Consider the following 139860-nt stretch of genomic DNA (forward strand, 5'->3'; position numbering starts at 1 on the left):
CTTTTCTCATGCATCATTTTGGTGGCACAGAGCACACCTTAACCAGAAGGTAAATATCAGACAAGAAACTGGCTACCTCAGGGTTCACGTCTATACCACTGTTGCTTCAGATTTATTCTGTGGTGGGACACAAGAGATGAGGTTTGCAACACAGGATGGATTTGGACCCATGGCAGGAAACTTTTGTGTGACAGCTGGGAGGTGTGTGAACCCCCCAGGCAGTCAGAGCGTGGGCCCCGCAGCAAGCGCAGCCCCTTCCTGCAGAGCAGGCTGCTCTGTTACCTGACACACCACACACTGCTGAGCAGGAGATCCATCCAGTTTTGCAAGAGAGATACAGCAGAAGTGGAAGTTTGTGGCTTAGCTGCAAAAGTCTGTAAAGAAGGGATTTCATGCATGTGGGACACAACTGGGCAGATCTGTGACAACAGGATGAGGACATAGCACTGCTTGACAGCTACCTTGGGAATAAAATGTGTGTCTGCATGAGCTACTACGGAAAACATGAAATATGAAGGAAGAGCTCTCTGCTAGGTGAATGATGTCTTCCAATGTACATCTCTGCCAAGGACAGCAATGTTCAGATTTGCATGTGCAACAATTGTTCCAAACCAGCCATGGCACTGAGGAATCCAGGCTGGGACCAGAGCGTCTCAGAAGCCCCCGTCCCCCCTAGAGCTGTGCTGCCTGCAGGAGGAAAGCCCGAACCTGCAAGAAAGCTCATGTGTGAACCCTCTGTAGGCCTTGAGAGCAACCACATGGCAGTGGTTGAACTCACCATCCCGGTAGCCAGAGGCTGTGCTGAGGACAGATGCAGCAAGTCTGGCATATTCTGGGCATGTTTGGCCTTGCATGTGAGTGCAGACTGATGGGGCCCGTGCGGTGGCCATTTGCCCGTGATTTCCTCTCCTCTGCTGGGCTCCCCCAATGGTGCTTGTAGCTAAACCTGCAATGTAAGCTCTACAAATAAAATGTTTCCTAATGTGATTGGTATGATCACTGTTGTGTTTACCTCCTGATGAGCTGCCCCTGTAAGCTGTAGGTTGTGCTCTTGCAGCTGTTCTCACAGCTGCTGCTGTGTGGCTTCCCACATCAGGGGAGGAAGGGGGAGATGATGCTGGTTTGTTGGAGCAGCTCTGCTGATAGCTCCTTCTCTATCCTGTCCACCCAAATTACTGCATTGCATCCCCTGACTTTGGTGCTGATAAGGATTCGAGGGGTGTCACACAGGTCGTTGAGGAAGCCAGAGAACACGTCACTGAGGATGATGCTGAGTTAGCCAAGTTTTTATTTTTGTTTGTTCAGTGGAAGAAGTAACAAATATATCTACGGACAGAATCAGAAAAGACAAAATATTACAAGTAGAAAAATCTCAAATGCAAAAAAAATGCTGGACCTGTAGAAAGACTTTTCCTTTGAGCAATACACACAAGATACTGCAGTCAGGCTGTCTGCAGATTGAAAACCTGATTTGAATCCCACTTCTTCACTGTCATAATCAGCTGGAGGAATGAAGCAGCAAGTGGCTGAAGCAAGGACTAGGCTGTGAAAGGATTTTAGGTGCCTGCACGTGCAGGTAGGCATTCATCAGGACTTTTAAAAGCTCCCATGAAACAGGGACCAATTCCATTGAGCTGCTGAACACCTTTAGGATTACGGCCATGAGTGATCCTAAAGGCATATGCAGTATTACAGGAACTGAATTCTAAAATGCAAACATTGAAAATGTGTTTGCTCTGATCCCAGAAAGAGCAAGGCAAGTGTCAAATCAGAAAGACCAGAAGAACCCCAGACAGCAAAGGAATCTACAGGGCGAGAGGGATGCGCTGCTACTTCTGCCAGGCAGGAGCATTTTGCACAGGTTGCCACTGCCCTCATATTTTCCTCAAAGTCACCATTTACTTATTATAAACATTGTTAAATTACATGTGTAGTTCAGGAGAGCAGAACCGGGTGTACTTTCAGGAAGAATTTGTAGCTTGAGAGGTTTCTGAACTCCTGAATTCTTCCTGAGTTGCTGCAAATGCAGGTTTTGCCAGTCAACCAATGACAGTACTGCCACAAGGATATTTCTCTCACTTCTTAACAGGTGGTCACTGGCAAGTTACGTCATTAAGCCATCTTCTGTGTGCTTTAACATGATAAATGAAAGAGTAGTGATTTTTATTTTACAATGTTTTGTTTGAATGAGAATCACAATTATGGATATACAAAAAAAATATGCTGTATTTTACTGCCCCCAAAGTCTGATTCTGTGCAACCCCCTCGCCCCATGGGGGGTTACCTGCATGGAGGTTTTTGATCGCTGTGTGTGCTGAATCACTCTTTGGAGGTGCCAGATCTGTCCATCGACTCTAGAGGGAAGCAAAGACAAGCCGGCTTCGAAGTTAGCCCTCTCACTTAGATGCCTATAATGAGGTGGGCTGAATGCGAGCCCTACTGTAAACTGTATGCCTCGGTTACTCTTTCTGCTTAAAGGACACAGAAATTCTGACCCCACTGGAGCGTCCTCAGCTAAACGTCTTGCAACATAATGAGGGGTGAAAAATCCAAAAATGTTTAAGGCACTCATGAACATAAGCTCAAAGGTCGAGAGAGGTTCTCCTTCCCCTCTACTCTGCCCTGGTGAGACCACATCTGGAATATTGTGTCCAGTTCTGGGCCCCTCAGTTCCAGAAGGACAGGGAACTGCTGGAGAGAGTCCAGCGCAGGGCAACAAAGATGATTAAGGGAGTGGAGCATCTCCCTTATGAGGAAAGGCTGAGGGAGCTGGGTCTCTTTATCTTGGAGAAGAGGAGACTGAGGGGTGACCTCATTAATGTTTATAAATATGTAAAGGGTGAGTATCACGAGGATGGAGCCAGGCTCTTCTCGGTGACAACCAATGACAGGATGAGGGGCAATGCGTACAAACTGGAATACAGGAGGTTCCACTTAAATATGAGAAGAAACTTCTTAGTGAGGGTGACAGAGCCTGGAACAGGCTGCCCAGGGAGGTTGTGGAGTCTCCTTCTCTGGAGACATTTAAAATCCACCTGGACACATTCCTGTGGAACCTCATCTGGGTGTTCCTGCTCTGGTGGGGGGATTGGACTAGATGATCTTTCGAGGTCCCTTCCAATCCCTGACATTCTGTGATTCTGTGTGATTCTGTGAAACAAAAAAACATACGCTCCACTGCAGTTGTTTAAAACAAAAAGCGCCGGAGACGCCGGGGTGGTTGTGCAGGTGCAGCCGCTGCGCGCCGGGCTGCCGGCGCGCGGGCTCCGGGCCCACACGGGAGCAGCGCCAGGCGGGGGCGGCAGCGCGGGGCCTGGCGGGAACGCGGCGGGAGCGTCGCGCCCCCTGCTGGCGGCAGGGAGCAGGCGCGCAGCCCGCGCTGCCCCGCGGAAGCGCCTCCGGGACGACGGGACTCGCAAACCGCAGTTACGCGTTGGTTGTTCTGTCCCAACAGCCCTGCTCGTGTCTTCCTCTCCAAATTGTGTTGAATGTGAAGATTCGCCTTTTGGAGTGCCTTATCTGCATTAGTTTCTTTACAAATGTACTTTTAAAACATGAAATGCTGGAGGCAGCAGAAACATATTGCAAGTGACAAAATAATTGAATCTCCTTCCTTGATTGCAGATAAACTGTAAATCAGATTTTATCTGTTCTTAGTGAAGTAGAAATAATGGGGATGCACAAGCTCCTAAAAATAACAGAATAGCTGAAATCTCTGCATTTCTAGAGCAAATGTAGCCCTTTGGGGAAGTGCAAGAAATACCATCTGTGTTTCTGAAACTCTGAAGTTAATTTATTGCAGACATCTCTCTATTTACTGTAAATGGACATATTTTGTGTTGCAAAACAACATGTTGCAGTGATGAAAAATAACCAAAATACTCCCATCCAATTAACTCCAAAGGTTTTTCTACCTGAAAAAGCTCAATTTAAAAGATCAGTTTGTTTTGCATCAGGCATCAAACCTGTTTTTCCAAAGTTAGTTTCATACACATACTGAGAGCTGTTCGCAGGGAAAGCTGACAGAGGAAACTATGAAGGAGTTCAGCCTCCTATGACAGATTATATTTTTCTGATTATCAGAACAAGAAGTTTATTTTATTAATAGCTACCATCTTTGAGAGAGACTTCTTCAGAATGGACGGGCTTTCCTGACAAACTCTCCTTTTCATTGTACCTGCTAAGCACTGTAGTTCCTGGCAGTTCACATTAAATGTAAAGTATCTTTTAGAAAAAAAGCTTTTTCATCACACTATTTAACTGGAATTTGGAACATAATTCTGAGATTATGGAAATGAATACTTGCTCGAATACAGCATCTCCCATGGGAAGCTGGGGGAATATAGCACTTGACTTCAGCTGAGAGCAGCTAAACATCTTTATTTTTAAACTATGGCTGGAACTGAGCCATAAAATATGGATGGAAACGTGGATCTGAATTTCTCCAAAGTTCAGTGTGCAGTTTGGGTCCATTACAAAGATAAGTTTGGAAATAGATTTTAAACTAAATTTCTTTGCAATGCAGAGACTCCCCAGTCAAATGTTACCCTGTGAAATGTAAAAATGGAGGCAGCACATGAAAAACTGAGGCACTGTGGTTTTATATTTGACTGCAGATATTTGATGTGTCTGTTTTTCTTGTAATGCTTGGCCTTTGAATGATTGAGACCTCATCCAGACATCAACTGCTCCTGTGGCAGCAAAAATCTCCTTGAAGAGTTATCTCATTTTTCTCCCAAATCCAGACAACTGGGTTATGAGAACACAAAACATGTGAGTTATTTAGGCGAGCGGTGATGTAAACACGAAGAGGCGAGCCCCAGAAGGCAGCGCTGTGGCAGAGAGGGCAACAAAGCCGGGCACTGTCACTGCTGAGACGAGCTCAGCGCAGAAATATGTTTCTGGAATGCATATGTGATTCCTCATCCTGGGCTCATTGTCTAGGAGTTTAGATCAATAGTGCAGCAGCAAAAATTCCCATTGAGCTGAAACAAAACAAAACATGCGTTAAGAGGAGCATTGCTATTCAAGAGCACGCATTTCCTGGTTAAAATGAAGGTCAGTCATAAATTACATCTTTCATTCCCTCGGGATTTCTCTCTTGTTCTGTTTTGGCAGTTCAAGACCCCTTTGATATTTGAGCGAGGCCCTCATTTGTCCCTTTGCACATCTGAGCTTGATTATGGTTTATGGCAATGGTAATTCTTTACCTCCCCAAGGCAGCAATTTTGAGAAGAGAGAGGGAAAGCAAGTACAGTATGATTGTTTAGGAAAGAGGCACACTGCGTAATGCTTGAACCATTTCTCCATTTTATATGTGTCTCTTCTCTACGGATCGCCCTTGCACACACCAGCACTAGTGCTGAGCTCTGCTGATGGAAATGCCCCATGTCCATCAATGAAATCACTGTGTCTGGAGGCAGAAGAAATAAGGCTGTGTATTTACATATCAAAACACTGACTTCTGAGCAATAAAGTTGTGGTTTGGAAAAGGTTTTAGATGCTGTTTCCCGGTGAACACGGAGTAATCAGGTATCAATAAGCACTAAAGTTATTTTTCTGGCTGCAAAGTGCAGTGTCCAGGTCTCAGGGGGGACCCTCCCAACCTCACCCACCTTACAAAGTGAAGGGGAGTGTTCTTGCTCAGCTTCTGGAATGCGACTTTGTAAAAGAAGGCTAGATTTCCACATGGATCAGCTTTGTGCCAGTCAGTATTGCCAATCGGTTAAGCCAAAAATACACTGAGGCTTTGCGTGAAGGAACGGGATGGCTGAAACTGGGTCTTGCGCTGCTTTTCCATGTACGCAAAAGACAGAGGCAAATGTTCCAGCCAAGAATACGCTGAGAGCGTTTGAGACAACGTGAAGGTGGCAGAAAATGTCGGATGCTGATTTGCATTTTCCTATGGGTGGTATGAAGCATTTTGTTCCAGGCAGTTGCAATGGCAGTAGGATTTTTCATGTCAGTTTGTGATAAATGCTTCATTCTTTTCTTGCTTTCACTTCTCTGGCTTATACTGTGAGCTCTGTGGGTTTGTTGAGGCTTTTCACAGAGTTTGTAATGTGGAGGGCTATTAAATGCAAATAACTGACCTTGAAACTGGCACCACCAATCTGCTCTCGAAAAAAATAATTCTTATAGACCTGATGGGAGATTTACAAAATCATTTCATTGCCTTTCAGACACTACAAATGCCATCCTGTTAGGAAAGACAAGCAATGGGTACTGCTTCTTCCATAAAGGTGACCACAAACATCATGCTGGGAAGCACAGGCAGCTGGCAACTTTTGCAAGTTTGGTGTTTGATTCCAGTACCAGGCAGAAACACAACAGGCAGAATTGCCAATGATCTTCTGTTTGTTTGTGTGATACATTTTTAAAAGCTTCAATGTGTTTTAAAATAGGTCTACATGCATTTTAAATGGGTCCTCCAGAGTGCTGTAGAATTTACCAGGTACACACTATATTTTGCCATGAAGATACCCAGGAAATGTGATGAACAAAGGATACTTGTTACATTTTCCCTGGAAGAAGGAAACTTCTTAATTCCTCATACATAAGCCTTTCCTAAAAATAATGCAAAACTACTACAGTGCAGGAGAGGAACGAGGCTGTATCAGCTCTCACTGTTCCAGCAACACAATGAACCTGCTCAAGGAGAATTTTATAAGCCAAATTTTCCACTGATCTAACACTAAGGAAGGGTCCAACATGGGATTTTTCCCTTTCCTTTAGTATTTGAATTAGACTTTCAATGTTAACTTGGAACATAAAACTTGTGAAGGAACATGAAGGAAAAAAAAATGTTTATTGCATCTATCTGTCCATTTTCACTGAGATGCAAAGGTTGAAGAGCTGGGAGCCGTGGGGATGCCCAGTGCTGCGCTGCCCACAGCCAGGTGGGTGCTCAGCCTGTGGTGGTGAACGCTGCCGAACGAGCGCTTTCCTTCACACTGCCATTCTCTCATCAATCAGCCCAATTATTCTAATGAGGAGAGTTGCATCCCTCTGCTGTGAGCCCTGCTGGTTTACAGAGAGAGAGAAGTAAATAAAAAGGAACAATGCTGGCTGCTGCTGTGGGAGGGAGACAATAGTCCTGACTCCCCTCCTCACCACCAGCCCTTAGGAGGGAAGACTAGGGTGGCTTCCTGCAGGGTCATTCCAGATCAGAACTCAGATCACACACTGGGCTCATCAGCATCTGCTCAAGGAAAAAAGCGATTAAAATAGAGGGCAGAGGCATGTCGTTTTCAAGGCTCTAAGAGAACATTGGTAAAAGGATGGGATACAAAGCTTTGCAATGTCTGAGTAATTAATGCACTATAAATACTGACCTGAGCTCTAATAGCAGGATCAAGTCTTAGCTTTATGCCTTTGGATTTTTTGAGAGTAAGAAGGGAGATTTTGGGTTTTGAGTTATACCTCTACAAATTTGTGTCTTAAAAGATGTGTTTTGGTTCCTTTTCTTCCGCTGCATTAGTTCAAGTGTTCTTGAAATAATGAAAATTAGAAACTTGTTTTTCTGTAATGAAATCTTAAGATACTTATTTACAACACAAATCTAGGAGCTGAAGCTTTAAGCAAACCGCCAACTACCATGAGACTACTTACAAAAATATGACAGCCAAAATTATGTGCAGCCCTACTCATTGTTTTCTGTATTTTTCTCATGTTCCCTCATATTGTTCCCTCTTTGTGATGACTGAAACAAATCATTTAGGTCTAGATCACATATTATGATACCCACAAAGCCTCCTTGCTATTGTTTGGGCCAAATTAAAAGCGCTTGTTGAAAATAATTGTGGAATGGCATCAAAATTCATTTTCATTTTAATGAGGATTTAATTAAGTCTATTGTGATAAATTATTCATGTTAGATACTAAATTTACGTGGTTTAATAAAAAACATTTGAAAACTTCAAAAATTTTGGCAGTTCTCGCAATGCTCTCAGGAAAGTTCCTTTGGATGTTCTCAGCACCTTATCCCCTCTTTTTCAGTGTTAGATTTACTAAAATGTCTTCATCTTGCCCTTTATACAGCATACTTACTTCTATCTTTGGCTTCAGTTTGATGAATTATTCCATTCCTAAGTCCCATCTTCAGCCTCCAGCTAGATGTTGTGATCATATTTTTGGTATTTCAGATTCAAAAGAAAGCCCCTTAAATATTAGAAAACTCATCTTCCCATTTACCTTTCCTCCATTTCCGTGAGCTAAATTTATTGTGACTTTAGGAGATGCCCTCGACGCTCTTTCAGCCCTGAAATAGATTGTTCCTCTAACATTCCCAATTCTGGGAAGCGTCATGCAAGGCTGATGTTTCTTCTGACAAAAGAGGAGCAGCGGTGTACTGCTGGACGCACTCTGTCCCAGGGGCCGGCAGCTTTCCTTTCCCCTGCCATCCCATGGGGCTTCCAGCTCCTGCTGGCCTGGCAGCTCCAGAGCTCAGGTCCCAAACCAGACCTTGGTCCATGACAACTGCAGATCCTGTTGGGGCTGGACTGGAAGGAGCTTCCCTGACATGTCTGAGTAACAGTGACTGCAGAAAGGTGTGTGAAGTTGCTAAAGATAGTAATTTAAATATTCCATAAAGAAAGCAAGTTGTGTGCTACAGCACCTACAGCCATGGATTACAAAGGTGCCTTTCTTAAAGCCATCATAATTGCATCCCATTTGATTGAAGTATAACACGGGGTGAAATTTCCAATAGGTCTTTGACCGTGACCAGCTTCTAGCATTCAAAAAGACATACATCAGGCCGAGCACACAATGTGAGACATCGTTGAGTCATGAAAAATATCTAAAATTATTTATATTTGCATTTCTGAGCCTTTCACCTTTATTTGCTTTTGTGTTTTCAACATTTTCTTTACAAGAAACAGAAATATAACTTCAAAGGGGGGCAAGAAGAACAAAGAAAATGCCTCGATTTCAGGAGCCAGGCCTCTAAGAAATGCACCAACCCCTCTGATTATTAAAGTCCAGGGCAATAGCAAGCAGAGCACAAGATCTACTAACTTGCAGTAAGCCTTGTGGATTAAAATCCTCTTGGACACTTCTTAAATTCTTAGTATTATCCCAAAACTCATTCCGGAATACTAAAGTTAGTTTTGTTACCTTCTTTGCTACCATACAGGACACAGCTCTAGAATCAGAAGTTACAGATGTGGAAATTTAACACCGCACAACTACGGTGCTTGGTTTTAGGGGCTTTGCTCACACAATCGAGATTATCTTAACTACAAATTCAATCATAACTTCCCAATGTAACAAAATCACAATGTAGCAGAGGTAGCATCAAGTAGTTCGAGCAGCATACGCACACACATATATTCATTTTTGTTTACACTTCACACAGAATAGAAAGAGAAAAGGGACTCCCAAGTCCTCGTGACTGCCTCAGTGTAAGCCTACCTGTTGTGTTTTTGTACAGCACACATGTCCTTCATTTATTTAATCACCTGCTCTGTCCCAGCACCCACAAGAGGCCCCTTGTTCCATGTTCCCTGCAAAACAAACTGGCTCTTTCATGTGTGGTGGGAATGATGGGCTTGGGAAATGGGCTTGGGAAATGGAGGCTGGGCTGTGCTCTGAGGGTCCAGGCTCCAAACAGGTACTGCACTTGAAATCTCTCCTGGATGAGATTATTCAGGAAATGTACTGTTAAACAAACCAAATGTTTTTTGATACCTCTTCAAAACATTTGTTTGTGCTTTCCCACCAATGAAACAAATTCAGAAGTTATTTACAACAAAAATGTTCATGCAAGGCAGTATGGGAAGTTTTAGTTTAAGGCCACAGAAATCAACTTACACCTCGTTGTGTTTGGTTGCTGCTGACTTCACCAAAACCTGAAACTATAAAATACATATTAGCACAATGTAAGTTAAAAGGGTTACCTTAATGTCTTGGAACCAAGCTTCACTCTAGCTACACCAATGTAATAATACATGGCATACTAAGCCAGTGAAAAGGACTTCTAAAAGTTATAGACAAATTTCATAAATATATAAGCACCAAAGCGCACTGCTTGATTAAGCTTATCTAAAATGAAAAAATGTATGTTAAACTGAATGGGTCTAAGACCAAATATCCATGTTTTGGACAGGCAGTACTTGCAACCAAGCTGCAGAGGTATGCAGCTACTGGAAGAATAACTGGTCCACAATGACAAGCAAACACAGCATCTTCGTGTTTCTCCATCCCCTTCAATGGCTGCTGGTTTTTAGAATTCACATAATGAATTATTTTTCTGAAAGAAAAAGCAGAGCTCCCATTGGGCAGCTTTAGCTCTCTTCCATGTGGAACTGGCTTTTCTTGGACAAAATTATCCCATTTATTATTATTCATACCTTTAAAGGTAAAGAAAATTCTTTCCCTACTCAGCCCAGTAATGATGTAGGAAGGAACAAATAATTTTTTTAAAAAAGGCCCTCTTCAATGGCTACTGTTGCAAGAAACCCCACCCAACTCAGACCAAGGCCAGCAATTCTGTCCTTTTGTGCTTTTCTTCCTCTTTGACAGAAACCAGTACCAGACACTGCTCTGCCTCAGTTTCTTTCACTACATTATCAGAAGGCTGCCTTTTCTTTGTCAGATACAAAATGATGTGGGCTAATGAAAGAAAACAGAATTTGTCTGTTTTGGAGGAGCCAGTTTGTCACCAAGACTTTGCTATCAGTAAGTAAAAATAGAAGCCTTTATGCAAACCAGCAGGATTTTAGCCAGTGTGAAAATAACTAATCTACTGTCATCTTTCAAAACCTATGTTTGCATTCGGTCACTCCAGACAGCGGGAAAAGCATTTGTTCCTTAAAATGTTATAGTAGTCTGTGCAGACACTGTTGTTACCCAAAGATTTCACAGCATGCAGACTTTTAATTGCCTCTCCTTCCCCTCCGCAGATGAAGGCATCTGGATGTTTATCTCTAGCACACCTTACTGGGGAACATATTAGTTTGTAAAATAGAGCAGGATTACAAAGAAAATTGCTGAATACATATGATGTTGTGGAATAACTTTTCACAAGTAGCTTTACTCATACTCATCTCTATCTTAGCATGTGTTTATTATTTTGCAATATAGGCTGTATTCAAACCTTTGAGGTACTACATACCTGACCTATAATGGTTTTCTCAATGAGATAATTGATCTGCAAGCTCCAGCATTATATTATTTTCCTCTTTTTAATTTCAAGTTATAGTCTTATCAGACAGTGCAATCATTTCTGGAACAAACTCAAGTCACTCAGCACATAGCCTTAGAACTAATTAAATTACAGCATCCCATATAGACCTTCTTTATTTGCAGAAGACTATAAACAAAGTCTGTATTTGCTGAGACAAGGATATTCTCACTGACAAACCTAATAAACCTCTGTTCTTTAATCTCTACAGTGAATCAGGAACATCACATTCCATCCATCCATCACTTCAACCTGAAGGTCTTTTCGGGATGGCTTTTTCATAGGATGAAACTCCCTTCAGATCAGGTGTCTGTTGTTTCTCTACCATACAATATTCTTATCCTGTCCAACCACAACTTTTGTGGCACTATGAAACTGAAATCTCTTTTTATTTGCAAAATATTTTTCCAAGTGTGCCAGAACATGTCTGGACAATATGAAGATACTGAAAAATCTCTCTGATCACATGGTAGAACAGCAGCATCCTTCTGGTCAACAGCTTGAGATAACTAATAACATGGTAAGGCAAGGGGCTAGGAAACAGGGGCAACAAAAGCCGTTACAGTAGGAAGATGAGGATAGGGCTAGAAATGAGGGTTTATATAGCAGCAAGACTGCGCGGGCTATTGAAAGCAGAGGGTATGCAACCTAACGCAAGTTGTTAATGACAAGCCTATTTAAATTGTCCTTTCTAAAGGCAGACTACTGAAATATTAGACAGGATTCTACCACAAACATTCTATACTTTCTTTAAATGCTTAGTACATTTATATATTTGTAGCGTGTATATATATTTATTGTGTACGTGAAATAAAATACTGTCAGGTAACACTTGTTTTAGATTAAAGTAGTTTTTAATCTGAATTCATAGAGCCAGCTTCTATTCCTACAGAAGGACAGCATCCATCCATATATCTACAGTTCTTGCCTTGCCATGCTACTTCAGTGCCATTAACCCAAAACAAGCTGTGCTGGAATACGGTTGCCACACAGCCTTGTTGCTGTTACATGTGGTCAGAACACTTTTTGTGGTCTATATGCTGTTATTGATGGACTAGAATTCAGATCCTCCAATGTATTTGAACACTAGGGAACCTCAATTTCTAGAAAAACCTTAAGAGGTATTGGCACAAATACCTGGTGGTCCTACATAGACTAGCATAAGGTAATATGAAGCCTGACGAAAACAAGACAGAACAGCAGGGTCTGTAAAGACAAGCTATCAAGGTTAGGCTTGTGAAAGGTAATTCATTAGCAACTATCATTAAAAGTTATTTCTATTCCTCTGACCCATCTCCTACAGTCAGCTCTCAAACACCTGTGAGCATGGGCTTGTAGAGAGCGGCTCTGTAAAGTGGGAGAGTAGCTGCTCTGGAGATGGGATAGTTTGTCATGAGGGGTGTATCCATGGAGAAATGAGTAATACTTATAAACATCATCATGACACTGCATGAGATGTGAAGTTAGTAAGAGCAAAAAAGTACGCATCTAGTCAGTTATATCTATCCCTTTCCCCAACACAGGCTGAAAATGCATAATCCAGTTGATTTATGTTAAACACCAAACAGGACATGTGTCCCTGGGAAGTAGTCGAAATCAGAGCATTCAATTGAGGCTGAAAAAGCAAAGCCTCTATTCCCAGATGTGTCCCTGGTTTGGGGCAGATTACTACCGAGTGCCACTGTCTATCAAGATGCATAAAGATATTAACATTCTCTGTAAGGTACTTCGTGATCTGTTGATTGGAATCAGTCTTTTATGTATCCTATGAACATATATAGGTATATATTCAACATTTGAAAACACTAAAAAATAAAACCAGCATGGCATAAAACCAAATCTTGTTTCACGTAAATTGCCGCTGTGTAGGTAGTTCCTGACATTCCCAAAGAAAACCCATATATTCACAGGCACAATGTGAATGTGTATGGCACACTGCCACAGGAGGCCTCAATTGAATACCTCATTCAAAAACAAACAAACAAAAGTACATTCCAAATTGAACAAGTAACATTTGTTGCAGATCTCTTAAGACTCATTTGACCAGGAGCTTGGTGTATTACATAGTGAATACAAACCACTTACAGGCTTGTGGGCTTCAAACCTGGGTGCCTCTATTTTTCCCCTTGGCCACAGGTTTTTGAACAACTTGAATCTAAAGCAAGAACACTTTAGGCTTCAGAGAAAACCCCCTAAAGGGAACAGGATTTAAATTAAATATCCTTCTCATGGAGTCACATCTAATGTTGCATATCACTGCAAGACAGTTTGAATTCGCTCAGTTTCAACAATAGGAACAGGTTACACTTTTACAGAAAGTCCAGTGACTTCTGAATGCACAAATCTTCCTGTGTCCACATGGTCCATTGCCTTTTGGCAGGGCAAATTAACCCCTGCTAATCCCAGTACTGCAGCAGTACAATGCTTCCAGTTGTACCTGAGCTCCTGCATGTAAAGATAACCTGATTGCAACCAGGTATCACATTCCTTGTGACTGACAGCATGGACTGAGTTTTCTTTTTTTCATCTTGCTTCAGTGGACCTTGCAACAGTAAACTATGATCATTATAACCACTTGGTTTGAATCATCTCACAACTGTTTACCATGAGTCCTGCTAACAAAGGTGCTCCTCTCTTCACACAGGTGGGTGGTCTCTACTAAAAAGGCAGCTCCTGTTTTGCCCCACGCCTCCCAGGCCTGAAGTAACCATTCCCTTCATGCTAGCAACAGCTCTTAAAGACCAGTAGTTAATTAAAAGTACCATACGTTCATCAATTACAGTAAATAATCCCACTTGCTACTGGACGGTGAGCAGCACAAATCTCTGGCAGGATTTCTGTTACTGAGCAACTGCATAAGCACAAGAATTACTGCTAATTTTTTTGTTTTCAAACATCTGAGAGAATGATTCAGCTCCAAATACTGACTATATTTTTAAAAAGGCATCACAGGAGTGTCATGCTGATTTTCAACTCGAAGTGTTCTTATGGTATAAGGAAAAGGAGGCTTTAAAAAAAATTAACGCTTGCAAAACATGAAAAGGATTTTGTCTCCGGAACTGACATGCCTGATCAGAATGGGTCTCTAAGTTGTATTAACTTGTTAAGAACCATATAACAAGATGAAGATAATACTACAAACAACAATTTGATCTAATACAGATAGTGAGATTTGAAAGCATTTAGGAAAGAAATTATCTAATTTTTTACTACGTTCAACTAAATCAACTATATGAAGTGGTTTTTAAAAATGTAAGCTACAGATCTGTCATGCACTATAATGGAAATAATTTTGTAATACTGTTCCCATGTACCGCATACCAATGGAAAACCTCAAGTGCATTACGAGAACATGAGAACCTATGCATATGAAGCTTGAAAAATAACACCTATGAAGATTTAAAATGCTCCATGACCAGTCTATTCAGTATCATACTTTGAAAAATGTTTAAAATTAAGTATTAAAAATTCTTCAGGCTCTTACTTTGTTTTACAGTCTCTACCTAATACTTCTGTCTTCCTGATTTAGGCTGGCCACTGCAGGAAGCTGTGTCTCTGCCTCTAAAAAGATAATAAATGGAAACACTCAACACTGCTATAAATTGTTCATGGCCAAGTACATATATTGTATAAAACACAAATGGTGGTAAGCTGAGAGGAGAAGTCATCGCACTTAACTTCATATGCCTCGGAGTTGTAAGCGAAACTGAAGCTCCCATCACAGTCAGTGGGATCACCACCAATCCCACCTCTAGAGGGAGACTGATACAACTTTCCTCAGATGCCTTCTCGTGACACAATCTCTGTCTCTAGGTGCCCATTTTCCTCCAATGCTGATGAATCCAATAGTAACATTGGTGACATTCCAATTAAGCATATTTCCATCTATTAGAAGCTTTGAATGATGTAGCAAGCGATAGGCTTGCTACCATCAAGGCGCAAAGATCTGACACGATTATTTTTGATGCTGTTGCTAAATAAAGATATCCAAGTTCATACAAACTTTACTAAATTACTGTAGCGATGACTGCAGCAGCGACGACTGCAGCGTATCAACAGTCCAGTCTTGCACAAACAAACAAACAAAATAAAAGCAATTGTTCCACCTCACAGGATCTTTGGAAACTACTACAAAATGAAAGGCTTTTATTAGCCCCACTTCTTCTAACATCATATTTTTGTAAAATCACACAACACTGAACTACTTTTTCACACAAACCCCACAAGCTAAAGCTATGAATGACCAAATAATCATATAGCTCCCTTTTCCACAAGCCTGAACCTCTCCACCATGTTTTCTTAACAGCTAACATGCAGGTTAAGTTGTGTCACCTGCATACATCTTGTTTATACAGCTAGAGATTGAATGAAACTTCATCTGAAAACCAACTGAGGTAAAAAAGGCATAGAACAGTCACCTGAGAAGCAGCCGCTGTTTCTGACTTCCCTCCCAGTAACATAACAAATACAGACAAAGCAATCGGTGCACAAACTAAAGCAAAGGCTGATCTGGCCTTCCCCCAATAGAGAAAAAAAGATATTTATATCTATACTTAAAACCACACACATACATTAAAAAGAAAGCTAAGTGAGGAGTCTGATTTTAGGAAAGCTTGTCTATCCATCCATCCATTTATTAAAAACAAACTCCCCACCCAACAAAACACAAACAAATCAATATTAAAGCATCTATCGATATTTCTTCACTCACTACTGAAAAGGAAGAAAAATTGTATTTAAAAAAATGAAGTGTTTTAACTACTTCTTACATAAAAGACCAAGAGCCCAGGATCTAAGCAAAGTTAATTTCAGCAATTGCCACAAGCTCCATCTCCAAGTTAAGGACTTCAGCAACTGCCGTGAGCTACATCTTATCACTCAAATTTCTCCTAGGAAGTAAAATCATCTAAGGAGTAATAGATATTGTCTTCCATGCAAGACTCATCTACAGGATGAAGTTAACTGTAGATATTTGATCCTCTTGCTAACAATCTTCCAAAAGTTATTGTTCCAGAATTAAGAGTACCTTGTTCCAATTTAGCTTAATCCATTAAGTGAGACACACTTATACCACAAGAGCTAGTCAGAACTGAGATACTTAATTCTGAAACTGGAATCCAAGACCCAGCCATCTGGGTTTAGATGATAGCTTACTTCGTTGTTTGAATGGATGGTTCCTCAGGTGCCTGAAGATGCCTGGTCTTCCTAGTCTGAAGACTTCCTAGTCCAACGAAACAAATCCCCTGCATTCACCAAGAGATTAGCAGAAACTGTGGGGAGGTACCTGAACAGAAGGGTAAACATCTCCACAGACACAGTTACAGATCGCGACCACGTGCATATGCGATTCCACCTAGAGGTTCCTATAATCATCTCCACACAGAAAATTACTTTCCACATAGCATCCACAAGGAGTTTCTTTGGCAACCACAAACTATGTCATACATAATAAACTTAGTTTACTTGGCAGGAGTCAACGCTCAAATGTTTTGAAAAACATCTTGATCACTAGCGTGATGTGCTGGGTACACACTTAAGAAGTACCGCTATAAAAGCTGGGAATCATCCCTCCTCCGGTTATGTGCTGTTATTTGGAAACCAGGTGGAGGTGCTACTACATAAATTCAGGAAATGAGAGCAGTGCTCTAGATGCATTTCACTGGAGGTTTTAATCAAGAATAGACAGGAGTTTCAAAAACTGCATCTCCTCACATACCAAATAAGCTACAAGACACCCAACACAGCACTTTACATTAGGCATGACTATTTGATAACCTGAACTTTTGTCATTAAGGTTCCTGTATTGTATGCACTCAAGTAAATTACTGGGTCTAATCCAGAGTCACATACGAATCACTATTAAAAAAAAAAAAAAGTCAGGAATAAGTATGATGCTTTAAGTTTATAACCTTTATAACTTTCCATTGCAGGCTAGCCCTACAGAGCTGCTCTAAGCTGCAAATTATCATTTCTGTTCTAGCAATACTGTGTGTTAATTTAGTTTGCATATCTTCTATTCTAAACAAACTGATGCTGTTCAAAAAAAAGCTATTTATGTCAGGTATTTATACTACCTGAAAAAGCAGCCAAAATGGCCTACCACTTCAATAAAAGGATACAGTAAGTTCATTTGGGTCAACACATCATGATAAGGGTTATTTTTGAGTAACAACTTTGCATGTGCACTTACCTCACAATGACTGCCACAACTGGGAGTTATTTTACAAATAGCCAAGCCCTAGAGATATATTATTGCTCTCAGTTCATGAATCTGAATTTAAACAGAAATTTTACAGATTGTGATCAATTACATGAATTAAATGCTAACATGTCAACTTTCAAATAAAAACCTGGGAGGCTCCAGTGTATGTAAATACTAGTGAGTTACATTTTCCCTTAGTTTTGTAACACAAAAAAATCAAAAACCTCCTGTATTTTAGCTTTGACACTGTGATAGCTACGGTCATGAAGCAGCCTTCTTTAAAGACTTAGTAGGCTTCTTAAAGCTTGTTTGGTGTTAGCTGCCTAAGTAGAGCAAGAAGAAGTGTTATTCGTGAGCATTCTAAGGCAAACAAACCTGTAATTGTCTGAGAGTGATAATATGAGAAATTAACTGTACTGTTCTCTATAATGACCTATGATTTTTTCCCCACATAGACAAGTTCAAGTTCCCTTCCAGTTAATAAGAAGCAGCAGTTTACATACCCAACACTAAAGTCCTTACTCCTTAGTCTTAGTTTTCCTGAGTCTTCCTATTTTGATGTAAATTAGTTGCTACTACAGACTAGGAGAAGAGAGAATGCCAAGAAACATTCAGTCAAATCACTTTTTTGCTACTAAAAAATAGCAACATTTTTGTGTTGCACTTCAATATAAACAAGGCTGTCCTGAATGCTGCAGTATTACAACAGCAGTACCCCAGAGATTATCTAGTTTTATCACCTCAGCATTACTCAAGGGAAGGCAGTGGAAATGCTATACAAGTAAATTGTTAATTAGCTCAGTTACACTAATCCCTGATGTAGCATGGCAATCAGAATAACATAAAATTTGCTTCATGTTGGTGAAGAACTATTACTAAAACTATTCACATCTACATAACCTTTATACTTGCACCTGAGAGACACACAATTATCCAAGTAAGGAGACTAGAACTGCACAACTTTCTATTTAGTTAATTGGTACAGAAGGAAGATTTGACTACAAGATACAGCTCAAAAATAAAGTTACTGCTGTAACATATGAATGAACAGTACAAAATGCATGTGTATGTGCACACACACCCACAGAGGTTTAGTAACTACTAGAAATAGCACACAGGATTAATTTGAGATTTCTGCCATCCTGTTACCTCCTCTCTGACCTCTAAACTAGGTTCTGTTATAACCTCATCTGTAAGAAGGCCTTACAGCTGCAAACTACTTCTAATCTCATTTTCTTCTTCCATCTTTCGTTTGTACTTATTTCTCACCATTCCAAGTTGTTCACTATCCTTTACAATCTTATTACAATTATTTAGTAGACCAGTATAGAGCTAAAGTGCACTAAAATGAGGTTTCCAGAAGTTTTATTACTGGCTTTTAGTTAAGATTATCTTATTTGGCCTTGTATTTAACTCTTAGTAGTTTTGATTGAACCCCGGTAGTCTTTTTCAGGATGCCCAGAAACTACTGAAGTACAGTCATCTTTTCCTTATCCATAAATGGATTAGTTGGTCCGAGCGTACATGGTGTACCTGCCTGCAGAGCTGTGCTCTGCACACCAGGCAGGCACTGGTACCAAAACCCATCTTCTGCTATAGCGCGCCTCCTTTCTAAACAGGCTTTTGAGTATAACTCCAGAAGAACCATACAGTTCTACAGCCTAAGCCTCCACGCCCTGCATTAGTCATGTTTTCTCACCTTATCCCTCCATTATACCAGATAAGCAAGAGATGATTGTAAACAGGGGCCGTCTTTGTGCATGCATCAGACAGAACTCCAAACTCCTGGAGTAACCTAAATGGTTTGTTTCTATTGGGTCCGTAGTGGTAAAGCCTAAGCATTTGTAAAGTGAAAATAAGTAGTATCTGATCTACTTGCAGCCACTATTTTTCCATCAAACAGGAATTCACCGGTAGCCATCTGAAGCCAACCAATAAAACATTTTTTTCCCATCTTCAGAATAGCCTTGAAGCATCACCATGTTAAAATTGAGCATCTCACATCTGCCTCAATTACTTAATTAAACACTACAAAACTATGTTGCAAATATTATTTTTAACAGCAAAACATCAACTTTATTTCATCTATTTTCTAGTGCATTAAAAAATAATAATAAAACACACAGAAAGGTCAGAAGAAAATCCCTCTCTGCTTATACTGTTGTTGTAAGGTTCTGTGGCTAACCACATTTCTCACCTAGTGGAATTTTAGCACTGTGGAGTCCAAACATTTGACCGTTTCACGTTACATTGGTTTTCAGTTCTGGTGTATGCTTTAAGCTTCCCACTTCCTTCTTCAGGACATTAAGTAAAGTTCTAGAACTATCCAAAATCTTCATGTAAGCAGCTTCAGTTTCAGCAAGAATTTTATCAAGCTCATTCCGTGAAGCTACCTTTTGGGCCAGGTTTTCACATACACAGTCCAGTTGATCTTTCAGGACTTGGATTTCGTGCTGGAGTTTATTTTTTTCCTCTTCTGCTTGCTGGATTTGTCTGTTCAGCTCTTCTTTTTGAATACACAAGTCTTCAATACATTTCACAAGTTCATTATTGTAACCCTGAAGAACAGCTCCCTGCTGAGTCATCCTCCACTCCTGTCTCTCAGCTCTGCCACTGCTCCCTGAAGTCCCCTCTCAGCAACAGCCTTCTGCACTCTAAGAAAAAAAAAACAAACAAGCAAAACACCAACAAAAAAACACAGTAAAAAACAGAAAGAAAAATTCTGTAAGAGAGTCACCATGAACAATGCTACACTAGCACAGGCAGAGCCACGAGGAAAGATGCTCTGGTTCAAAGTTAACACGCTAGTTCTGAGTTGTACCACATCTCCCTTCTCAGGAAGTGGGCAGGACACAATTCCGCATCAACACTGTACGTTGACTGAAAAACGATCTCTCCTACGATACCCTCATGCCAATGCTCAACTGTGGTATCAAAATACTTATACTATAACATCTTAATACCGTTTTGACTAGGTGATGCTTTGTACCTCAGACTTCGAGAGTTTGGTCAGAAATCACCAAAAGGCCCTTTTCCCAGAGAAGGCTCAGCGGTCACCACCAGCTGCATCCACCCAGCCCCTGACGAGCGGGACCTTCCTGGCAAATCGAGCGTCAACCACTCACTTCACTCAGCGAGCCCGGGGCCACCTGAAGGAAACCCACCTGGCGCTGCTGGCTATTCACAGCGCCGGGGCGACACTTCCGCGTGTGTTCCCAGCCGCGGAACGCGCCGCTCGCTCGCCGGGGGCGGCCGTTAGCGCCCCTCACCGCCGCCCCCCGCTCAACCCTCCCCCGCTCCGGCGGCGGTTTCACCGTGCCCAGGCCGTTCTGCCGCCAGCGTCTCGCTCCCTCAGCGGCCGGGGCTGCGGCAGCCCGGCGGCGGTTCCTCGGGGGCCGGGAGCGCAGCCCCGCCACAAGGCCGGGCGGCAGGGCCTGGCCCGCGCTCGCCGCCTACCCTTGGACATTTTAACCACCTCTTCACCGCCGAGCGCTTCCACGCAGAAGACGAGCCGTACACAAAATGGCTCCTGCTTATGCATCAAGTCCCTGGGCGGAAGGGGAGGAGGGGGGAGGTAAGAGGAGACCTTCCCTTTCCTATCTCGCAGCCGGGCGCCGCTCCGCTCCCCCCGCCCCGCCGCTTCTCTCGCAATTCTCCCTCTTGCCCCCACCTGCCTGGCGTTCCCGCCCTATCGGCTCCCACCGAGGAAGCCAGCTGCCCAGCCGCGGCCCTGCTCCTGCTCGGCGGGGAAGCGAAGCGAAGCAAGGACCCCCGGGCGGCGGGGGCTCCCCTCGGCCAATCAGCCGGGCACGCCCGGCCAACGGCTGCTCCGACCGGCGGCGCCTCGAAGCCGCTGGGTGAGGGGTCACGGAAATACCCGAGCGTTTCCGAACGCTGCGCCACCCTGAAGGGAGCGTGAAAATAGCTCTACGGAAATAACCGATGTTTTCCGAAGACAGGTAGTGTTCCGGAGAGGAGGACGAGGCGGGCTGGCCGATGGGAGGAGGAGGGAGGGAGCAGCGTTACGGAACGAGCCGATGTTTGCCGAAGGGAGAGACTGAAGGGCGTTGGGCTCGGCGAAGGTTGCCGATGTTTCCCGAAGGCAGAGTCGCCCGAGAGCAAAGGGGACAGAGGGGACGGAGCATGTCGGAAAGAGCCGAAAAGAGCCGACGTTAACCGAGCGCGGCGTCGCCCGAGTTTCCCGGATGTAGTTGGAGGAGCGGCGGTGGCGGCGGGCGCAGCGGGGGGAGGAGGCGGCCGCGGCGGCAGCAGCAGCAGGAGCGGTGGCGACGTCCGTGCTCCCGGAGTGTCTCAGCGCGCGCGGGGCCGAGTTGCTGGCGTCTCCCCCCTCGCTGTGCGCAGAGGAGATGGGCCCGTGAGCGCTGCTCCCAGCCGAGCTGCCCGAGCCGCCCCCTCCCTCCCTTCCCCCCTCCCTGCCCCCGGTCGGCGGCGAGGCGGAGCGCTGCCTCCCCCTCCTCCCCCCTCGGCGCCTGTGGCCCGGCCGCGGCCGTCCCCTCCTGGTCCCCTCACACTCACACACACAGGCCGGGCATTGATGGTAATGTATGCGAGGAAACAGCAGAGACTCAGTGATGGGTAAATCCCTTCCTCCTCCTCTGGCCCGTGGCCCCGCGGGGTCTCCCCCTCCCCTCCGCCATGTTTGGGCCCCCTTCCCCGGCGGCCGGTAACGGTTGTTCGCTAACGTCTCTCTCTCTCTCGCTTTCTCTTTAGCTGTCACGACCGCAGGGGGGACTCGCAGCCCTACCAGGTACCTTGAGCGCCGGCCGCTAGGCCCAGGAGGAGGAGCAGGGGAGGAGAAGGGGGGGGGAGCTACTCCAGCGGAGGCTTCGGCCGCCGCCGCAGGCCGCGGTGCAACAGACGCCTCGGTCCCGTCCCTCGGCGCCGTTTCGGGCCCGGGGGGGGCGGAGGTGGGGGCGGCAGCGGCCGCGCGCGGGGGGAGCGGGGCTCCGGTGCTCTGCTGAGGCCTGCGGGGCCGGGGCCAGGAGGAGAGGCCTAGTGCGACCCTGGGAGGGCTTGGGCCTAGGAGTTGGGGAGGGAACGGTGCGACGGGCGGGAGAGCGACCCGGGGTCGCTTGCAGTGGAGTGGAGATCCAGGGGGAGGTGAGTGTTTTCCTTTTAAAAACAAAAGGCATCTTGTTCTTCCCTCACTCCCCTCCCCAAGTCCTTTCTTCTCCCCAAAACTGCTGCTGTGGACTGTAACCTGAGCAGAGCATGGTTTTAGACCCTGGATAACTGGGGTTGCCAGTGAGTCTTAATTTCTGCAGTTGCCAGCTGCTAGGCATGTTAAGAAACCATCAAACCCTTAAGCTGCTGACAATAACTTCAATTTCTGTAAGGTTGGATACTGTATTCCTCTGCTGTGTCTACTGATAAAAAAACAGTTCTTGGGGTGTGAATCTGGGGAATGCCTTATATTGTGATATTGCTCTCCTTGGGGCACAGAATAGAATTGTTTTATTACATGTCTGTGTATTTGTATGACTGTGAGGTGTAATCTGACAGTCCAAGCCAGCTGTCAGTGACTGTTCATGTAAATGTAAACACTTGCCACTGCAAAATAAAGCAGGTCAAAGTGAGGCAGAACATGTAGTTTTTGGTAAATACTTCAAAATGAATCTTCACATTATGTGTTGTGGGCCCCCAGAATTCTAGGGCTTTTAACTACATCTGACACAGGATTGGTAGCACTGAAAAGCACTACAGAAGTTGAAGGTAGTGGTGAAACCGAGTGGCCTTGGCTACAGAATGGAGGACATATTCAAAGTTTACACTGATTCAGTGTAACTTTCTGCGTATATTCTTCATACCAAGTGAAGACTTGTGCTTCTCCCAAAAGTGCAGAAGTACTGCGGCTCATTTACTGCTGAAAGTGTGTAGTCCATCAGTGAAAAGATAAAGTAGTCTTATCTTAACAGCAAGTGCTATGTTGGATGTGATAGAGGGAGAAAATGGTTTGAGTTCTAATTACAGAACTTGTTGCTTTAATGTAGGTAATGAAAATTAGAAAGACTATTGCTGATTGTTTAAATGGGAAATGAAAGTTAATTAACTTTGCAAAGTGTTTTGGAAAGAGATCTAAAATTTAGAAATAACATTTTAACATCAGTTCTGTAACTTCATACCTAATATAAATGCTTGTTCTCTTGTGATCTGTTACAGGCTCTTAAGTACTCATCCAAGAGTCACCCCGGTGGTGGTGATCACCGTCATGACAAGATGCGAGACACCACAGATCCTTCACCACCAAATAAAATGTTGCGGCGCTCTGATAGCCCTGAAAACAAGTATGGTGACAACACAGGGCACAGTAAAGCAAAAAGTGTCCATGCTCACAGAGTTAGAGAGAGGGATGGTGGTGAGTTATCTTTAATTAACCTTTATTTAAGCAATTTCTCACAAATATTAAAATTCAGCCATTATTGCTCAGGTGATGAGTGTTACACTAAATGTGCCTGGTACTGTACTTGGAGGACAGCAGTGTAACCAATGTGCAAGTTTAATTGGAAGCAATCATTTAGATGTTCTAATACCTATCAATTTTCTTATTTTTACAGGTATTGTAGCTTTTCTAATAACCACAAAGATTAAATAAATGTCTGGGTTGTTTTGTTGTGTTTTTTTTTCTTTAAACTGGTATGTCTGACTTACACTAGACATACTGCAACATGTAATAACGTCAAATGTTATGCTAACAATAACTATTAGCTGTTTCAGAGACTTTAAAAAATATTTATTATGGTGCTATATTGTGCAGTTACCTGCTTCATAGGCTAAACCCTGTAAGAAATGGAGAAGAAACTTCTCCATATTTACCTGCTGTGTTGAACTCCTAACAATCAGAAAAGGATAGCACTTACTTGAGCCTTTTTGGCAGGAGCTTAGAGAGCAGTGTTCAGAAACAGGTCAGCCTCCTGTGTTTTTGCAGGATATTGTAGACAGTAGTGATATCCCCAATATTTTTTAACTGATGTTGTTTTCCATCCCTGCTTCCTAGAAAAAGGAAGGACTAGGGTTTTCCATTTAATAAAAATGTAACAGTTGCAGTTCAGAAAATCCTGGTTACTGCCTGATTTTGGAAGCGTATTTTCTGTTTTGTAATGACTGTGTTTTGTCTGTATCAAGTTATAAAGTGAAGTATTGGAGAACTTAGAGCTTTCAATCAGTGTTTCTTTGTTCTATATAAAGTTCACAACTTATGGTGTACAGATGTATTTATTACAGCACTGTTGTTACATGTTAGAATCGTTAAAATATCTGTAAGTACCTGTTAGGAAATACTAGTTCCACACCACAAATGTGTTTATAGTACCTGAGTGTTCTTACAATTCCTATTTATTTTTCTTTCTTTGGATTAATACAGAGGCTCTGTAGACCACTGATAATGTGATAATACTGTGTAGAAGGATTATAAAAACAAGCATCTTTTGTTAGTACACTGTTTTCATTATATCTGATTGTACTTGAAAGTATAGGAATCTCAGAATTAAATGCACTTGCAAAGCCAGTAGGCTGCTCTTCTGTGCTATGTTTTAGGACACAGAGGTGTCCTCTCTTATTTCCTGTTCACCTGTCCAAAGATACTTGTCCTACATACTCTTGCAATTCTGCTTAGTTTTGCTACAGTCAGTAATTCTTTCTGCTTCAGTGCAGCTGCATTTAGTGAAGTTATGCATACATGAAAACATCTGGAGGTTGAGGCTCTTTATGGGGAGCATATTTGCTTTTTTGTGTGTTGGAATTGTTTTTAAGATAGGAAGGACATTCTGAAGTTTGCACTGAGTCCAGCTGGATTTAATAGTTGGTGAATGACCTGAAGCATGGATGTATACAGTAATGATGAAGGAAAAGTAATTATTGTGGTATTATAAGTAGAAGGAACATTATCCTGCTGTACTTTCTCCTTCCCCAGGCTGTTAACACAGTGGAAAATTTCCTTTATTCTGATCTGAAAGTGGTCCTTTGTACATCACATGTTATTAGACTGGAAGAAGGAAGTAGTCTTAAACAGTCTGAGCAAGTTTGAGCTCATTGCATCTTATTTTCTGTGTCCCACTATGATTTACTGAATCTTTCTGTCAGTATGAATTGAAGGTAGGTGTTATGCTTTGGTGTAGGTGAAACTCTGTGGTATTATAGATATTGGCATATTGCTAATATGCAGAAGAAATAATCTAATAATCTGCCTTGTTCGCTATTGAATTACACTGAGATACTGTTATTAATACAGTAGTCCCTTAGTTTTGCAATTACAGACATACAATAGAAAAAAAAAATTAAAAAGCTAAAACTTTCATTGAAGTCCTTGACTTGAAAAGTATTAATTTGCTGTGCTACTGTCGTTTTCTGGCTTGTTTTCTTTTCTTTTTAAATCTACTGAGGGAAAAGTTTTGTATTTTTTTAATTGCTGTGCATTTCATTATTGTAAAACCAGTGGTGCTTGATTTGGAACTACTACAAAGGTGTTATTGCCTTCCTGTGATCTAGCTGAACTTAACAAAACAAACCTAATTGAAAAATCTCCATTATTTATTTCCCCAAACAGCATTAAAGTTCCAAACAATCAATCTATTTTTCCTCTTATCCATTAGAAAATAAAATAGAACAAAAATCTGGATTATTACAGCTGAATGTAAAGCCGAATTAACCTAATCTCTCCCTTTCGAGTCAGTGTTTAAGAAATCACTCCTTTATGTCTATTAATGATATTTGCTCTGAAGTTAAACAGGAAGATTCAGTAGTGTAGTATGCTGATAGCTGGGACTCATTTAGTCATGACTGGTTATTTTTTTTTCTTTAGTGGTAAAGGCAACTGGCTAAATGTCAGTTGAAGATTCAAGTGTACACCTATGAAATGTAGGAGCTATAATTAAATTTATTGAAAATTAGTAATTCAAAAATTGGTAGAACGTCCCCCTGTGAATACTTTTGGTACCTGTATAAAGGGATTTGTTGTTACAGCTTATTTTTGTATTATTCCTGGCAGAATCTTTTGTGTTTGTAGAACTGTAATCCATGGTAAGAAGTACAATTGCTTTCAATTAAGGTTTTAAAACGTGTGTTATGGGTAAGCCCTCTGTACTGATACAGTGCAAACAAAGCACTTTCCAAAGTTGCTTAGTGCACGATTTCTGTGGGAAGAGACTACATACAGAGATGACTGTTTCTCTGAAGAGGGACTTATAACTTTACCTTGGACTAAACATGGGAGAGTACTTGCAATTTTTTGTCACATCCCTGGTTTCCAGACTACTTGTACAGCCAGCATATCAAAAAACGACAGTAATTGTGTTCTTGCTTTCAGGTCCTTGTGCATACGGACATTGCCTCTGTATGCAAGTGTTTAAAACATAATGAACAGCTACCCCCCTCAGTGCATCTCTTATTTCTAGGTCAGCTGCTAAAGGCAAATATGCAGTTGGAAGAGATGAGGGGGGTCTTACCAGACTAACTCAAGTGCGAAGTTCCTTAACAGTAACAAATAGGGACTTCAACCTAGCGCTGTTTACAGGAAATAGAACTAGGAAGGTCATTGTAGATCTGGAAAAGTGTTTCCATTAAAGTAAAAAGGAAACTACAAAGGTTTGAGGTATCTTGTGCTTGAGGATGGACAGACTGAGAGCATAGATGATCCTTGTAGGTCTTTTTAAATGCATAACTTGGGTGATATTGGTTTACAGGAAAGAAAACATAGTGATGCGATAAGTACAGTACCTTTGGGAATGCTATAAAGGACATAGATATACAGGGGAGTTGGACTAGATGACCTTTGGAGGTCCCTTACAACCCAGATTATTCTATGATTTTATTCAGGAGTGAAAATTGCAAGATGCAGCCCTTGGTAATAAAGAGAAGATGTTTCTTTCTACATCAGTGTATGGGGCAGAATGACCAACTAAGATACGTAGTAGAACTTTGTGCAAAACAAGTTCAGTTAAGCCACATGTACTCAGAATTGGTTCTTATCGTGAGTAAGATACTGAGTGTTTTGCTGTGTTTAGGTTTAAGAGACTTTGGAAATCTGTGTTTGCTTCTTGTAATGATGTTATTGAATTGTTTAAAATAACAAATGGAGAGCATTAATATACACAGCATGAAGTCTTTTGCTGGGTTGTGTGCTATGTAGGCTATTTTAATAAAATTTGAGTAGAACTTATGATATTTAAATTCCAAAATATAACTGAACTTTTCTGAGTATGTTTCTTTTGCATATTTTTTTTAATTGGCAATTAAGAGTAATATCAATGACCAGTGTTACTGACTGTACTAAGGTTCTAGAGATTCAAAATATTACTGCTATTAGAGACTGAATGGAATATTTTAAGTCAGAAGTTCCTAGTTTTGTTGAGGTGGTGGTAGCACCTTCTGTAATTAAGTGTTGACTCGCTTTGTTTCTAGTGATCCCTGGAGGAGTTCGGAGTCCTCAGAGCAAAAGGGACAGTGAACAGCCAGAAGCGGAGAGCTGGCTTTTCTTTCCTGTCTTAGCAACCCTCACAGTAGAGAAGGACAAGATCAGTTATAACTGTTGATTTAATTAGCAAGAATGAACGGGGCATTAGGGCAGGTGCAACGGAGTGGCAGCTGCCTGGGTGATGTGCATTGGAAAGAGGAAATGGCAGGGTAGGTGGAAAGAGGGAAGGTGAGAGTAATGAAGTATTATGGAGGGTCAAGGAAGAAGCTAGAACAGCTTCTATCTGTTTAGTTAGTATTAACTGCTGTTAATGGTGAAGTAATTATTCATTACTATGAAAACTGTTTCTTTACTGTAACTGTATGATCAAAACTGGGATGAGGGAAGTCTTGTGATCACAGATGAGAGTAGGTTCTCAATGAAACCTGCTTTGAACATTCCCTGTACCATCCAAATGTAAAAGAGGTGACTTGCTCCTCTGGTTGGTTGAAAATTGGCTGTTTGGATGGCTCTAAAGGAGGTGGGGGTTTAGTGGTTCATTTGCTTTTCAAGATAAATACAATTGTTTCCAGGACCACTCACCTCTTAGAAGCTTTTATCTGGATTAACAAAAAAAAAGGATGAAAAAGTAGATCTGTTGTTTTCTAATTTTGATAAAAGCTTGCTTTCAGGTCTTGCTAGTACTAGCACCTTCACTTGGTGGAGGGTGCAATTTTAAGTTGCCTTTAAAGTTTTCACAGTTTTAGATAAAAAGTAGCTTTTCTGTTTATTGAGTATATTTCTGAAGTGAATTTTTGCTGGATCAACTGTTTAACTGTGGTTCTATTGTTGGATTTTTTTTTGCTTGTTTGGGGTTTTTTAGTTAGTCTGCTGTGAAGAATCTCTGATAGAAAAGAAATTACAAAGTATGTGATCACAGAATCACAGTAAAAGATATAACTTGTGTAAGTACTTTGTTAATTTTGAATGTTTAGAATTTTGAAGTTTAGAATGTTAATGTTCAAAATTGCTTTTGAAAAATAGCTGCAAAGCCTTTAAAAAGCGTAAGATTTAAGATATAAACCCTTAATTTTATATTATTGATATTAGGAAATAATTGTGATATTAGTAAGATGGTATGAAGTGTTAAGTCTTTATGCATTTAGGTGGATGGAAAGATTTGTGTTTCTTTTCATGAAGTTCAAGTATCTGGTGTAGGTTGTGAGAAAGATGCATTAATGGGAGACCTTATCCAAAGTGGAAGCTGCAGGGAATGGCAATTACCAATACTGTTAGTTTATAACCTGTTGCTGCAGTCAGTTCCAAAAATCTGTTGCTATTAGGACTTTGACAACTTCCAATTTCACTTACTGTCCTTTGTTTCTTCTATTTGCTAGTATATAAAATATATAAGGTTTTCCTTTGTGGTTGGTCTGTTTACAGAAATATGTATCTTTAAGTGTTTTAAGAACTCATAAACTTAGTATTTGGACTGTAAGTGTAATATGTTTAAGTCAGTCTGATAGCTTGACCTGGTAAACTTTTGTATGTAAACTTATTTTATGATTTGGAAAAGGGAAAATGCTGTCTGTGAACAAGATTTGTTAAATTTGAGTATCTTTGGTACATAGCTAATCATAAGGCAATGATTTTTACTTAGCATTATGCTTTCTTAGTGCTTGTAGCCTCTGACTTGGCAGAAATGGAATGTAGAGCCTATTAAACTTGTACTTTTGGGTTGCTTTTCTGAATATTAAAAGAAGCAATGAAAACTGTTAGTTTCTGATTAGCTGCCTGCTACTAGGCCACAGTAAAGAGAGCAGTTTGTAAATTATGTAGCCTTTTTTACTGGGGTTACCCTGTATTTTCTAATGTCTCCCAGTTGAAGTTTGTAGACTCATAGAATGGTTTAGGTTGGAAGGGGCCTTGAAGATCACTTAGTTCCAAGTCCCCTCTTGTAGGACAGAATGCCTTCAACTAGACGAGGTTGCTCAAAGCCCCATCCAGCTTGTCCTTGAACACTGCCAGAGACAGCTTCTCTGGGCAGTCTGTGCCAGGGCCTCACTGTCCTCATGGTGAAGAATTTCTTCCTTGTATCTCAGTACAAAGCCATTACTGCTTGTCCTATCCCTACATGCCCTTGTAAAAAGTCCCTCTCCAGCTTTCTTGTAGGTCCCCTTTAGGTACTGGAAGGTCTCCCCAGAGCCTTCTTGAGGCTTAATAACTCCAACTCTCTCAGCCTGTCCTCACAGGAGAGGTGCTCCAGCCCTCTCATCATCTTCATGGCCTCCTCTGGACTCAGTCCAACGGGTCCATGTCCTTCTCATGTTCAGGGCCCCAGAGATGGACACAGCACTCCAGGTGGGGTCTCACCAGAACAGAGTAGAGGTGCAGAATCACCTCCCTCAACCTGCTGGCCCCATTTGTTTTGATGCAGCCCAGGATACGGTTGGCTTTCTGGGCTGCAAGTGCACATTGTGGGATCATGTTCAGCCTCATCAGCCAACACCCTCAAGTCCTCCTCAGGACTGCTCTCAATCCATTCTCAATCCAAGTTAGCTCCTCAACTACTGTTTGAGACACAGCTGCTTTCTGAGAAATATTGTTTATTGACAGATTACACTTGTTTTCCCTGTAGTTTCTACCTATTCTATATAAAGTACTGAGTAAGCCAAGTGTCATTAAAACTATGCAGGACTTGGAAGAGAAAGCTCTGCCTTTGTTTTGGCTGAGGGAGGAGATCATGCTGTAATTACTGTGGAAAATAGTAATTTAATGGCACCCAACTTACAGGGTTAACTACATTTGTTTATTATGTCAGGCTTTTTTACAATTTAATAGGCACTTCCAGGGAAAAACTTCTGAATATCCAGAGAATGTGTTCCTTATATAGTTGTTCAGTAAGGAAAAAAAATGCACTGGCAATGAAAGGCGGTTCTCAATACTGATGCTTCTGGGCTTATGCTTTGTCAGTAGTTTGTTGTAGTGTACAAATGAATCCTTTCTGGGCTTAAATGTAACACTTGAAAAGAGGGAAGCATTTATTTGTATTGAGTAAGATTGTTATCCTCCCTAATGTTTTTTCTTGATTCTGAAGGGGTCACCAAACTTCGTTGTACTTGACTGCAAGTGTTCTGTAACTTCAGTCTTAAAGGATTCTGTTTCCTTTCTTAAAGACCTTCAACAGACTTCCTAGCTTTTAACAATAAAACTACACTAGAAAAAGCATATAAGTTCACTAGCTGTTCCTTTATCCCAATAAGCTTTTGCTAGTAGTAAAAGAATGCTGTTTAGTTCCGGGCTTCTTTGGCTTGTTTGATGCATTTTGTGCAGGTTTGCTTTTTACTAGTGTGTTTTTCCATTTGAAAGCACTGACCTAATCATACAGGGAATTCATGTCTAGTTTTTGACATGAACCTGTATCCTTTCACTACTTTTGCCTATTAAAAAACCACTAACAACTCTTGTGGCTTACCAAGTTTTTGCTGAATATTTTATCCATTTTCTGAATTCAGAGCTTTCTGTCTGCAGTTGTATGCACAGGGAGTAATTTTAGAATTATACCATAGGCTAAAATTTTTATTTATTTTAATTTTTGTTGGAAGTGTTTCTTTGTGAAACAGTATTTTGAAATTAATCTGTAGTAAGTGGAAAGTTTGTGGTAGTGAATATGTAGGGACCAAATTGCATGGATTTTTGAAGCGTAAGCTTCTAAAATAGACTGCTGATCCTGTACATTTTGAACACTTATTAAATTATTCAAAAGTGTCTAGAATCAGATTCTTATTTTCCTGCTACAGGAAGTTTTTCTTAGACCTTCAACAGCAAAACCAAAACAACAACAAAAAAACCCAGTGAAATAGCCTGGAATTCTCCTACATACACTTTTGCATCCCTCCTTTTCCTCTTGTGCAGTGTTTAATTTTTCTCCCTACTTTCAAGCTTGTGAAGTGAGATGCATGTTTTAAGGCACAAACTGTACTTACCTACTGGCTAGAAGTAGCTTCCTGGAGCAGTATTCAAGAATAATGTCCAGATGGAAAGTCTGCCATCCAAGTTACTGGAAAGGGAGATAAATTTTTGAGTAGATGACTGACAAGAGACCTTGCTATTTGCTCTTCATTTTTATCAAATGGGTTAGGAGATCTCTGGTAAGCTTTTGTGGCTTTGACTTAGGTTTCTGTGCATGCAGCAATGTTATATTATGTTTGAAATTAATGGAAAGCAAGAGGCCTGAAGACATTTGAGGCCCCCTATTACTTTGGGATAACCATGCTGTTCCTTACTGTGACTGCTGTAATGAGAAGACTTGCAAAGGAACAGTATGTAAACATTTAATGTTGCGACTTTTTCTGCCTCAGTTTTGAAACCTAACTTACCTTGTTTCTCTAGCAGAGGTATGATAAAAATGTTAGTATCCTGGTTTTGTCATTGCTCAAAAAGAGAAATGAAATGCAGTATTAAAGTGCTTCATGACAAGGGCAAGGCCATCAGAAATCAGTTTCCAGAGCTAAAATCCTAGAGCGTGAGAGGCAGCAGGAGTCTTCAAGAGTTTTTTTTTTCTGTCTAAACTTCTGTTGTTAATTTTCTGATACATATCAACTAATTTCTTTGACCTGCTGTGTTGGGTAGACGTGAAGTAGGCGAGTCTTAGCTGCCGAGTAAAATATTTTGAGATCTTTAACTAAGAAATATTGCTTACGTTGGGTGTTTTATAGATCAAAAACTGGTAACTGATAGATCCCAAAACCATAAAACTTCTGATCATCGAATGAGCTGATTTTTTTAAAAATTATTTTTAAATGTGCATAGGTTTGCTCTTGGACCTAGGTAATGTTTTTTTATCTACAAGGAAGAATAGTAGGATCATTCATACACTATCAGTAATTTGAGACTGAGTGGCAAGTAGTAAACACTGTTGACTACTACAGAGCTAGCTAGGTTATGTGAAAGTGAAAATGCTAATTGATCTACAGCAACATGTAGAAGTGGTGCACTGGGTAAAAAGTTACAGGAAGGAGATGACAGGATGGAATGTAGGACTTCACAGAAAGTGGATACTGTGCAGAGCGATGACTTTTAAAACAGATGTGAAACTCATACACAATTAGGAGCATAAATATTGAGTGCAGTGTTAGCCAGAAAGGATATATGATCAGAGGAATGTCAAGTAGGACTAGAGAGATTGCCTCTTAGTGCTAATATGACAGCTACTGGAATACAGTCTCTGGTTTGATTCTCACGGTTTAGAAAGTATGCAAAACTGCAGATTTTCAGAGAAGCAGCAAGAAAATGACCACAATTGAAACTCATGCATTAGAAGGAGAGGCTTAAAGAGCTCTTGCTATAGTTACAAAGAAAACATTGAGGGTTTATTTGATTAATAATTACAGGGAAAAGAAATGGCATGTGCACAAGTTCATGAATATAGCAAACAAAGCTGCAAGATCTAGTTAGTTTAGCCTAAATATTCAGAAAGTAGAATTTTGGCACAATTTTTAATGTTGTTAATAACAATTGGAATGACTTATTGTGATGATTTTTGCAGCACTGGCAGTTTTGAAGCGAGATGATGTAAAACCAGTTTTCTAAGGTTTGTTTCATGTGGAAATTTGAACTAGTTGATCGGAGGTCCACTGATAGCTGAAACAGTAATGTGAATATTTCTAGTTTAATTATTGTAGATCAGTGGACTTCAAATTAAAAGGGATTAAAAATTTTTAATTGACTTTGTAAGTAGTATTTCTGTGATGACTTTTTCCCTCCCAAGTGGCTGATTTGGCTCATGGCATCTGAAGATTATGAACTTGTGAATGTGTTTCATATTCAACTGTAGGATTTTTGGTCATTGAGAATACGTTGTTTTGAGTGCTGTTGGGGGGTCAGGTGGGACTATGATGGACCTATTGGCAGTAGAATTCAGTATTTGCAGGTACGTGCTACACTGGTACAGTTTTAAGTTTTGTGTGCTTTTTAAGTGCATACTATTTTTAGGAGCAGGTATCCTAAAATATCTTTGGGATTGACTATAGTCTAGATGATCAGATCTCTGAAATTTCTTACTATCTAATTTGTTCAGAATTTATCTGCAGTTCAGTACAGTCTGTAGCAGACATAGTATGTAGAATGTTTTTCTTCAAAGTTGATTGCACACTTTCACTTCAGTGCAGGCTTTTGATGTTTTTCACTGATGTATATATTTACCAGTTTGGATTTTAGTTAGTTGGCCATAACTGCACAATTTCATCTACTTCAACAGTATTTGAGTATCTTGAAATTGTTTTACTTGTTTTACATTTGTGGAATTTGCATATGACGTGCCATCAATTTCTTCTTAAATTTCTCTGCCAGAAGAACTTGTTAAAGAAAGGTTGACATGCTTGTCTTGCATGCTTTTTAGAGTGATATATAAGGCCTTTCCCTTCCCACCCTCACCACCTCCCAGCACACATTTGATTTCAAAGTTAAATTTGTTAATTTGAAAGTTGGAGAGTAATTGATAGTTTCTGTAGGTAAAGATTTCTCTTTGAGATAGAGAAATGCTGCACTCCTTAAACTCCCTGTGTATAGATCATGTTTATGCAGGATAATGTGAAGTGAATGTAGAGAATAATTAAGCTAAAATTATATTTTTGTTTCCTCTCCAAAAGTATGGGGTTAAATTTAAAAGCTGTTTTAGATTTATCAAATTCTGTTTTTTGCCATTTCCACATATTTTCTTCTTATTTACAGTTTTAATTTAAGTGTACTGAGAATTAAAACAGATTCAGAATCTATTTCCTTCTGAATTCTGATACAGAAGTTTTCACTCAACAAAAGTTATTGTGTATCACCGAACTTCTTGAAGAGGCGTGTTATAAGCAGAAAGAACTTGTAAGATGTACTAAATAAAGTGTTCCTTGAAATAGTCAACAGTCTTTGCAGGGACAGCTTTCAAATATATAAGATAATAAAGTCAAGGTACACAGTGAAGTATATGAATGAAACTTTGGCCTTTTTTTTTTTTTTTCCTTGCCTCCATTTGAAGTCTGCTGACCTATCTGGATATTTTTCTTGTAATTAATTGTGACTATAAAGGAAGCAGAGTGGCTAATTGAACATAGGACAAGGACTTGGCAGTGACATCTGGTTCCCTGCTATCCATTTTTCTGAGTCCTGTCCTTAGCTTTATCTTTGGCTGTGAATGAGAGAAACAGATCTGGGCTTAGAGACTAAGATGGCTACAGTATGAGATGAGCAGCAGTATAAACTAGGTTTCTTCTGCTTATATAAAGATTAAACTGGTTTTATTTAAATCTTAAATAAGCCAATATTGAATGGAAATCGGTCACTTATCCTTTTTGCAGTAATTTTAATAAAATTTTGAATAATAATAATGATAATAAAGCCTGAACATGGTTGAACTAGTATAGCTTCTTACCGGGGAGAAAATATAAAGGAATTTTAAAGAAATTTGTAAAATTATATTTTCCTGTTTAAATATTTGTGATACTTGTTTTAAAAATGCAGAAAAAGCTGCATGTTATGAAAATATTGTGTCATCTCGCATGTTTATGTATTTGGTTAGAAAATGTTAGCTGCATGTGTTTGATCAGTTCGTACCTTCTCTGCTTTTAGGAAGCAGTGGTTGAAGGCATATGATTTTGTGGCTCAGGAAATTCCTACTATAAAATCAGTGTGGGTTGTGTGTTTGGGTTTGGTGGTTTGTTGTTGTTGTTTTCTGTTTATTTTGTGGGTCTAGTTCATTGGATAACATGAAATTCCTTCTTACCATTTTCTTACTTTTAGGCAGTTAACATAGCCACTGAAAGTGTAAACGAAAGAGGCTTATCTGTGCCTTCTCAAAAACTCGAAACACTGCTGAGTTTATGTGGGGAAGAATAGAACTTGGAGGTGTTTCTCCTTTGGTGTGTGTATATAGTGCTCAGCTAATAAAATAGAAGTTCTCACCTAGTGGGTCCTGAAAGGGGAATGACGTTGAGTCACTTCAATAAATTAAGAGGAAAAAAAAATGTATTTAGCTGTGTCATCTTTGTATATGTTTTTAATGCCAAATACCGTGCATCTTGAATTTACTGCTACTTGCTGTTGTCCCTTGAAGAGTGGACTTTGAAACTCGTGCTGCCATTACTCCGTATAGTTGTCTGAGGAGCTGCCTACCAGAGAAAAGCTTCTGAAAAGATAAACTGTGAACATGCACATTAATTTCTGCAGAAACAAAATGCAATCAGCTAATACTTAAAAATGTTTTTTAAAACACACTTTTTTTTAGCAAACACTTGAATAGTTTGTGGCCTGTTTTAGTGAAGTGAGAGCTTCACATTTATTCTGTAGCTGTACCTAAAGATTTGAGAAGATTTCAGTGATTTGGGTTTTGACAATAGTGTTCTTTAATCTGTTTATTCCAGAAATCTGAAGATCAGCCTTTTTGTTAAAAGAAAATATAATTTGAAAAAAATATTCATGCTAATGGGCATGTTACTCTTAGGCTTTACTAGATTCAAACCAAGTTATGATGTTGATTTGCGCTGATATTGATATTGGCACTTTCTGATGGAAAAGATCTCAGCGTAGTTAAACTTTTCAAAAAATCCCTCCTGCTCCTTTTTTGGGCATGTTACACATGTTGCTGTTAGAATTTAAATATCCCTAGTAAGATTTTTTTTTTTAAGCTTATTTTTTTGGAAGAGGAACATTCTATATTTCACCATATTATAGAAATCTATTATATGTAGGCATGTCAGGCTTTCTGAAAATATTTTTAAGAAACTATTTATGGCTCCAACCCAGTTACACAGATTAGTTCCTCTTCCTTGGTTTCCTAGATTTTTTAAGTATCATGCTGTTTTCTGTGCTCCAGAGCAACAGTCTTCCTCAGGGCTTTCCTAGGTAGATTTGTTACTGAGTTTGCTAGAGTAACAGAGGTATGAATTACTTAAATCCATCAGCAGCAACAATGGGGAGAGGGAATTACAATCTGCCCTACCCATTTATTATGTTTCAAAAATACCTATTCACTGCTACATGGAAAAAACCCAAATAATTTTTTAAGGCATATAATTTTAAATAATGCACATTTGTGCATAAACTCTTCTGTACAAATTAGGTAATGTGCTCTTTTTTTTTTTTTTCCCTGCTGTGTTTATTTGACATAATTATGTTCTTCTGGCTGATGATGTGTTCATGTCAGGTGTCTACCTTGAATAACATCAGCAAGAGTTTGGATCTTCTCTAGTTAAGTGGTCGAGGAGTTTGCTCATTCAGATACCTGCTGCTGACAGGTTAACACAGACTTAATTTTCAAAACCGCTCATTTCTTTTGAAAGAATATTATTTCTACTTGAATATGAGAAATAACATGATCCTCTTCAAAGTCAAGTAGTGTAAAGTTCACCTCTTTTACTGGCAAAACACTGCCTACACTAATGATTGCAGTCTCTGTATAGTCCTTTTTTAAGTGTTTACTTAACTAGGGAAGGTAAAAGGAGTCACTTAGGCAACCGGGGAATCGTAAAATAGATTTTCGATTTGTAAATTTAACTTTAGCTTTTGTGGGGAGGCATATTTTCCTCCAGTAAGGAAATTCCAGGAAAGACCAGTTGAATTTTAAATATATATTTCAGAATTATTTAATGGGAAGAGGGAAGAATTGTCTTGTCACTTACTGTGCTTTAGATATTTGAAAACCCTATTGCACAGTAGCTTTATTAAGCTGTGCTAAACATCCAGCCTGAAACTAATGCTGTGAATCCATCTAATTAAAACCACAATGCTGTATATATTGATTCTTAGATGGATCCTTGCTTGCTGCCTCCCACCCCAAACCCTGGGCCAGCGTTCTTTTTTTTTAACGAAGAACTTCAATGAGGCAGAAATTGATTTAACTTCTTTTTTTTTTTCAGACTGTAATTAGCGTATCTTCTTTTCAAATATGATTCTCAGATGAAAATTAAATAAGCATAAAATTGAATTCCGTATACTTGTTGCATATCTTATACTTTTATAAATATATATTTGGTATAGCATGTCCTGAACTGAATGAGTAGTTTGTCAAAGCCTAATCATTTCACAAGTTATCATGTAAAATTTTGTTGAGCAGCTACTACTTCTAATAGTAAATATTTTCAAGTTAGTGTGCTCATTTGTGATTGGTTACTACAAATTTCCTGGACATGACTGTAGTCTTAGAAGAGAAGCAAAATTCTCTTCAACTGGCAAATAGTAATAGCACTTAAGCAGTGATCTTGTGTTGGAGTGGTGTTTGGTCCTGGTCAGAGATGGATGTTAAGTAAGTGGAAGACAAGTAAGGTGTTCTTGTGTTAGCCTACAAAATAAAAGTAGAATAGAACTGAATGAGACAAAATTCTGCATGCTTTTGGAGGCTAGTCAAATTTGTTGTATCATGAGATACGAATTTGAGATAATGTGACTTACAGTTAATATTTTTAAGACACATTTAAGAAGGGAGATACGGTGTGTGTTTTTTCTTGGTTTGCGTTTTTTTTGTTTGTTTTTAAACAGGTTTAGTTATTGATTCTGCCATAGTCTTTATATTAAGGATGTAAGTGTGCTAAGTATGTCTGTGACTAACCTTTTTGCAGGATTGTAGTAGTGTTTTGTAATAGAGACTTCTTTTTTTAATCTTTCTTCAAGTCCATGAACTTGTAGTTGCTGAGTCTGAGTGGTACACACTCAGTTGAAATGAAGGAAGTTTTTAAGATGGGATTAAGGTTGTAAACATTTGTCACTGCATAGCACTACCTATGTTCAGAAAAAACTGCAACCTGATCTTCCTTATTTTAAACTGAGTAATGGAAAGTTTCCTGCAAGTTAATTTGTAAGTACTATTGCTTTTGCAGAATCTTCTGCTGAAAGTTCTTTGTCTCCCAGAAGCTATCCCCAAAATATTAAAAGAAAATTGAGAGCTGCCAAACAACATGGCCTTGTTATTATTTAATCTTATTTTTACTCAGAGGATTTTGTCAGGGAGATTAGGTTGTCTTACCTTGCTTAATTGATTGGAGTGTCTGAGTGGGAGTACTAATTTGACGCTGTTGATGCATAGAAAATGGAGGAATAATTTCAGAGCTGTACACTGCCTTTTTTTTCTTTTCTCCTTTGTAAGCAGAAATTGTTCTGCATGACCTCTGACTTCATTCATACTTCTTTCAGTGATGACCAGTTTATGGTGTTATCAATCTTTCATAGTATTACCATGTGTTTGCAGTCTTAAAACATTGGAAAACCCAGTTTTTAGAAAGTGTCTGCACTTAAGCAATTTTCATCTTAACATCACTGAGGTGTATGTTGTTAAACATTAGTGTTTCTTCCAGTGTATTTGTTTTATCTTCTTTGGGAAGCTCCTTGAATGAAAAGTAAAAGTTGTCAAACATATCATACCTCCAGAGCGTTAGGGGATTTGTGTATCTGGTGCCTGTTGGTAATAATTTAAAAATATCCCAGATGGCTAATATATTTTTAGAAATGTCTTGAGTTTTGAGAGAAAAACACTGTAAAATTGGAATTATCTACTGACGTTTAATGTGTATCAGTGATTGCAGAAATAGAGATTTCGGGGGATCTGACAGAAGTGAAATGATTTTTTGTGACATACACCAAATATACATTTATGCATGCTGTTTTCTATTAAAGCAAACAATTTATCTTTATGGTAACTGCTTATTATCAGGTGCTTAGCCATAAAGTTAGTTTCTATTTATGACCCAATTTAAAAACCTTGATATAGAATCATATAATAGTTTGTGTTGGAAGGGACCTTCCAATGTCATCTAGTTTAAGCCCCCTGCCATGAGCAAGGACATCTTCAACTAGATCAGGTTGCTCAGAGCCCCGTCAAACCTGGCCTTGAATATTTGACATAACCCGAAATCCTGTTCTCACCTTTCTTGCTGTGTTTATGTAGTGGGGTTATTATCTTTTAAGGAGGTTTTAGACTGATCTGAGGCACAAACCGGTGGCAGTCAGTGTTCTGCTCACCGAGGCTGGTGGCAGTACGGTTGCCTGAGGCACGCCAGTGTCTCCCTGTAGTGCTGTTAGATTTTGATTGCCGGACTTGAATCCCTCAGTACTGTGTTACGTGGGGGGGCTGTTCCTTCGCGTTTCATGATGTATTGCTGCAGAGGGCTTGGAAGAGGGAAATTCAGTCACAGAATCACAGAGTGTTAGGGATTGGAAGGGACCTTGAAAGATCATCTAGTCCAATCCCCCTGCCGGAGCAGGAACACCCAGATGAGGTTACACAGGAAGGCGTTCAAGCAGGTCTGTTGCTCAGATGCTGCCAATATACTGGTTTTCTTTGAATAATAAAGTTGATAGGGATTTGATTAGAGTGTAATGGAAATTCATGTTTCGTCCCTTATGCTTTTCTGAAGGGAATGACTTGGGACATTTGAGTATTGGTTCTTCCAGAAACTCAGGGAATTCAGTGGACTTTGTTCAGTGAACCTGATAATTTTCTAAATTATGTATAGGTTGAAAAGTGTTTTTTTTCATTTCTACTGAGAGGACGAAAAGAACAACCCCAAAGTTACTTAATTACTTTGCTGTAGCTGTGACAAGGAAAGGAGCAAACTAGAAGGGTATGGTTAGACAAAAATAAGTTTATCTCTGTTCTACCAGTGAGGACAAATCAAGCTGTTACATCCATTTAGACTGAAGTACAACCCTAGGAAAACAATCTGCCTGTTAGCTGCTGGAGCAGTACATCACTGAATTGTCATGTGAGAACTCTGAATTGAATTGGAACCCTTTTCTTACTGCCTTTTCCTTTCCTTTTTGACGGTCGGATAACTGTTTTTCTTTCAAGAGTAGCTTGTACAGTTTGCCTCAAAATTAAACTTCAGTTTCTGAAATAAATTGGGCAGATCTAATTAAAAATAAAAACATAAGCAGAAGACAGCAAAACAGCAAATTACTGTTATGTTATGCAATGTCTAAGATAAAATTTGAAGCTAAAATTTTTCATTTTAATAATCAGTAATAACTTGGCATCCTTTCAGTAGTTCATTAGTAAAACAATACAAGTCCTTGACCTTCATTGGTTTACTGCTCCTGGCTTTTCCTTCTTGAGGTGTCATTGTCTTACTAGCATTTTAGAAAAAAATTCTATTATGAAGAAAACTGTATGCTGACAGTATAATTTTCATCCCTTATTGGTCATCTGTCCCACTCTGTGTATGTATGGTTCTTGGTCTTTTCTATACTAGTACTATGGACTAATTTCCGTGAAATTTTGTGTGGATGGTACCTTGGAGGAAAACATGAGAGCTTCTTTACATTGGGGTGATTATCCTGTGAATCAAACATTACAAAACCAGGCTTTGCTGTCCTGGTTAGGAGATGCAGTAGGGGAGGAGATGAGGCTTTGTAAGCTCTTTTGCTCATAGAGCTACTTGTTGACTGGTATAAAATATTTATTCTGAGGGACATTGTGAGTCTGTAATTGGGCAGTTGGGCAGTACAGTGATTAGGGTGGATTTTCTTTCTTTTGGCAGAGCACTGTGCATTCAACTTGGTATGTTATGAATTTCTGGAAAATGTTTCTGCACAGTTGGTGTATTCTCTGAGGCCATGGCTCTGCCAGAAAAATGGCAACTTTTTATGCTTTTAGTTGCCTATGGAAGGCAGCCATATTTTATTTCAATACAGCAGGCCACATAAATATGCAGTGAAGAAAAATGGTTTTGTCGTATTACTTCTATGTGTGGCAAATTAAAATGGCCATGATATGCTGTTCAGTTACTGCTGAGATGTGGGATATCGTGTTCCTATTGTGTTACTTTTTTCTAAAGTTCTGCATAAAGATTTGCACTGAGGTAGCAAAGATGTCAGTTGCAGTACACTTTAGACATTTTTAATTTAGGCTTATCTTAGGTAAGTTTTTGTAATTTTTACTGTTTAAGCAAGTCTTAATTAGTTATCCCCATAAAATATCACCCCTGTAAACTCTATTGCTGTTTTCTCTGTTAACAGATAATTAGTGTCTGTCAGCTGGGCAGTGTTTGTTCTGTTGAAGAAGTCTAATATATTCTGTTGAGGAAGTTCTAATTTTGTCTCTAGTTCAAAGAATTTGATTGCATATTAGTGGAGAGGTGGAATGTGGAGTCATAGAATGGTATGTATGGAGTTGAAACAAGTTGAATGAACTTCCTTGCTTTTCTGCTGCATAGTTTTTCTTTCCGTATGCCTTGTTTCTAGGCACAGAAAAGATGATTCCTAGAGCCTTTCCCAAATTCCTCTTCCCTGTGCAGGGAGTGAAGAACTGCCTTTGAGTTCCACTTAACAGCTCTCATTGCTAGGGAGAAGTTTTTGTGGGTCCTTCCCATCTGGTGAATATTTGTAAACTTTCCTTTGTGTTATCTTCATTGACACTTGTTTTAATAAACAAACGAAGAGTTAGGATATTAACAAGGTATTGGACTGAAAAGGAAACATAAATGCTTTACCTGTTTTGGGCTATGTAAAATTAACTATGGTGTAGTGCAACACTATACTACAACAACTACTGTAATTTTACTGTTTGTACCCAGCTAAAACCTTGGGTGTGAGTGGAGGTGTGTGAACTTGTTTACTATCTAATTTCTCAGTATATGCTTGTTTGAAGAGGATGAAAAATAGCCTTTTTTATTTTTTTACTGTTTGCTGGTCTGGATTGTAGATTATCTTTTGAAGATGACTCTAATGTGTCTCAGTGTACTGATTTGTACACTTCAGTTCAAGATTTCTGTGTTTATGATACTGTATAATGTTAGGAGCTAAAAAGAGTTTTGATTACGCTAAGACACTAGGATGCCAGAGGACAGTGTGGAATGCATGGTGATGTATTTGACCTTATTTTAGCTGGTTATAAATAGATGCTGTAATTGCTAGTACAGATGTGTAGGTTTTGGAAAGGAAAGAGTTTCAGCTTGTTCTTGAAAAACAGCAGGGGACAAGGGGAGAAATCAGTTGCTTTATTAGAGCAGTCGGATCATTAGCAAAACTCAGAATTTCAATGTAATTTCAAATAATTGAAGTGGTGTTAATTGAGCCATTAATTAAATGTGATAATTACTAGAGAAAGTTGACGTCGTTGCAAAATGGAATATTCTTATTTCACTCTACGTTACGTCTGTTTTCCAAGTCCAGTGTAGTGTTGAAGCTTTGTTGTGGTTCAAACTGTCTTGGATTGAGCAGTTTGGATCTGGAAGCTACTTAAAAAATGTTGTTAAAGTGAGTCTTGATGTGGCATAATCTCAAATCTGTAGTAGGCATTAAGTCACAGTCTGGTTTTTGAATTGGTTCCCAGAACCATGCTTTTTGCTTTCTGCTGATTTTCATGCACTAGTGAGGAAGATGTGATTTTTCATTTGAAATACTTGAAGATAGTTATGGTGATTTAACCTTGTCTCTCTCCTGTCTTATGACCCGTTCATCACTAGAGAAAGTGTTAGTGAAGGCTTGCTCACATACTTGCCCCACTACAGTTACATAAAACTCTAGTGCTGCTGTCCTTCTTGGCCATCTTCCAGTTACGAATAGCTCTTTCCAGATTTAACTGCTTCCAAAATAATGATTAAGCTGAGCAAAGTCAGTGATGGTGCAGTAAATGTTTCCATGAGGAGTTCTGCAACTGAATTGGAGGATTTATAACACAATTATGAATTTCCCTGTGGTGCATCAAAGATGTATATTTGAAATGGTTGTATTTTAAGGTATGCTAATAAGCATTTAAAAAACAAGAGTCTCTTTAGCCCTCTTTCTGGAATAAAGTGGGAATAGTAAAGAAGGTCTGACTGTAAGAGGAAAGAGTGAGAAGTGCTACAAGGGAACGTCTCAAGGGACAGTAACATGCTGTCTACCTTATCAGGCCTATTTGTGGGATATGGACTAATCTCAGTGATCCTGTTCTCGTGATCTACTTGCTGCACATGCAGCTGGGGGACACAGAGCTGATTGCAAGTCACAGCCATCTTAAAATGGCTTGGGCTTAGGCTTTGTTAATGTTGAAAGGTAGCATACATGTGAGCAGTCCCTGTCTTTTCAGGGTAGACCTCTACTTGCGGATTGCTCTCTCCATAGCATTTTAACTTGGTGGCCTTTTAAAGATCTTGAGCAACTTTCCCTGGCAACCTGAGCTGGCAAGGTTTGCTTGCCTGGGTTGTCAGAATGCCTAGGTGACTGCTATGCAGGTATGTACCTTTTTATACTGCGCCAGTAAGGTTTTAATATGTGCTTACCTTGGTGACATGGTTTTGGTGTTTTACATGTGATCTTTAAGTGCTTAACTTGTATGAAGTGCCTAAAACTCTTGTTCCCCAGAGCATCATCTGCTGTGGTCTTGGAAGCTTCCCAGCAGCAAACAGCAGTTTGACAGCCTTTTCATATGTTTATTCTCTTGAAGTTAGGTATTGATCCAAATGTGAAGTGATATTATGCATAAAATAAAATGCAGGTATAGGGGTCAACCTGCACCTGTAATTATACTGTGTATCTGTTCTAGACACTACTGGGTATGTATTATGGTTGGCCCTTGTAAATGCCTCCATGTAGATTGTCCTGGCAACCCCAGGCAGTCGGTATTGCTGGAGCAGCTGTGGTCAGTTTGTATGCAGCTGAGGCCAGCTCAGGTAGGGCAGCATCTCTGCTGGAGCTCTGTTGGCAGGACTGCAGCTCTGCACAGAGAGGCCCAGGCCTGCAACACAGCAGGCGTTCCTGCTATCAGGGCCAGCTGTAGGTGGGTGTGACGGCTGCAGCCGCTCTGATACTGCTCCGAGGTGCTTTGTGACTCAGTGCTGGGGCTGGGAACAGTGTGAAATGGTGGGGGGATGCTGCCGAGCTGTCGGACCACGTGGGGGCTGGAAGTCTGCTCAGGGAGTTTGAGGGGTTTGTTTATGGGTTGGACAGAATTGGCTTTAAAGGATTCTGTTGATTCAGTCCGTATGTTGTTGGCTCTTATTCATGTTTGGAAAATGCGTGTTAGATTAGATTCATGGGGTGGTGTATTTAGACCACTGCAGTATTTAAAAATCACCAGCTACATCTTGAGTACACTGAACAAAACATGGTGTTACTGTATCCGTGGTAAGAGATGACAGTAAATTAACTACATTGGTGTTTTCTGAAGTTTTGAAGTGACTAATATCAAACTGTTCAAATAAGCCATCTGTTAAATTTTCATATTGTTTTTTCCCTTATAAAGGGAGATGATTTTACCTCATAGTAGAAATTCTGTCTGCATTAAGCAACCTACAGAAATATATGAAGAAGTGTAATGACTATCTCAGTAGCGTTTGGGAAGGGTATAGCAAATAAAGACTAACAGGGTAATTACTACAAAAATATTAAACACCTATCTCACTGCATAATCAGTGTCTAAAAAATATTGTCTGTTGGTGTGACTGATTGAGAGGAATACAGTATTGTAATGTACTTCCTGCATACATTTAAGGGAATTAAATGTGTCTTTTTATAAATGTATATTGGGGTCTAAATTCTGAACTTTTCTAACCTACATAACATGTGAAGTCACATCATTCACTAGAAGCTCAGTTTTTTGTTGTTCACGTGCTTCACAAGCACATGCTGTTGTGAGTATTGCTTTGACAAGCTAATGTTACCCCTGCCATACGTCATTCCACTTGTCTCTGAGTGTGCAAGTTACTTTTGGTGTAGGACTAATTGTCTTGCTTTTGAAAGGCTGTAGTTGAGGACAAGACTTTTTCCTTCCCCACCCCCCCCTTTTTTTTTTTTAACCTCCAGATCTTTAAAGAGAATGACAAATGGTTTTAGCCAGAATAGTGTAAGAAAAGGTTCAGAGCTACTGTTGGTTCAGGTTGCAATAGCTCATGCATGTGCAAATCAGTGTTTAACCTTTGTAGGGTGCTAAACAGATTGGTCATAGTGTATAATGTACTGCTTTGCTTTTGTGATGGACTGTTTCTCTAACCTGACGAGAGGTGAGGAGGAAGAAGCTTGAAATAGTAATTTTGTCAAGGCTTGTGTAGTCAGAAGGCTCAGAAGATACAATTTGCAATTCTGCACCATGGTATACCATTTAGTCACCTTCTGATTGTGTAGCACCCAGAAGACTTTAAAAAAATATTTGTTTTAATGACCCCATTCACTCCCACCTCTCAGTCCACTGTCAGTGGACTGTTCTTTATGGTAGTAGCCTGTAAGGTACAGCCTTTGCCAGCTGCACAGCACTTCGACTTGATATTTAGATTGCTGTACAGTATGTGAAGCTAGTGGTACCTAGTGTACTATCCCTAGGTACTTAGAAACTTCTCAGCAGGCAGAGGAAAAATAATGACAGGGAGAATGTTATACTGGAATATCTAGGTTTTTCTCTGAAATGTGTAATAAAATATTTTTCTTAGTTTGATGTGGTTTATATAAGCATTTAAAACTTGGGAAGAGGAAATCAGATAAAGAAGAATGGAAGAGTTTTTACTTAAAATTTTTTGAGGAATGGGAGACCTTAAGAGCAGGACACTTAAAATAAGATTGTGAAGGGTTTAATGGAAGGCCTTGCTTAATTTTAATTAGAACTGTTCAGGTGTAATTGGTGACTTGAGCTTAGGCACAAATGTAGATGTAAAACCACATTGAGAATTATCTCTGTACTTGTTTGCCAGCTGTTTTTTTGTGTTCAAGTCATTTCATGGTGAGAAAGAAAACAGGGTTATCTTGAGAAGCAGTTGTTAGGGAGGCCAGAAGCAGGTGTCGATTTGGGAGATGCTGCTTTTGGTATTCCAGATGTCCATACCTAAATTGCAGGGATTGAGATGCAGGAAAATTGATCTATATGCGTAAACAGAAATAGTTACCTAGAATCAGTTACAAGTAGTCTCAAAAAGGGTCTAACTGTGTAAGCTGTTGATAAACCCATTTAAACTTTCTGACTTGAGGAGAAAATACCTCTCAATTTATGAATTGATGTGATAGGACTCCCCCAACCATCAAAAAATATAAAGACTTTATTGTTTGTAGTGGAACGGAGTCTGAGAGTAAGACTAGTAAAGGGACATACTGCATTATTGTAACTAGAAAGGCAAATGGAGCTTTTTGCTATATGAAAAAGAAATACGCTTGTGGTCTCTTGAAATAGTTGTATCTGAACTATGCTGTGATGCAGGCTGTGGGCAACTTGTCTTCTTCTCTTCCCTCTCCTTTCCCCTTCCACCTCCTTAGGATGCATATGGTTGATTTCTTTGAAAACATACATGGTGAACAGTCTTTCTTTTTTCCTTTAGGGACCAGTTACTCTCCACAAGAAAATTCACATAACCACAGTGCTCTTCATAGTTCAAATTCACATTCTACTAATCCCAGCAATAATCCAAGCAAAACTTCTGATGCAGTGAGTATTTGTGATTTGCGTTCATCCCTCTGTCACTCCAGTTTATATACATTATATTTCAATCATTTTGTCTAAAACGGGCGACATGTATATTACTTGCTTCATGGAGTTCTCCAGCATCAGTGTTTATTTTATAAACATTCTGTAAACCCAAGCTGCAGTTATTATATGTTGTAAAACTCTTCTAATTGATAATCATTAGAGCTTTGAGGTACCTGTTTTGAATTTTAAAATACTAGATTATTTAAATGAAGTAAATATAGAGAGAAATATTTTCCGTGAACTTGGATAAATTCAGAGAAAGCAGTAGGATTTTACTTATTTAGGATGCGTTACACATTGTGAATTTTAGTCACTTTATTCAAATTTTAGTAGTTAGGATGGTGTTTGTTAAAAATTTAGCTGAAAACAGATAAATTTGTGAATTATAGAGAAATTTTGAAAAGATAATGATTTTTGAGGAACTTTTAAGGTGCAAAAAACTAATGTTATCAGTATCGATATTACTGTATCCCACTAAACATAGCATCAGATTTTATTTCAGGGTTGATGGGAATAAAACAGAGGAAACTGTTGCAGAATGCAGCAGGAACATAGTGGTCACATCATTAAACTGTCAAAATTAAACAGGTGTTTAGAGATGGTGTAAATGGAAAGCAGTGATATGGGTGGATATGAGTGAGGATGCCATGTAGTTTTAAAGGTGATAGAAGCTTTTAAATTTGTGTACTCAAACTCTCAATTAGTCTTTTGTCCAACACTGTTTGTATTTTAAAGGCTTACGATTCTGCAGATGATTGGTCTGAGCACATCAGCTCTTCAGGCAAAAAGTACTACTACAACTGCCGAACAGAAGTTTCACAATGGGAAAAACCAAAAGAGTGGCTGGAAAGGTATGTGTGTGTGCCTGTTTTCATTGTATAAAGACCAAATATTCCTAAGCTCATTTAAGAGCAGTTGAGTTTATCTAACAGATTACTGCTATAAAAGATTGTGGTCCAAGACTACTGTGTTCTTACCCATATCATGACCTTCAGCACCTGTTAAATCCCTTGATGATCCAAAGCTGGGGCAAGGGGGAGGTATGGTTTGTTTGTTGTTGTGTGTGGTGTGTTTTTTGTTTTGTGTATCTGTGTGTGTAGTGTTGTGGGGTGGCGGGTTTGCTTGTTTTGTTTTGTTTTTTTTTATTTATTAACTGAACTGTTGTGCTGGGGGCTTTGACAAGCACTGGTGTAAGGAAGCAGTAGCTGGAGTTTGCCTACCCCATCTGTAGCAGCAAGCACTTAGGATAGTTTAATTAATCTCATCTAACTTCACCTGTGGAAAGTGTTACATTATTAGATGGTGTAAGTTCTTACCTAACGTATGTTTTCTTTTCTTTAGAGAGCAGAGACAAAAAGAAGCAAGCAAAATGTCAGTTAACAGTTTTCCAAAAGACAGGGATTACAGAAGAGAGGTGATGCAGGCAGCAGCTGCCAGTGGGTTTGCCAGTGGAAGTATGTGGTTTCTTTACAATAATATATTCTTGCCCTGTTTGCATTACTGTTTTCTTTTCCAAACTTGAAAAAAAAAAAAATCTCTTAGCTGTTTTTCTCACCTTTTTCTATAAAAAGGCCAAAGTGAATAGCACAGACAGCTCTCCCAAATGTTGTTTCTTAAAATAACTTTGAGCCTTTACTGGTACAACGCTTGCTTAATGCTTCTTATGGTACTGATCCTTTTTGGAGCTTTTACTGCCTAATTTTCCTTTATAAGTAGTTATTGAAACAACTTGCATGGTTTATGGTATAGTTGGACTGTTGTGATCATTGAGACCTGTCAATTTTGTATTCTAAGCTTAAAAACAGAGATGCAGAAATCTCTTCTAAAACCTTGATTTCACATTTAGTGAATGATGATATCAGCATTTTCAGAGACTTATGTATGTTATCGAAAGCGTACTTTTGCCATGCTAATTCTCTTAGCAAAGGCTTTCCTAGACTATGAATTACTATTACCTGGATTTTTTTTTTTTTAATATTTGTTAAATTTTTTCTGGGAGGTGGTTATACTGTGAGATTCTTTCTGTGTGATGGTGTAGTTTGGGTGAATTTGTAGCATAGTTCTTATGGTGCTTTAAAAGTAAAATCCAAAGTATTAACCTTCCCCCACAACTTACTTGGGACTTGACAAGGCAAAGACGTATAAAGGGCTGGCGCTTGTGTGTGGTGAAACATACTGCATATGCTAAAACATAGTGTATGCTGCAAAAAGATAGCAGAAAGGCATATTGCAGTAACTATTTGGTTTGTGACAGGTGAAAATCTAGGATTTTATGAAAATAATTACTCTGTATTTGCTTGGTATGTTCTCTGTGTAACATAGTTTAATGTCTCTGTGTGACAAATGCAGATTAGTCACTCATTTAATATAGTCTTCTTGAATTAACTCAATTGAAAGTAAATTCTTTGTAGAAGTACTTAAGTGACTTGAAGTGGAATTCTTTCAAGACTAGAACTTGAAACTATTAAATTATACTTGGATGGTCAGGATTTTCAATGAACAAAAGAAAAATGGCACAAATTAATCTCTTCACGCTAAGTGTAAGATGGAAATAATAGATTTTGATTTAGATTTTTTAGGAGACTTCAAAAGTTAACTTGACTGTAACACTTGTTATAAAGCAGCCTTTCATCAAAACACACTGCTTAACTGGAACTCTAAATCAAGCGAAGGTCAGAGAAAATGCGTTTTGTCAGTGAGTAAAATTAAATTTTGCCTTTTTTGATGCTGATCTACTTGAGTCTTTTTTTTTAATGATAAGTTCAATCAGTTCTAGTTGTTGATGTGCAGCTGTATTAATCAAGGTCACTACAATCTTCGACCAGTTTCTAATTTAATCTTTCTTTCTTATTGCAACGTTACTTGGGGAATCCTGAATAAAGTGGAAGACAAGCATTCCAGTGACGCCAGTAGTATGCTCCCACAGAATATTTTATCTCAAACAAGCAGGCACAATGACAGAGACTACAGACTGCCAAGAGCAGAGACTCACAGTAGTTCTACTCCAGTACAGCATCCCATCAAACCAGTGGTTCATCCAACTGCTACCCCAAGCACTGTTCCTCCTAGTCCATTTTCTCTACAATCTGATCACCAGCCAAAGAAAACCTTTGATGCTAATGGAGCATCTACTTTATCAAAACTGCCTACATCCACATCTTCCATCCCTGCACAGAAAACAGAGAGAAAAGGTATGTCTAATGAAATTCCTTCTAGTATTTAAGGTGATGCATTGCATTTGTGTTGCTTGTTCAAAGTATGTTAGTTCTAGAATTCAAAGATATTTTTGTGTTTATTGTGTGTGCTTAGAACCCAGTTACTGTTTTGATGTGTTTATTTCCCTTTAAATCCTGTTTTCTATATCTTACACAACTTCAAATTGACACCGCAATATTTGCCATTTATGGCTTTTTCTGCAAATTTTAATTTCAAATGATAATTTGAAAGATATATTTTACTAGGACATACTTTATTTTTGTCCTCCCTCATGTTGTTTTGGATCTTTGCCGTTATTTGAGTTCTTAACAGAGGTGTAGTTAGACCATTTGAAAGTCATTTTGGACCATTATATTTTATGAACTGCTGTTACTGTTTGGAATGCCAGTGTCAAACTTTTCAATAAGCACAAGTGCAATGCTTACAGAACGCAACACAGATTTCTACGTGTCTGTGACAGCTACTTTTTTGATCTGTGTCTTGACATACTGATCTTTAGTTCCGAAGCTGCTGAAAGTTTGTGTTGCTGTACGCTATGTAACAGAAAAATTTAGTCATCAAGTGAAGATCAGGACTTTGCTGTGCATTGTTTGGGACCTTCAAAAGTCTGTATTTTAATTGGATTTACTTCATTATTGGGGAAGAAAAGAAGATTGTGAGAATGGAGATGTGTGTTATTAGTGGTAGTGTGATACTTTGATATAGTCAAGTTCTTAGAGATAATTTTGTACAAGAAAATTCTATTTTGGGGCTGTTGGAGGGGGAAAAAGTAATTTTTGATCAACATGTCTGCTTTTAATTAAAATATTGCTTAATTAGTATGACACTGAATTCTTTTTTGAAAGATCGCTTGTTGCCCTGTTGATATTTCCAAGTCTGTCTAATTACAGAAGAATGCAGTGCTAAAAAGAAGACCAAAAAGACTTGAATCTGTCATTGGTCTTATACTCTGTGTTTGCTTTCCTGCCTTCCACTTTTCTTTATCACAGAATTCCAACTGTTACACAGAGTTAAGTGCACTTGGCCATCCAAAATATCCATTGGTAAATACTACAGTGTGAAAATTGTGCATGTGAAGAATTTCTGTTCAATACAGTAAAGCAAAAAGTGTCCCCTTTTGTGGTTCTTAAACTGAATACTGTAGTTACCTGCTTCAGTTCAGCCTCCATGTCTTGATTGCAGTTTGATGCATTTTAAACACAACATTGCAAAACATCCATGTCCTGTGTTCTCTCCTTTAGCCTGTCTTCTCTATTTTCATTATTAACTTTAAAATATCCTCCAAGTAACCCCTTATTATTACTTAGTTCTGGCATGTACTTTATTCCTGTTTGGTGTGTGATCCAACTTCAGACTGGATATATTCTTTCCCTGCTTTACTGCATACCTTTATTAGTTGCTTCCACTTAAATTGAGCAACTGAATCTTGCTGCAATTGAAGGAATTTCCCATTGTGACAACTGCTACAAATGTTGGCAGGGAGTTCCAGTATTTCTTACGTAAGACATTCATTTGAGAGCACACAATTGGGTCTGAATAGTGAAAATGATCACACAGGGTGGTCTTGACACTGTAAATCTTACTGTAGAGTCCGTGTTACTATGGATGGTTCCATATTAAATAACCAGTTAATTTCTCTGTTCCCGTGTAGGTTTTTAAAGATCATATGGGTTAAATGGATAGATCCTGTGTAATAATTTGCCCCATTGATGTGTTTCATGGCACTTCATTGAAAGCAAATACAATACTTCCTGAGCTTTCAGACAAGATAATTACAGAAAGTTAGTAAGTAATTGAAGAATTAGAATAGAATGTTAGGCTTGAATTACTTATTCCAGAATATACGACTTTTCACATGTTGCTTGGATACCTATTTTCTAACAGAAACAGAAAAATTCAGTGCCACTTGTATCATAAGAGATCATTCCAAGAGTATATTCAGTAGTCTCACCATTTTTTTTGTGAATGGGCTTTCTTTTTTTTTTAGTAAGAAATTTGACCAGTGTCATTTCTGTAGCATTTTATGTGTTTAAATTTAAAAGAAAGGAGGAGGCAATGCTGTATATTGGGATGTTGTTGGATAGTTTACTTCTGTTACTCATTTTTCCAGAGGTGACTAAACCTGTAGTACTATAGGTATGCAGTGTTTAAAAGTATTGGTTTGTAGCTGTTACACAAAATGGAAAAAAAAAAAAAGAGAGAACAAAACCCAACATTGTCCTGAGACACTCAGTTCAGACAATCTTCTAAAAGTATCTTTGTAAAATTGGAAAAAAATTTGAGGGGGTTATTTTTACACTAGTAAAGGAAACAGCCTTTGATCTTTTTCTGTTCACCAGCTGTGCCATCCCGCTCTCTAAAAGGAGGTAAAGCTGTATTTTTTGCTTATAAAAATAGCTTGGTCCAAATGACTGAATAGTATGTGCAGTAGTCCTTGCCTAAATGAGTTCTTGCTTCTTTGTCAATGTGTTGCTGGCAGCCTTATGCCAGCATATATGTACCACTGTGCTAACAGTTCTGTTCTTAGCGTGTATTTCTTAATGCAGTAATAGTTGTGAAAAAGAAACAACAAAAAACCACAAAAACCAACGACACCACTTTTTTCAGCTCAATCTCTTTTGCTGCAGGGGTATGTTGTAGTCCCACAAGGAGATTGAATAAAATCCCTGGCTGAACTCTAGCTCAGCTGTTAGCGATAGTCCTCTGCCCTCAATGGCTGGCAGTAGTGGAGAGTTCCTGGGGAACTATTTGACCTCTACCCTTTGGTTTGAATGTTCCAGTCAGAATCTGCTGCTTCTGTTTGTGCTCACTGTGAGTGCTTTATGCAGGTAAAGTGTGGGGTTGCTTTTCCTACTTGTTTGGCTGCTTTATCTGTAGGGCACATCACATTTTCCTACTTTTAATTCAGTTACTGAATGAAATGTTGTATTGTCTGTATCTTAACAGTGTGTCTGTCTGTAGGATACTTCTTCTCACACCTTTCCTCGAAGCCCCATCAGGCAGCACTTCTGTTTCTAGTGCAGTAATACTTGAAATTTTCCTGACAAAACCCAGCAAGCTGGGCAGTGCAACTCTGAGTGGGTTGTGGCCCTGGTGCTGGCGGATTAAAGTGGTTGGTCAGTGACAACTGAGCTTTTTCCTCATCCTTTTCTCACCCTGTGGTTTTCTTACTTGTAACACTTGCTAGTCTGTAGCAGTCAGTTATTAACATTGCTTCTGGTATTGCTGCATCCTCTTTGGCTGAGTTTTGCAGTTTTAAGTATATTACACAATTCATACAGTAGCTAGAAAAAAAATGACACTAGCAAGACTGTTAGAGGTTTCTTCCAGTATTTTATACTTGTTTGCTACACATTGATGTTACAACTGTTTTGGCAGCAGAGATAAAATACGAAAATTCAGTTTTAAGACTGAAGTAATCCAAATGAGCTTTTTTGTATTTTAGACAATTTTAGTGTATTTGAGAACCCAGTCACTGTTATTGCCATGGTTTCATTTGGCCAAATGTGTTTAGAAAATGCATTGCTTTTAAATTTTTATATATTTTGATGTGGTTTCAAGTCCTTAGTAGATCAGAACTGAACTATGTAAAAAGGTAATTGTGACTCACTAATGTAGAGAACTTGGTTGGTGGGCTGTACACTTAAGGTACTTCAGCACAGATGAATGTATTATGATTCTTAATCATCAGCAGTAAATCAAACGGTTCAGTTAGTGGTTCTAGGTGGTAGTTGTTTAATCAGTATAGCAGAGGTGAGGTTTATGGGGCAACAAGGCATTGGATTTATGAAAATTTTGTAATGCAGTTTTCCTCCCACAGAGAGCAGAGTGTGAGAGCACAGGTGCATGACTGCTGGTAGCAGAGCAAAGATATGGCTCAGGCTCTCAATAGAGTGTTTGGGTAATATTGTAGTGTTGAATCTGAGGGAATTTGAATGCATTGGTTTTGTTTTAAATGGCATAAAAATTACATCAGTAATAAAAGCTATTGGAACACTCAGAGGGTCACATTTGGGAATTTTCCAGTCAATGGTAGTGGGTAATTTCCATGTCATTAAAAAAAATCTTTGTTGAAATAAATCAGCTGTCCCTATATGTGGCAGAATAAGAGCAAGCTATATATCGGAGTATTTTAAAGCTACTTGTTGTATATGAAGTACAACTATATTATTGTGAGGAGGAGGACTGTAAAGGAAGTTATTGCACAAAAAATGCATTACCTCTTCTTGTTTCTTTCTTCCCCACTCACTTCTCTGTCACACTGACATGCCTGAATAACTTGGCACACTGTGTGTGAGAAGGGAGCAAGGAGGTACTGGCAACAAAAACTCCAGGAACTCCAGCAGGTAGAATGGAGCCACTGAGGCACAACAGCCGAGCAGGAGTGTTGGTGTCGAGTGCTCTTTGTTGAGAGAAGCTGAACGGTCCAAAGACTTAGTTTTTCACCCCTTCTGCATTAGACCTGGTGTGAATAACTGTAACATAAATAGGCTGGGAACTGCCTTCCAGAATGACATTCAGAGCAAAAGTTCTTATAATAAGGGGCAGAGATTGATGACAGTGAGATTCAGCAGCATTTTAATACACTGCCTCAGACTCTGAGGAGCTAAGCATTTGCCTTCTTGTATCTGGGTTGTAACTGAAGAATGTTACGGCACAACTGCTGTGATATTTTTTCTGAAAGGATTACTTGCCCTTATTATTAAAATCCACACTACCTGGAAATAGACAGTGTAATGTTTCCATTCTGACATCATGTTTCTGGGGCAAGCAGCAGCCTCCACTTTACTTCAGATACCTCTTTGAGAAATCTGCTGCAAAGACACACCGTTGCCGTGCAGGCTCTTGTCATAGAAAATACTGCCTGATAACTTGACTTCTCTCCTGTTTGTCCAAAAGATGTGATCGCAGGTCACACTCCAGCAGAGTAGGTTGTGAATAGAAAGGTCTTTCCTAATCATTGTGGTCTTCAAAAATTTTCATAATAAAGAGGTTTGTTCCTGCTCCATTTTCATTTAAAAACAACTAACATTTCTTCACATTAATTTAATCTCCACATCTACTTGTTTTACTTCGCCATCTAATTAGGGTTTTTTTTGGATGACTTTATTTCTTGCTCTTTTTTTTTCCCCCCGTATGATTAAAGTTGACAGTCCAGAAACTTGGTTAGTTATATATTGTAGTTCTGAATGTAGGCTGCATCTAAGCTTGGTGATGTGGTTGTCAGGAAGTATACTGTATTTTCATATTGTTGCAACAAAGGGAATGGATTTTTTTTTTTTTAGAAGCTTTTTAAAAGCTTCAGAAGTGGAAACTTTTTTTTAACATCACTAAAATAATTTAGAAAATAATCTATTTTTTATTTGTTCAGAGGAAAAGTTAAAACGTAAATTTTAATTAACACAATTTTCAGCAGTTCAAACGGTCATGGCAGGCTCTGTTCTGCTTTGGGTTTTAATTTTTTGATATTATTTAGAAAGTTTTCCTTGGGACTTTCATGATAATAGTTGAAATTTTATGTGAGGTTGATGAACCATATTCATAGCAATTGTATGGAAATCGGTGTTGACAGTGAGGAGGCTGCAGAGTTGCTGTGTTCTATAGCAGGCAACTTCAGTCATTGTTTAAGATTTTTACTGGCCTTGCAGCATAGTTCATACTTTCTTTAAGACACAGACCAAATTTGTGTTTTCTGTTTGTAAAATTCCAGTTGTATGTTCCAGAATTAGTCTTATTGATGTACTAGTGGTTCACATTAGGTTTATGAATAACCGCTGTGTAATCCAAAGCCTTATTTTACAATAATACTGTAGATTGCTTGTTGATGAAAATGAACTTGTTGTTGAAACAGGTGTCGAGACCAGTGTATCAGTTGTAAAACTAAAGGACTTAGGTTTGTAAAGATATTTACCTTTTCTCAGTATGCTGAGTGCATTTCAACTGTGTTTCATGATGGCTGAGGCTTCAAATGCATTTAATAACTACAAAACTGTATTTTTTTTAAATCCTAGTAAATGTTTCAGAAACTAGGAAATGGCATTTCAGTGTTGAAAAGTAAACTGTGTGGCAAAACATACAATGAAGCAATCTCCCAAAGATGATCAGAAAAAGGGAATTAGGGAAGAAAAGGAGGGAGTGAGAAGTTTCTGCTGCTATTTGTGGGAAAATGCAGGAGAAATGCTCACACCCCAGTGAGTCATACCTGAGGATTTTTGTGAAAATCATTTAATCTTCAGGAGTTTTGACTAGTTGCCTTAACTTTAAGGGTGAAACTTGCAAGTTCTGTATAGCATCATAAATTAAACCAGTTTTAAACCTTTGTAATTAGGTTATACAGGAATGGATATGTAATATTTAGAGACTTGGTTTTATCAGCAGTATTTCTTCGATTTATTTCTGTGAAATCAAATGTCTAGTCTGGACAACATGGAGTAAGATAGGTTGGTTTAAGTTAAGGTAATTAAAGTTGTGATTAAACAGATCTGTAGTCTATATTTTTTAGTATGTTTTCCTTACAAAAAAATTTCCCTTTGTAGAGAAGGAAATATCCATTCAGGCTATTTAATGCAAACAAGAAACACTTGTATTTCCACAAATAATTTTTGCATATTTTTTTAGCAGAAAGAGGTTTATACCCTTTATTTTACTATGAATAGCTTAAGTAATTTAATTTGTGAAGTGCAGTAATGGTTTGAGCATTCATTGTATTCTACATCCTCTGTGATGCTAAATAGCAGTCATAATATGATGTACATGTAGATTGTCACGATCACAGAGATGTATTCTTTCACAACCTTCGGATTGTTGGTTTTGTAAAATTAACCATCTGAAAAGATCAAAATGTTAGCGTTAGACACCATCCTTTTCTCACATTGTTTTCTCTAGGTGTTCAGTCTGGGTGAACGTACAAGAAATATCTTTCACAGATATATTTTAACGTATACTTAAAATACCTGCAGTAATACATCTACAGAATAGTGTCTCCATATGATCTAAGATAATTGGACTGTGTTGTGTTGATGTAATTCAGTTTGCATTTTTATAGCAGAGGAAGTCCCCCAAACTAACCTACTCTTACCTCTTGGAATTCAATGGTTTTGTGTAACATATTTTGATTCATTTTATTCAAGAAAAGAGCAAATACCCACAAGTAGTCTTATGGTGTGTCTTGTTAGCTCAAGTTTGCCTTTGATTCAGTTTATTTTGTGTTCAGAACTGCATCATGGGTGAAAAATGCTTCCAGCTGTTTTGGTGTGGTTTGAAGCTCAGGTATTGCTTAAGTACATTAATAATATAGTAATGTGTTGCTTCTTTACTTAAAATAACTCAATCTAACTGTGAAGACAAGCCTGACTATATTAAATATATTTCAAAATTATTACTGGCAGTTGCATAGGGTTTTTTGTTGGTTTGTTTGGTTGGTTTTTGTTGTTGTTTTTTCTGTTTTGTTTGTTTTTAAATGAGGATGTTTTGTTGGGTTTGTTTGGGAGTTGTTGTAAGGTTCTCAAAACCACAGGGTAGGAGACTTGTACATAGAAGTATTAACATGCCTGAGTGTGCTTAATTCCCTTGCTTTTGTCTGTCAGTGTATCTCGTTTTCCTTATTCGGACTGTGACAGATCCAAGTTCAGTTTAAACTTTGCATGTTTTTGTTTAGTATGATAAGATTCTTGTTTGTTTCATGTCTGACGTGCAGTTGTCTTAATAAGTTTACTCTGAACATCATAATGTAAGATTTTGTGTGTAACACTTCTATAACAAAGACTTGTACTAGTGACATTGTTTTAAGGGGGGCTAATAACTAATCTGCTGTCCTAGTCACATGTTACTGAAAAACATAAAAAATAATTTGTAACTACTTTTTTTCTGTCTTCAGTCTTTAACGCTTCTTGTTCCTCCATAAGTTTTTCTTATGAAAACTCCTGGCCAAATGACCAGGTCGCTTTACAGATATCTTGAAAGCAAACCCCTTGTCTAAGGAGCTTGTGACTAGATAAGGCTGCCTCTTTTTTTAGAAGTTTGCCTGAAACACCAAAATATTGCTGTTACAGCCTTGCAAGCTGTCAAATTTGGATTCTTCAGCATTTTTTTTCTGGTTTAAATTTCTCAACTGCTTGACTGGAAAAGTTTTTTTGGAGTATTTGTGACCTGTTGTGAACTATTTCTACGGTAACTGCATGGAAGCAAAATTCCCCTTTCTTTTCACTGAGATTTCTAATCTGAATTTGTTTATGTATTGATACTCACTTAAGTAATTATTTTTTAGGGTTTTTCTCCAATTAGTCTTAAAAGTTGCAATTAAGGCTGTCACAAAGCAGAAGCTTTTAGAGATTTTGTAACATTTTATTATTCTTACATTAAAAAACAAAACAAACAAAAACAAAAAACCCACAAGACCTCTTCATTTTTCTTTTTTCCTAAAAGTCAACTTCTTCGTACCTTGACCATCTCTCTGAAGGAGAGAGAAGAACAAACACACACACACACACACACACACACAAAACACCTAAAACCCAACAACAAAACCAGAACAAACCCACAAAGCAAAAGCAAACACCACCACCCCCCACCCCCCTCCCCAACAAACACCTTTGGAGTAAAATAATTTCCCAGCTAGTTATTTTAGCTTTCATTTGGATTTTTGCCTGAAATGTGGAATATCCAGGCTGACATTCTCTGCCCAGTTTGAGGTGAATTTAAAATCCAGGTCTTTGATATTGTAGGCAAACATCCTGGGTGAGATCTTGGATCCGTGTCCATCTTCCCACTCTTCGTCCAGGCTGTTTGGTGCTATAGAGACATTGGTCTGGACTGAATTTGGGGCCAGGATCTCTGATGGGGTTTAACAGGAATGAGAGAATGGGAAACTAAAATTGAAATATGATGGTCCAGGCTTCATAAAGGAAGGATATTTGAGGTGACTGATGGTACACCTGTAGTAAGTGGAAATAATTTCAGTGCAGGAATTTCTCACAATACTGGAATGGAGGAGAAGAGAAACTATCACGTTAACTAGAAGTCAAATTTAAAATTAATTAAATAACTCAAATTAATTAGGAAAAAATGCCATACAGTATAATTGAATTTAAGTCCTAAGCATTTCTGTTGATAATAAGTGTTGATAGTTGCTAAAATGAGATCAATAAATAAAGGGCATAGGTCTTGATGCTTCAGGAGAAGCTGACAAGTTTGAGACTGATTATGGGCAGATACATTTTCAGATGTTTTTCTAGTCTACTGTGGGGATATTAACAGCTCTTGTTTTACATTTCTAGTGCAGCTCATTAGCCTGTCTGAATCCTGAGCAGTGTAGCTAGGTTGTGGATGATAGACTTGGTGTTTATTTTGTAGCTTCTTGTAGGCTGTTTTCTGAGTAAATGAAGCATGGCTTATACTCTCCCATCAAATTTGATATATTAGCCTATCTGTAAAGTCCATGGGCTGTAAGGTTTTTGTTTGTAGTATATTTCTGAAAGAAAGATCAGGCTCCTGAGTGAAAACACAAGATATGAGTATATGCACAGTAAAAGAAAAAAATCACTGAGGAATTTTTGACCCACATTTGTCCTAAATGTTTTGGGAAAAAAAAATCTGTTTGTAATACTGACAGCTTTCAGTCCAATAGCGTAAGTTACACTAGATATCAAATATCTTCCATTTTTGTTATAGTAATGCTTTTATTTCCTTATAAAAGTAGTTAAGCATTTGATCTTCTGAATTTAATATGAATATTGTACTAGTGAGAGGTTGTCAGGTTATATTGGGGAAAATGAAAATTACTGTCTGTCTTCTGTTCAGAGTCTGCGTCTGTGGACAAGTCTGTATCCCATTCTTGCACAACTCCTTCTACATCTTCTGCTTCTGGACTGAATCCAGCTTCTGCGCCTGCTTCATCTGCTCCTACAGTTCCTGTCTCACCTGTCCCGCAATCACCAATTCCTCCGTTACTTCAGGACCCAAATCTCCTTCGACAGCTGCTGCCTGCTCTGCAAGCCACCTTGCAGCTTAATAATTCTAGCGTAGATATATCCAAAATCAATGAAGGTAAGGATTCTTTACAGTTGATGTAATCTCTTATTTACACACATTATTACAGTACTGGATACTAAGCTGTAGTAAATTCAAGCCTTACTTTAAATGAAAAGTGAATAAATGAATCCCTAGATAAAGTGGGCTTGTTTTTATTTGTTTGGGGTTTTGGTGGTGTGGTGTTCTTTGTTTTTTTTTTTTTTTTTTTTTTTTTTTTTTTTTTTTGTTTTTTCCTGTTAAACCTTTTAAAATTAGCCAAGTAACATTTAAAGTTGTTAGGCTAATAAATGCTGATGTATGTGAGCGGTCTAATTGAGACTGGTGACTTAATTGCTGTATCAGCATTCATCTGTTGCCCAAAATTTAGTTAGAGCTTTTTGTTCTTTTGTTTTGTGCAGTGTTGTTTTGTGTAGTTTGTGCTGCTATTCTAATCATGTGTTTGCAAATACTGAAACTTCTAGGGATTCTTTAAATATTGTTGCCTATCATCTTTTTTTTAGCAGAACATGTTAGCCTCTCTGAATAAAGACAGCATATCAGTAATTTTGCTAGCAAGATAAATTTTGTATGCAAAATCAGTGTATCACTTAGATTTTTGCCCCATTGGTCTAGTTTATTAGAAGAAATTTTAGAACTAGCTATAGTGCTGTTTGCTGTAAGAATAGGTAGAGTTGATGCGCTTTGAATGTAATTTTATCTAATGTGGTGTCTGAATGTGGCAGGTTACTGATGAAGAAAGTGTTGTGGGAATTTTTGTTTGCTGCTTTGAACTTCTTGTGCACTGATCACTGATTTAAATAAGAAGAAAAACATTTACATGTAGTGCCCAGAGTTAATTAACATTTTAAATGTGCAAACCATGAAAATCAAAATAGTAAAATTATTTAAAATTGTACAATTTTGTACGCTATGATTATTTAAAAGGAAAAGCTGTCAATTGACTTCCTTTTAATTGGCAAATATTATGGCTTCATTGAATACTAATAGATGAGTAGGTTATTGGTTTTTTTTTCCTGTGCAGGGAGAAGCTTTTAAAACTAGTGCACTAGGTTGAACTATAAAAGTAGGAGTATCATGGTTAAAAGAATGAAAGTTCCCATCAAAACTCCAATTGTATTTTATTAGAAAGCTGCCAATTGAAGTTCACAGTCGTTTCCTTTTGCCATGTCTGAGCAGCAGCTGGGTCTGTCTCGGAACAAGTGTGTTTAGTAGTGTTCTGGTGGCAGAGTGACTTCACGTTGCGCAGCAGGACGGCCCTCGCTGTGCACACGATGCAGTTAGTCTGTGTTTGTGCTGGTGAGTCAGTTTTTTAAAACTGTGCATGGGCAGTGTATGTTCAGGAAATATCTCTCAGCGCCCAGAGACCTTTTTAAAAAGCTGAGTTCAGAAGCTGGGTCTCATCTGCTCCTACTGTAAGATGTTCTTCCTGCATAGTGCAGTTTTAAAACGACTAGTTGAAAATTATTAATTTTTTTACTGGAGGAGGAGAGATGGGACAGCTAAACCCAGAACAAATAAGGTGGTTTTGTTCTGGGTTTTTTTTAAGAAGAAACACTGAGTATCTGGATTTTTAACTTGAAACATCTTTTCCCTTGAAGTCTTCACCCCTTCCCCCCGATCTCTTTTAGTGAGTTAAAGTGATGCTGCTTTTTTTGCTTTTTTTAAAAAAAATATTGTTATTTTAAAAAACCCTACACATTCTGCTTGCTGCAATAAAAAATTGAACAAATGTTCTCCTTCTGTTTACAAGAATTAGTATTAATCCATAAGGTCAAGCTGAAGACCTAAAGCTATTTTCTAAAAGAATTTTTAGTGTATATCTCAAAGATAAAACTACTAAATAAAGGACTTGGTTAGACATGCCAAGCATTCATGAGTTGAATTTAAGTAATTGAAAAGTAGTTCAAGTGGCACTTTGGTCTTTTGTGGATAAGGGAGCAAAACCAGAAAGAAAATGTGGCTTAAATGTATTTAGCCAGTTTGAACAGTTTAAAGTGATGTTCAGTTGTCAGTAAAAAAGAATGTTTGTTTTTAGTTCTAACAGCAGCTGTGACACAAGCCTCTCTGCAGTCTATACTCCATAAAATTCTTACTGCTGGACCATCTGCTTTCAATATCACTTCCCTAATTTCTCAAGCTGCACAACTGTCTACGCAAGGTATTCAGAGTCTCCTTTTCACTTATGTAAAATGGTTACGTTGCATTTTATAAAGGCTGATACAATTGAAAGCTGTGTCTTGCCATGTGTTTGGACACCTGGTGTGGAGGATGTCGAATGACTTCTTTTTCCAAAGATAGGGTAAGAAATTGTTACTTGGGGAGCAGGAAGCTGACACTCAACTAAGTAAATGTGCTTCTCTGTCTCACCTTTTGGTAGTTTCTTTCTGAAATCTGTGAGACATTTTGAATTTATTCTGAACCTTTATTAGATGTCTTTTCATGTTCAGTATAAAACACAACTCTTCCTTGGTTGAGCACTTGTCCTGTAATACTGTGCTACTGTGACTCTTCTTAAAAGAAATTTAGTTTATCTGGTGGGGGTTTTTTGGTAGTCTTCTGTAAATAGTATTTTTCAGCTTCCAGGCAAGATAGTCCTTCAGGTGTCTTCAATACATTATGGTTTGTAACTAAATAAAACTGGAAACCAAAACCATAAATGCAGTTATGTTATTGAGTAGGTAAGCAGCACAATGCTAATTTTTAGCCAGTAATTAAAACATGAGTGGGAGACTGTTGGTAGATGCCTAGAATGGGTTTCTAGATAAACTGTTCATGCATTCTTTCAGTTAAATTAAGTGCTCTAAAATAGGAATTGCAAATGAAACTAATATAGTCTCTTAATGTAATAAGCATTGCATAATAGCTGCTTCTCTCTCTGTCTCTCCTCCCCTTTAAGTTTTAGAAGTGGAGGGTTTGGGGAAAACAGAATTCTTTAGCTAGGATTGTTGATGAACATTTGAGTGTTCCAGTTGTTCACCTTCCAACTGTCTCAAGGTGAATGTATTTTGTATGTTACCTAATACAGCCTACTCAAAAGTACCAAAAGAAAATCTAAGTCACATTTAAGATAGGATATGGTTTTATTAAAAACAATCTTACTTTTTTTTCTTTACAGCTCAGCCATCTAATCAGTCCCCAATGTCTTTAACATCCGATGCCTCATCACCAAGATCATATGTATCTCCAAGAATAAGCACGCCTCAGACTAACACCGTTCCACTTAAACCTTTGATGACTACGCCACCGGTATCATCACAACAAAAGGTAAGCTCCTTTTGATTTATGCCACATTGTAGGAAGAAACCATTACAGGTAACGTTAAATATTGCTGCCATACATCTGTGTGCTAGTAGTTATTTACAGGATCAGAAAATATGTATGTTATCTTGCCCAGTAGAAACAGAAGCAACTGGAAGCAACTCCTTGGTTGTATTTTTGCAGTACTGCTCTAACATGGAATTCTAGTACACTTCTCTGTTTTTGAAGAAAATCTTGTGCTTGCTTCAGATGCTGTCTAGAGATATTACCAAGAGATCAGTAGTTTAACATACTTAAATGGAAACAAAAAACGACTCCAAAGGCAGCAGCTCATACAGTTCTCTAGACTTCAGCCCATGAAAGGGAATGGGAAATTCTTGGGGAAGTTGACTTGATGTAGTCTCAAATTTGACCTAGAAGTATTCTATGTGTTTACAAGGTCAGTAACATTATGTCCCTTTACCTTCCCATCTCCTCACCCTCATTCATTCAGAATTCCTTAATTGGATCAGGGACTAGGAAGCATGAATTGAAGCTAACAAATAAGCCCCTGTGGTTCTTCCTAAGGATGAAAATAGAGTAGGAAAGTAGGAAAAAGGTCTTCTGTGGGATCTGAGCTCAGTGTTCCATATCCTACAAGCAGTGATATTGAGGAATAAATACGGTTGAAGCTGTGATTATCTGTCTATCTACCTGCTCCGTCCAGCAGATCAGAGATAGTGTTTTGCTGTGTACAGGTGAGGACAGTAGGTCTAACTAGAGGCACTCAAGATGAACTTCCCCTTAAGGATTGTTCTTTTTCCTTGTTTAAAGACTTGTGATACATGCTATAGAGCAAGGGAGGAAATGGGTTAAAGGACCTATTATGACAGAGAATTTTGTTACTAAAGGGGACTGAAGGCAGGGCTATTGATTTACACCCTCTGGTGGAAAGTAACCTTTTACGTTTGAGATAGTTTTGTAGTGAGGGGTAGAGCTGTAGGTCATAACACTTGTGCCTTTTAGGCAAGTTTAAAAAAATAGCAATTTACAGTATTCTGGCTGTGAAAAAATGGAAGATTGAAGAGGATTTTAGTTGAAAAAAAAAAAATAGCAGTTTACAGTGTTGTTCTGTCTGTGAAAAATGGAAATCTGAAGAGGATTTAGACCTCTCCTAGAGGTTTGCTGTTTTCATGCAATGGGAGCTTGTCCTGTCTCTTCATTGTACAGATGTTCCTTTGAAGTTTGAGACCCTCAGATTTTAACCCATTCTATCAGTATGTTGCTCAGTGTATGTAGTATCTTATCAGTTTAAAAAGCATGGCTCTAGATTTTGGGGTGAGATCAGTCTTGATTTTTTTGGTAAAATCCCTGCTGTCCCCCACCTTGCTTAGCTAACTGAGGTATCTTTCTTTCAATTTTCTGCTTGGAAGATAGCCTCTTCTGTCTTAAAGGCCTTTAAGAAATGCTTTTATCTTCAGGAGGACAGGCTGCATTCCTCATTCTAGTCTAAATGCATCATTGTCTTACATTTGAATTTTTTTCATGAGTACAAAGAAAACCAAGTGATTCTCCCAGTTTGCTGTGATTGACAGTGGTACTGTGAATTGTGAAAACCTCATGTGTATACTAATCCTGCTTGTTGTCTTTGTTTCTGCCCTTGGAGTGCATCCTGAATCTATGTGGTCGCATCCCTTAGCTAAGTGACAAGTAATAAAATTATCAAACAACAAACTTGAACCAAGAAGGGAGATGTCTGACACTTTAAAATCCTAGAATATGAAAGAGAATCTTCCTGTTTACTGGCAGTAACTGGAAGTTGATCTGTTCTGGTCTCCACAACCCAGAGATCTGGATCTACTTTATAAATGAAGTTCTGATTATCAGCTACATTAAAAACACTGGAAAAGCTTTATCCTTTGGGATCTTCTTTATCTAGTGTGTTTTTTGAAAGAGAACTTGAATGAAGGGCAGCTCTGCAGGATTTCCCCCTGCCCTTGCTTCCCCTCCATCCCAGACATTTATCCTTGCTTTATAATATTATTCTTAATATTTATCATCCTGCTAGAGATGTTTTCCTAGAACTGTGCAGAGAAACCCACTGCCTTTCACTCAGTATAAAGGCCAGCATTATACCTATGAAGTAGGTGGTGTGGTAGTAAACTATCCCTTAAGAGAAAGTGAAGGCAAGCCAAGTACTGAAATAGAATTGTAGTATAATTTTGATTGGAAGAGACCCTTAAGATCATCGAGTCCAACCATACCTAATGCTAGCACTAAACCATATCCCTGAAAGCCTCACCTATATGTCTTCTGAACACCTCCAGGGATGGTGCTTCACAACTGTTTCTGCAAAGAAATTTTTCCTGATACCCAATCTAAACCTCCCCTGGCACAACTTGAGGCCATTTCCTCTCATCCTATCACTTGTTACTTGAGATAGAAACCAACACCCTCCATGCTACAACCTCCTTTCAGGTAGTTGTAGACATTGATAAGGTCTCCCCTCAGCCTCCTTTTCTCCAGGCTGAACAGCCCCAGTCCCCTCAGCCACTCCTCATCAGACTTGTGCTCCAGGCCCCTCAGCAGCTTCATCACCCTCCTCTGGACTCCATCCAGCACCTCAATGTCTTTCCTGTAGTGAGGGGCCCAGAACTGAACACAGGATTCAGGGTGCAGCCTCACCACTGCTGAGCACATGGGGAAAGTAGGGCCAGTCTGTCTTGTCTGTATAATTGAATATGCTTTTGAACACATAAGCCTTCCCTCAGGTTTTCAGTAGAAGCAAAAAACTTCAAGGCTAAATGCAGGTTTGGGAAGAGTTGGTTTGAGTTTAGTGTAAGTTGTAACTAGAGCAAGGTTGCCACTCCTCCAAAAAGAACAACCAAAAAAGTGTTCATTGGTTTATGCTTTATTTGATATGAGAATCTCCACTTACATGCAGGGCTTTGTGATTACCTGTAGTTAGAGACTTGGCGTGCAGGGTGTCACCTCTGTAATTTTCGAAACAGGGTGTGTTTTATTTATACAAATACAGGAGATTTTCCGAAAGTGATGATATCTATATTTTGATGAACATAGTGTGACACATTTTGAAATGACTATATTTTAACCCATTTTTCCTTAAAATGGCATGACAGTGAGGTGAGATTGCACGTGGCTTATTTTTCAAACACATACAATAGGATTGCAATCAAAGTGTTAAGCGTAGTAAATTTCTGAGTTACACATTCTAAGCTATAATGTCTTTGCTTCAGAATACTGTTCTATTAGTCCTGATGGAGTTCTGTGAATTATTATATACATTGGCATGTTTTTACTCTCATCCCTCTGTGAGGAAGTTATAACTCTTACTACACTAGGATATCATAACCATAAATGCTTTCTCTTTTCTAGGTACCTTGAGTAGCTTCACAGAGCAGCTAAACAGAATTAATAGTAATGCTTGACAGCAGGATTTTGTTTTGTTTTATAGTTTTTTGGGTGTTTCTCAAATCTGGTGCTAAAAGGGCTGTTTAAATATGAACATAAATTGTTTGTACGTTAGTCCCAGAAGTAACAAATTCTGGTTCAGCAGCAGATACCTTTCCAGTTCATCAGGTAAAGAACTTGCTTGATAGTTCATCTATTTACATAATACAATTCTGTAAGATGGGATTGAGATGAGAACTTAAGTGGTGATAGTTCCAATGTGAGCTTGTCTGTTTTAGTACTCCTTTGGATATGTCAGTCAGATTAGTTTCTCCAGTTCTAAGAGTATGAGGTACATTATGCACAGTCCAGGTGTGGTGCTGTGCCAGGACACGTTTGGTTTCACAGCACAGGCTGGTTGCTTTTGGGTGCCTCTGTGCAGCAGGCACAGACAAAGCTGAACTGGCACCCTGTGAGCAGAGCCAGTGCCAAGTGCCGAGGTCCTTGGCTGGCTCTGGGAACAGTGTGGTGCCGTCGCGCAGTCAGGCTTGTTTCTTGGGACTGCAGGAATGTGCCTGTGCTGGTAGGTGTGCCTGGAGATGTGCTGCACACACGTGGCAGCTCAGGTGATGCAGACTCTGGCATCCGAGACATTGCATTTTGCTGTTTAGCTGTGCCTGTGTTGTATGGTCAGAAACTGTTGGGAATTTCTGCAAAATAACTGTGTAAAGCATATTATACAGACCTGTCAAGCCTAGTGAGAATGCTGCTTATGAATTTGTTTTTTAGATTTAGCCCTTGTTATTTTTCTGTTCGTAGTACACTTACAGTCTTTGAAACACTTGGAAAACAGGGAATAGTTAGGAGTTTTTGTGGCTCGTTTAGGTAACAAATCTCAGTTCTTCTTTACAATCCATTTTTGGTTTTATTTTTACCAGCCAAGGAGCTGGTTAGTTTCTAGTTCAGATCCAAAGGTGATTGTATTATCTCTGATAAACTTTCCTTTTGAAATTGTTACTTCTGTTTGAACAGCCTTGATGGTTATATCTGCTCACAAGATGAGCAAAACTCAGGCATTAATAGCAAAGTTCTTGATGTCATACGTTTCATAAAGATATGTAGGTAGTCTTTTCATAAATCAATTTATGAGCTGCTACTGTTTTGCCCCCTTAACTGTATAATTCTGTTGATTTCAACACACTGAGTGATCTTACAGTGATCTTGCTTTATCTTTTCAGAACCATGACCTTTTCATGTACTTTTCAGACTTTTTTTGGCTTTTGATGATAATTTTTAAAGGTGGCTTTTCCTTGCAGACATATATGTAGGTTTGAGATTGCATAAAGATTTCCTGTGTATTTAAATAAATTAAGTTATGTCTTGAGTTTACTTGAGCAGATACTGTCTGACTTGCCGTCTGGTTTGTTACACTGGAGTCTGTCTCTGAAACTGAGAATTTCTGGAGGTTCAGATGACCACTAGTTAGTAATTGACACCAGTTTGATGTGAGCACATGCCAGACAGGCTGCCTGATTTATATTTTTTGTCTGTATGGATCCCTAGAAAACATTTTTCTTTCCTCCTTCTTTCTTTAAATTGTTAGCTTGATTTTCTAGAACGGAGGATAAATTTTGGAACCGTTTCCTCCCTTGTATGTACTTTAAAAGGGACAGAAGTATGCAGAGTATGGGACAAAAAATGCATCTTGAACTCCATTTACTGTAATTTAGGCGCTAGTATATTACTAAACTTTTCATCCTATTATAGTTCAGGAATTAACAGAAAAAAAGACTGTATCTCACTGCTGGTGTCTTAAAGTCTTTAATGTGAATGTGTACTGCAAAGGAAAAGCAAAAAGCTACTGGTGACTTTTTTTTCATTATCCTTTGCTTTAGAACTGAGAGAACAGTTAAAAGGAGGAAGTCACAGACTGATAAATATGCTTCAGATTTTTTTTCATTTCTGATATGACTATGACATAATTCTGCTTTTGACACTGTGTAATGTATTTTCAAGTAGGTGTGATCAAAAAGAAATTGGGTTGAACTATTTTACCTAATAAACTTGCAAGGTTTTGACAAGTCAGATGGATCTAAATTTGCTTCTGTTATACCTCTTAAGTACTCTTTGTATTTTAGTTAAAACAGTTATGGAACTAGAAATGATTTTTAAAAAAAACACCCTGTGAAGAGTATAAAAATTCTGTCAACAGAAGACCTTGTCTCAAAAAAACCCACTGGTCTTGTAATATCCATATTTTCCTCTGATTCTTACACTTGGTATTTACTGTGGAAGAAATCTTAATGAAGTTTTGAACTTTCCAGGTTGCTACTCCAGGTGTTAAACAAGGACCAGTGTCACAGGCGGCACCTCAGCAGCCGGTAATAGCTGACAAGCAGGCAGGTCACGAACCTGCCTCTCCACGAAGCCTTCAGCGCTCAAGGTATTTTGAAATACTTCTCTGTGCTTTCTTCTGGTTTTGCTCTGGATCTGATGTCTGTTCTGTGTATTGCAATCTATGGGTTCTTCTTGGGCCTATTTACTGAACATATGACTTAGCTCTGCTGCTACTGAGAGGATGGAGCTCAATATCTTTGCTACAGAGCTAATGTGGTAGATTCTCCATTTTAGGACCACCACTCGAGTTCTGTTCACAGAAGGAAAATAGAATTCGTATTTCTGCTCCGTCACTCTGGAGTCAATTTTACAAGTACTTCCTTGTATTGTGATTTCTGAGTTTGGAGGTTTTGTTTCTTTCTGTGCAGTTATGGGATTAAATGCTTTAACTCTCCGTGACTTGCTTAGTGTTAGATGTTTGTGGTGTCTTACTGCAGTGTAATATGATTTTTAAATTAGTAAGAACTTTTGTCTGTCAGGTGATTTTGCTGCTGTAATGAAAAACATTAAAAAATGAAGTAAGTTTCATAAATGCTTTTCCTTGGCCAGACTCTTTTGTCAACATTGCAGCCTATTCAGATATTGCGTGATGTGAACATTTATCCATTGATGTACAAGGTGAGGTTAGGATCTGTATCTTTTCTGAATTTTTTCTTTTCGGAAGATCAGCTTTTCATTGTGTAGAATGGTGTGCACTTGGTCATATTGGTTTCAGGGGCTATAACCAAAGATCTCAAGGCATATCAAGGATAAGAGGGTTATTAGGGGCAGTCAGCATGGCTTTACCAAGGGTAGGTCATGCTTGACCAACCTCATAGCCTTTTATGAGAATGTAACAAGGTGGATGGGTGATGCCAGAGCGGTGAATGTGGTCTACCTTGACTTCAGCAAAGCGTTTGACATGGTCTCCCATAGCATCCTAGTTGCTAAGTTGAGGAGGTGTGGTCTGGACAATAGAGCAGTGAGGTGGATTGCAAACTGGCTTAAGGAGAGAAGCCAGTCAATGGAGCGGAGTCTAGTTGGAGGCCAGTATCTAGTGGAGTGCCTCAGGGGTCAGTACTGGGGCCAATATTATTCAATATATTCATTAACGATTTGGACGAGGGAATTGAGTGTACTATCAGCAAGTTTGCTGATGACACTAAGCTGGGAGGAGTGGCTGACACACCAGAAGGCTGTGCTGCCATCCAGAGACCTGGACAGGCTGGAGAGTTAGGTGGGGAATAACCTGATGAAATTTAACAAGGGAAAGTGTAGAGTCCTGCATCTGGGCAGGAACAACCCCAGGTTCCTGTATAGGCTGGGGACTACTAGAAAGCAGTGTAGGGGAAAGGGACCTGGGGGTCCTGGTGGACAACAGGATGACCATGAGCCAACACTGTGCCCTTGTGGCCAGGAAGGCCAGTGGCATCCTGGGGTGTATTAGAAGGGGGATGGTTAGTAGATCAAGAGAGGTTCTCCTTCCCCTCTACTCCGCCCTGGTGAGACCCCATCTGGAGTATTGTGTCCAGTTCTGGCCGCCCTTATGAAAAAAGGCTGAGGGAGCTGGTTTTCTTTAGTTTGGAGAAGAGGAGACTAAGGGGGGACCTTATTAATGTCTATAAATATATAAAAGGTGAGTGCCATGAGGACGGAGCCAGGCTCTTCTCGGTGGCAAACAATGATAGGACAAGGGGTAATGGGATCAAGCTGGAACACAAGATGTTCCACTTAAATTTGAGAAGAAACTTCTAAATGATCTTCTGAGGTCCCTTGCAATCCCAAACATACTGTGATGCTGTGATCTGTCATAAGATCCTTTTCTGCTGGAGTGAGTCATGGTCTAAAACTGTGGCAGGAGGAGATTGCAGGTTGACTTTTTAAAAAGTGCATCATTGCAGTGGATTCCTGTGAATCTACAAGGTGTTGCAGTTCTTAAAAGCTGGATTTTAGAGTGGTTGGATAAGGTGTGTGATATGATATTTGAAAAGAAAAAAAAAAGACAAAAAAACCCCGAACACCAAAACACACACCCAACAACAGCAAAAAACCCCAGGACTCTTTCCTTGACTGCATACCCTGAAGCTATATGGTGGTGCTTTCCAGATCATAAAATCGTGAGATCCTTTTATCTGTGCTGATGGGATTAATAACAAAGGGAACCTTTGATTACATATCATCAGTGCACTCACTTATAGATTTCCAAATCTGTGTTGGTTTTTGCTGTTTTTGTGGGGATGAGGAGATTGTTTTGTGTTTGGGTTTTTGTTTATTTGTTTGCTCGGCAGTCCTGTCCCAGTGACTGGCTTTACTGGAGACACTGTGGTATGGGTCAGTTTGAGGGTAAAAACAGGAGCAAGTAAGAAGTTTTAGAGTCTTTAGCATTTGGTATCTTACAGACACTACATTCTAGTCTTTGGCAGTATAACATACAACTCATTTTCCTCCATGGATAGAATAAGGACATAGTGTCCCACCTCTAGTCTCTAATAGTTATGGATGGTGCTGTTAAAATCTTTCCTGAATTACAGTACCAAAAGTAAAATTGTACTTGTCAACTGGCTAAACCTTTTTAATTTTAAGGGAACTATACCTTTTTATAAGGAGCAGTGAATTTTTGGGGAACGGCACTCAGTCACAGACCCTTTTGTCCTTTGCTGATCACCCTTTCCTCATAGGAAATCTTGACTAGTATAGTCTTGCTCTTGGAAACATTCACCGTGACCTGGAGTCCGTGTGAAGTGATCCTAGTGGGCATTTGGACTGCTAATCCATAGCCCACCCTCCCTTTGGGTTATAGGACTTTGTACTTTGGCATAACCCTTGCCCACATTGAGTTCCCTTTATGGACGTACTGGCACTCTGCAAACCATTGCTCTGCTTGCCATCAGCATTTTGCTGGAGAAGCTGAGTTTGTCCCAGGAACTGTGCTGCTGAAGCAGAGGGGTTGTGCAGGTGCCATGGTCCTGTGTTTGAGGAGGAGACAGTGCACAGATAGAGCAGAATGTGTAGGCTGATATCAAAGGTATTGTGACTTGTATCATGTGGTCATGCGTTTGTTTCTTTTGGATGTCTAAGAGATAATTCCAAAGACACACCACAAATTACGGCTGCTTTAAAAATGGAAGCAAATTAGTGCTTCCATAATTAATAGTATGATCAGGTTGCTGGTATCTCTTTATTTCCAGAAAGGACTGGGAATATTTTTCCTTTACCTTAGAAAATGCAAAATTGCTGGAGGGGGAGGCATTTCCTTCCATTTTCGGTAGGTTGTAAGATTTTGTAGCTTGTAGTACTGTATTTCAGAACCATCTTCTTCTCATACAGATGGTTTTGCCTCTCTGGAAGCATTCCGTTACCTGTGGCATAGTCAGTCTTTAACTCAGCCAGCAGCTAAGGCTCTGTTTGGCTTTACTGAAGCCTTTAAAAATACAGCAGTAGTTTGGAACTGTCATTGCTGCATTCGTAGCTCCCCCTGCTGCTAACAGCAGTACTAGGACTTTGTTTTTGAGAAACCCACAGATATTATTTGTTTTCCTGAAGTGTTTGTGATATGTTAGTGATTTTTTTTTTTTTTTTTTTTTTTTGACTGATGAAGTAGGAGCCAGTGAAGTCAGGTTGGTAAATGGAGAGAAGGCAAGTCATAGGGGCACTTCACTCCTATTAGAACTAACAAGTAAATAAGCGTTGAAGGTGATGCCTCAATTCTACTTAGTTAACACATGTAGCCTTGCTCAGCGTTATTGGTATGCAGATGCTGTGTGAATACATAGAAACAGAATAATTCAGGTTGGAACGGACTTCTAATTGTGATCTAGTTTAAGTCCCAACTCAAAGTAGGACTGGTAAGTTTGAATTGCTAAGGGTGTTGTTTAGGTGTTTTTTTTTTTATATATGTCTGAGCATCTTCTTCTAATGTTAGACTACCTGGACAGTGAAATTTTTTTTGCTTATGCCTAATTAGAACTTCCCATGTTGCAACTGGTGTCTCTGCCTCTTGTCCTATCAGTGTGCATCTCTGAAAAGAGCCTGGCTCTCTGCTCTTCCCATAGCTAGTTAAAAAGAGTAAGAACCACCTTCAACCCCCTTCCTTAGCCTTCTCTTTTCCAGACTGAACTTTTGGCTTCTCCTGACACAGCATGTGCTTCAGCCCCCTCATTATCTGTGTGGTCCTCTGCTGGATTCCTTTGCTGTGGCAGTCCTAATTTTTGGCTGGTTTTGGGCTCCCCACTACACAGTGTTCCAGGTGCTATGGATCTCATAAGCTCTGAAGAGAGGGGAGGAATTGCTTTCTTCAGCCACACTCTTGCTAACACAGCCCAGTGTGTGCTTGGCCTGCTTTGCCACAGGAATACATTGCTGACCCGTGTTTTAAATTGTCCACCAGGATCCTCAGGTCCTTTTCAAGTCCTTCTGAATAACTTCCTACCCTCCAGCATATTGACTGCTCCCCCCAAGTAGGTGTCATCTCTAAATTCACTGAAGGTGCATTGTGGGCCACGATCCAAGTTTTTTAATAAAAGTTAAACAGTATTGGCCCCAGTATTAATCAGTGAAGCTCAGCACTAGTCACTGGCTTTTAATTGGTCTTTGTACTCCTGGCTGTAACCTTTGAGTCCAGCAGTTCTGTCTCTTACTCACCTTACACCTGAAATACGGACTGGAGAAGTGAACAGTTCGTCTGTAAGAATATTATGGGAGATGATGTTGCAGGCCTTGCTGCAGTCAAAGTAAACAACATTGCTGCTTTCCCCTTATTCTCTGAGCTGGTCATCTAATCACAGAAGTTGGGGAGGTTGGGTCAGGCATAATTTACCTGTGGTAAATCTGTGCTAGCTCTTTTATTTTGCTTTTTAGTCTTCCATGTAGCTAGAACCCCTCCCAGGAGGACTTGCTCTATAACTTCCCCAGAGATTAAGGTCAACTGGCCAGCTGGTTGACCAGGTGGTCCTCCTTGTGCTTCTAGAAGATTGCTTTAATGTTTGCTTTTTTTCCTCTGCTCACTATGCTGCTGCAAGGTGATGCAGCATCTGAGTTACACTGGCCAGCTCCTGATGACCCTTGGGTGTGTGCCCTCTGGTTCTGTGGACACACGTCCGGTTGGGTTAACTGCTCTAACTTCTTCCTCTGCTGTAGATAATACTTCTCTTGCACTGACTGCTGATGTGCTTGAGCATGTGGGAGGCCTGATGGTGGACGATACCTGGAATAGCCCAGGCAAAAAATCTTGCTGAGTGTTCTGGCCTTTTTCATGTCCTTTTTCTCTAGGTCCCTTTGCCATGTAGAGGGACAACCCACTTGTTCTTTAATCTTTTGTTTACTTCTGATGTACAGCCCTTATTGCCCTTCACATTCTTGGCTATTTTCAACTCCAGCTTCAGAATCCAAATGCCACTTTTTCCTAAGCAACTGAACGCTTCTACAGTTAAGCGTTTGCACTTGTAAGTGGTTTTGAAGTAGTTGAGCCAATTCCTGAGGAGACTACAGAGCACAAACCCCAAATAATACTTCCCCCCCCAGTTACATCATCTATTCCCTTTTACAATTTCTGCTGCCTGAAATCAAATTCTTTCTGCATATTTTTTTTTTAATATATATTCTAAGGTTTTAAACAACTTTGAGGGTACCAAAAAGAATGAGATTAAAGCCTTTGATGTTGCAGAATAGTGTGCTCTACCTAATTTGTTGGCTGTTGGGAAACCTGTTCTAATTCTTTGCAAGTGTGAGTGATTAAGATAAATGGCTGGGCATTGGACTGCAAGGATAGTTTCATCGTGCTAGTATGTTTTCAGTCCTCAAGGGCTTAAGTAAGGTGATGAATTAAGATTCCTCTCAAATTTGTTTTTTCTTCATATTACTTTATATCACTCGCAGGCAAGTAGTAAGAAAGTTTTAAGAAACAGACTGAAATTATCGCCTGTGTTGAACAGCTGCTGCCAATGAGAGAGTGATGGTAAACATAATCTTATGAGTAATGGTACGTACTTAGATAATTAGTACTACTATTTCTCAGTATGTGTAGTGCCAAAGAACATTGTAACTGTGAGGTACCATCACTGCTATGGTGCTAGTGATGTTCTTTTGTCCTGCTCAAGGTTACTGCTTCCTTCCTCTACTGTTACAAGGGTGGAGAGGACAGAGCAGACTGTTTCATCCTGATCTGTCCATGTTCATCTGCTGTAACTAGTGCTGCTCCCACCTTCTCCTTGCAAAATAGAAGAATGGAGCCCCTTTCAGTGAGTGTGTGTGGGGTGGAGATTGAATGGATGCTGGGAAGGGCAGTAAGAGCATAAAGGCCTTGTTTTTGCAAGGGATGGGGGAGTAGAAAAGGGCATGTGCTGAAACATCAGCTTCTAAGGTTGCCCACCATGGGTTACAGACCCCTCCCAGTACAAGTTCTGGCTTCCTAGAAGATGAGATCACCTGGACAGCAGTGCTTGCAAGGAGAAGAGAACCCCCCACATTCTGATCCTTTGTTTGATAACAATGATATACCAAATAGCAGTGTTGATAATGGTGAAAGTCGCAGTGGCATTGCCTATGGCTGGTAATACAGAAGTTGAAGAACAGTGGTGAACTCTTACAAGTAGAACTGTGTTGCTGCAGCTCTGGTAGCTGTGTAGGTTGTTGTTGGATCCATACAATACGAGAGTGTGGTGTTCATGCTGGCCCTTACACCTGGGCTTCTGGATACATGGAAAAGTAAATTTAAGTATCTGATTTTTACATATTTTGGGGCAACTTCTGTAGCTTGTTGGGCTTGATGTTAGGTGTTAAGGTTATCAAACATAGCTTTATTGAGAGAAGTGTTACAAGTGAAACAAAGAAACCCTGCTTCTTTACCTAGAGAGCTTACTGTCCAAATGTAAGGTGGAGGATGAGTATTTGCAAATTGTGAGTACAAGAGTCTTTGTGAACTAGTCAGTCATACCCGTTTACCAAAGATTTGCCTAAGTGGTACCCACCTGTTTTAGGCATTGCAGCAGGAATAGGCTTTTGTAAAGAGATGGTATTCTTAAGAAGGCCCCTCCTGTACATGAGGAACATTGTGAGGTAGAGAGGAAAAATGTCTTGTAATGTGAAGTGAGAGGGTAATTATTAGAGGAATGCAATTTAAAACAAACAAAACACAAAAACCCCATGTTGCAATGGCTAGAATACTTGGTAGATAACATAATCTTGGGCACTGTGAATGGCAAAAGACTGCTATTTTGAGATCAACATGAGAGGTTTTTTTGTAAGAAATAGAAAAGTTTTTGACCAAGACTTAGAGTTGCAAAGTAGAATTGGAAAAGCTGTGTATCGGTGTAGTGTTCAGATAGTGTAAATGTGTTTGCCTTGCATATCGAGATCTGAAAGAGGGCAGTGAAAGGCTTTGTCCAAGGCACAGTTTTTGATTCTTCTTACAGTATACATATCAGCTGAACATGTCTCCATGCATCTGTTCTCCAGCTACAGGTTACCACATCAACGAGAAAAACAGCAGTGTGAATGTGTTCCAGTAAAGCAGTCAGGGTGGTAGCTACAAACATACTGCTCCTGTGGTACTTCTGTTCTCTTGAATGCTTTAAGTGGGGATGTACAGTATCACAAAGTCACCTAGGTGTTTGTGTTCTGGCATTAGAAAATGATTACATTCCTCATATGGCTCTATTTTTAGATCAGGACATCAGGCAAGTATTATGTGACTTGCCTATATTCTGTTGAATAAACCTGCTTGGTTGCATCTGGTACATCATTATTGAAAATCTTAGGTTTACAGCTTGTTGAAGGAAAAACATACATGTATATATTCCATATCCAACACTAAAACATAGACACAGCTTACAGCTCTGGAGTAGCTATTAAAGTTAAAAATCAAACAAAACCCAACAAAACAAAAAGCCACCAAAACCATTATATTGTAGCACTCAAACAGCTCCCATACAAGTAAGAGGTTTCTGGAAAAGTGGCGTGTTTGGTCTACCAGAAGTATTTACTTGTGGTTTAAAGGCTTTATGTATTTTGGTGGCTGGAAACAATGAATTTGACGTGTTTATTTTTCTTTTGGTTTACATATGGTTTTAAATGTCTTTTTTTTTTTTTTTTAATTCTTCTAGTAGTCAAAGAAGCCCATCACCAGGTCCAAATCATACCTCTAGCACTAGTGCATCAAATTCAACACCTGCACCGCAGAATACATCTGTACGACCCACTTGTTCATTAACACCTACGCTAGCAGCACACTTTAATGAAAATCTTATAAAGCATGTTCAAGGCTGGCCTGCGGATCATGCAGAAAAGCAGGTGAGTACACCTGTGCTTTGCTTCCCGTGAGGGTGCAAAACATATAGCTTAAAATCTGGTTTTCTTACGCAAGTTGCTTTTTCTACAAATTAAAAGTATTAAAAAAAATACCCATTTAGCACTTCGAGTATTTTCAGTCTCACTTAAAGTACCAGTGCTTTTGAAATTCTCTCAGATTAATAGCTATCCTCATAAATCTTACTCCCAAAGTCTTGTTGAAATTTACCAAAAAAAAAAAAATTTTCAACAGATTTTTATAATAATGGTGTTTTTGTTATGTCGAAAATGTTATGAATTAGGTGATGGAGTTAAAGTATTTGAGACTGCTCCACATTTAGCTCTACGCAGTGAAAAAGGATCTCTGCCTTGTTTGTTGTACCCAGTTTTTAAGATGATGTAGAGGGCTCGGACTGAATTTGCCCTATTTCTACATAATTGGAAATCCAGTTGAATTGCCATCCATATTTTATAACTAACTGCATGAAACCTATCCTGTTGTGGTAATACAGGAAAACTAGATGCATGTCAGCTGCTTGGAATGTATTACTCAAAGGAACCATGTCGGTTGAGTCTAACACTAACTCCATCCCAGCCAGACCCAGTACAGCAGGGAATAACTTTGCTAAACAGTAATACTGCAGGGAAAGATTTATTTGAAACAATAATTTTTTTCCAGTGTGCCACTTGCAAGAAGTCCTTTTTCGTAATCGCAGCCTGATACACAGGACCTCAGAGTAGTTATGCTTGTCTCCTTGGTGCTGTTGAGGAGTCTTAGGGACCTGTACATCCAGTTCAGTGAAAAGACTTCAAGAAATGCAGGAATTTGGGATAGGTCATGCCTTCTACATTTACATTTGTGCTTGTCTCCACCTGACCAAGTGGGGATATTAAAATATCTCTAATAAAATTATAAGGTTTGTTTGGAAGAGAACACCTGAAAAGGGTTGCAAAGTTTTTTTTCTGTAGCTGGAAAGAAGATGGCGTTCAATTATTTTTGTCACTAAGGCTTAATTTAGATGGGAAATTTAAGTCTGCCATTAAAATAGTAGATGGAGACAATCAACTACTTGAACAAATTACTTCGGAAACTTGGAGTCCTGTCGTGCACTATCTTTTCAAGATGGTTTGGTAGACATTGGTTAGGATCAAGGAAATCTCAGTCATCCCTGCCTTAGCATGGGCCTGCATTAGAAAACCTCTTGGCAGCCAGTGTTGTTCATTTCTGTTTCTAGACGGGCTTTTGTAGATAATTTAATGTACTTCTGATATAGTATTCACTTTTGAAGTTAGAGAGCTTTGCTGTTTCAAGACACGCTTGTCCAGCAATCCTCTGGCTACAGCCAGTTGTTTCCGATGCACGACTCAAAATCCTAACCTTTATGTGTAACTGTTGCAGGCATCAAGATTACGAGAGGAAGCCCATAACATGGGAAGTGTCCATATGTCAGAAATTTGTACTGAATTAAAGAATTTAAGATCTTTAGTTCGAGTATGTGAAATTCAAGCAACTTTGCGTGAGCAAAGGTAAGTGTCTGTTCTGTGTTTATTTTCGAAATTGTCATTTTCAAGGTGGTATTAGAATTCCTGTTCTGGCATTGTTTTGTGTGAGCTATATTTACTGATGACTTCATGCCAATACTTGCCAGGTTTGTGAGTTGTCTTCCATGTGTACTTTCTACCTGTTCCCTACACAGATACCTTTTGGTCTCCAGTGAGTAGAACCAGATAGACAACTTCTCTGTTTTCACTTGGACAGAAAAGAAATATGTTTCTAGATACATTAGTCCATTAGGAAAAACTGATTAATTCTCACTAGTTTAGCATACTTCTAAAATATCTGTCCATACATGATGCATAGATCACATAGGTACACATTTATACGGTTTATGCTGGTCTTAAACATCTACAGTTTGCATGAGACATTTGTTAGGTCTAAAGCCAGAACAAGTTTGAAGAGGTCTTGTTGATATCACAAGCTAAGGAATAAATAATGTTTGTTACTTAGGTAGTCTGAGAAGATATTGGGGTTCTTTACTGAGACACGGATTATAGTAAAGTAGACTTCTGCTGCTTCAGTCAGTGATAGAGGGTGTCTTGTGTATCACTGAAGCAAAACACAGCCACATTGTTCAAGACTCTTATGCAAGATTTAAAAGTTTAGTCGTACAGTATATGCTGAAACTTTTCACGTGTAGTGAAATGCTCTTCCCTGTTGGCAGTTAGTAAAACTCCTTGTAGTCAGAAGTAGGCTATAGTATATTTGTAAGTCTTTCCTAATACAGAATCTAATGTCCATTCTTTCTGAAAACTTATTTCATAACTTCATTACATAACCTATAGTTTCTGTAGAATATTTAATGAACTACTGGCTTTCTTACAGATGAAATAAAACCTCCTGAGGCTTCGTTTCGGTCTCTGGGTGCACATTTGATCTGAAATAACATGTCACATGTCATTGTTCAGCTCACTAAATAGCACTTCGTTCCTTGTACGCTGTGTATCATTAAGCTGTCATTGGATAATGATTATTATGACTTGGAATCTATGATAACATGTATCTCTTATTTTTGCTGCAATCCCAAAGATGTGGAATATATGGCATAAGTAACAAGTTGGTGGGGGAAACTTTTGCAAAGGGTGGAATTATCAAAGCCAGTATGTTTGAATAATGATATTATTTCTATACTTTTAAAATACTTTTTAAAATTCATTGTAAGAGGGAACTTTATCTCTGGGCAAAGCAAGTATATTATTTAAACCATAACTGACAGCATGTGGAAAGGCACTTTCCTTGTTTCATACGCCTGCACTTCTTAAGTTTAATGTTTTTTTCAGCATGTCTATCCTAATAGTTTTTCCACCTACTTTTCAGTAGAAAATTTACTGAATTGGGCACATACTTGAAAAGTGTTCTACAAAAGTCTCTTGAAGTGATGCATTTTCCACATCTATTAAAGATGCTTCAGACTTTATAGAATGTTTATATGAAACTTAACTTTCCTTGAATATTTTCTTTATTTATTCACATGCTTGCATTATACTTCAGCATCATGAAAAGTTGTTACAAAATATTCCTTAAAGTCTGCGAAACAACATGGAAACCAAATGGTCATTAATCACAACAGTAGTTTATATCAATTCAGTAGAAAAAGGAAAACTTGATAAGAGAATTGCTAGCAATGTAATTCATTTATAAGCCAGATGTAGTTAGCAGCTTTTTTCCCTGTAGGTGTCTTTTAATGATGAGATGTTTTGAGATTGGAGCTTACCATAGCTAGAGACTGCCTGTAGAGTAAACTGTTACTATACCAGCCACAGAGCCAAATACTAGAAAGTAAGTGTTGCGCCTAGGAGAAAACTTCCTTGTTTGAAAAATATGTATGAGTGCTTTGGGTTGTTGTACAGTCTGGAGAACTGCATGATGCATCAGAATATTTAGTTACTCGGCATACTCTACTAGTGCCCAGCTTTTTCTAGGAGTTAAATTCAAGTGAAGAGCAGGCTTAAATATAACTGTGTATTCGTCAAAATGAAATACAGCAACTTGATTTTTCTGAACTAAGTAATCAAATACTGTAGGTCTCCATGCATCCTCGTGCAGTGCTCATAGATGATTGAACAGGTTGGGCATTCATTTAAAATATTTGAAATATATAGATAGATCTAAGGAGTTTGGCATCATTTGCTGAGATTGTAGAAGTACTTGTGTAGATATTAATTTCTGTATAATGGAAATGTTTATACTAATTTAATTCTTTTCTCTTGCAGGATACTATTTTTGAGACAACAAATTAAAGAACTTGAAAAGCTAAAGAATCAAAATTCCTTCATGGTGTGAAAAGTTGTAAACAATTGCACATGGTTTTGAGTACAGGAACTATTAAACTGATGCCCAGTCTTAACACTTTTGAGCTGCATTTGAGTAGACTTTGGACCGTTGAGCTGGGCAGAAAAAAAGTTGACATGGGGAAGGGGACAGGAGGGAGTCAAATTCAGGGGAAAGATACAAGAATGATTTGTAAAACCCTTGAAATGTAGATTTCTTGTAGATGTATTCTTCACGTTGTAAATATGTTTTGTAGAGTGAAGCCATGGGAAGCCATGTGTATCAGAGCTTAGACATCCAAAACTAATCAATGCTGAGGTGGCTAAATACCTAGCCTTTTACATGTAAACCTGTCTGCAAAATTAGCTTTCTTTTTTTTTTTTTCTTTTTTTTTTTTTTTTTTTAGTTAATTTATCATTCAGAAATCTTGCGTTTCCTAAAATTCAATGCAAGCGCCAGGCGATCTGTGTCTAAGGCTGCAACAATTTGGGTAATGTACAAAATATCGTGAAACAACTGTTCCACACTTGCACCGAATCAAGAGCAGTGCTTCTCCATTTCTGTATACAGAGAAATGTTTTTCATTTTCTGTGTTCCATTCCCCCGTGAAATCCTAAATCTGATTTTATCAGTTTTTTAATGCTTCTGATTTTCTCTTTTCTTAAGGCACTGTTGCTATGGCACTTTTTCTATAATCTTTTCATTCCTGTGTACAGTAGCTTAAAATTGCAGTGATTGAGCATAACCCACTTGTTTGTATAAATTATTGAAACGTATTTCCATTTGCACCCTGTAAGAATGGACTTATAGTACTGCTGGGCATGTGTGCTGAAAGTACATTACTTGCTCAAATATAAGGAAATAGCCCAATGAACATGTTAACATGGTTGTGGGAGGGGAAAGAGGAAAAAAAAAAAGCTAGTCAGATGTGAATTGTATCTGTTGTAATAAACATGTTAAAACAAAGAAACACTGGTTTTCATTTCCTTTGGTCAACACATTAAAATTTGGTCTGTTTGGGGACTCTTTATTAGAACTGTTCTTGTTGAACATTTTTGTACTTAAATAATTCCTCAAGGGAGGTCTTGTTTAAAACTTGTAAACAGGAAAATGTGTATAAAATATTTAATGAAATATAAAATTCAACAAGAATGATTTAAGACACCTCCCCAACAGTTGTCATATGTTAACTCCTGGTTTACCTGTCTTGATATTATGACATTTCATTTTGAAGGATGTTTGTGTTGTAGCTAACTGTTTAAGTCTGGTGCTGACTGCTGTTCTTAACCATCACAAAACGCTGAATTTGTGTAATTGGAGCAACCCACCGTTTGAAAATGGTGGCAAAGCTCAGCTTTGTATATTGTTTCCTAAAGTATATTAAAAATAAAAAAGAAACTATTGCTACTACAAAATAAACGTGACTTTTTCTTTGCTTAAAACCAACAAAAATAGTGATGGCAGTACTAGTTTAATATTTGCAGAGGTGTATATGTTACAGTAGCCTGTTAAGAAAGATTGTAGGTGATGGATTGAAAAAAACAAACTTAATGATAAAGGTGATGCTACATGTTTTGTTCCTACAAAATACTGTCTTTCAGCACCAGAAACATTACTTGATTTTGCCTTGTCTCGTGTTGAGTGGGCTCAGACTGATTTTTAAACGCAATATTTAGTAAGTGGAACCTGAATGCTCTGTCGTAACAAATGGAACAAGTGGAAGTAACTAACAACAACAAAACAAAACATAAATCAGGATGGATGAATTTGTAATTGTTGCTTACTTTTCAATCCAGAATGTGATGTTGTGTTTCATATAATGCAAATGTTTGGTTTTGTGCATAAACTGGTAATAGAATAATCTTGAATGAGTTAATTGTAACAGACATCATTTCTGCATTTTTAGAGACCCAAGGCCAAATGACAGAAGGTTTCCCGAGACTCACATTTGCCAAACGTCCCATTTCTTGTAGTGCTCATGGGCCTGGGGTTGCCCAAGTGTGGGGTGACAGCATGTGAAATGGCTGGACCTACGGTGATCTTTGGCCAGTGCTTGTCCTTAGTTCAGATATTTTGCTGTTTCGTTACTTGATGAGATGTAGCCGGCTTCTGTCTCGGTAGGTATGCTGAGCCTGGTTTCCACCAGCTTATTTAGTTCCCTTATTTGGTTCCTGTACTGCCCTTTATAACATCCTGTATCAATGAGCTTCACAAGTTAATTTTGTTCTGTGAAAATAATTTTGAATTATTTTTTTAAACCTCTGGTTTGAATGAATTTGCATATATGCTTAGCTGCTGTCTGTTCATCTTATTCATTGTTTTACAGAAGAGTCTGTCTTCTAGCCTAAAGAATACTGGTCTATCACATGAAAACTTGCAAAATGTTTGAATGGTCAAAGATAATTTGGGAGTAACAAGGATTAACATGCTACTTTAACCTCTTATAAATAAGTGCATGCATATACATATATCCCATGGAGACTGTCTGTTGAGTAGGGACTGCTTGCCAGACTTTGACTAGCATTAGCCAGATTGGGCAAGAGGGTTGCAGGCACTGCTCTGAAGTGGACACTAACCAAATGGCAGGGTCTGGATTAATGTCCTTCAAAATGGCTTCACTACAAGACAAATGCAATTTTGGCCTTACTGTGTGATCTGGAGTCCCTGTGCTGTGACATGAGAAACTGACCCTCTGTGTATTGCTTGAGGGGAGGGGCGGGAAGCAACAAGATTTTTCTCCCTCCTATCAAATCTCTTATCTGAAGCTGGACAACAAAGAAATGGGCAGGTGCACTGAGACTTGTCACTAGGTTACCAGCTTATGGTTTATTATCTGTCCTGAAGCTAGTGCTGTCCTTCCAAATGTAGTAGATGATATATAATGAAAGGGGCTTTATTGGATCATTCTATGCCTGCAGTTCCAATAAAGTGAATTTCTTCTGAGGCAAATCTAGTTTTCTTCCTCAGCAGGTGCTCAGAAAGTGTTTGGAGTTGTAGGATGTTTTTTCCATGTTAATTACTTGATATGGGTGGTCAAGGAATAGTGATGAGAAGCTGATGAAAGGCCTGTTGTTGCATATGTTGCTCTTGGTTTTCCTGTTACACATTTGCTAAGTAACTATTTAGTGTGTTAGAGAAACAGTCTTTAGAATTGCTGAAGAGATTGACTCACACTGCGAACAGTGCCAGTGGGACAGTATTTCACCATCTGTGGTGGCATGCTCAAGAAGCTCCAGCAGGAGGACTTAATAGAATTATAAAACCACTTGACCGATCCAAGCGACTCCCATGTTTGATGCTTTTACAATTACACCTTGTTTTTGTTTTTTTTTTTAATTTTAAGGCCCTCTATCTTTGAAGGTCTCTATTTTTTGTCACTGGCTTTGATCCTAAGATGCTGTGGTCAACTGCTCAGGCTCATCTCTTGCAGTGATGTAGTGTCTCCTTTTCAGGCTTGTTTTATTAATTGTATCTCCTTTGGTAGGCGTGTTTTATCTTCTGGTTGACACAGGTGCTGTCTTCACTGTTGTAGCTAAAAACATCCTCAGAAAGGGTATGTAATTGAGAGGAGAGAATTAAGAACTTCTCTTTGTTTTGGAGTAGCCTCATTGCAGGAGTATCCCCAAAGATACATGAAAACATACAGGGTAGTTATGCCGTATCTCCTGAGTCTGTAGGTCAAAGATGATCATGTTTACTGTCACCCTTTCATTCTACTGTCACCTTGCCTAGGATGACATCCTGAGGACTTAGCAGAGAAGGGTCCTTTGTTGCTGTGAGTTCGGCTGCAGTGTCGATGTTGCAAGTTCTGCTTAAGGAAGGAGCGATGTGCCCTAGGCATCACTGTCATGGTGCCTTGGGGGTACTTGTGAGTCAGCCTTGCAGAAGGAGTGGTCACCTGCAACTCTATATTAACATTTGACTACTGTATATATACTTAAATTTCAAGTCCATTCTTGGAATTAGGAACTGGATGGTTCTGTGAATATGTCATGAATATATTCCTGGAATAATGTTCTGTTGTCACCCAAACACAATCTCATTTACAGATACAAGATAATAATGAGGTAATTATGGATGTTTTAAAAATGCTGCCTTGACTTTTGAAAGTTTACTGAAGAGGAATATTCTGAGCTGAGGTGCCATTTTATTGAGATTAGCACTGCTCTTCTGCCCATAATTACTGATTAATAACATGTGGGGGTTTCTTTTGGTTTGGTTTTCTTATTTACTTTTTATTATTTTATAAGAATCAGAGCTTTTGATGTAGGGGGATTTGTTATTTTCTTTTCCCAGCCTGACTTCTTTGGCAGTTGTTTTCTTTTGGAGTTGGTTAAGCAGAAGCTTTCATTTACAACCAAGATCTGTATATATGTTGACTTCTTTTGCAAATAAAATCATTTTCAGCTGTGATGCAGTTTTGCATTCCAGTTACACATCACTCTTTTCAAATACCTGTTAAGTTCCTCTGTCTTCCTTCTCTCTGGTCTCCTACAACAGGCGTTTGGAAAGACTGAGTCTTCCATAGCTGTAGGCGCCAGTTCTATTCTAACCTTCCTGGATGCCCGTGTTGCTGCTGCTCTACTGATTTGGCTGGAATTGTTCCTAGAAGCAGCTCCTTGCTACAGATTTCTGTGCTGCCCAACCATGGCTTCTTGTTTGAAGATCTTACGTGAGGGAAAGGCCTGATGTGGACTTGCTAGCAATTAGGGCTCCAGCTAGCTGAGGATCTGGAAGTCATGAAGTACTTTTCTCCTCCCTGATAAGAACACTAACCCAGCTGATCTAGGATGTTCTAGAGAATGAGCTGCTGGGTTTTGTGTCCCAGGGGAACTAGTAACATCCTGGCAAGTCTTGTTGCATTCCAGACAGGTTCTGCCTGGAGCTGCTGGGTCGCATGGCAGCTGTGCTACAGGGCTCCATAGAGCAGGCTTTGCACGCCAGGTTTGCCAACATTGCTTGAAAAACCTTTTCTTCCCAGCAGTTATTCAATACATGTGACAGTATTTTGTCACCTTCTGTTAGTCACACATGCCAGGGAGCATTTACGAAGGCATGCCATCTACTTCTGCGTGCAGCACCATGCTCAAAGGTGAGTCCCTTTGCCCCAGTTTGAAATCTCAGGATTTGGGCTGAATGGAAGGCGTGCGTTAATATAGTGGTGCTCAGAATGGTCTGTTACGCTCATCTTTTACTGTATGTTACAAGAAAATTAATCTAATTAATTATGGATAGTACTGTCAGTCATCTGCACCAGTAGCTAGAATGGTGCAGGTCACTTAAATTGATTCTCCCAGATTTCTGAAGTTTGCACATTTAGGTCTGTGAACGTGTTGCCTTTCAGAGCTCTGAAGAGCTTCCCTCTCCTGCCTGGCCAGGCAGATTTGCTGTCAAGATCTTACATGCTTCTCCGTCCAAAAATCTGTGATTGGATCTTCTCTCAGTGTAACTGGAACACTGTCGGAGGTTAACTGGGGTTCCTGTTCTGCTAGATGCATCCTTATTAGCAGCAGAAAGCTTGTGTACTGGGAAGAGTGATTTGGCGAAGCAACTGAAGCCCATGGCAGATGGTGCTACAGAAGGTGAATGTGTTGTCAGCAAGTCTGGACTACTTGGTGGTGCCAAGGGACTCTGATGTCTGTCCGTTCCATCCAGGTTCATTTAGCTGCTGCTCTACATCCTCGGAATAAAGGCTTTTTCCTTCCACACTTTGAAAGATTTAATTGAACTTTTTCTTCTTATCGGGGATTCAATTCCACAGTAAGTCTTCTATCTTTTTTTAAATGGGAAAGCTATTAAACCACTGACAGCATGTCCCTGTCTTCACTTGCTAAATTAAACTGCCTTTCTGCGTGCAATAACATTGCAAGTAGAAGCACAGATAACCAAACCTTCTGATACTATTCTTTTTTTAGGATAAAAATTCTCAGAGGTCACTTTGACCTAGGGCAATATGTAAATTTCATTTCAGTTAAAGGAAAATTAGTTTGTTGTATATTTTGTTCTCATGTCTCCTGACATCTCTTCACCTGAAGAATTAGAGACGTGGGTGTGTGCAGAGTTACCTGTGTATAACACACAGCGATAGGACAAGACCTTTAAGGACTCTTGTTTGCTTCATAGGTGGTTTCATTGAAAGAATTGCTTGTTGAGGGTGAGGCCTCATGCAGTTGGAGAGTTTATCTGACATCCAGCTCCCTGCAGAAAGAAAACACCCTTCCTTATTGCTTCCCAGCTCCTGCCGAGTCCCCTTTGCCAGCCCTGAAGCAGTTCAGGGAGCAAAGCCCCAGCAGAAACCCGCCTGGTAAATGTGTCTGCAGAGGCCCAGACCAAGGGTAACACACGGGCAGGGCTGGCACCTTCTGGCGCTGGAGGGCAGAATAACGCTCAGGGCAGCAGTAAATTCAAATGGTAAACACTAAGTGCTCTTTAAACTTTGTACATGTGCAAAGAGAAGGGCTGGGGCACGGAGACTGCTCCAAGTCAGGCATCGTTTTCTGAGTTTGAATGTGTTCATGTTTTCATCTAAAAATTTACCATCTGTATGAATGTTTACTTGCTGTGCAGCTGATCAAAATCCTAACCTGCTAACCAAACTGCCCTATTGACTGTTACATGGATTTTGAACTAAGCGTGAGTAAAGGTTTAATTATCAGCCATGCTGTTGATAATATATTTAAAACAAAGCACCCATCCCAAAGCAAGCAGTGTGTCTTAATAGGTTTGGAATATGAATGGGGAATTGTCTCCAAGGAGATGATAATCCTCTCCAACTGTTGCTCCCTGTTAAACTAACACTGAGCTGTTATTCTTGCTCTGGATGTTTTCTTCAGATACCAAACTGCTCTTGAGAATGAGGACAAGCAACTCGTCTGTCCTCATCTGCCATCTGAGGGGTTTGGAGTGTGTCCTGAACTCCTGAGTTGTTCCGTGAGGGTTTTGCAGGCTCCCCTGCGGGAGCCTTGTGAGCAAACACGTGTCCTCGCCGCGGGTCCCCGAGCCGCCTGCCATCCCCGGCATCTCCCGCGGATCGCGGGCCAGCTCGGCTGCTTGGCAGATCTCTGTCTGCCGGTACATGGAGAGACACAGGCTCTGTCTCTGCATGTGCTTTCCATCCCTCTCCAGACAATCTGCATGACTTGTGTGGCAGCTGAAGCTGCGTTTGGTGCCTGCTCAGGCGAGAACACAGTGTCTGAACTGGTCCAGCTCAGCAGAGACAGACTGGCCTGGTAAAAAACCCCACTTCAGCCGGCGCTGCTTTACTCAGTTGGAGTTTCTAGTGCTGTAGTAGCTGAGGAAGCCTCAAGGTGCGGGAATCTCTCTGGCACCCACAAGGGATCCAGCCCTAGAGGGTCAGAGCAAGAGAATCCCTGAAAAGAAAGTTCAGAAAAGCACAGCAAGGTGTCAGTTCTCTACTGAACTGTATGGAGCTCTGTTACTACGGCCAACTTGCAGCTAATTTTGGCAATTCTAGTCCAGACCCTGTACCTCTGGAAACCAGGTTCCTTCTACTTAAAAATCAATGTTACCAATTTTGGGACTCTGATGCCCTGCCTAGAATAATCTTTGGTATAAGCCCTGAAATTCTTTTCTTCTAGCTCACAGACATAGATTTCTCTCTAATTGTTAATATATTTGAAATTGTTTAGTTTTATAGTGCCTGTTTTCACCACTGATCACCCTTAACCAATAGAAGATTAAGTGGAGTTTAGGTGTAGAGTTCTGATTTTTGTTTGTTTTGTTTTGTTTTGTTTTTTACCTGTAATGACAGCCATTGTTCCAAGTTACTTAGGATTGTAAGTATACTTTGTGATAGTTTATTGAAGGGTTGTTTGGCACTGGAACAGGCTGCCCAGGGAAGTGGTGGAGTCACCATCCCTGGAGGTGTTTGAAAGATGTGTAGATGTGGCACTGAAGGACATGGTTTAGTGGTTCACTTGGCAGTGTTAGGTTTACAGTTGGACTCGATCCTAAAGGTCTTCTCCAATCTAAATGATTCCATGATTCCATGAACAGAGGCAACATTTTGGTAGCTGGTCCATGGGAGTTTTCTATATGCTTTTGCAGTTTCACATGACTGATCTTCATGGCATTGGTAAAGTGTAATGGTGATCTGAGTTTCACAAAAACCTGCCTTGTGTAGTGGAGAATGGGATGATAAACATCATCCCTGAATAGTACTTAGTAAAGGACTTTGCTTCAGGCATGCTATACATTGATTATTCGGCATGTTGTAGTCTGAAAACAGGTTTCCATTATCATGTGTTGACACAAATAGCTGTTACTATTTTTAGGTCAGCTATTCATAACACAAGAGTACCTTGTGCTCACATCCAGTTTGCCCAGCCACAAGCACTACGTTTTGAAGGATCTGATATGGAGATATCAAGACATAGTGAGGCTTAAACCTTCTTCCCGCTTGTGCAGCTATATGTAATTTTAGATGAGGATCAGCTAAAAGAAACCTGTCATTAACTTCTTAAATAGTCATTTTTTTAATTTCATATTTTTTAATGACATTCTACATTTTTTGTACTGCCTGGTTGAACTCTGGTGGGATTTGGATTATTACAGGAGTTTTCTCAAGGGAAGTTTTGTTGAACACATTTTTTCCAGCAATGTCTACCCTGGCTGACAAGTAGAAATACTAATGTAACCTCATATTTTGTACCTCTTCATAGTAGGGGTTATGAGATTTTTCTCTTTAGAGTGGGAGTGATTATTTCATTTATATGGAGTTATTCAACAGAGAGAATTTCTACCTGGGAATTTAAAGTAGTTGTGACCTACTTTTGTAGTGCCTTGATTTTTTTGTTTGTATCCACCAAGTACAGCACACACAAATGAGGGATGTCTTAATAATTAACAGCGTATCCTAAAACCCCCTAAATTTAGAAAACACTGTGACAATCTATAACTTTCCCAAGGGGAGGAAAAAGTTAGAAATTAAATCAGATTTGCCTGCTCATTTTGTTACATACTTGAATTCTGCACAGGCTTGAAGTTTTCGGTGAGGCTGGATTCAATTTCATTAAATACCGTATTTTTCTGTGTGCTTTTCCATTTTGTGGAATTTCCTGGGATGAGTGACAGGATGTTTGTGAATTTGGGGAAATAGTTTTAACGGAGTCTACCTTTCAATGTTAATCTAAAACTCAGAGATAATGAATGCATTTTAATAAATGCAGAATAGGCTGCTGCGGCTTTAGACTTTCCTCAGCTGAGAAACCCATCTGCTAACTTTGCCCATTTTGAACCATGCAGGCCATTTTATTTGAAATGTTGCTCTTGAGGCTTATTTTTCTTTCCACCCCCACTTTTACGTCTCTTAAGATCCTTCCTATGCCTTGTTGTAGCAGATCTCGGTCTCTGGTCACGGGTTGTGTCCCCTTTCCAGGCCGTGCAGCAGCCTGTGACAAAAGTGCCTCACTGTGATATTCCAGTTGTGCAATTTCTCCTCTCCCAGGTAGGATTTTTTCACCCATTGCAGTGTTATGAGCTTCATCTGTGTCATGGCCTCATCTTCCTCTGCCTAATTTTGTTTCTCCACTGCCCTTCACCTCCTTTGGTCAGTGTCTCACAAAACCCAAGGTCCTTCTGTTGTCAATTCCTCTGTTTCCCCCCCGGGCAGCACCAGGAATGTTCTGGTCAGGTGCAACAGGTCTCCCCCTGCACCCCGGCCCTCCTGCCCCATCCACAGCCCCATCCCGATTCCCCCCAGATGTGCTCCAGCTGTGGCTCGGTGAGGGCAGGGGGCCTTGGGTCTGCCGCTGGGCCTGTGCGTGTCCGGAGCCGGCTGGGGACAAGTTTAATCGCTTCTAGTGATTTTCACCAAAGCAGCAGTGGGAAGGGTTGTGCTGTCTGAAGCTGAGCTCGCCACCCTCTCTGCGGTCTGGGGTGGGTGTCCCCTGGGCAGCTGGGATATGAGGGCAACAGGGTTCTTGTTGGGGACATCACAGGTGGTTGTGTTCTGGGCTAATGTGTGTTTTCCTCTTCTCTTCACCACCCACATCTTATTTGTATTTCCATGGTATTTCCCAGAAGAGACCACGCAGGGGCTCCTCCTAAGGCCAATTGTTTGAACTTCTGCAGTTCTTCACCAAACACAAACCCCAGCATCTCCCTCTGGAAACTTTCCATCTTATTCCAATGCTACAGCTGGTTTCTTGTAACCAAACCCCCAGGGAATCCAAACTTCTTCTTGAACCGAACTTGACTTCAGCTGAACTGAAAACATAAGGTTGGGTGAAAAGCTGAACCGTTTCATGATTTTTTTTTTTGTTCTACTTGTGCTTGCTGGCATTGTACTCTTTCTGCAAAATGTGTTTTGGGGCATGGGGTTTCTAAAGGGTGCTTTTTAAAAATAGAAATTTAAAAGTCTGTACTTGGTGTGTGTGGGTGGTGCAAGCATGTCTATGCCTCTGAATTTCCTCTGTGCGCAAGGGCTTGCAGCACCTGGAGGGAAGGGTGATGGAAGGGTGATGCTTTGCCTGCTGTTGGTGTTCTCCTCCTCTCAGTGCTCATCCAAATCTGCCCCCAGAAAACATGGCGTCAGCTCCTCTAAAATAATGACAAGCAAAATCCTGTCAGGCCCCCTGCAGGGCTTTGGGTACTCCTATATCATCCTGGAAAAGATACTTGATCTTAAAGCCTGAGTTTGAATTGGTTTTGCGGGTTGGTGCACTTTCCCCCCGCTTTGTTTTCCTCCTTTTTTTTAGCTTAAAAAACCCCAAAGTTTTAATGTAAAATATAATAAAAATATGGTCACATGCCATTTGCTACAATAATAAAAGGATCCAGCCATGCAGGTTTCATTCTTGCTACTGTTAATTGACTGGAGCGGATTGCAGCATTTTGCAACAACTGCTGATTTTGCCAGGGCTGCCCCGGTGGTGTTGCACGGCCCTCTGTCTCCTCTGTTTGGATGCTGCTTCTCTCAAGAATTTGATCTACTTGGGGACACAACTGGGAAATTACTGAGGAAAACATTATTTTCACATTGGTGAGTGTTGACACATTCTGTCCCTCCAAATCTCCATGATTAAACGAAGAGACTTTTGACCCTGGAGATGACAAATAAATTCATTTGGTTTGCCAAAGTAGAAATGGAGTGTCTTGTGATGAGAGGATGGTGATGAATTTTTTATAGCTCCCCCACCCTTGTTCTCCCTTTCCACATCCATCCTGCTTCCCCACTTTTGTACATGGCAAAGCCACTTTGTTCCCTTGATTGGTGGTCTTATGTTTTGACATCCAAGACTGCAGAAATGCTGTCCTGGGGTTTGCATACCCAGCCCTAAACCCCAGTGAGCCTGGAGGTCACCATGCAATTTTAAGAATTGCTCCTAACTGGAGGGACAGGGTTTGAACTTGCTTCTCTTATCACTGCACGGTCTTGAGAGTCTCCAGCGTCAAGCCCAGAGAAGGGAAACCATCAGCTTGTTTGTCCCAAACCACTGGACTGGGAAGGTGTTCACTCGGTGACACCACTGGTGGCATCCAGGTCTGAGCAGCTCTGAAATGGCAAGTTCATTTGGTACCTGTTCCCCTCGGTTCATGTACCCTTCTGCTCTGTTTACTCTCCTGTAGTGGGAGAAAGGTAGAAAAGCCCCTTCAGGCCCAGTGCTTGCCCTTCAGAAACCCCAGAGGATGAGGTAAAAGGACAAGAACAGGTCACCCAGGACTGTCCTGACCTCCTTCCAAAGAAATGCAACTTGACTTCCAGCTGACCTTCAGGCTTTTACAAGCTTAAAGAGAGTTACAGAATTGTTAACAGCTCTTTTATTACACTCACAGATCGTGTGAGTTGCGTTTTATTGGAACACAGCACTTGGCAGGTTCTGCGTTTGGCTGCAAGGGGAAGCTGAAGGGCCATGGTTGCGCCACACGTTAACCCTCTGCTTCCAGCATCTCCCACACTGCTCGGCAAAGCCAAATGCTCAGGAACAGCTGCAACCTGCTTCATTACGGAGGCGCCATGCTGAAAAATAGTCATGTTAAGCCAGTAGCTTCTGACCAGGAGAGACTATGTCATGGGGTTGAAGGTATTTAGGGACAGAAGAATGCTTTTTGATCAGACTGCCATATACTACTGCTATGGCTTATTGCTCAGCTTTGAGGAGAGGTGATGCTGTTTGGGACTTGGCAAGGTCAGGATCAGCTTTCTCCCAAGTGTTTTTCAAATAACAGATCTACTCAGAACAACACTACCCGAGAAAGAAAACCTCTCCTTTTTCTTCTGTAGGCTTCATTCTGCAATCTGATTTATTTTAATTTTTTAGCTGGTGCTTGCAGTGGTAATTCACACAATAATGACTTAAACAGCAGCAAAAGGCCCATGGCAAAGGCGTTCTGTGAAGTAAGAATGTGGAGTCCCAGTGGCAGAGCATGGCAGCGCTCAGCCTCTGACGGGCTGAGGCTCTGGCTCCTGCTGGCTCCTGCTGGAGGTGCTTTCACAGTGCGAAGCTGGTGAGAAAGGGGGACTGCAGGCTGAGTGACTCCCAAAAAGACGTTTTCACGAGATGCTTTGATTCCTGTAGGAGAGCAGTTATGTGGGGAGTCCTCGTTTCTTGAAGAAAGGTTAATATGTGCTTTCAGAAGTGTTTTTGATTAATATCCATGCTGGGTATAAAGTGCTACTGTTCCCTTGAACCTTACCAGTCAGCTTTGTTTTCCTGGATGTTTCTTTTCTTTTAGCATGGCTTGTTGCTCCATGACACCACGTCTCCTCTGCATTGCTCTCCAAGTGTCCCTTGCTCCTTACATGGCTGCGTAAGCTCATTTTATTGCAGGCTTTAGCGATTTGGGAGGCAGAAAATTTGGACAAGAGGATGAGAATGCTGTGACTGCCTGATCTCTTTGCTCTCTGCCCTGATTTTGTGTCTATCTGTCTTCACGAAGGAAGAGGCCCTGGCAGCTGCCACAAGAGGTGGGATGATGTAGCCTGTTTTGCTAGTCCCAGTGCATACTGGTGGGAAAACAAAATCTGTTGACCAGCCCAGCTTGGCAGTGCAACCAGAATGTTGCAATGAGATGATTAAGAAGTCTAATTGATTGATTTTAATGTGAGAACTGAGACTTGGCTCCTGTATATTCGACTTCCCAAGTCTACTTGGACAGAGGCTGGTCTGTCTGCCAAAATACCTTCTCTGTACCACAAATCCATGTCTAGCATTAAGAAAACATTTTCCTGGGTTTCACCGGGGTGGAGATCCTGTCCATTACCTGTTCATTCATGGGTCAAACGTAGTCATGCAACAGCAGCTGAAACAGTCACGAGGGTCTTCTGTGGCTTTGCTTTGTGCCAACAGTTCAGTGTTCAGGCTGAGTAAAAACTCAGTTTGACTTGGGAAGAATTATGTCAATGATCCTCGTAATTCTAGTTGAGAATAGGAAATAGTTGCTTCTGAATCCCAAAAAGGATTTGGGGCATTTCAGAAACTAGGAAATGGCCGTTGTTCTGCAAAGCCCTGTTATAAAACAAGATGCACTGACAGCCACTAAAAGTCCTGGGAAAGGAAAGAGGAAGCTACTGTGACAAGCAGGTATCTGAGATTCATTATTATTCAATTTGAGCCTCTACCTGCAGCAACTTAGCATATGAGATGAATTAGCTTTTCTAAAATTCCCTCTATCATTTGCTCCTCCAAGGGAACAGCAGGAGCATGAATCTTGGGGTAGATTTCCTAATTTAAACATGCTGACACCACATGCCTGTGTAGCTTTATCCAGGTCACCCATTGGTGACATCTCTATGAACTCTTTTCACTTTCCTATCCCACCCCCATTCAGCACTTCTGAGGTCCCAGGTACCAAAGGTCCCCAAGGTACCAAACCAGCAGTGTTGGGTACTGTAGACAAGGGCAGATGCCCATCACAAAATATTTTCAGTGGTATGTTCAAGTCAAAAAAATTTAAAAAAAGTTTCCAGAGATGTCAAAAAATGTGAAGACTTCAGAGAAGCATCTTGACTTAAATATGTCAGAATGCTTCTTACTATGTTGAGGTGATATTGAGACACAAACTTGAGTCATTTATTCCTGTTTCTTTGGCAATGATTTTACGGCATTAAATGATAAATACAATTTGGAAGTGGACATTTTTCGGTTAGCTTGACCTTTGGCCACCTGTCCACATATGGGCTGGGGAGGTATAACCTTGATCTTAACCCAGTCCTTCTGAGACTGGAGAAATTCGGTGTCCTCAAGTAGGTCAAAACACAAACTGAAGAACTGACTGAAAAGAAACAGGGAGACATAGTTACTATCTCTTTAATAATGTTCAAAACAGGAAGAACCAATCACATTATGTTTTCAGAGATATTGCAAATAGACAATGTGTGTCCAACTGGATAAGAAAAACAGCTAAAATAACAAAGATGAAAACTTTCACCTGTCTCCTTTTGAATGTTAGTGTTTTTAATGCCTAACACGCATGCCTAACAGCTAACAAAACAAATGGTGTGCATGCTGAGGAAAAAAAATGCCTCTCTGAAATGTTGGGCAGGTGCTTACTTAAAGAAGAGACCAGCTCACCTGAGTGAATCTCAGCTCTCTTTCTGAAACGACAATCTTGTAGTGGAAAGAGCTGATCTCTAGAATTGGTGCAGTGAGCCCAACTTCTGCTGTTGTGAGACAAGCTGCACTGACAACCTTGTCAATACCCTTGTTCAGAAACAGATGACGGGGATTTGTTGTGGTTCTGTTGCCCTTCCTCTTCACCTGCTTTAAGACTCTTTCTGATTTAGTCTTTCCAGATCAGGAGAAAACTGGTTTGACTGAGTTGAATTTATAGGGAATGCCAGCATGGCCATATAATCCTTCCAGCCAGAGCCATCTGCTGCTGTTCCTCTATCTGTATCAGTTTCATAAGAGGTAGCATCTCTGCCTTCTTTTTGCACCCTAAGAAGAGAGCAGGACGCGGCTGGGCTGGGAGGGGGTCTGTGAGCCCTCAGCCCCAGCACCTGTGAGTGAACAGGGGACACCAAGGTGGGTTTTCACACAGCCAGCAGCTGGGGGTGGGTCTCAGCGTGCAAGGCAGGAATGATGAAGTGCAGTGCTACTGGAGCCGAGACCTTCCTTGCCCTGAGACCCAGGCCCGCATGGTCACCACCAACATGCTGTGCTTCAGCCTGGATCCCAGCCTGGGTTGCCAAGGCCTGAACTCTACATTTTTCTGCTGGTGAGGGTGAAGAGAACAACATCCCCCAATGTGGAGAGCAGTGCTGGGGAAACTTCTGTAGAGACAGACTGCAAGAGCTGGGTGAGGAAAGGTCAGATGGAGACAGGTCCATCATCCCAAAGACCCAGATAGGGTGGATGTAGAGGCCTCGAAAAGCAAAAGCTTGGAAGCTGGAAGTTTGCAGCAACATCACTAATGACAGAGAAAATTATGATCTGCAATAAGAAAGCAATCACTGAGTTGGTGATTGTACCTGCTCCTTAGTAGGGAAGATTGACTAGAGTGTTGCCTGAACACAGAATAAGGACCAAATGTCACTGATGTGGAAGGAAGCACCACACAACTTAATCTCTGTGCAACTTGTGGCTGTTAAACCAAAGAAGAAATAAAGGATGGGAGCCCCTCCTCTGCCTTCACAGGGGTTACAGGCTCTGTCAGCAATGACGAGAGGGGGAAGGGGTGCTGTGGCTGCGTGTGTTTCTGCAGCCTGCCATGCCAGGAAAATCGGGTGGATGAGGTTGCCTTTCAGCAGCTAGCAATGTAATCCAAAGTATAGAGCATGACCATCATGGAGGGCTGGAATCACCTTCACGTCTGCTGGGAAAGGATGAGTGGGATGTAGAGTGATGAGAAATTCTAGCACCTGTTGCCATAATGAGTTTCATACATCTATCTGTATATTTCTACCTGTATGAATGAGATGGAAAATGATTTTTTTCCCACCTTCTTTGTGTATGTGTATATATATATATATAGTAATAAGGTATATATATATATATAGTAATAAGGAAAATAAATTCTAGGTTTGAGGCTAACCAGTAGAAACAGGTAAAAGGTAATGCATGTACTGTACAGCAGTACAAAATTACAGAAGAACTAACTAAAGACAAAAGTCTTGAGTAAAATCAGAATTAGTAGGTAATTTTAGGGAGGAAGGCTACAGGAAAAAGGAACTAAGCAGAGCTGGAAATTCCTTTTAATAATAATAATAATAATAATAATTTTAAAAGCGCTAAGAATACCAAAAGAAGTTGTTCCAGCATGGATGAACAAAATAAAAAACAATAAGAGGCAATGCTGGCTAAGACGTGATCTCTTCTTTCACAAGGTAGGAGTGTACAGAAAGTGAAAAGTAGGTTTCTGGAGAAACATGAGATGAAATTCATCAATGAAAAGAACAAATGTGCACATTCTGTCTAGAGAGCCCAGCTCAGGAACATGGGTCGGGGAGCAGCGTGCAGAAAGTACATTGCAGGTTGTCTGAGAGTCCACCCTGTGTATGACGAGCTGAATGTTCTCGCTGGTGGTGGATCTGTCATACACAGCTTGCCTAGTGATGTCAGTCTTCCCAAACTCCCTCTCTAGCCAGTAAAGCCTCTTCCCATAAAGACATTTGAACTGCCTTAGCCAGACAACTATTCAGAAACATTCTCTAGAGTAGCCTCTATGTTTGAAACAGGGAGATTACTGTCTTCATTATGCAGAGCTTTCCAGGATATGTCCCAATGTGTTGCTGTTGCAGAAAAGCAGCAAATTCAGAGGTATAAACCATATTTCAGTCTGCAAGATACACAAATGAGGCAAGGAGGGCCTGAGGTGTAGTGTGATGTCTGTATTTGTAGACTGCAGTTTGGAAAGAGTATGAAGGAGAACAAGGACAGTGATCTCCAAAACATGACCTGCCAGAGACGCCTGAAAAAACAGGGGTAGCTTAGCCTGGGGAAGCCTAAGGGGGGAAAAGAGGAACAGGCAATATGCAAATCTTCAAATATATAGAGGGCTGTTGCCAGAAGAAAAATGTGTTCTGTGTCCTTGGCGGGTAATACAAGGAATAAGTGGCTCAGGCTGCACCGAGTAAGACTTGAGTTGCTGTTTATAATATGATACACTAAGTGAAGAGCTGGGGACAGCTGCCCTGGAAAACTGTAGGGCCCCTGCACTGGGTGCCAGTGAAGAGTATGTGGGACAAGTATCTGCTATAGGGAGAGGGAGACGTGATCCTGTTCTGGACAAGGATAATGGCCTTGATGACCATTTAAAGTTCTTCCTAGCCCTAATTCTCTCTGGTGGTTGTTTTTGTTGTTGTTTTTTAATCAAACTTTACTTTTATTTTTCCTTGGTTCTGAAGTGATAACAAATGCCGGGATACTTTATTGCTGCCTGCAGCTCTTTCCTTGACATTTCTGGATGATTATAAATGAACTTCCAACATCTATAGAACTTGATGGCTTCAATTTTGGATGCTGGACAAGTCTCACACATTATTTTATGTACTGAAGCTGGAATTCAGAGTAGGATGGGGCAACAGTTAGTATAACTGAATGCTTTCTGAAGCTGGATTGAGAAATACGGTTCATTTCTGTTCCTTTCCTCTGTTCTTAAGGGGTCAAACAAGATGGTATGTGGTGATTTCCATGGGGATGTGACTAGTACTTCCAAACGTTTTTTTCTGTTAAGGGCACTGTTCAAGAGAAAACCAAAAGAGAAAGTCTTGCATATCAGAGTCTGCTGGACTCCTGCAGCGTGACACTCTGTCTGCAGCATGGGGCTTTCTGCAGAGGGAAAACAATCTGTTGAAGTAAGTGTGATTTTTTCCAGCAGGGGTACTTCCATGGCTGTTATTGCTGGGTGTGCAAATTCACTGGTTCATTCTGGCTGCAGGTGCTGCATGGCTTTTACCAACAACTTGCTCTGCTTCCCACCTCTGCCACATTCAGACCTGGTTTGTAACCATCGCTCTTTGGTAATACATGAGAGTTTTCGTGTGTGAACAGGAGCTTAGCACCATTAAATTCCCCTGAAGAATCCCAGTCTTAATTGTTAATGTTAGAAGAAATGAGAAGCTCTTGAACAAGTTATTGTGCTTTCTGCATCAGCTGTGGGATTGTTCTTGGTAATGGTCCAGTGAAGTTTAATATTGTGATAAGAGTCATGGGGGCTGGTGACAGAATTACGTGTTTCACAGCTTACAGCGAATCAATTGCCATTCATTTCACTTCCTCCAGAACTGGCATGTGCATTTCTGTTCAGGATTGTCACCCACACCACAGCTGAGAAGGCACAAGTCTTTTAATCAATCATTTTGGCTGTTTTTTGTCCTGGGCTTTGGGGATCTTCTGGAAGAAACGGGCTTTATAAGCTGAGGGTATCTCCTGACACATTATCTGCCAGTCCCTGCTGGTTGTTGGTGGGAAGTTATTGCATACCACCATGTTTTTAAGCAATCTGTGCTGAGGGAGTCTGAAGCAGCTGTGTAGTTTTAAGGATTAAGGTAGGACTCTGGCACAGTTTCCATTTCCAGATTTCTGACAACCTCTTCTTTCAACACAAATGAAGTCAATCCGTCACACAAATGTAGCATGGAGGACTGCTCCAGATGTGCCAGCAAAGATGGAAGGAGTATGCTTTCTGAAAAAAGCCACATCGTTTGTGCTTTCTTAATTACGTAATTGAAATTAGAAAGGAAAAACTCAATCAGCCACGATGAGATATTCCTTATCCAAACATTCCTGCAGGATGGTCAGAGATGGAGCAGGCCACAGGGAGATTTATTTTCTGGGCACAATGAAAAATCCTGAGCTTGGCATGCTGGAAATAATGATCTACTTCTAGAGTGAGGTACCAGATTTTAGGAATGAAAATACGAGTGCTGTTGCAGAATTGCCAAGAAGGATGCTGAGTGCCTCGTTCAGCAGAGAGGGGTATCCCGACAGCACTGTCCTGCACAGGCCGTGTCCCCAAAAGCTGCTGCCCTCCTGCCAAACATCTGCTCCTCAGACTTCAGGTGCACCTCAGCCTCTTTGTGCTCTCTCTGCACCCACCCCTCACCACCAGTTATTCCCAGCACCTCCCCAGTGCCAGCTGAGCTCATTGTCTTGTCAAGTTGCAAACCAGTAGAGAAGGCAGTGAGGACAATTTTTCATGTGTGGGTGTTTGGCGGTGCCAGTGTCTGTCAGTCAGCATGTCCTTAGCTTTCATTACCCCATCCCTTTTTCCTGGCACATCACACCTTGTTCCTTCAGCACGGTGCTGGGACCAGCTTTTCTCACTGCAGGGTTCATGCCTGGATCCACTTGCTGCTTTTCACTCTGGTGGCTCATTTCTTGTCCTTCCTTCCTGCTAGGTTTTTGAGCTTCTCTCCACTTTGGCCTGTTTTCATCCCGCTTTGCCTTGTTCAACAGCTTCATGCATCTTGCCAGTGCTGCTTTATAGCTTTATGTGTAGATACAGGGAAAAATAGCGTGACTGAGAGAGGCAAAGGTGAGTCCAGGTTTCTGGGGAGAGGCCTGAAGAGCATGTTGGTAGGGATGATCTTGAGCTCCTTTGGTGAAGAGCAGAGATTTACATGGGAGCTCACCAGGACAGGGAAGGGGGTGGGTGGTTATTCTCAGCTCTTCGCAGTTTGCCACTGCTGCAATATTTTCATCACTTTCCCCAGACCCTCTGCTGAGGTTGGGGAGAATAATGCAGCCTCACCCAAGGACAAGGCTGGCGCAGAGCAAAGAGCAGCCCTGGATCCGTGCAAAGCCCTGGCGCCCTGCCGCTGCCACCCAGAGTGGCCATGCTGGCCAGCGTGTCTCACAGCCCCTGTGTGACAGGGAAGCAGCCTGGAACAGTGTCACACGCAGCTTTGCATGACAGAGCTTCACAGCTGGCACGAGAGTCCCAGTGTATGTTTTCAATATATTTCTCTATAGGCAGAGAATGAAGGGGTAGGGTGAAGGTGCAAGGGTAGCAACTTCTCTACAAGGCCAGGGGAGAAGGAGTAGTTGGGTAGTAAATCTCTTAACATAGGGGATGAAATGTAGAATGGTCTGCTAACTGCCTGGGAGTGGCAGGAGGAGAGCAGGAGGTGTCAGTTGCTCTGGAGGAAGGCTCCCCCCGGCAGGACACCCAGCCTCCCACCCGCAGCCCCTGAGCATCTTCCACATGTGCTGGTGGTGTTCTCATCTTCATAAGTGACCTTTTTCTTCTCCTTCTGCTTTTCTCCTTCTCTTTCTCCCCTACTTCTGCCTCTCCTTCACTCTCCTACTGAGCTCCCCTTTTGTTTTAATGGTACAAAAATGTCACCTAGTGCAAGCCACATGTCTCTGGGCATCTGAGTCCCATCTCTGCTGTGGCAATGGGGACAGGCAAAGCTGCCGGGCAGACAGGCTGAGAAAACCTGTGCCAGGCTCCTCGGGGCTGAATCAAGTGGTGCCTCCTGCTACTGGAAATAGAAGTGATTCAGCTGGCATTTATGTTGTGAATTTACCGATATCGTTTTAACCTGAGGATTTCAGGAAGGGCAAAGAGATTGAGTCAAATGAAATGGTGCTGGCTGGATGTGGCATAGGGGGGCAGAACTGGTGCCAGCACTCCTGCTCTGGAAACGGCAGCTCACAGGATCCTCCTTCCATTGGCACACTGCTGGAGTCCAGCTTCATTTATGGGAATGCAATTCAGATAAATATAACTTGTATTTATTTAGAAATGCAAGTATCTTGGGCTAACAACCAATGCAGGTTTTTGTGTCTCGTTGCTGTCACGCTAATAGCCGGTTGCTACATGTTCAGCAGCAGTTTCCCTTAATTTGGCTCCTAATATCAGCCCTTCTGTTACTCCCATGGTTAGAACAAGATGAGTTTAGAATCTGCACTTGGGAGGGAAAAGGATATTCTTCTCTGTGCTATCAGTCTCCCTGCCAGGCTCTCCAAGCAGAGACTTAATATCAGGCCAAAGGTGTCTTTAAAGAGATTTATACAGTTTTGTCTCATTAGAACTCTGAAAGAGAAGACAAAAGTGAAAACTAGATTGTGACTGAATTGATTGAAAAAGGCAGCGGTCATAGATGTGCCGCTTGGAGCACGCAGTCCTGTCTGTGGGGCAGGGGGGTGTGGCAGCCGGGGCTGCAGCGGGCACGGGCAGCACGGTGCCACCCTCAGTGTCAAAGGCAACGAAGATCAGACACAGCAGCTGGGCAGCATGTTCACAGCCTGTGGCAGACTGGTATATTTGCTGGAGACCATAATTCAGCCTCTTTATTGCTTTTGGTAGGTAGTAGCTTTATCCTCACAACCCAGCTTGTTTTGGCTCTCAGACTGCAACAAAGCCACTCTCACTACCTCCTTTTTATAACTTCGTTGTGTCAGTAAACAAAAAGGAGGAATAGTAAGTGAAGGAAAACCATTGCTTCCCTCAATGTGTGACAGTGATGAACACAAAAGTGGAAGGGCAGCGTGATGGAGGTACGGCAGAGGAAGGCGGTGGCAGCCTGGAGGAAGCAAGCAGCAGCTGCGTTCTGCCGCACAGAGCTGTGACACTGGGGGTGCCTGGCAGCAGTGGCCACTGGGCACTGGGCAGCGCTCGCCCACTTCCCACCTCCATGTTTAACTTTCATATTTCACTACTGCCTCACAAGCCTTTATCTGGGTGCCGGGGGGGGTGCTCAGTTTAATGTCCCACTCTCCTATGTAATGCTCTGCATTACCAAGGATGCTCTGAGAATAATCAGGACTGCTTTCTTTATGTGGGAGTTCTTAATTTTCTTTTTAGTCCTGTGTAGCTCTCATGTGTCTTGAACTCTTCCCTTTAGTGGTTATGAAAACACAGGGGCCACACTTCTTCCCCCCCCAGGATTATCAGCTCTCTCAACTCATCTCCCTGGTCCCCTCGCTGCTTTTCAGCCCTGAATGATGAGAAATTTGAGCTTCTGTTCCTCTTGGTATCACTTTCTGCCAACACTCTGCTTCATTCCACCCATCCTTTCTTCTGCCTGACCCATCTGTGATCACACAGATGAACCCCTGTGGCATCTCGAGATGTTTACTGGCAGAAGCTGTATGTCCTACTCCTTAGCCTGAGATTATCCTCTCTGTCGGAAGGTGGCAGGACAGCACCCAAAACTGTTCCTCCAGTGCTTCAGTGTTGGGCTGCAGATGGGAGGGATGGGCGATCCCTTCTGCAATCCCTGCCACAAGGGTAGGAGTCCCTCAGGGAAAGCTGGCAGAAAGCTGAGGATATAGCCAACTTCACCCTTCCTGGTTAAACCCATCAGAGGTGGTGGGTTTGTGTCTTCAGATGCTGCCCTGCCCAGCAGCTGGGGCGTTCAGTGCCTCCAGCCTGACGTGTATCTGCCAAAGCTCACTGCAGCTCCTTTTGCCCTGTTATTTCCCCTTTTTACAGTTTTTCTGTCTCCCAGTTGTCACACTGTCTCTGATGGAGTTACTGATCTTGCCCTAGAGCCAGAGGAGTGAAGCCTCCTTGCTGTCCCTCTGTGGCCTCCCTGGCCAGCGCAGAGCACACCACCACATGCTGCTAGAATTTAAGCCAGTCCACAGCTCTTACTAACTCACAGCTCCTCATGTCCCCTGTCTCACAAATACTCTTATTCCCTCTAGTTTTCATGGTAAAGTGAGAATTAAGATTTTATTCGTATTGCACATCTGTGCTTAGGTGTTCTGCTGTCTTTCTTTTTCAAACAGCAGCTTTCTGGGCCTGAATTATTAAGGTCTCATTAAGATACATATCCATCTTCTGGAAGCTGCTGGTCCTTGCTCTGAGATCTAGCTCTGCCTTTGGCCTTTCCTGTTGCATTTGCACATGAATGTCAGGACTGGATCTCCGGCTAAACTGTCTGAGTGCTGCCTACTTAAGTAGCTGATACTCCAGTCTATTATAATGTGTATAGACTTTCCTGGCTGGCTTGCATTGACTGCCTTGTCTCTGGCATTTGGCTCTGAAATATGCAGCTCAGAAAACAGAGGTTGAGCAATAAATATTGACTAATACTGAGTAACATATCACTAGAGAGTTTCTTTGTCTGCATCAAAAGCTTTTAGAGCTGCTGTTGTGGAGGGACTGCTGACAACAGCTACTTATAAGAGCAGACAATAGCCTCGCTTAGCCCCCACACCCTGCACAGCATCCCAGGTTTTGGCTGCTGGCTATAAGTTCTCCGGGGAACAGACATCTGTGGTCAGACCTTGTGGACAGTCTGTCTTGCATGTGAAAATATAAACCTGAGATGTTTCCTTAGAAAGACAATTGGTTCTTTTTTACCAAAGAGGTTCTGGTTTGACAGGACAATATGACTGTTCCACTAGATGCCTTATCTCCAAACTATAGCTTTCTGTAATAAATGTTACTTTAATTTTGTTTTGTCTTGTTACAGTGATCTCAATTTCCCGGGGGTTTTTTTGGCCATGTCATGACTCCAGTGCTAGTTCTCATCTCCCACACACATGCTATGCTGTGTCAGGACATAACTAATGATTTTTCATACTTGGGATCTAAAGTGAATTCCTAATATCTGCCATACCTTATCTCCAGACACCTGATAACCCAGAGCTGATAGGTGGTGCTTGACTTTTTAGGTACGGTTTATGAATCCTGACATGTAACACCTTTACATGGATGTTTCACAAGGTGATGGCTGAATCTTGGACATTAACTCCTGTGTGCAGGATGCAGTCGGGGGCAGGAGCTGATGTGAGCCCCGCGGTACCACCGGGTCCTGCACCGCTCTCACTGTTCTGCCCATGCGATCACTTACCGATGCGCCTGCCGGCAGGCGCATCCTCCTGTTCCAAAAGCAGCTGCAGCGTTATCTAGCACCCCCTAGTCCTGCATCTGCACAGGACAGGTTGCTATGCCGGCTGTCCGAGCGGGCTCCGGCAGCCCTGCTAGGGCCGGCTCTACCGGCAGAGGGCAAGACGTGCCCGCGGTGAAGGGCCCGGGTCCCGCCGGCGCTGCCACCGCATTACCGGCTTTCTGACTCCGGTGCCACCTTTTCGGTCCAGGCTGCATTAATCTAAAGGAAGGTACAATAAGCTCTTCACGGTGCTGGCGGCTTACGGACCCCCCCTCGACTACTGAAGCTGCGAGGCGGGGTCTCTGTGGGTATGGAATCAAAGGCGAAAATGTAGTTGTGTCTCCTTTAAAGATGCTGCCAAAAGTCGGTGTGAGCTCTGCTCTAAAAGCAGCAGTGTGCAGGCCAGTTACAGTGTCAGAGGTACAGAAACACCTACACCGTGCCCAGGCAGAGTCACAGGGGAAAGCCACAGGACAGCAGAAGTTCCATTTCAGCATCCCTCTCCCGCCCAGGAGACACTGCTCCCCCCGCCCCTCCTGGCACCCCGGGGAGGCTGCAGAGGAGGGGGATGGGGTGGCAAGAAGGGGAGGAGGTGCAGAGTAGGGCTGAAGGTTAAGGGGCTGGGGCTGGATTTGTTGTCCTGCTATGGGCTGGGACATTTGTCCTTGGCCGAGCTGATTTGATTCTCAGTGTGTGACTTTCAGCGCACAGTGAGGTTAAATACACTGAAGATGCTACAGACACAGGAGTCTTCTATGGAAAGGAAAAGGAGGACTCCGTGTCCACAAGACCAGTCAGATCCAGAGTGACTCCACTAAATGCATCAACTCCAGTGCTGCTGGGCCAGCAACACAGGAGACACACCCGTCCCGGGGGCATCCCTGCTGCAGCAGGCAGAGGCTGCACCGAGGGGGCTGCAGCCGGCAGATGAGAGGGCAGGGCTCGCTGCCGGCTGCAGGCAGGGCCAGCCGGGCTGGGCTGTCTCCATCTGTGTTTCACTTTGTATTGAATGATGTTAAGCAGAGCTGGAGCTGGCGCCTCGGCCTCATTACCTTCAATTACAATAATTGTTGCCTCTCTCCAGTGTTTTGCATTTCTCCCTGGGGGAATCTCTCTGCTGCTTCTTTTCCAGCCTTGCTCCAGCTTCCCCCTATCGATTGGATCTCTCTGGCCCCCGTCCTAGCAGCGATGCCTCCAGGAGGATAAACGCAAATCGTCCTATTGATTGGGAGGAGTAGGAGTGCAGTTTCGGGGGCGAGGGGAGGGGGAGAGAAGATTAGTTTTAAATGAAAAAAAGTAAGCTGATGAGCATGGCAGGAAATGCTTCACTTTCTGGGCCGCTTAAAAAGTGCGTCTTTATCATGTCCTGTATCTGGGGCGATGCAAATTGGTGCCACCTGGATGATATACCACATGTGCATGGAGAGGTGAATGCTGCTAAGCAGACACTAACCGTTTCCTTTTTATTTGATGTGGACAGGTACTACTGAACATTTCTGGAACACAGCTCCGCTCCTCCAGTTTGCAGGTAACTGAGTTTCACTAGGGACATGCTAATTGCTGCTGAAAGTGAGCAGGAGTGCAGGTCTCCATCCAGCCCTGTGAACTGCCCCGGTATCCCCCTGGGAGTTATTCACCTGCGGGAACCTGCTTGGCAGCCTGTCTGTCACAGGGGAGCGGCTGGGGAAGGAGCCAGGTTTTGGGCTCTGCATAGTCTTAGCTCCTGAAGTGGCTACTTGATTCAATAAATCCATGGCCAACCCCAGAAGTGGGAAGCCAAAGAAATTGCAGAGAGTCATATTATGTTCCCTGCCCCCTGGGCTTTATGTTGAGCATAGCTATGCTAGCTTAAACCTTAATTATTTTTTTAAAGGCAATAATCAGCATGAATAAAGGTAATTCAGTAGAATTAGCTTGTGTGTATCATATCCAAAATGCTAGCAAAATAACTGGGAAAAGAAAGTTGTTTGTTGGCTGGTGTTGAGCAGTTAACCAGAAAAAAAAAAATCTGATTAATATTGCTCCAAAGAAGCTTTAAACAGTCCCAATGCTTTTAACTGCATATAATTTCCAAATGAGAAGTTCCCAGATGAATCATAATTGCAAGGTGCAAAACAGAATGGATGTGGTGCGTGAATGTTGCTTCTGACACCAATTTGAAATGACTGCAGTGTAGCAGTACTAACCTGTCCTTGCTAGTGAAATCAGCATCTGATTTGGCAGTACTGGCAAATGCCAGCGTGCACATGTAAATCCAGCAGTATGCAAATCCTCAGCTCCTCAAGGAATGAGAGTTTCCCCAGGACAGGGCTGCTGGGATGCCCTGACTATGGAGGTGAACCTGGATGGATTTCCAAACTGCAGTTCTTATCCTTTTTTTTTTTTTTTCTTAAACTGGGGAGGAGGTTGGTGGAAGGGTTCAAACAGGCAGAGATGTTGTATTAACATGGTTGTTGTTAGAGGTAAACTGTGGGGTTACATCCAAACATTTGGGCGAAATGGTGGTGAGTTGCCAGCATGCCAGAAAAGTTTATGGAAGGTGAGGAATTCATGGCAATGTTTAAAGCTGCCAGATGAAGGAATTACTTTCCACTGCAAACCGTTTTTCTAGGGATAGCTGCTTAAATCAGGGGCACCTGAAGGCTGAGATTTCAACTCCATTTAGTCAGTTTTGCTGGCACGCCACTGCTGGTGGCACACACATGGTAGACAGGAGCAGCAGGGACATGTGTTGATGCCAATTCATGTGACAGGGAATATATGAAAGAAGCAATACAAAGAAAGGAGATTTTTTTTTTTTTATTTTTTTTTATTTTTTTTTTTTTTTTTCTGCAGAGTCAGAGAGGAGCTTTTCTCTCATTCAGTCGTACTTAGAAAGTGCTGCTAGGTTGGCCTCTGTCTTGGCGTGTCTTATTTTCCTCCTTGATCTAGGAAAGACCTAAACCCCTCATGCCAGTCGTCCTCTCGTGCCTGCACTGGGGCTCTCAAGCACATGGAGCTTCTGAGGAAGGTGGTGGATATAGTCTGGGGTTTCATCGGAGTGATTTCACCAGCTGGCATTGGGAGGTAGACTCCTGCATGGCTGCTCTGCTCACATGCTCCTGGTGGCAAAGAGTGAGCCTTTTCTTGAATGGGATTGCAGGGAAAAGCAGGATCTCCACTGAGCAGCTGCTTGTTTGATAGGAGAAGTCCTGGTCTAGAATAGTTCAGGACCTTGGATGCTGGTTTGAATTGCTCTTTAAGAAGGACTCATTAATTCTTGAGTGCTCCTGGCAGAAGCTTTGGCACTGCAACTATTGGCTTGTGAAATAAAAGAACCAAACCAGCATTGGGTGGCCTGCAGAGCCTCTTTGGATGGATCCCTTCTTTTGGTTCATCTTCTTAAAGCTAAAATTTCGCATCTGTGAAACAGTTTTGAGCCGAAGCAGAGAGGAACGTGTTCCAGTGAGATGCTTCCCAAAGCAGTCCCTTTCGCTGAAGTGCCCAGAGGCTGATTTTGCAACCAGGTCCTTCATTCGGGTTGGCTTCAAAGGACTTCACCCTATCTGGTGGGAGGGAGCAGCCCTTTGCTCTGTGGGGCTGCGTAGTCCATTCAAGTGGAGGCTCCAGGCTGCTCTCCCATGGCTGCTGGAGACACGTCATGCGGCCTCAGGCTCCTGACGCTTTCCTTGATGGTTCCTTGTAGTCATTATTCCACATTCCTTCTGGTTGCAGAACACGTTGTTATTATTGCTTTGTGCTGGGTCTGTCTCCTGTCCCTTTTTCAAGGCCAATCTGGTCCTGTTTGCTCTTGCCTCTAAAACAAAAGCAAATTAGCACTGCAGAAGCTGAATTATTTTGTTTATGTTATGGTCTGTCAGAGGACCCCACACAATCCTTGCAGCTCCCTGAGCAAACTACCAGTGAGAGAGGACACATGGTAAGTCAGTCAAACCCTCCTGACACCCTGGCTTGATCCACAGGTTCCCCAAAGGATCTTCAAATTAGTTGCTTTGTGGGGAACCAAGGCTGGGGAGTGAGCCCTGCTGCCCTTCCATCACTCGTGGCACTTCAGGCATGCCTGTAGCACACAGAATAAGCATTTTTTTACAGTAAATTGTACCTCGCAATTCAAACTTGACAGCTGTCAATGAAATATGCTGCTCAAAACTGATCTCAAGCACATTGCCCTCTGTTAGTCTGCTCATGTTCCCTTGGCCAGGATGTTTATAATATTCAGGGAGTCTCTCATGTTACTTACTGCAGTAATGTGGCTCCACGAATAAAAGCCATTTCCAGTCTGTCGGTATCACGTATAACAAATGAGATCTGCTAAATGCGCCTGTCACCAGTGGTAGGAACAGAAGAAACAGAATTGCGCATGTTGCTGTAATGATTCTAAGTTATAATGAATGATATTTTTGTATGTGTGCAAATGAGTGTCTGATAGCTGGTGCCAGAGTGGGAGATATGGCTTGGCTGATCTCACTGTTTTTGTAATTTCTAAACAGAAACAAGAATTAGAAAATTACTTTGTGGTGGAGTGCAAATATGTATAACATAAGTGTAAAGACTGCGGTGCAGCACACGTGTATCTATCTTATACATATGCAAATGGCAAGACTCGCAGTAAAAAACCATTATAAAGTGTGATGGCATCAGCACTAATTAGCTTGAGATCCAGTCTGTTCCTCTCTGCCAAAGTAAACTGGGGTTATCTCAATCTCAGATTTCATATTTCCTCCTTTCTCTTTCAGAGGAGGAATGTCTCTGTCACAAGGTATTATGTCCTGAACTGAAAATGACTTTAAAGACTCACAAAACATTTCCAATTAAAATTCTAAAGTAATTTTTGCAATTAACTTACTATCTACACATCATCCAGCAGCTTTAACAGTAGCTGTGGACCCAAATATTTAAAGCATTTTGCCCATAAATGGGAAACAGCGTGCAAACTCTGCAGAAAACAAAGCTTATAAAATGTAATGAGAAAAGAAAGCAGAAAACTTAATTAGCAAAGAAATTTTAACTATGGGGCACATTGTTTTCAGGACAAACATGTGAAGGAAAACTGTCCAAGCTAAACATGACCCACAGGAGCTGTGTCAGAGACTGGTGGTGGAACATCACTTTGTGCTTCCATTCAAGTGAACTTGAAGCTGATTTTTGAAAAGACACTGTGGAAGGACGGTAGCATTACCGCAGGGTGTATCTGCTGACGGCTCTGACCATGGGTCTGCTGTCTCACAATGGATGTGACATCAGTTTGGAAGATCCCAGGGAGGCGCAGAAGCCCTGCAAGCTGCACAGTCCATCCCAGGCCGTGCAGGTGCTGTGGACCCGGTGGGTTGCAGACCACAGTGACACTGCTTTCAGCCCAGTTGCTGTTACCTCCACGCCTCATCAAGCCCAAACACAGGTTTTTCATAACCTTGGAAAAAAACCAAACCAAAACAAAACAAAACCCCCCAAAACCCCACAAAACCGGCTGCAGTGAAACTTCTGGCATCCCGCGTGTTGCAACACTTTTGCATCCTCGCACAGCCCGGAGCGGCGGGGCAGGGCTGGCAGCGGGGCCGCGTCGAGGGGCCGGCGGCAGCGCCGGGAGCGCGGGGTGGCGAGCGCAGACGGGCAGGGTTCGGCCGCCTCTCCCTTTGACTCTGCCTTTCATCCTGCAGAGAGGGGTTTGTACTGCTGTTTATTCATTAAACACGGCTCCGCCAAGCTCGCAGCCAGAGCCGCTGCATTTGCTTATGAAACTCGGCGCTGCCGCCTCCATAAGGGGATGATTTCGAGGGATGTCGGCGGAGCTCACCCTGGCGCCCCCGGAGAGCCCCCAGACCACTACAGCGAGTCAGGCCGCTCCGCGCCGCCAGCGATCTCTATCTGTGCAGAGCCCCGGGGAGCCCGGGGCCGGGGACCTGCACTTAGTGCCCATTATCGAATTAAGCGGGGCTGGCAGCCTGCGCGGTCGCAGCTCCCGGAGCCGGAGCCGCCCGGGGGCGCCGGGGGCGGAGCGCACGTCACGTCACGTCGCGCCGCGGGGCGGGGCCGCCGGCGGCGGGGCGGGGCGGACCTGCCCGCGGCGCGCCCCGCGCTCCTCCGAGCGGCACAGCCAATGGGGCGGGGCGGGCGGGCCCGCGCCCGGGCCGGCAGTATTTATTGAGCGGGGGGCGCCGGCGCCGTGTCAGTGAGGCAGCGCTGCCGGGGCTGGGTGGGCTCGGTGCTGCTGGGGACGGAGCCGCCGTCTGGAAGCGGGGAGGGGAAGGCAGGGAGCCACGGCCATCCGCCCTGCCCGCCGCAGCGGTGGCCGCGCCACGGCTCTGCCCGCGGGCGAGCGGCTCCTCGGTGCTCCGCCGGGGCAGGGGCGGGCGGCGGCTCGGCCGTGCCTGCGCTGCGGGCTGTGGTGAGCGGCGTCGCGCCGTGGGGCGGGCGGGCGGGTAAATGGATCGCCATTCCAGCTACATCTTCATCTGGCTGCAACTGGAGCTGTGCGCCATGGCCGTCCTGCTCACCAGAGGTGAGGCCGCGGCGAGGGACGGGGGAGGCTGAGGGGGAGCTGGCGCCTCGGGGGAGCCGCGCCTGGGGAAACCGGACGCCCGAGGGGACCTGGTGCCTGAGGGCACGAGGGTGCGGGGCCTGAGGGCGGCCGGGCCCGGAGGAGCCGTTCAGGCGGCGGCGGGGTCAGCGGGGCCGAGGCCGGCGGGTCGCGGCGGGGCCCGCGCTGTCTCGGGAACTCCTCACCGAGCCTTTGTCGGCGGCGGCGGGGGCTGCGCCGGCCCGGCCCTCCCGTCCCACCTGGCCGCCGGTGCCAGCCAGCCCCGGCGCGCTGCCCTGTCAGCCGCCCGCGGAGCGCCCGCCGTCCCGCCGGGCAGAGGCGGCCCTGGGGCCGCCCGTGGTCGCCGTGCTCCGGGGAGGGGGTTAAAGGACAAGTTAGCGCTGCGATGATGTGCGACGGTATTTATTTATTTTGGGAGGCAGGCTGTAATTAACCCTAAATAACAGCCCTTGCAGCGTGCAGGGGGGAGCCTGCTGGCCCCATCAAAACGTGCAGAACAGGGAGTGACTGAGTGATGTGAAGTCGCAGATACTGAAACTATGTGGCTGATAATGATATAATTAGGGGATCACAGACTTCTGGCTGCTGTTGACTTCAAAAGGTTTAAGAGAAGCCTGCAGTCTCTCCTGTAGCCATCTTGACTAAAAGCAGACATTTTTCTTTAGTAGCTACATACAGTAACAAGAAAGAGGAGGGAACAGAAGTGCATTGTTCACTGTTTCAAAATACTAAATACCCTTTCTGGCCTTTTGCATAGCACAGGAAGAAACTTTATGAATTGACAGAAACACTGTTTTAATACAGTAATACAGACTTCATTCTGTTTCACCAAAAACGTGGCGTTAATTAAAATGCAGTTGAATTAACCTGATGACTAGCCTGTCACATTTTGTTTGTAAGGTTGTCTTAGATCAATAAAATGTAGCATTTTAAGCGGGATTGTATAAACAGTTAAAATCTAAGTATGTGTATTGTTTCACTTTCCTGCCGAGCTGTGCAAAGACTCATGGAAGGACTGTCAGCTCTGGTGGTGTTCCTTGTTTGCATCTCATTTTTAACTCTCATACAGTGAGAAACCAATGAAAATTATATTTTTCAGAGAGGCTAGGGGAAGACCTCACATAGAATGCTTAGAAAATTATTATTGAGTCCTTTTTTCCATAGCATGCTGGATGACAATGTGTGCGAATTAACGAAAAATTAGGTTACTTGGTCTAAAAGCCCAGGAGAATTGGACTGGAGACAGTGAGACACTCCGTCATTTGGCTTCTATTAAGCAGAGTTATTAAAGACCAGCAGGAACTTAAAGGCTTGGAGCCTGCAGTAGCATTTTGGGGAAAGTATTAAGGTAGGCTGAAGAGAGGAAACTAACTTGGTTGGGACGATTTGTAACATTTAGGTGTGGGGTGGGAGGAAGCATTGTAAGAATGGGTGGCAGTAGGCAAGCCTGTAGATTGATTTTTGGAATGCAAGCTATAGAAGGAAGATGTCTGACAATTCAGTTGACTTTGAAAGCCTTGGTGCCACTGTGTTGGCAAGTACACCAGGCACATTAGAAGTAGTTTTAAGTCCATTCTTCTGAGGATGGCTCCAAAGCCTGGCTTCCTCCTGAACCTTGGATCGATGGCACATTGAATTATGTTTGAGTTGCAACTTGCTTAGAAAGAGTAATTTTTCCATACACCACAGGTTGTGTATAACTCGTACCAGAGTAGTTTGGAGAGCACAAAATGTAGAGTTTTATGAAGGGAACTTTTTTATCGCTTCCTTCAGAAATTTTTGAGGTTTCCTGAGAGATTTTTCATAGAGCTGGTAGAGGATTTTCAGTTTAAGTGTTTTCCCCTTTTGACCGCATGTTGCATTGCAGGCAGAACTGGGGAGGGGCAACGGGGAGCTTTTAGCCTCACAATTTCACCCGGTTTAATAGCTTCACATTTGAGTTGAGAGACATTGACTCTGGCGGAAAGATTAACTACAAACTGTAGTGTTTCTGTTCTTTAATACTGATAAAAAGTCCTTTTTACATGGATGGCTACTTAAAGAATTTCTCTCTTTCTGGAGAAATTGCAAATAGTTGCCCAGTTTTACACAGTAAAAACCTTCCTGACTGGGATGGTAATGGTTCTAGCTGATAGCTTTATAAGGTGTTAGTTAAACCTTTTAAATTTTGACACAGTATTGAGAGGTAATAAACAATTCAGCAGTTCTGATTTTTTTGTTTGTTTGTCAATCAAATATTTAAACCTAGTATTTTTGTTGTGTGCTTAGGCTCAGTTGAAATAAGTGTTACATATATAAAAGTAGGATGTTGTTCCTGTATTAATGGTTTAAAACATAGATGCAACTTTCTTATAGTATGAAAGGTGCCTATTGCTTTTAAAGCTGGGATTTCATTTTAGATGTGGTTTAACGCAACTGCTGACAGCGAGTGGAAGTAGCTATAAAATGGTCTTGTTAGTTATTTACCTTGGAAAAAAAGCCACTGTGACCTTCCTTACATACCTTCCCCCTACACCGTTTCAGTGAAATGTTCGTGCTTTATTTCAAAGTGTTATAGTACTAGTAATTAAAACAGGTGCCTCACGGCATTTGCAGGGATTAAGGTTACATGGAGGTAGGCACTGTACAGGGATGGGAAGGAAACAACCACTGCTCTCCTGGATTTACAGTCTAGAGGAGTATCTCAAAAGCAGCACTGAGTTTGGTTGTGCAATGCTTGTGGCTAAAAAGAATACATAGTGTGGTGTCCTTAAAGGAGCAAATTCTCACCTTTCTTGCACAATTTTTATTTTTTTAGGTGAAATCAGATGCTACTGTGATGCTGCACACTGTGTCGCAACTGGCTATATGTGCAAATCTGAGCTTAGTGCCTGCTTCTCCAGACTGCTCGATCCTCAGAATACACATTCTCCACTTACTCATGGCTGCTTGGACTCTATTGCAAGCACAGCTGATATCTGCCAAGCCAAACAAGCACAAAACCACTCTGGCACCACTGCCGTGTCCACATTGGAATGCTGTCATGAAGATATGTGCAATTACAGAGGACTACATGACGTCTTATCTCCTTCCAGAGGTGATACTTCAGGTAGGACAAGAAAGCTTTGGGGAAATATCTCACTTGTCCATCAGGCTGGTGACAGTGGGGGGAAAAAAATACCCAAACTTGTATGTCTGCTATTGATTTAGTTGTGAATGTCAGCAGAGACACCAGTGGGAGAAGTGGGTGGCTGGATGCAGGGGAACATCCTGGCTGAGTAGCTTTTTTTTTTGTCTGCATTGATATTAGAGGTCTGTGTTGCCAATTTGACATTGCTTCTGAGAAGCAATGGTAGGGGTGTGTTCCTAGTTAAATCAAGTCTCAGGGTTAGAATTTCCATGTCATAACCAACCTTAGAAACTCATATTTAGAGGAATATTTACTGTAGATACTGCAGAGTGTGTAACTGTGTCTCCTTAAACTTATCAGTGTGGTGTTTAAGGGAGGTGCTTATATATAAACCAGTTCTTGATACTGAAATAAGCTTCACATCTTTACCCTTCACAGGACAAGGGAGCAGATATCAACACGACAGCAGCAGGAATCTCATCACCAAGGTGCAGGAATTGACCTCTTCAAAAGAGTTGTGGTTCAGGGCAGCTGTAATTGCTGTTCCTATAGCTGGTGGGCTGATCTTGGTGCTCCTTATCATGTTGGCCTTGCGAATGCTCAGGAGTGAAAATAAGAGACTGCAAGATCAACGACAGCAAATGCTTTCCCGTTTGCACTATAGTTTTCATGGACATCATTCAAAAAAAGGGCAGGTGGCAAAATTGGACTTGGAATGCATGGTGCCTGTGACTGGTCATGAGAACTGCTGCATGACCTGTGATAAAATGAGACATTCAGACCTCAGCAATGATAAAATTCTTTCGCTAGTCCACTGGGGAATGTACAGCGGACATGGGAAGCTGGAATTTGTATGACCAATTATTTTTTAATCTCAGCTAAACTTACTCTCTGAACTCTTGAAGGCCTTTGGGTTCTGCTGGACAGGAGCACTTTATCTTAAAAACTCTCATAAATCATCTTTGAGAAACAAAGGACCTCTGCAAACAGAATCTTGGATATTTCTTCTGAAGGATTCCAAAAGTTGTCTTATTTGCACAGAGTAAAATACACTCAAATGTATTGTTTGCTTTAAAGTTATGAGAGCAAAAATTAGAAGTTGTAAACACTGTCACCAGGGTTATCTGAACTGTAGGGAGCTGAGAACTGAGTTATTATAATAAACCGTATGCAAGCTCCTATGTTTCCTGACTTACTGTAAAGATTTTTTAAATATATATATATTTTGTCTGAAACTTGCTTGTGACTTTTTGTTTTGGAAAAAAAAAATTGGGGGAGGCATGGCAGGAAACAAATCAGGGTGGTATGCATGGTAAGGTCATGCATAACAGAGTCTGAAAACAAGAGTCTGTTTACCTATTCTGTGAGGGGAAATTAATTGGTTATTTCAGAGAGAAGGTGGCAGCTACAGTGTTTAATACTTCAAGTAACAGTGAACCCACATCCTCAGTTCTTGGTTAAAGCATTTTGCTCATAACCTGAGCGAATTCTTCTGCAGCTTTGTGTGATAACTATTTCTTTCCCTCTGTTAATGAAGTGCTTCCTTTCTCTGTGCAAAACACATCAGAAAGTGTCTAATTCTGTGTAGATGGTTTTCCTCCCTTGTCTCACAAATCTTGTGATCTTTTTTTCTTTTGTACTTTTTGCTCTCAGAATTTTCGTGGGGGTGGGAGGGGAGGGAAACCCCAAAACCACAAAGCCTATTTTGCTGTATATATATAATTTTTTTTTTTCTGATAACCCCTCTGGGCACAGTGGAAAACATCTGCCTTGCTCTTTTGTAGTGTAACTCAGTATCACATGCTGCTACTTTTGTGTGGGACTGAAGAATCAACAGTGTATTCACTTTAATCTCTCGCTCCTCCTTTATGCTATTCTTGCATAGGTGGCTCTTCTTCCCTGCCAGTATTTGTGCACTTGGTTGTTTCTTCCTCCTTAAGCTAGTTGGCTTCACTTGATCATTTCATTTATTCATTGCCTAGTTGCTGCAAACAAACAAAGCCTCTGGATTATCCAAGGAGTGTGTTGTATTTATTTTTTTTTGCTTCATTAAGTGTTGTTGCAGTAGTTAAAATAGACTTGCTTAAAAGGCAGATGCCACACCATGGTGAAAGAAGGCTTCAAAAAGCTGCTGCAGGAGATAAAACTTGGCAAGAGTCTGGTATTCATCTATGTTTAAATAGCTTTAGAAATGCTTCTGCTTCCTGTCCTGGCTGTAAAGTTGAGCCCCCAGTGAAAAGGGGATGGCACAGACAGGGCTACAACCACCTTCACCAATGCTCTGACCTTGCATCCTGCTTACCGTGAAGGGTTGCTCTGGGATAGGCAGCAAGGAGAGCTGCAAGGGAAACTTGCCCCGCTAGGTGAGCTGGTGTTACTGAAAGCACACTTACATCGTGTGGTAGGCTTGCTGGGGATAAGCTGGTCACCTGGCCATGCCAATGCAGGCATTGATATTGTAAACTCACCCATACAGTAAAATGCTCAATGCCTAATCCATGCGGTGAGAGCCTTGGGAATGCTAAGGTCCTGCTGTGCCCACGTTTGCAATATTAAAGTGTAGTTGAGAAGTATTAGTTTCAGCTACATATCTCAGTCTGATGACTCTTCTTCCTTGGAGTGCCTGGAGAGTTGCTTTCAATGCAGAGAACTGTGTTCCCTGATTTCTACCTTTTTCTGCTGTTGAAGTTTAAGAAGTTACGTGGCTGCAACTGCTGCTGGAATCTGGCCTGTGGTCTTCTGGCTGACCTTTCAAGTGCTGCTTTCCTAGAAGAGCTCTGCCCTTCCTTTGCACTGATGTGAAAGTCTAAAGTCTAGGGCAGTTGTCTGCTCTGCCAAGTGTGTTATTTTTTGGGAATGGCTGGCTGGGAACTTGGTGCCAAAAGAGAGAAACCTGAAATACTGTCTGTCAGACGTAGCTGCACCAGTAGTTATGATGACTAGACAAGTTATTAATAGAAGATCTGATGGCTAAACCTTTCAAGTGCTTTCCCCAGAAATCTAAGGGAGCACATATAGTCATTCAAGCATCCTGTGACCTTCACCACTCATTTGCTGCTGATTTGAATACATAAGGGCCTATTTATGCTTGCCATTAAAAGGCTAGTAAGACCAGGATGCTCTAATTGGCCCCTTGCTGTGGAGATGCTTTAAAGAAGAAAAGAGATTGTTTGCCTTCCCCTGCAGTTCTGGGAGCTGGGCTGCTGAGTTGCCGCTGGCTGGGGTTAACAACTGCTCTCTCCTGGCACAGTACATATAGTTTAGGTATGGTAGCTGATATGGTCTGGAAGTTTCTGGGATGAAATCTGGATTTCCAGTTTATTTTAAAGCCCATATGTTCAGGAATCTATGTTATGAGCTCTAGTGTCTGGCAGCAGCTGTGCAAGTTAAGGAATGAGCCCCAAATCTTTCCACTGAAGCCACTGATTGCAGAGTCCGGAGCACGTCAGAGCTGTAGCTGTCTGCACCGCTAGTAAGTATTTCTGTAGCAGCTGCTTGTGTTACCTGCAGATCTCAGCAGCATCAGCTGTCCATTACACTTTTTAGAAAACTTGTATTCCTGCAACAGGGAGGAACCTTAGTGATATTCCATGGGCTGCCCGGCTGCTGGGTGCCATACCAGCGTGGAACAAGGCAGTTCCAGACACTCACTGCATGCGACCTAGAGAGGCAGGGAACAAACACAGCTGAAGAGCCTGCCCAGAGGCGGGAGAGGTGCGCGGTAAGGGATGGCTCTCCTTTTAAAACGCATTTGACTTAGGAGCCTGGATTTGTCATTGTGGTACTCACTCTCAGATTTCCCCTGCAGACAAAAACACTCCTTTCTTTGAAACCGCTGCAAGTCCTGGAGTGTGAGAAGGACAGCTCTCTCTATTTCTAACTGAAAAAGTCTCTCGGATTAGAATAACCAAAATCGAACATCCAAGATGTAATTTAGCATACCCATGCCTCTCTCTTTCCCTGATTCTTTCCTCAAAACAATAATGGTTGTGGCTTTTCTTATGTCTCTGCTCCTCGTGGCTTTGAGAGCCGCTGGGTTGGTATGTCTCCTCTTAACTCCTGCTGAACTGATTCTATTAAAACTCCCTTACTCCACAGGGGGCTTGACCTTTTTCTGAAATACCAAATGCGTCTGCTTTGGAAATCACAAACTTCTCCTCTAAAGAGCTTGTAAATCTGGTTTCAATATTGGGTGATTACAGGCTGTGCAGAGAGCTTGAAAGTAAGCAGCCGCTGCTGGTAGCAGTGCTGGAGCTGGACTGCCTGAGCTGCGACTCTCACTTTTTACCCCAGTGTGTGTTTAGCATAAAGCCACTGACGCCAGCAGATTCACCCTGGATTAGTGGTCGGGTGACTGGCCAGGCTCTGCTCACAGGACAGTTTACCTTCTCTTATCAGGACCCTGGAATCCAGTTTTTATTGTACAACCACTTGCTCTGTCGTAAATCCAGCAATCTCATTGCAAGTGGACGCTAGCCTGGATTCCAGTTTTTATTGTACAACCACTTGCTCTGTCGTAAATCCAGCAATCTCGTTGCAAGTGGATGCTACCCTGGAGGGCAAACACCCAGAAATGCCTGGAGAAAGAGTGAAGTTTTTCCTTAGGTGTAATCTGGTGCACCTTCCCTTGCTGCTGTCGTGATCATTAAAACGAGGTATGAACAGGGGAAATACATCACCAGGCTGCCTTTGTGGGATGGATGAGCCTGTTAGCTACCGCTCAGTGGGCTTCCACAGCAGATAAATGAAAGCAAAATTTGGCCTTCTCATTGAAAAGGAAGGGGATAAGAAGATCGCCTCCCAAGGAAAAAGGATCTATGGCCAAAGAAAGACCTCCATAATAGAGCACAAGTTGAGTGAATATAAGGAGGTCTCTGAAGGGGGCAAAATTGTCTTTATTTCTTTTTTTCAGATGCTTTCCCGCGTGGAGAACAATGGCAGCATGCTTGTTTTGTTCCAGTGGCCGGTCACTTTGCAGGAAAAAAACTCTTTCTTGTTTTGGCTCTAGGAGTTACTTGGGGAAATGGTATTTTGAATCCATCACTGTATTTTATTTCTGGAAAAAAAAAAAAGAAAAAAAGTTGTGGAGAGGTGCTGTAAAATCACAGTTATCTCTTGGGAGGGGCCCAGTGTCTCCAACATTATGAATTCTGGCTCCTTCTAAATAAACAACCAACCTCGTTTTCTTTGTTTCACCTCTAACCCTTGTCTGCAGCCTTTACAATCCCAGGGGGTGAATCCTGAAGTAAAACAAACTGCAAGGGAAGGAAGCCAGGAGGGAGCCGCAGTGCCTGCAGATTAACAAAGCCTTCTGCTCTCCAGCCAACCTTGACAAAAGGATTCAATCCTGAACTGACCTTCAGGGGGAAAAGCAAAACAAAAACCACCTTGACTTGAACTTTTGAGACTGTAGGAGTTTAATGCTCAGTTTGATGTCTCCTAAAGGGAGCAGGGAGTTAGAAATGCCAAACACCTGTCTCACAAACCCAAATCCTAACAAGTTATCAGGAAATCTGAGCCCTAAATAAAATGGCTTTGAAAAATGTAGGTTTTGCTCATCGGTGTTTCCAAGGCATCCATTGCTGCTAAAAGGGCCTAAAAATGTGGTTTTTCTTCCCCAGTGTGATTCTCTATGCAAATATATAACATCCAGTTAAGCAAATAGTGAGTCGCATTGAAACATCAATACTTAGATGCAACTTTTCACTGACTATTTCTGGCTGGAAGCAGGTCCTGCCCCACAGCCCAGCCCTGCTCTCTTCCCTGTAGGCAGGAGGCAAGAAAACAAGTCAGCCCTGACTCCATAAAAAAGGACATTGGCACTTTATTTTTTAAGAAGTTTTTATTAAAACTCGAATGTTAAAATATTTTTCTCTTTCTAGTTATCACACCGTTACAATACACCAATGACTGTGCAGCTGGGGAAAGTTAGTGAAATGTATTATTTCTCTCCCCTTGGCTATCAGCTGCGTTTAAAAAATACTGACTTAAGGCAGCTTGTTAAGAGCAGAACCTCTCCTTTAGTTGCTTTTCTACCCATTAGATTAAACTTTCAGGATAGTGTCTTTGGAGCAGCAGATGGATGAACGGTTGCCTTTCTTTTAATTACAGTTTGATTTTTAAAAGGAGAGCAACCCCAAAAAAGGTAGAAGTGGCATCACAATGAACTTTTAGCATCTGTCTGTGGCAGAGGCTCCGGATAGAGGGGGACCATCACCTAGGCTGTGCTGGTGGGGGTAGCCAGCGTGGCCACTGTGTACCAGGCTGGTCTCTGCTTTTGGGATTGTTTCACCCTAACAGCCTGTGGCTTGTAGTGGTAAATCCCTTCCTGTCACTTGAGAGGAAAATATTAGTGCAGTAAATCTCCTCCTGGCACTTGGCTGTGACAGCAGGGAGGGAGGAACAGTGCGGGCTCAGGGTCCTGCCCAGGCCGGACAGTGGGGATGCTTGTATTGGTGTGCAAATCAGGGCTTGTGTCAAGCAGGTTGCTTTGAAATGCTCAATTTGTTTAGTTCTGGCTGTGAAGTAGCTATTTCATCAGTGGAAGAAGATTTATTGACCAATTTTTTATGGCTATCAACAATGGCTTAGCTCCAGCAGGGTCCCCAGCATTTTTATGAAGTGCAGTGCGTTCCAGAGGCAGAGGTGTTTTATATTGTTCTGGTATTTTAACCCAGTGAACTAAGGCCTCTATCCTGCAAATACTTAAGGATGTGCATAATTCACTCCGGTCCCAAGGGGGGGTGTTTTGTCGCTGTGGCTGGCGGGGTTTTGCCGAACTCGACGCTGGGCACCTGCAGTCGCAGCGGGACGGTTGCTGGGGGGCTACGGCGGCCCCAGGGAGGTCCCTCCTGCCATGGCGTTTGCTTTGTTAAAGCCTGGTGAGGGGGGTTGAGAGTTAATGCTGCCAAGCTGGTGTTCAAGCACGCTACTAGTGGCCATTGGGCTGGTGTTTTCCCCACAGCTGTTGCCTGGCTGCTCTGGTGATGGGGGACTGAAGGGCCACGCTGGGCAGGATTTGGGGTGCAAGCTGACATGGATGTGTGTTAATCTCACCCGGCTCAGGAGCCTTGTCTTGGGCTGCAGCTGGTTCTTCCTGCAGACGGTGTGGGGAGAAGCACCCTGATAGTGTGAAGGAAATCGGGGCTGTGCTGCCAGGGTGCCAGGCTTGCTCTGCTGTACGGTGAGACTGTGCTCAGGAGGGGGGGTGTTTTAAAAGTTCTGAAGTCATACCTGGTTTAGCTTCCCAGACCCCAAGCAATAGCCCTCGGTAAATCCATACCATCCCAGCCCTGTGCTTATGGGCACCTCACTGGCACATGAGCCCCAGTCCCAGCTGCGGTTTTATGTGACTGGTTTTCAGCCGGTGGGATGACACATTTCCACCCTCCCACCTCTCCAACCCTGTGCTCTCTCCTGAGCGTGCTTACAGTACAAGCGAGAGCAGCATAAAGCAGCAAGGGCAGAAGCACAGATGCTTCTGCAACAATCTTGCTGCTGGCTAGATTGCTCTTTTCAATTTCTCTCTGCAAAAATTTTCCATAATCTACGGCCTTTTATTATTTTGAACACAAGAAATTACAATGTGATTGCAGCTCTCAAAAGCTACCAGGTGCCCAAAGCTGTGCGTTCAGCTGTAATTCACCTCTTTCGCACACGTGCATGGTGACAAAAGTTTTAATCCCATAAACGCATGCAATGTTTTTTACCACAAAACCACCTCCCTGAGTCTCAGTCCCTGCCTGCCTGGGCCCCTGGCCTGGCTGGCTGCAGTCTCTCCTCAGCCCCCATGGAGTGGGGGTGCTCCCCGCCAGCTCCCCCTCCCCTGGATGCCTTTCCCTGACCTCTCTGTGTGGGGCCAGCGGCACAGGGGGCCCAACCCGCGCCGGAGCAAACTCTCCCTGGCAACAGGTACCGTTCCAGCCTCCCTGGCTGTTATCAGTCTGCAATAACCTTTCCCTTATTTGATTTTTTTGTTTCCCCTAGGGGGACTGTAAGGGACAGCCACAACCATGTTTCTCCAAACCCAATTGCACTCGCCTGCTGGCCAGTGGGAGGGAGGGCAGGAGTGCGGTCCCCCCACCATGGGCTGCTGGGTGGGTAAGCAGAGCTGGCCTCTGTCAGCCTCCACCCACCAGCAGCCTCACCTCGGGATGGAATGGGTCCAAACGCTGGGGTCTGCTTCTTCATAAATAAAGTGTATAAACCCAGCTCTCTCGGAAGTGATTTTTCATGTAGCTCTTCTACCAGAAGCTGACAACACTTTTTTCTGCATCATCATCAGATGACAGAAATAAATTCTTCTTTTTGTTTGTAAGAAATGCACCCCATCTAGGACCTGCTCAGACTTTGAGGCTGGTTTTATTTATCGTAATGCCAACGAAACTTGCTGTAAGTCTTTGTTCTTAAAAACATCCTATACCAAAGCATTACATTTCTAATTGTGTTTATAGGCTAACATTAAAACAGCTTTACAGCAGCTTTGTGCTGCAGGATGGATTGGTCGTGAGGTTCTGTGATCTCTGTCTTCATTATACACTCTGTTATCTGTGCCTTGGTTACTGTTGTGCTTTACTGACTGTGGAACAGTTTTTTCTGTAGAAACGCTGTCACCCTTCACCTCTTTGAAATGAACTTCGTTCCCTTATATCTGCTGGTGGCAATCAATGCTTCTGTCTTTCTCCTGTAAGAGAGAGGGACCCTCCTTAACCCCGAGGACTCCTGGTCCTGAGTGGCTCCCATCCTCTCCTTGGTCCCTCCCGTGCTGTCCCCACTGGGTGAAGCGAAATGCTGGTGGTTCTGCTGGCATCTTGCAGCTTTCGGGAGAGCTGCCTCCAGGAGGCATTTTATGGCAAGCACCTTATCGCAGATTATTGCTGAACATACACAAGCACTCCTGGTGGCCAGTGTAATCCACTCTTTACTGGCATAATTTGAGTTTATTTTCTGTTTACACAGGGAGGCTTGGGTGGAGTGTTATGTACGTGGTATCAGAAGAACAGTCTGCTCCACCCTGGGGCTGCCCGGGTGCTGGAGCCAGCGCACCCGCCGCCCCGAGGGCTGCAGGAACTCCTTGTACTCACAGGGTATCTCCTTGCATGTGGGAGGCATTCGATTTTCTCCTGTTGGCCTCTTAGCAAGCAGATTATAATGGCCCAGTAATCTTCAATACATGGCCAAATATTCAACATCATTTCCTGTTTTTAAATGGCAATTGATGAGCTCGATGTACCAGTCCTGAGTACAGCACCAAGCGGGTGCCCACTGAACACAGCTGGCTCTCTTCTGATACTGCACCCTATCTATTTATTAATATCTGATCATTCACGAACAATTTGAGAATTTGTAATGAAATACCCTGGGAACTGTTTGCTTGCAAATAGTTTTTGGAGTATTTCATTCCATATCACAAATTTGTGAGTAAGTAGTTGCCAGTATTGGGATTCCTGAGTCGCCTGCTCTTGATGAAAGTGCTGCTGCAGGACAAACGCCTGGTGTCTGCTTAATCACAGCTGGGGTGCTTTCAGAGGATTTTTGTCCCAGCACCGTCTGATAGAAACATCCAACAACAAGATTACAGAGATCTGCTACCTATATGATTCAGTGAAAGTGCATCAGAAACACAAGTATAGTTTCTAGTCTTTATTTGAGTATCTTATCCCACTGATTTCCTCTACAACCAGCCATTTCCCTCCTTTGAGTAAAAGTTGCCCACCTGGACTTACAGATACAAAATTAATTTTTTTCTCCTTTTTTTTTTTTTTTTTCCCAACAGCTTTCCAAAAAGTTGGTACAGTAGAAGAGCAGTAATTGGAGAGCAGTTGCCATGAAGCACTGAGTTTCAGAACAGGGCAGTCGAGTCCTGCCAGAGAAACTCACTGGGAGTTTTTGCTTGGGCCAGAGTGGAAGGATTCGGCACAAAAGGAAGGTCAGAGCATATGAAATCTAATTTCTTCCCTGGAAATAGTCACGGCTGTCGTTGTAGTAGTAAGCAAGCCCCTTGTGATGTGATGTGGTGTGATGTGATGTGTAAAGAGGGTGATAGCATTATCAGGACTATACAGATGCTACACAAACTTAACAGAAAAAGCACAGGCAGAGCACAGAGGTGAGCTTAAACCTGGAATTAAATGTCTAACTGCAGGCTGCAGAGGCTGGCAGCCTGTCCTTGGGGCCACGCTGGGTCGGGTTGCCTTGTTGAGGCACTATCACTGTCACTAAACAGTCCTCTGGTTCTTCTGTAAGTGAAAGCTTGACCAAAGGTCTCTTGTCTCTCAGGAAAGTGTCCTACCTGCTGAGCTTTGGATTATACATATTCTAAAGTGCATAAAAATATATGTTAATGAAACTTGTAAATAAACTTGTCTGAGTCTTCTGTCTAAGGCTGGAATTATGTTATTAATTCATACATCCGTACTACGTAGTTAATTTTATAATTGTGTAATGTTTTTGTATAATTAATAACTTATTTAATAGAACCTGAGTTATTGAGTGCCCTGTCCAGAGGACTGCACTCTCATCCTTTGCTCTTCTCCCTGTTTCTCCTGGCCAATCTGTATCTTCTCCAGGTAGAGAAAAGACTTCACCTCTCAGGGAGTTTTCAGGCCCATTCCAGACATGAACTGCAGATTACCACTCAATATATCTATATGCAATGATACCTGCATATGTGGGAGTGTGTGCAGGGCACTTACATGTGTGAACAAACACGGGTGCTTTCCAGGGAAGGTCATTTGACAGCAGCTGTTTCTCCAGACCAGCCTTTGAGATGCTTGATGTTCCTGCCAGGAGACCTGTTTCCAAGGGTGCTGTGTTTCTGGGCCGACTCCTTAGAGATGTCATCCTTGCAGCTCATATTTCCAGAGCCGATGGTGACTTCTCCGGGGCACCAGGAAGCAATCTACTTTACATTGTGCCAATGCTTGCTGCCCAGGGCAGACCAGCCCTCTTCTGTAAACGGGTTACAAAAACTTTTCCCTAGAGTCCGCACCAAATCAGAAATGACCCCTTGGAGTTTTCTTCCTTCTTTTCCTACCAGCCAAGAAACATTCATGCTATTTCTTAAAAATAAGAAAAAATTCTTAAAAGTAAGAAAAAATACTTAAAATGCTGCTCTAAAACTATGTGTGTGGGGGAAAACCCCTGCTTGGCCAAAGGAGGAAACAGTAGAGACATAGCAACAATTACTGCTAAGTCTGTTTATGTTTGTTCTCCCCAAAACACGAAGACTGGGAGTAAATACAATTAGTCACCAGCCACTGGTAGGGGAGCGGAGGCCGATGAGTCACGGCCGCACTCAGCTCTGTCCCCAGAACAGTCAGTGCCAGCACCTGGTGCGAGGGCCAGACCATGGCAGCTCCTCCACCCTTGCTCCGTGGGGGCTGCGTCCCCAGGATTTGGGTGCTGCAGGACCACCACATGGTGCTACCACCCGCCCTGCCCTGGCCATGCCATGGGATGCTCATCTGTGCCGAGGGATGGGATTGCTCCTCTGTGGGATCTTTCTGCTTCCTCTGGGCAATGCTGCATATATATATGCTTCAGCTGCATGGAATATTGGCCACCTCCTCGCTCCTATCTGAAAAATGGTAGCTGCAGATGGCATGGGCAATCAGGCACTCTGAAGGAAGGGATTGGAAGGAATTTTTCCAGTCTGCTGCGTATGAAGTGAATTTTTAAGAACCTGTCCCAGCTGGTAACTGGGATGACTCCCAAGCAGATACATCTTACCTGAGATTTCCCTGCCTAGTGAGTGTGCAATGATATCACACCAGCATCTTTTGAAACCTCTCTCTGATATCTCTGCTTTGTCCCCTCAAGACAAACAGCTGGAAGTTTAATCCTCTCCCCTTAGTGTCTCTGGATTGCAAAGCCATTGTCAAAATGGAGTCTGAGATCTTAAAACCTAGTGCTTTTCCTAGGTATCAAGATAATTACTATGAGCTGGATCCAAGGAGAATAAAGAAGTGAGGCTAGGCAAATGGGAAATGGCATCAAGTGAGAACTAGATAATGGAAAAAATAATTCAAAATTATTTTGTTCATGTCTCCATACACCAATTCATTGCTAGGACAAATGGAAACAAGCTTAATGGATTCTTCTCTGCTCTGAAGTTTTGAGACTAGGTGAATTGAATTTCTGCCAAATTAGGGAAGAGTCTGGGCATTTCCTGTCCAACAAGACGAGAGAAAAGAGAAACCAAAGAAATGGAGTCTTTCCCTGTGTCAGATTTCTAACAGCTTCGGAAGTAACATGAGTGGACATGGCAAAAACTGGGGTGCCTCTCTTCCACCTTGCTTCTTACAGAAAAAGCAGTCCAGGTGTGAGGCACACACAGCCAGGTACAGAGGGGAAGCACAGTTTCTTTATTTTGGGTTGGATTGTCCTTGGCTTGGCGATGCCTGTTCTGGTGTTAGTGATGGCCCTTTCTGCAGGGGGATGCTGAAGGAGCTGTTGTCCCTTCCGGTCACACTCTGATGGTACTGAGGTTCTTCTGCAGCAGCTCTCATCCTTGGAATGGCTTTTCCCCTCAGAGACTGTTTGGAAAGAGATACTCTTTACAGTATGCCCCTGCCAGGGTGTGCTCGTGCCTATGGGACTGTAGGGAAGCCAGAAAAAAAAAGAAGGCTGTGCAAAAGATTTTACTTTCCAGGCCAATTTGCTGTACAGACTGTATAATTGTGTAGCTCTTGCTATCTGAAAAAAATGGATGACTGTAGATGGATGTAAACTGATGCTTTCTCTTGGGCAGGAAGAACAACTGTCCTGGAGATACCTGGTCAGATATCTGCTGGTGCAAACCAGCTTTGTGGCATTGACTTCAGCAAGACAACACTGATCTCCACATCTCAGACTCTACGAGTGGGCATTTCCTTATACGTCATGGCTGTGGTTTTGTTTAATCCTCGCTGTACATAGTCAATAACAAAAAGACTCTTGTGACATTTTAAATTGGCAGCAAGAGGTCACACAGTTGCAGAAAATGTCCTGTGTGAAACCACTTCTCGAGATCACTGCTTGTGCAGGGCAAGAGCAAAGAGAAGGTCCTTTCATCTCTGGGTCCCCAGGCAGGAGCTGCCCTTTGGTTTGGTGATAGAAACTTACTCCAGCAAGAACCTCAGGATTTGGCTATCTGTGCCCATCAAGAACCTATGAGCGAAGTGGGAGCAGCTAATTCAAGTCTTTGCTGATAATATTAGCAGGGAGGGCGTTTTTGTTGGATGAAAAAATATATGGTTATTCCTTTCAAATTGGATGTACCATGTAAAGTATTGTGCTGTGTCACAGGAACAGCTTATGTGTAGCTCCCAGGTAGATCAGTCCAAACAGCATAGAGGCAGAGATCAAACATAGCTTTTCCTGTGTTGACATAATGTACATTGCAGTATTACTCAACCATAGCCCAAAAAAAAGAAAATAAAAGGCAAACTACACAATCGATCAATGATGCTAATTACAGTTCTCAATGAGGGAGATAATAGCAATGCAGGAGAAAGTAAATACTTATTAGCTCTAAGGAGCATCCTGTTATTTGTATGAAAAATAGACATATTTATCTAGGCATCACCTTAATGGCTCAGACTATGAAGAGGTGGCGTACTTACTTCACCCAGATGTTGATATGATTCATCATGTCTGATGAAAAACAGAAGTAGCTCCACTGATGTTAATGAAAATAAAACCAGCCTGAATGGCCAACTGGATCTTAACATTCACTTCAGCTTGTGCCAGGTCACCAGCCTGTTACCTTACAGCTACAGCAGGTGTTAAGTATTACTTAGCAATATGCTATAGGTTATATATGTAATGTGATACATTATATAATCCCCCTTCCTCCCAACCCTTCTTTTTGACGATCTTGTTAGCCCTAATGCAAAGTCAATGGGCACTTAGTTTAAAGTTAAGCAGAATGTACTGAGGGCCTCTGGAGTCAAGATGGCACAGGATTTCAGTCTCTTCTTTGAGATCCACATGACAGTTTTGCTGAAAGCTGCTGTGGTTTGATGTTTGGAGGTGCTAAAAATCTCAGTGGTTACAGGGTGGGTGGCAAGTGCTCAACACCTCTGAACGTCAAGCCAGGCATGTCCTCACTGGCCACCTCTCCTCAACCGCCTCCAAACAATTCCCCGATTTATTGCCACTGAACGTTTCAGCCCTGACTCAGAGGCCCTCCATTAATGGCATAATGAACTGATACAATGCTAAGTCAAAGGATTCGGAGCTAGTGTGCAGTAAACATAAACATATGTTTAACATTGGGTTATAAACTACTGTAGCCAAAGTGGGCAAGTGTTATAAACTTCAAACACGAAACAGATGCAAGTTAATTAGAGGCATGAAAGTGATGACAATAGAAGTGAGCTGTAGCAAGGAAATGAAATGTTAGTTTAGGCAGAAGTTGCTGCAGCTCTGCCTTATGCTGGAAATGCCTTTGGTCTCTGCTGAAGATGGGAAGGCATAGACATATTTTATCGGGACAGCCAGGCACATTGCCCATATGCCAGCAATGTAAGTCACTGCTGCAAGTGAATGCTTGAAAGAAACACAGTCTAGCAGGCTTTTGAAAGATGGGAATTAGCTTGTCACAAGCTTCGCTGTGGCTGAAGGTGGACTACAACATGTGTAAAGGTCCCGTGCCCTGTGTCAATGCATACAATGCCCAGTGTGGCCATAGGGAAGCAGGCGTCCCACTGGTATGGACATCCCCTGGGAGAGGAGGACTGGGCAGCACCATGGGGTTGCAGCCCTCTCATCCCTCAGGGGCTCAGGTCTGCCCGTCCCCTGCAACTTCCCAGCCCTTGTTCTCAGCCAGGAGAGACCTCTAGGCCCTGGCCAGTGGCTGTTATGTGCCCAGCTGGTGGCATGAGCCCCACTGCTTCACCAAGACCAGGCAACTGCTGTGACTACAGGATTGTCCGTTGTCCCCAGAGTTGCAGTCTGTCCCTGCTTTGCTAGTGGCTTTCCTCCTCCCTGTCACTACAGACATCAGATTTAGTGATTCTCTTCTTGCCAACATCTCTTTCTAGATGCTTATACTCCACTAATCTGTCTAACATCTGGGTAGTCCTAAAGGCAGTGGTTTGGAGTGGTCAGTGCTGTTTTATTAGCATCTTGTGAGCTGAGGTCCTCCATGGCCAAGCACTGCTTGCATGGAGATTGTGCAAGAAGAGGGGTGTCTGGCGTTGTAGGGAGAAGAAAAATCCCAAATAAATGCCTCAGTAACAGGAGCTCTGAGGTAGTCACAGAAGCCTTGGGTATGTTTATTCCCTCAGTCTCAGATGAGCAAGAGTGAGTGTGCCCTTAGTCCTGTGAAGGGCTGTGCTCCAGCACAGACAGACCGCCTTTGTCCTCCTGGAGTGCTGCTCTGATGTTCTGTGCTCCAACATTTTCTACGCCTCTGCCTCAGACAGACTTGGGAGCCAAAAGGGCTACCCACAAAGTAGATGGTTTAAAACAGCTCCCCTGACAAAAAGAGCCTTGCTGTTCAGCGGCTCCTCCTTTCCTGCAGCCTTTACCCATGGGCACCGATGCTGCTGGATGCTGAACTTCTGCAGCCACGGCTCCTAGGTCCAGCAGGAGCTTGGACTACTGCTGCTGGGGCACCGCACCCCCTGCCCCGCCTGCTCAGCCCACTAGCATCTCCGCACAGCTCCCGTGTCTTGTCCAACCACCACAAAGCTGATGGAGCAGATAATCTCACCGTGGCATTTGCCAGCTCTGTCCAGTCCAGCCCCATGCTCCGGCACCCCCCGTGCAAGCCAGGACCTCAGACATGTACTTGAGGGATTTGCAGCAGTAAAAGTGCTCCTCTAAATGAGGATTTCAGGTTAGGACCTGAAACTGTAGCCGTTTGGAAAGCACCCAGTGGCTGTGCTGTCAGGGAGTGCTCACAAGCAGTAAAATAAAACCGTTGCCTAATTACAGTTTCACCAAGGGGCACTGTAATGCTATGATATTAACTCCTTGCACATAAACAGTGATGGGCAAGGGCTTGCCAGCAGTGCTTGTACCTCCAGGAGATAAACAGGTAACGGTATCCTGGTGCTGCCATCCAGATGTTAGACAGCTGCATGGCAATGAAGGTGAAATTACAGGAACGTTTACTCATTCTCTACCAAATTACATGTGACTGGGGCAGGAATTACACCCAAGTGTTATCCAGCCCTCCTTTCACTGGTGGAAAAATCTGTGATAGGGATCAAATAGACCATGGTGGAGCAAGGCAGAAATAAAAAAGGGGATTCCCACCATCTGTGGAAATGCAAATTAAAATAAACAAACAAACAAACCCAAAAAAAGACACCAGAAAAAAACCCAACACAGCAGCCCAGGGGGGCTTGTAATTACTCTACAATCAGCTATTCATTTAATGAAATCACATTACACCACAGTGCTAATAGGAGGATCTCGGCTGGCAGAGGGGTGCAGATTTAAGCGAGGAAGCTCAGATGTTGATATTTTTATACAGGGGAATGCTTTTCCCCTTTAATTATTTTAGACAAAATGATTTAAAAAAGGAATAAAAGAAAACCAGATTACTGAAAATGACTGTGTCAGGGTAAGGATGGAGAGGTGTGCTGGTGGGGTTTCCCATCTACAGCAAGCTGTCTCTTGGGCTCAGGTACCACAGTTCCCATGCTGCCCTGGCATGAGATGGGCAGGGGCACATGGCAGCGCTGGGGTGAACTCTGCAACACGAGCATGGGCATGGGCTGGTCAGGGTGACACCCTTGTCCTCAGGTGTCCTTGCTCTGGGAGGACATGCTATGCTGGGGTGACTGGGTGAGCAGGAGGAGGGAGCAAAGTCTCATCTCAAACTCAGACCTGTAAGAATTTCTCATGCCTTGAGCAAATGCTATAGGTTGGTTAAATCCTTCAGATCTTGGGGAAAATTTGGCAGGTTTTTTAGAGCTTCCAGGCTTGTGTGTGTTAGGTAAAAGAGTGCAGCAATGTTACCTGTGATGAAGCACTGTCATGTGGGTAATGGTTAAATGGGGCTCCTTACACAGGGAAGGGTTACTCACATGGGCAAGGGAAAGGACTGGAAATACTTTGCCACAACGGTGCCAGGTCATATTTCATTTCCGCAGTGTTTTGTCTCCCCAGGAGGCAGCCGGCAACCAAAGCAAAGCTCCAGTCTCTGAAGAATTCCCTTATTAAAGATTACCCAGCTCCTTTGCTGCTCCAAGGTGTCTCTTAGGAACTTCTCAGTTCACACAGAAAGTATTTTGCTTTGTGTATATGTTATTTTTATCATTTGCATTTTTAAATTGAAAAATATCTTTCCCCTTCTTACCATCCCTCCAGGTCAGGATACATGTTCTTTGACATAAAAAGGGGGTTTTGGCATGTTGTATTAAACCTTCCTGACTTTGATGAAAAATGACTGCAGGGTCAAGATGACTGACCAGGTTGATTTGGTGACTTATCTCCCTATCTCCCTAGTTTAGCCTCAGCAGCAATGCCTGCTGCAGAGCTTTGATATCTGCTGCTGGATATGCCACAAAGTAAGAAAGTTTAACCACCTTTCAAGACGTTTTTTCTATCAATCTCTTATCTGCAGTTTGTTAGGTCCTCTTACTTTGGAAAAATCTGCAGACTTCCTGATGGGTTTGAATTTGGTCTATAAGAAGCACAGGTGGCCCTGAGGCTCCTCACCCCTCTGCTGCTCCGCAAGCGGTGCCAGTGCTCATGTTGCTTGCTCATCCCATCCTTGGCTCTCTGTAGAGTCCACTAATAGGAAAAATGCACAGGTCCATATAGAGTCTGCCCAAACCTAGAAAAGACAGCTGTGCTCATGGAAGATGCTGTGTGACTGAGCATAAGAAAGTGTATTAGGAAAGACAATAACATTATCTCCCCATTAGACAGGAATATTACCTGGCCTTGATATTAGCGAACTTGCTATAATCATGAATAACTGGTATGTTTTGAAAAATACAGATATTTTTTTCACTTGGAGAAACAGGAAAATTAATGATTTTAAATTGATTCTATTTCTTTGCATGACAATCTGAAAATATAAATGCCCAAAGTCACCAGGGCTGGATTTAAAAGCAGCCTGACTGGGAAGAAGTGATTTTATCTCCAGGTCATTCTTAAGAGTGTCTGTGGTAGAGGAACCCTCTGCTGTGCAGCCTCTGTCTCCATGGGCACCCCAGAGCCCCTGCTGCCTCCAGGGCTCTTGGGGACCTTCCTCAGTCCCGTCAAATTCATACACACAGGGACCAGACTCAGCAATGGGATTAGGAGACACACTGTTGACTTTTAGTTACTTGTTCAAAGCAAAAATGACTTAAAAAAGTCTTTATTAGCATGAATTGCCACTGAATGAAGTTCTGTGCTAGTTGCCTTTTATTAGTACATCCAACATTCCCTCACCAGGCCAGGCTTTACTGCACATTTCTAAGTAGTGTTTGCCTCCAAGAGCTCTATTTCTGCAGAGGAAGAACAACAGAGATTTGGGTGGCATAATCTCTTGCTTGCCAGTGAGTTTTCAGTGCTTCCCGGCAGGGAGTTGCCTCCAGGACTGCAGGACTCGGATTATTATGCAGGTTTCTGTTCCCCACCCATCCGTTCTCCCCTTTGAGTGACAACAATGGTATCAGCTGCATCATGGCTTTTGTCACTTGGCTGCTCGCCCTTCAGGCATCACACCTTTCCACAGCTACTTCTAGGTTGTCATCAAATGGGTCACAGTCACTTCTGAGCCAGACTGGATTTATGCAGCTGAAGCAGAGGCTCCACAGCTCAGTGCCATTTCTACTCAGGGGTAGTAGACCTGCACCACCTTTGGCCTAACATGAATACCAAGAGCTGAATTTGGATCTGCTGGCCAAGGCTTTGATGTAATGTTTACTATGCAATAAGGCTTCGCTAATATAAACCGAGTGGAAGTATCCTGCCTAGCTGAGTATAACAGGACATAATCTCTACACAAGCTGTGTTAAGCTTTGAGTCTAACAGCTCTTAATGTCTCTCCTAAGCTTTCCTGTTGAATGTTTGCACCATTTCAGGGGAACATTAGAGATTATTTTACTGAAATAGCTTTGAGAGATTTGGAGGCTGCAAAGATCAGCTGACTATTACAGGGAAAAGAACATTTAAAACCAAAGCAAGGGTGACTCTGAAGGTTCATTCTTTATTTGAAGACAGCTTAGGAATGATTTAACAGGGTTAACTTCAGAAAGAAATATCCTGGAGTCCTCTAGGAGACATATTCTTGCAAGATTGCCAGCTAGTTTATAACTGAGATTCCTCATGCTCTGTGGGGGCAATTACTGCAGCTGGGTTGGAAAGGCTTCCGTATTAAAACAGCAGTCAATGAGCTACTGAACACAGGCTCAAATCCACAAGGAGATTCTCAAAGCCTGAGCAGACTAGAGCAGAATAAATCTTGGACTTGTCCCTGCCTTAATGTCTCGCACTAAGGGGGATATGGTACGAAATGGGGCAGGCTGGCATGAGTGGGTCATGCATTTTATCTGAGAAATGAGCTTTCTTTTTTCTGGGAGGTTGCCTGGAGGTGTCACTTAAAGTGAAAACCAGTGGTAAGGAATTCAGCAACAAGTTATGTTAATATCCAGTAGCGACATGAAAAGAAAAAAGAAAAAAAAAAGAGAAAACTTACTTTCTCCACCAGCCATGAATTTATTTAAGCTGATATAACATCCTCAGAGCCACAGGAGTCAAGTGACATCTTCCTAGCATTGCTTCTTGGGCATTTGCTCACCTTCTGTAAATCCAAAACAAAATCCACATGCTTTAAGGCCTGTGAGGGCTCCTGTTGCATGGGTGGGTGCATGGAAGGGTGGTTTAGCTTGAACTCCTCTGTGGCGTGTTGCCCAGCTCCATCCTTCGTGCCCTGTGTGATAAAGGTCCCGGGGTGCTCACAGGCTCCTGGGCTGCTGGGTGGCCATGTGCCTCCAGGAGGGCTTCACAAGGGGCTTTGCAATGCCCTGGCCCTGGTTTCAGTCCAATCCCTTGCTGTGACTGCCTCAGCCCTTCACCTCCCTTACCGACAGGAGGGCCTGGCACACCTGCCATGAGCACAGAGGTGTTTTCTCTCTTTTTGATTCAGAGGATGTGCACAGGGTGAAAAGGAAAGGAGAAGCTATGGCAGGAGCAAATGCTGATGTTCCTGCCATGTTCAAGGGCCAGCTTTGATTCACAGGCTGTCTCCAACTCAAACGTCATTTGAGTCAGTTTCATGCTGCCTCTGCCACCGACCTCGGCAGCCACTGCCATGAGCGGCAAAGACCCCATGCCTCATGTACACCAGGTACCTGGCTCTGCATCACGGGAACTCTGTGTAAGTGGATAAATAAAGCATCATTTCATCAGCCGTGACCTCCTGGGTGGTTCTGTGGTTCTCAACATATTTTTTCTCGCACATGAAAGAAAGAATGATCTCTTTGGGGATCAGCCCCATTGCTGTGGCACCGAGCACTTCACCAGGATCTTGAACTTCTTTATCCTTGTAGACCTGTCATTAGGAGAAAAGTGCTATTATTTCTCCTTTGAGGAGGGGAATTTGGGGACAGCACAGCAGAGCCAGGAGCTGAGCAAGGGTTTGGGGATCCTGGGTGTAGATGGGTGAGTGCCACAACACTGTTTTAGTAAATGTGTTTCCACATTAGAGCTGGCACCCATGAGTTATTGTGTTGCATGTTGGGATTTGAACTCAGAACAGTCCAAACATAAAAAGATGTGAGTCACAACACTTTTTTTCCAAACCTGCTGCAACGCTCATGGCTGGTACATGTGCAATTCAATAATACTTGCTGAGAGAAATTAGAAAGGACATATTTAGCCCTTGTGGCTTTTTTTTCCCCACTTTGGTCTTGCTCGGCTACATTGACTAGCCTGAGAGTGTTTGGTTATCTGGCATAGAAACCACGAAAGGGTATTTTTAGAGGTAACTGGCAAATATTTTACCAATCATATTCTGAAGGAAACAAGTAAAAGAATTAATTTTTCTTCCTTGTTTAAGTTTAGAGGGACAACTGGGAAATTATCAGTAAGAAGGAAAGATCAAATACCATCAATCTGGAGATATATGAACCTACAGTTTGTCTAAAAGTGAGCATGGTCATTTTGAAGGCCATTTGAAATGTTGTTCTCAGGAGCATTGGTGAGTTCTGCCATTTCATCTCTCCCTGGGCCAAAAATGACAATAAGCTGTGGCTGCGGGGTATCTGTCAAGGAGTCCTTTCATTTGGGACCTTTAGCTTTTGAAAACATTGTCCTTCAAACAACAAGGAACGGGAGTGGAAGATGAAGTGATAAATGTTTCTGACAGAAGCAATGTGGTGACCAGTTGGGAGTTTGGACGGTGCCCATCTGTGCTCATGCTACTGAGGATGTGGGGAAGCAGGAGGGATTTACGGCCTGACGTGTCCGTAAAGCCCATTTCAGGATCCTCACTCCTACTTCCTATCTTTGCCCCAAAGAAAAGGCACTTTCCGGGTTTGAAGGTGTTGGCTATGTTCTTGGCAAAGCTCTACAGGCCCTGGCCACCTGGAGCTGGACCAGCAGGTAGTTCCAACAGTAGGGCTCTAATAGTGCTAAGACACTTCCTTGAATTTTTGACTGTTGAATAGCTCATTCCCTTGCTCTTACTGTGGAACTGGGAAGCAAGTCATAACCAATATGTGTGTTTGAACAACCACTTGTTTTCAAAGGTTAGAATGACTATGACTTGAACTTGTCTTGTTGGCTAGGGGATTCCAGGGCAATCCTTGTAGAAAGGAGAGGGATTTTTCCCTCCCAGGCTTCTGGAAAAGCTGAGAGTGCAGTGCCTGCCAGGATAGCTGCCATTTTTATTCTTGTACTGTAAGGCTTGGCAGAGATCTTGCATTAGGTTGGGTTTAGTGCCTTACAGCTTGAGTGAGAGTCTGGTCCTTCCCTTGAACTACAATCAGACCTGGTGGGGAGCATTTGGACAGAAGGGCTTTTTTATTCCTTGTATCAGAAGCTTTTTGGATGGCAGCATGCCAATTTTGACTAAACTCTACTCAGGGGAGTATCTCAGATCCATCCTGCACAAAAGTCATTCTGCAGAAATGCCACTGACGGGGCGGGTCTGATTGCTCCCTGGTGGGATGGAGCTGTGGCCATGGCCCTTCACGCTGGTGCCGCTGGAGATGCCTCTCTCCAGCTCTGCTGTTGAAGCTATTCCTCCAGATAAGTGATAAAAATCTCACAGAGAAGGAAAGTTGCCCATAGCATGTCTCAGGTCTTACCGTGATTCTGGTGAAATGGTTCTGTTGCAGGAGACCTTGTTGCACTGTGCTAGCTTCTACACTCTTTTACAGGGATGTGTAGAGGTATTTCTTGTTTGTTTTTTTTTTTTTTTTTTTAATTAAAAAAAAAATCCCAAGGTCTCAGCTATGCTCTGATGCTGCATGAGAACATTTCTGAACCCTTAAAATTGTTTACTGAACAGGAAAACCATTTCTTACCCAGTTCCAACTCTGCCTGGAGCACCGTGGAGGCATTGCCCATGCCTCCTGGAGCAGCTTCGCCTTCTGGAAACAGAGTCTGCGAAACCCTCTTTGTTTGTGTTTTTTTTTTTTTTTGTTTTTTTTTTTTTTTTTTTGTTTTTTTTTTTTTTGTTTTTTTTTTTTTTTAATCTCTAGCCTTGTCATCTCACTTTGTGAGCTCCAAGCATGATGTTTCCTATCATTTTTAAAGAGACTCCATTGAAAGATATAAAAGTGTAAACAAAAAGTTCATGTATGTTGGCACAGTTTTTAAATGCAGACATCTGGGTTAGAGATGTGAGAAAATTGTAAAGAATTTGGGAAGGTTCAAAGGCTCATGTTATTAAAGTTTTAATAATCTCCTTTTCTGCCTAGCCCCAGCCCCCTGCTAGTCTTTGAATCTTGCAGGAAAATGCCGTCTGAACAAGATTATAGTTAATTAGGGTAGGATCTTCTCTTTGAAAACCTGTAGGAAGCTGTCCTGCCTTTTTATTTTGCAGACTAGAGTGAGCTGTGTGTAGGAGGAGATACATGGCAAAAAGCACTTGAGTGCAATGTTTTAATTTAAAGACTCCAGGGGCTCTGTTAAGTTTCTATAACACAGACGATGGCATTTTCACAATCACTTTGTTATGTAATCCCTGGAGAAATAATTCACCTGAGGTGAAATTCACACCTTGTAGAGGGGCTGGGGAGGGCTGGCAATAAACACGCGCGCCTATAGACACACGTGCCTATAGACACATGTGCCTATAGACACACACACCTATAGACACATGCACCTATAGACACACACAGCTATAGACACATGCACCTATAGACACAAGCACCTATAGACACACGAGCACAAAGCCCACTGCACAGCTCCTCTGGGAAGGCTGGGGGGAATGGATGGGACAAGATGAGCTCCATTCCCCACTGCCCTCCTGGCACCAGGTGATGAGGAGGAGAGGACAAAACCTTTTCTTTGGTAGCAACATGTGGCTTGGCCCAGAGGTGGCTCCGTCGAGGTGAAGTACCCTGGCTCGGGGGGTGCAGTGGGCAGGGGGTTCGGCGGCTCTGGTCACTGGCCCCGCAGCACCGTGGTGCTGTATGCTTGTTGTGCCAGGACATGACCCCTGTTTAAATCCTGAAAGGTCACTCATGTTCTGGCTGGTGTGTCCGCAGCAGTGCCAGGGGAGAGCCCATGGCACCTGCTTGCAGCTGATGTGCTTTCACAGCAACTGTGCGGGCAGCTTGCAAACACAGCAGATCTGCTCCTGTCTCAGACATATCCTGCAACTGCATGTGAAGATGCTTCTGCAGCCTCAGCTGGGGTGCAAGAGCATGGCTCCTTCAGCTGAGAGATGCTGTTGAGTTTTAGAAACACAAAAATAAATGTGAACAGGCTGGACCCTGCATGGTGTCACTCAGCCTGCAAGAATTACAGGCAAGAGTGCACAGACAATGTGGTGCTGGCCCTGTGCCGGTACTGGCTCTGCTGGTCAGCATTCCTGGTTGGCATGAACCAAGCCTGGACGCTGGACATGGTTCTTCATATACAGTCAACACCAAGTGGCAGGAGGGTTGGGCCTGTCGATTTGTTTTATAAAAATATATTTTTTTTCTGACTTTGTTATAAAAAATAAAGTGAGTTGTATTTCTAGCCTGTTTTGTTTTTGGGGTTTGTGAGATGTCCCAAGGGAGCTGTTTTTTTTAGAAAAATAAGGAGTTAAGAACCGTAATTTCCCTAACATAACAGTTCTATATTTATTTCAGTTTCTTTTTCTTTACACTCCCTGGCTTATAATAGCAGAACTTTTCCCCATCTCCTCCTGTCTCTCTAGTCTGCTAACAACCCAATTAGTGAGTGCCCAGAGCATGAAGCATTCCTGGCCTTGCCGCTGTTCCAGCCAGTCATTAACTAGGTGGAGAAGGTATAACAAACACTGGGGAAAAAAAAAAAAAAAAAGTGAATTTGTTTTTTAGAAGTCAGTTGAGTTTTACAGCATTGAAATAGAAAAGGTAGTAAAAGAGAGGAAGGGGAGAGTAAACACATTGCCAATGTACTAAGTCAATTAGCTTAGTAGAAGGGCCAGGATTTTCTGATGTAGCCTGGAGTCTGGCCTTGCTTTCACCAGTAAAACAGTTCCAGAAGGTCCAAAGAGCAGCTACACTGGCTTTATTTTCTTTTTTGTCCCAAAGGATTTGGATATTCTGGCCTAAATCCTCTATCTTTCTTGATATCACTATATCTTGGATGCATTATACTATATTATTTGGAATTTACTCCATATTCTAAAATGTTTTACTGACTCTGAAAACAAAGTTCCTCAGCCTTAAGAGTCTGAAATCAAAGTTTTAGGAGTCTCACAACCAGCATCCTTGGTTAGTGTTCTGAACCTTGATTCAGGTGT

General features: G+C 41.8%; 3 protein-coding genes across 12 annotated transcripts; 2 read left to right on the top strand and 1 right to left on the bottom strand.

Annotated features, from left to right (window-relative positions):
* Positions 1–3754: 3754 nt before the first annotated feature.
* Positions 3755–21385, bottom strand: LOC309436905 (microtubule nucleation factor SSNA1-like). 8 transcript variants are annotated; one of them, XM_082046549.1, is made up of 3 exons: positions 21058–21385; positions 19585–20041; positions 3755–4985 (listed from the first exon to the last, which is right to left on the bottom strand). In XM_082046549.1, the coding sequence occupies exon 2, from the start codon at positions 19970–19972 to the stop codon at positions 19628–19630; it is 345 nt and encodes a 114-aa protein (XP_081902675.1). In that variant the 5' UTR covers positions 19973–20041; positions 21058–21385; the 3' UTR covers positions 3755–4985; positions 19585–19627. The 8 variants fall into 8 exon arrangements, with proteins under 8 accessions (XP_081902675.1, XP_081902674.1, XP_081902677.1 ...); XM_082046548.1 differs by lacking the exon at positions 3755–4985 and adding an exon at positions 9839–9857; XM_082046551.1 differs by lacking the exon at positions 3755–4985 and having other exon boundaries at positions 19438–20041; positions 21062–21380.
* Positions 21386–21793: 408 nt separating this feature from the next.
* On the top strand, positions 21794–83132 carry WAC (WW domain containing adaptor with coiled-coil). Of its 3 annotated transcripts, none has more exons than XM_082046545.1 (14): positions 21794–21983; positions 22119–22155; positions 23568–23763; positions 47052–47158; positions 47936–48051; positions 48542–48654; positions 50083–50391; positions 60215–60460; positions 62481–62603; positions 63561–63709; positions 69418–69536; positions 77572–77755; positions 79152–79279; positions 81524–83132. In XM_082046545.1, the coding sequence occupies exons 1-14, from the start codon at positions 21943–21945 to the stop codon at positions 81591–81593; spliced, it is 1938 nt and encodes a 645-aa protein (XP_081902671.1). In that variant the 5' UTR covers positions 21794–21942; the 3' UTR covers positions 81594–83132. The 3 variants fall into 3 exon arrangements, with proteins under 3 accessions (XP_081902671.1, XP_081902670.1, XP_081902672.1); XM_082046544.1 differs by having other exon boundaries at positions 77569–77755; positions 81524–83054; XM_082046546.1 differs by having other exon boundaries at positions 21841–21945; positions 77569–77755; positions 81524–83051.
* A 28379-nt stretch (positions 83133–111511) lies between these two features.
* On the top strand, positions 111512–116215 carry BAMBI (BMP and activin membrane bound inhibitor). The gene is made up of 3 exons (XM_082045173.1): positions 111512–111832; positions 114669–114959; positions 115419–116215. Exons 1-3 carry the CDS (start codon positions 111757–111759, stop codon positions 115835–115837), a joined length of 786 nt encoding a protein of 261 aa, XP_081901299.1. The 5' UTR covers positions 111512–111756; the 3' UTR covers positions 115838–116215.
* Positions 116216–139860: the final 23645 nt, after the last annotated feature.

The sequence above is a fragment of the Streptopelia decaocto genome (assembly GCF_964273445.1).
Source record: "Streptopelia decaocto genome assembly, chromosome: 2".
NCBI classification, from domain to species: Eukaryota; Metazoa; Chordata; class Aves; order Columbiformes; family Columbidae; genus Streptopelia; species Streptopelia decaocto.

Excerpts from the sequence above, each read along its gene's own strand:
- LOC309436905 (XM_082046549.1), bottom strand. The coding sequence starts at position 19,972 with ATGACTCAGCAGGGAGCTGTTCTTCAGGGTTACAATAATGAACTTGTG.
- BAMBI (XM_082045173.1), top strand. The coding sequence starts at position 111,757 with ATGGATCGCCATTCCAGCTACATCTTCATCTGGCTGCAACTGGAGCTG. Across the intron at positions 111,833-114,668 it reads GGCCGTCCTGCTCACCAGAG|GTGAAATCAGATGCTACTGT; the intron begins GTGAGGCCGCGG and ends TTATTTTTTTAG. Across the intron at positions 114,960-115,418 it reads TTCCAGAGGTGATACTTCAG|GACAAGGGAGCAGATATCAA; the intron begins GTAGGACAAGAA and ends TACCCTTCACAG.
- WAC (XM_082046544.1), top strand. The coding sequence starts at position 21,943 with ATGGTAATGTATGCGAGGAAACAGCAGAGACTCAGTGATGG. Across the intron at positions 22,156-23,567 it reads GGGACTCGCAGCCCTACCAG|GCTCTTAAGTACTCATCCAA; the intron begins GTACCTTGAGCG and ends GATCTGTTACAG. Across the intron at positions 47,159-47,935 it reads CAAGCAAAACTTCTGATGCA|GCTTACGATTCTGCAGATGA; the intron begins GTGAGTATTTGT and ends TGTATTTTAAAG.